General features: G+C 33.8%; 9 protein-coding genes across 13 annotated transcripts; 5 read left to right on the top strand and 4 right to left on the bottom strand.

Moving 5' to 3' along the window:
* The first annotated feature begins 3,210 nt into the window (after positions 1-3,210).
* Positions 3,211-9,010, top strand: LOC106708104 (retinol dehydrogenase 14). The gene is made up of 3 exons (XM_014499576.2): positions 3,211-3,317; positions 7,528-7,821; positions 8,136-9,010. Exons 2-3 carry the CDS (start codon positions 7,530-7,532, stop codon positions 8,861-8,863), a joined length of 1,020 nt encoding a protein of 339 aa, XP_014355062.2. The 5' UTR covers positions 3,211-3,317; positions 7,528-7,529; the 3' UTR covers positions 8,864-9,010.
* Positions 9,011-10,266: 1,256 nt separating this feature from the next.
* Positions 10,267-13,152, bottom strand: LOC106708103. The gene is made up of 2 exons (XM_014499575.2): positions 11,775-13,152; positions 10,267-11,516 (listed from the first exon to the last, which is right to left on the bottom strand). Exons 1-2 carry the CDS (start codon positions 12,957-12,959, stop codon positions 10,329-10,331), a joined length of 2,373 nt encoding a protein of 790 aa, XP_014355061.2. The 5' UTR covers positions 12,960-13,152; the 3' UTR covers positions 10,267-10,328.
* Positions 13,153-13,377: 225 nt separating this feature from the next.
* Positions 13,378-20,895, top strand: LOC106716334 (nucleolar protein 56-like). The gene is made up of 8 exons (XM_045684005.1): positions 13,378-13,465; positions 13,539-13,743; positions 13,961-14,128; positions 15,354-15,552; positions 16,662-16,925; positions 17,771-17,925; positions 18,379-18,549; positions 20,647-20,895. The coding sequence occupies exons 1-8, from the start codon at positions 13,463-13,465 to the stop codon at positions 20,865-20,867; spliced, it is 1,386 nt and encodes a 461-aa protein (XP_045539961.1). The 5' UTR covers positions 13,378-13,462; the 3' UTR covers positions 20,868-20,895.
* Positions 20,896-22,067: 1,172 nt separating this feature from the next.
* On the bottom strand, positions 22,068-37,345 carry LOC106719273 (DNA-directed RNA polymerase I subunit RPA2). The gene is made up of 20 exons (XM_045683884.1): positions 37,157-37,345; positions 36,738-37,067; positions 36,053-36,145; positions 35,108-35,254; positions 34,010-34,182; positions 32,823-33,072; positions 32,077-32,232; positions 31,714-31,880; positions 31,095-31,242; positions 30,461-30,521; positions 29,511-29,710; positions 29,075-29,228; positions 28,452-28,542; positions 27,936-28,131; positions 27,301-27,515; positions 26,459-26,597; positions 24,565-24,771; positions 23,417-23,620; positions 22,634-22,798; positions 22,068-22,277 (listed from the first exon to the last, which is right to left on the bottom strand). The coding sequence occupies exons 1-20, from the start codon at positions 37,241-37,243 to the stop codon at positions 22,068-22,070; spliced, it is 3,393 nt and encodes a 1,130-aa protein (XP_045539840.1). The 5' UTR covers positions 37,244-37,345.
* A 2,887-nt stretch (positions 37,346-40,232) lies between these two features.
* LOC106719275 (facilitated trehalose transporter Tret1) lies at positions 40,233-58,000 on the top strand. Its single transcript, XM_045683927.1, has 7 exons — positions 40,233-40,453; positions 49,155-49,263; positions 52,453-52,644; positions 55,199-55,396; positions 55,923-56,118; positions 56,397-56,523; positions 56,736-58,000. Exons 2-7 carry the CDS (start codon positions 49,176-49,178, stop codon positions 57,423-57,425), a joined length of 1,491 nt encoding a protein of 496 aa, XP_045539883.1. The 5' UTR covers positions 40,233-40,453; positions 49,155-49,175; the 3' UTR covers positions 57,426-58,000.
* Positions 58,001-61,840: 3,840 nt separating this feature from the next.
* LOC106719331 (facilitated trehalose transporter Tret1) lies at positions 61,841-94,708 on the top strand. Its single transcript, XM_045683968.1, has 10 exons — positions 61,841-61,928; positions 77,571-77,774; positions 87,992-88,153; positions 88,638-88,840; positions 89,812-89,998; positions 90,387-90,508; positions 92,243-92,419; positions 93,226-93,318; positions 93,689-93,915; positions 94,518-94,708. The coding sequence occupies exons 2-10, from the start codon at positions 77,663-77,665 to the stop codon at positions 94,672-94,674; spliced, it is 1,440 nt and encodes a 479-aa protein (XP_045539924.1). The 5' UTR covers positions 61,841-61,928; positions 77,571-77,662; the 3' UTR covers positions 94,675-94,708.
* A 3,233-nt stretch (positions 94,709-97,941) lies between these two features.
* LOC106719349 (erythroid differentiation-related factor 1) lies at positions 97,942-113,723 on the bottom strand. The gene is made up of 16 exons (XM_045683862.1): positions 113,487-113,723; positions 112,724-112,908; positions 111,692-111,800; positions 111,244-111,381; positions 110,978-111,119; positions 109,860-110,558; positions 107,960-108,126; positions 107,080-107,187; positions 106,602-106,730; positions 105,227-105,878; positions 103,856-104,014; positions 103,228-103,447; positions 102,395-102,575; positions 101,054-101,193; positions 100,241-100,398; positions 97,942-98,482 (listed from the first exon to the last, which is right to left on the bottom strand). The coding sequence occupies exons 1-16, from the start codon at positions 113,529-113,531 to the stop codon at positions 98,103-98,105; spliced, it is 3,612 nt and encodes a 1,203-aa protein (XP_045539818.1). The 5' UTR covers positions 113,532-113,723; the 3' UTR covers positions 97,942-98,102.
* Positions 113,724-113,981: 258 nt separating this feature from the next.
* On the top strand, positions 113,982-122,901 carry LOC106719283 (zinc finger protein on ecdysone puffs). 2 transcript variants are annotated; one of them, XM_045683962.1, is made up of 11 exons: positions 113,982-114,131; positions 114,412-114,717; positions 115,718-115,881; positions 116,339-116,588; positions 117,295-117,562; positions 118,443-118,591; positions 119,308-119,501; positions 120,271-120,433; positions 121,499-121,661; positions 122,495-122,623; positions 122,720-122,901. In XM_045683962.1, the coding sequence occupies exons 2-11, from the start codon at positions 114,418-114,420 to the stop codon at positions 122,851-122,853; spliced, it is 1,914 nt and encodes a 637-aa protein (XP_045539918.1). In that variant the 5' UTR covers positions 113,982-114,131; positions 114,412-114,417; the 3' UTR covers positions 122,854-122,901. The 2 variants fall into 2 exon arrangements, with proteins under 2 accessions (XP_045539918.1, XP_045539919.1); XM_045683963.1 differs by lacking the exons at positions 113,982-114,131; positions 115,718-115,881 and having other exon boundaries at positions 114,623-114,717.
* A 1,018-nt stretch (positions 122,902-123,919) lies between these two features.
* On the bottom strand, positions 123,920-127,147 carry LOC106710164 (piggyBac transposable element-derived protein 4-like). 4 transcript variants are annotated; one of them, XM_014502157.2, is made up of 2 exons: positions 126,013-127,147; positions 123,920-124,054 (listed from the first exon to the last, which is right to left on the bottom strand). In XM_014502157.2, exons 1-2 carry the CDS (start codon positions 126,639-126,641, stop codon positions 123,982-123,984), a joined length of 702 nt encoding a protein of 233 aa, XP_014357643.2. In that variant the 5' UTR covers positions 126,642-127,147; the 3' UTR covers positions 123,920-123,981. The 4 variants fall into 4 exon arrangements, with proteins under 4 accessions (XP_014357643.2, XP_014357644.2, XP_014357645.2 ...); XM_014502158.2 differs by having other exon boundaries at positions 123,920-124,064; positions 126,119-127,147; XM_014502159.2 differs by having other exon boundaries at positions 123,928-124,053; positions 126,124-127,147.
* Positions 127,148-128,792: the final 1,645 nt, after the last annotated feature.

Below are 128,792 nucleotides of genomic sequence, written 5' to 3'. Positions count from 1 at the left end.
AAGTAAATCGAAGTAATAACATGTAATTTATCATTAAATGTTACTAATATTATAAATGCGAACGTTTGGATGGATGTTTGTTTGATGTATCTCTGGAACGGCTCAACGGATCTTAATGAAATTTGGCACATATGTAGAACATAGTCTGGAAGAACACATAGACTACTTATTACTTTTTTTTCAATTCCACGCGGACGGAGTCGAGGGCGACAGCTAGTTATTAATAAGAACTGAAAACTAAATAAGTACTACCGTCTTAAAATAATAGCTACATAACATGGGCATCCTGGGGAGGGGGCAAATGAGGCTGCTGCTTCCCCCTAGAGAATAAAATATAAAATAGACATATGAAGTACTTCGAAATACTAAGATCCTTAAATTTCCAATAGATTCAAATAGATAACTCTAGAAGTACTTACAGTTTTTTACATTCCAATTAACAATTTTTTCCTACCTGCCCCCCCTAGATCTAACCTAGATTGGCTGGCGATATTGTTACATAACATTAATAATTATAACAAAAATTAAATATTATTCTACTGTTATTTTTCTACTCTGTGGCAACGGTATGTCACAGCATCGCAATCTTTTGTTTGGTCACTCATAAAAAGTAAACTTTCTATATTTATTTTTCATAGTCACTACCTTTTTATAGATATCCACTTTAATACAATTATATTTTCTAGTACGAGATAAAGTAAAATATTGAATTGTGAAAGTTGCGCTGGTGTCGGCAGTGTTCTTGTTGGAGCTGTCACATCACGTGACTTGAAATAGGTCGCATCGGAAGGAATGGAGCGATGTAACCTCTCACAATGGACTTCGGACGTCTCAGGAAACATGATAAAAATTTTTCATTATTATTTGTGTACAAAAGAAATTATGTCCTAAATTTTACTGAAGCGTGGTGATCCTACAATAGTGCATTTGTAACACATTAGATCAAATGCAAGCAAAAAAGGGTTATACTTAGACATGCAGCTAAGGTTAGCATTGACTGCAGTGTAATGCTGCACTAGGGTTGCCTCTTTTGAAATTTCTCTTCAATGAAAGATGTTAAATTTTTACCACGTATGGGCTATCTTGAACACTCTATATTGAGCAAAATTACCTCTACAGACAATATACTATTAAAAAAACATGACTGATGTTAGTGAAATTGTTCACTAAAAACAAATGTAAAAAAAAAACTGAAATTTTATTTTCTGCAATTTTTTAATCTCAATAATATTAGAAAAAATATATTTATTTTATTACCTTACTTCTTACCAATATTATAAATGCGAAATTTTGGATGCGATGGATGGATAAATCTTTACTAATAGGTATCTCCAGAACAGCTGAGTATAGCACTGTCTGGAAGAACAAAAGCTTAGACTATTTAAAAGTTTTTTCTTAATTCCAATCGGACGGAGTCGCGGGCGAAAACTAGTTTATTTATATTACTAAAACCTGTAAGTTTTTTAAGTAAAAAATTATAAAAAATAGTGACAATAAATTAGTGTAAATTACGACATGTTCTATATTACCATTTTATCACGATTTCTCTTAAAATACATTTGTCTTGTATAATAAACTAATGCAATCAATTAATTTACACAAAAATCATTGTAGTTATAGTTTATAGTATATATTATTTTAAAAGAACATTCAATATTTTAAATAATAATAAAAATATTCAAAAATTGTACTACATAAAAAGAATAAGTTAAAATTCGTTTTCTTCTAAAAAATCGCTTAATAAATATTTTATTAGCTGTCAAAAAAATATTAACTGAGAGCCTATATGTTCGTTCAGACTACGTTCTACATCTTTGCCAAATTTTAGCTAGATCTGTTGAAATCTGTTAAAGATCCATCCATCCATTCAAACATAGACATTTATACTATAGTAAGATTATTGTCAACCCCATTTATGTTATCTATGTAAGCTTAAGCACATTATGATTCGATGTTATTGTGCATTAGATAGTGGATTTGACAGAGAAGGGGACGCACAGAAAGAAGATATTTCCTCTTTCTTTGTGCCCCCTCCTCTACCGAATAAAGGTAAGCCAAGCATCCACGCATCTGCAAACGTCACTTCGCTATTTTGGTGAATTAACTATGTGAAATTTCACGTTTCCCGTGCGATACGTTTGATTCACATATTTACTCGATAACTCTGGTAAGGTTCACACATCTTATAGATTTTTTTCACAAACATATAGAATATAGTTTCGAATAACACATGAGATCCTTTTCACCCTATTTTAAATACTGCGCAGACGACGTCGAGTGCAAAAGTTAGTATTATGTATAGGTGTTTTTATTACATATGTGTGTCACGTGTTCACGAGTAAACCACGTGGAGATTACTAGTGTAATTATACTTTTTCTTATTACATTCACACACAAATATATATTTTGCCCACACTTTTGTTCTACCTACCTACAAATATCACTGAAAAAACTTTTGCTCGCTTAAAAATATATACTTATAAAAAAGAAAAATGATCAGAAATCGCATAATTATTTTACGTGAAACAAAAATGTGATCTCATTTTTTTTTACTTAATTTCGAGCATTTGTTTTTGAATTTTTCGGTTGACAGGTAAATATATTTTCTTATACAGAATGTGTCATAAATAGTAGTCCACCGTTAGGGATTCGATAAAGCAGATAATTTCCTATAACATATTACAGTTTTAACCATTTTTAAACAAGAGTTCCGAAAATATATATTTTTTAAATTATTTATTTAAGAATTTTCTACCTCTCGTTACATATTTGGTTGTAGTTTTAACAAAAGACATTATTTTTTCATTTTGATTACTGTTAATTACTGCTGAATAGACATGGATTTATGACACATCCTGTATATAATAGCAGTGCTGTAGTTGATCACTTAATACGACAATTAAATAATATTGATATTTTTATGGTTGATGCCTAGTTTTTTTTTGATAAGTTGATTACTAATAATCAATCCAACTAAACTTAAAGCTTGTGGTATTTGGTTTATTGTTTAAAATAGTTTAAAACAAGTCGAATAGCGGTTTCCAATCCAAGACTCCGTGTTCTAAAGTATCCTCAACCATTAGACTATTGGTGTACAACTTGCTTTATGTTTTTTGCACATTATTTTCACAGTGCTATCTTAAAATTATATTATGAAACTTGTGTACTAAATGAGTCAGGTGCCTACATTGTATGTCAGTCCGTCAGTTAGTCTCTTCGTTACATCAGTTGTCTGGTAAACACGAAGCATTGTAGACGCGCTCAACCAAGGTTCAAAAGTGAAATTTCGGTACGCGGATATTCGCCATACAAATAAGGTAATGTAAGACAGTGTGCTATTTATTAAATTTGCTTTCGGTAATTTTTTATTCGGCAATATTAAAACCTTATTCTTCTTAATATTTTATATGTTATTTTAAATCAAGAATTGCTTAAAAACTACAAAAAAGAACACTTAAAAGTTCAAATAAATTTTCGTCAAAGTTGTTGTAGATGTATTTAGTGTTAATATTGTTTTTTTAATTAACCAAAATAAATTTTTTGACTATTTAAACCTGATTGTGTCAGCTTCAGTGATTTGAGATTGCTATCTTTGTCTACCTCAACTGAATTAAATATACGTGAGAATTCTTTTACTAATTATTCAAAACGCTCTTACCCAAAACATTATATAGACGATGTTAGGATTTCCCCAGCGGTTTATCTTCTAAGAAATTTGTTAATGTCGCAATCGAAAACTTTAGTTTGTGAAGTAAATATGTGATTTAGGTTTCGTTGTTAATTTTTTAGATATACAATAGGTCAACATTAACTGGTTACGAATTAAGAATAAAAAAAATCACAAATATAAATTATTCGAGAACTTGAAACTAAAAACCTTAAAAAATCTAATATAAAAACTAAAATATATCATTAAAGGCAATCCTCATTAGGCAAGGTTCCGAAGATACTGGCAGCGTTCCCCCTTTGAATGGCTAGACTAATTCTTTGTCCGAGGTAGCTGCCAGCTCTTCGGTCTCCTGTGATGTCGACTAAACTTTTTGCTGTTTCCTTAAAAAGCCTTCTAGCGCTAGGACCCCACGGACCAAGGGTCTCGACACCGAATGGGACAACGTGATAGCAATATAGTTAGCAAAACGATACGATACGTCATTCCGAGAAGCGTACGCTGCTGGAAGGTCGAGAATGGACGAATGCGTGTTAACCTTAAATAGCTCTTAGTAACGTAACTACATAAACTTAAAATAAAACAGTTTGATAACCGCTGGCCCAAGACAATATGTATTCTCATTGCAAATAGACGTTAGCCGAGTGACGTGCTTTGCTTTCAAATTAGATATCATAAAACTGTACCTAGGGGTAGCATTATAGACTATGCGATATATCCACTTATCTTCTCGTCATGCTTACGTACCTTTCAATAAGGAAGTTCGTGTTAAACTACCTTTATATATTTATAATTGACCAACCAGAAGCATACATAATAAGTAAATTACTACAAAGGTGATGCACGAAGTAGGCATCGGTCAATATACACCACAGACTTATAAAGTTTTTTTCAGTGATGGAAGCACAATGTTTAAAAAAAAACCAATTTCAAACAAAATGCACTCAAAAGTAACATAAAAAAAAAATTCAAACAAAATGCACTAAAAAGAAACAAAATAATGTCATGAAAACACTCTAAACTCTAGTAGTTAGTAGTAGGGGCTCAGTTTTCCGCAACTCCACGACAAGCGCGTATTTTGCGTGTCTCTAAACTCTAAAGAAAGTTCTCTTCTTTCTTGTAACATGTCTATATTGTATAATTATTGTTATTTCGCAGTCGGTGTCGGCCGAAGTAAATAGGTGACATTTTATATTTGAGATGTATTAGACATACTTACGTTTATGTCCCTACTTAGGCCGAAACCGACTTCAAAATAACAATAATTATACAATATAGACATGTTACAAGAAAGAAGAGAACTTTCTTTAGAGTTTAGAGACACGCAAAATACGCGCTTGTCGTGGAGTTGCGGAAAACTGAGCCCCTACTACTAACTACTAGAGTTTAGAGAGTTTTCATGACATTATTTTGTTTCTTTTTAGTGCATTTTGTTTGAAATTTTTTTTTATGTTACTTTTGAGAGCATTTTGTTTGAAATTGGTTTTTTTAGGTTACTTTTGAGTGCATTTTGTTTGAAATTGGTTAATTTTAAGTTACTTTTGAGTGCATTTTGTTTGAGATTGTTTTTTTTTGAAGTCGGCTATTTTTTTTTCTTAAAATTTTTGTTTTATTTCACAATTTTTAGTGAATTTGAAGTTCAATAACAAATTTCCTTAATACATATAAAGACATAAATAAGACAAATAAAGAAAAGGACTTTCCTATTTGATATGTGTGTACTTCAATTCAAAAACTAATTTAGAATGCAGCAGATAACCACTTATCCTTTAAACAATGAAATAATTATCAAAATCGGTATACAAATTCAAAATTAACGAACTAATACATCGTAGCGTGCCTTTAATTTTGTCCATCCGCGCGCCGCACTAGCATTTTTCGAATGCGCGTAGTTTTTAATTATTTAATATCTCCCAAACTATTGATCAGAATTACATAGTTTAAAGGCTAATGTAATCTGCATTTAATACTCTAGCCATCAAACATATTTATTTGGATAAGGATTCATATCGAATATAATATAATAGCGCCGTAAGCTTACGACGCTGTTTTTCGTGTGCATTTTAATCGAAGTTTGTTCACAATAACATGGTTTTTGTGAGACATCCATAGATGATAGATATATGCCACCGAAGACTGTTATTTAGCAAATTTAAGGATCTATAATTACTCCATACATCATTTTTATGTAAGTCATATAGTTTGACCTACGTAAGCCCAGAAAGCAAAATTGTGCTTTTCGTGTAGCATTTTTCGTTTCCGCGTAATTTTATTCTTACGATATCTCCTAAACTATTAGACAGAATGATACAGTTTCAATTGCAAATATAATCTACATTAAATTCTCTTGATAATGAACATGTTTATTTACATAAGGGTTAATACTGAACTCGAATAATAGCGTCGGAAATAGGGCATGAATTTAATTGATGTTTCTGAAGAAAAAAATGGTTATTGTGAGAAAACTATAAAAGATAGATATATGCTATCGCGGACTTTTATTTAGCACATTTAAAGAGCTACAATTCGCCATACATCATTTTTATGTAGGTCCTATAGTTTAGCCTACGTAAGCGCTGAAAGCAAAAATGTCCCTAATATTCGCTACAAATTTTGAAGCTATATTCAAAATCTACTAGTCTTCTAGTTATTTAAAAAAAAAAACAAAAAAATGGGACCCACCTGCAAGCACTTCCTTTCGATTAAAATATTTTTCATCAAAATCGGACCACCAGGGGCGGAGTTTCGCGGTAACACACATAAAAAAAAAAAAAAAAAAAAAAATACAGTCGAATTGATAACCTCCTTCTTTTTGAAGTCGGCTAAAAAACCGCTTGAATTGCGAAGCTCTGGTTTTTAAGTCGATTAAATGTATTGTAATTTGTCATAGCTTATTTACATTATATAAGAAATGCGAAACTTATTCAAAATTACTTTTTAATAAAGATTAACGTTATACTAAATTTAACAATGGACGAGATTTTGTTAACATTACTAATTAACTAGCTATCACACGCGAATCCGTCGACGCAAAATTACAAAGAAGCGTAATAAGTAGCCTATGTGTTCTTCCAGAGTATGTTCTACATCTGTGCCAAATTTCATCAAGATCCGTGCATCCGTTACGGAGATACTTTCAAACAAACATCCATCCATTTAAACATTCGCATTTAAAACATTAGTAAGACGGTATGGTTGTGGTATGGCTATTGCGTAGTAAGACACACAAAAATAAATACAGACGAATTGATAACCTCCTTCTTTTTAAATTCTGCTAAAAATGAATTAGTAGTGGTGAAGGAAAACTAAAATCAAATAGAAATTACTACTAATACTCATCTATAATTCTTATAAAACAAAGATGCTTTTCGTGAATCTTTCCTTCTCTTAAACTATAAAATGGATTAGCAAACATTAATAAGAGCATCACTGAAACACACTTATTTGCATAACGTGCAAAACTTTAGCAAAAAAAACTTCACAACAATCATGTTATATTACTTTTTTTTGTAGGATGTCACACTTCTAACAATACATCTTTCGTAATCTGTATGTAGCACAATCGTATTGAATAAATCAATCGTTAATTGACCTTAGTCTGCATTTGTTTTAACCCAAATCGGAATTAACCGTCATTAAAAAGGTCCATTTTTACACCCGTAGAAATGAGCCACGAGTATCACAAAATGTTTGTACTCGGTTAATCGCGTAGTGGAAAAGTAGTCTAAATGTATACAAATTCACAATGTTAGTAATTCTACTGATCTACGAAGTAATGTTTTACTAAAGTTACTAAACTTTGACAATTCTATTTCTTTTCTTTTTAGTTTTACTTATCTTTTGTCTGTTATTTCTTTCAGCCATGGTTATCGCTGAATATTGGAAAGCGGACTACCTCTTCTGGGTATTCCCCGCGATGATAGCTGCCGGTCTACTCAGCGGCATCGGTCTACTGCTTATACTACTCGGGATCAAATTCTACGCACGGTATACTTGCGGGATGTACAAACGAAAGACCAAGATGGATGGGAAGACGGTGATAATAACTGGCTGTAACTCTGGTATTGGCAAAGAGACTGCTAAAGACCTGGCTATGAGAGGTGCAAGGGTCATCATGGCTTGTAGGAATGTTGAAGTCGCGGAGAAAGTCAAAGGTAAGGTTAAAGAAAAAAGAAAAGTTAGCCTATGTGTTATTCCACTCTATTATCTCTCTCTCTCTGTTCTCTGTATGAAATTTCATCTAATCTATATAATATATGGTGTCAATCAAACGGCGGTTTGCTGGGGACTGATTTATTATACGAAACCAGTAGGGTAGGTTAATATAACCTACCCACATTTACAATAATACATTACAATCTATAGCCGTTCTCAAGTTACGTGACAACAAACTCCTAACAATACTTTCGCATTGGTGACTAAAAGACTTCTTCTGTTATAAATAACAATTTTGTTTTTCTTCTTCCAGATGAAATTATCGATATTACGAAAAATAAAAACGTGATAGTGAAGAAACTAGATCTCAGTTCATTTGCATCTATACGCGCCTTCGCTGATGACATAAATAAAACTGAACCACGTTTAGATGTACTCATACACAACGCCGGTTACGCAGACCTTCTTATAAAAAGAAAATCAGCAGACGATATTGAATTAACACTGGCAACAAATCATTACGGACCATTCTTACTTACACATTTATTAATTAAGCTATTAAAAAAGTCATCACCATCTCGTATAGTAGTAGTCGCTTCTTCGTTATATCGCTTAGGTTATTTTAACATTAATAATCCGAATCCAGTAAACGATTTCTCTGGTTACCAATATTACGTATCAAAAGAAGCGAACATACTCTTCACAAAGGAATTATCTCGTAGATTAGAAGGCACAGGAGTTACTGTTAATTGCTTACACCCTGGTTTGATCGATACTGGTATTTGGAACTCTATTCCGAGACCTTTATCATGGTTCTGGAATTTGGTTATAAAAGGTTTCTTCAAAACACCAACTGAAGGTTGTCAGACTACCGTCATGCTGGCAGTGGACGAGGATCTTTTGAAAACAACAGGAAAGTATTTCTCCGATTGTCAAGAAAGTTCGGTATCGAGTACCGCAAGTGATATGAAAAGAGCGAAAAAACTATGGGAGATATCGGAGAAGATGGTCAAATTGGATGAAAACGATCCAAGGATATAATATGTATATCTTTTGTTTGTTTATTATCTGTGTTTTCACTGCCGAAACATCTGTATAAAACATACTGTCAAACCTGCGTAAGTATAGGGCATGGTAGGGTTAGTCAAACCCTTCCCCCTAAAGACATGGTTAAAAAATGGGGGGGTTCTAAAAGTTGACATTGCATCCTTCTTATTCTATAAGGCGCTATGTTTTTTGTATATATATATATATATATATATATATATCGGCAGAGGAAACCCACGGGAAGATATATTTAAGGTTTTTAACATACGTATTTTGTATTATGACGTATTTTGTTTCAATATATTTTAAATAAAACACATATTATATTGTATTAATATATTTATTAATTAATGTTAAAAACTAACGATTTCAATGAATATGTATAATGAAATGAAATGGAAAGTTCATGAGAAAATTATATAACCATTAAATAACTTTACTATTAATAATAATTTAATTATGAACACAATTATATAGTTTAAGATGAATAACGCAAATTAATAAAACACTCAGATGCTTCAAACATTTTTTATGTCTGCCGGATACAATGCTATCCAAATTTTACGGTAGCTCAAAATATCATACGAAACACTTTACAGAACACAATTTTGACGTAAAAAAGCGCGGCAAACATCTGCGCACTTTAATTAGTCGCCGTTTTTGAACGTTACATTTATTGAATTACTAGCTTTTGCTCACTACTTCATCTGTGGTGAATTAAAAAAAAATTATAAAGTAGGTTATTTGTTATTCCAGATTGTTTTTTTTTATTTAAGCCATATTTACCTACTTATTATCTATCCATCTAAATATTCGCATATATATTATTAATAAAATATTAAGCTATTTATTTTTACTTGTCTATTGTTAAAACACATGTGGTGTTATATTTATATATGTTTTTAGAAAGAAAAATAAAATCCCTGAACAATCTGATTGAACAATATCAAATAATTTCTTAATGATCTTTGTTTTACCAATGCATTAGTAGTGTTAATATTTTCTTCAATAAATTTCACTGCACAACTTTTTTTTAGCCTCCTATTTATTATATTAAACTGGGACAAAAATTTATATTAAACTAGCTTTTACCCGCGACTCCGTCCGCGCGGAAAAAAAATAGAAAACGGGGTATAAATGATCCTATGTCCGTTTCCTGGTTCTAAGCTACCTGCCCACCAAATTTCAGTCAAATCGATTCAGCCGTTCTTGAGTTATAAATAGTGTAACTAACACGACTTTCTTTTATATATATAAGATAAATTAAAATGTTTTTAATCTCTGAGTTTCTAAATCGCTGGTCAGATTTTAATTAAACTATGGTATATTTTGAGGACGAAAAGATTTTTAATGTAAATCAAAAAAAAAAAACTATAATATCATGACATTTTTGAGATTTTTTTAGCTAGTATTCAATAAAATCCAATATCTGCACAATTAATTAACTTATATCAAACTGTCAATCAATTAATTCACACGAGTCCAAAAACGTATGGTCTACTCCTAAAACAGTACCGAGACTTTGTCTTGTCCTTTTTATTTGTTCATCATCCATATTAAGATACCAGTCTTCATTAAATGGCAAAATATTAGAAGTTGCATTAACTATATCTGGCAAAATATTTGTTACTTGATTATTAATTATGTTATTGTCTTTCTCTTCTACAATTGTTCTGCAAAAAGTTTGCTCCGTTGTTGTGGCAACAGCTCGAACCTTTTTGTAACGATTTATAATTTTTTCTAAAGAATTTGTTTTAGCAATAAGTTGTCCATTATTTTTAGGTGTAACATTATTTGATTGGACATCATAATTATTTGAACTTTGGCTCTCATTGTAATCTAAAAGCATTTTGCCTTTAATTTCATCTATATTAAAATTAACCGATTTAATGGGACTATTTTGAAGTAAAGAAGTTGTAGGTGTAGGTACAATTTGTGGATTCGATTTGTTTTGGTGTTTAGGACTCTGTGGAGTATTGCAGTTGCTATTTCTATCCAACGTTGCAATTCCAGATACTTCTAAAAGGGAATTCGGACTGTCTTCCTGCATTATAGATAATTTTCTAGGTCTTAATTTACTTAATGGCTTCCTTTCTATGTTCTCGAATAAATTCGGTGACGAATGACAACGAATTAGTCCGACGCTTTCATTTGTCGAAACTGATTCATTGAATAAGCAACCTTTTTTAATTGTCTCTGGTCTGTCAGTTTTATATTTAAACTTTTTAGAGCTACTGGTTTTCTTAGTTGACAGTAGCCTTGTTATTTGTTGTGTTGTAAATCCAGACGAGCATTCAGCTATTGTTTCATTCACTTTATTACAATGTGATATTAGAGAGAAATTATGATAATTTTGTGTGGCATTAGAATTGTCATATGCCCCCAATTTAGATGATATGCGTGATTTAAGAAAATCATCTCTAGATATAGAGAATAATGTTGTTAACGACTTTGTCTGTGGTCCGTTGAAATATAAATTAGGTTTCCTTCGTAGATTAAACTCATGTTTTGACATACGCATCGGTGTGAAGTTTTCAAATAGGAATTGCTTATCTCTGTGCGTTTTTAAAATTGTTAAGTCGGGTAACATTGGTATTTCAACAGCTTTCTTTGATGATTGTGATGGAAACGTAATATTTGGGATCACCTGGAATTTTAAGTATTTAAAATAAGACATGGTCCATGTTCTTTTTAAAATAATTCAATGATTTTACAATAAGAATTTGTCAAAATTAACTTCTTTTAAGCTAATATCTAAAGCTAAAAAAGTAATATAAAGACAGAAGAAATCATCATCTCTCTGTCTTTATCACACACATAAGGTTAGAGCACCAGATTTTTGCCCTTTAGAAAGAAATGAACGATTTATTATTGTAAATAAATTTTATATTAAAAAAAATCTTACCGGAAGTTTGGATTCAGCATTCAAAACTCTCTCATTAAGCATCTCCATTGCAGACTTGATTTCCGAATAACTTTTAACACCATTATCTAAATAATCATTGAATTTCTCTATTTCATTGCCAATGTTATTATTTTTAAGTATATAACATATAGCTATAAGAAAGCTACGTATTAAATTGGGATAATTCAATCGGCCATCTTTTTCTATATTTTTTAAAATATACTTCTGTTCGGTATTCACATATTGTTGCAATTGCAAAGTTGATATTGAGTCTGTTTGTGAATTATATTCAACTACGAATAGATTTCGGTCAACTTCACCTGTCCTTCTGCCTATTATTTCTCTACTATTATTTACTGCAGCTCTACCTGAAGTCAATAATGGTGTTATTAATCTTTCCCAATTAGTTTCTAGTTCCATTATTTGATTGTCCACTTCAGTAAGGCATATTTCAAAGAAATTACAAGGTTTTTTTATATCTTTAATTTCTAATAACTTATCTTTTACATATTCATCTGGTTGATATTTCTTTATGTATGTATCAACTAAATTATCAATATAATATTGTGAATTGGTTGTTTTTAATTTTGCTTCCATATTTGAAATGCTTTTTCTGAATAATTCAGCAATTTTTTCGTACGTTTTTCGCTTGTTGAAAAAAGAATTTAGTTGTTCAAATATTACTTCGGTTTCATTATCTACATATTTAATAAAATCTTCATCTTTATTTTTATATTTATCTGTGACTTTATTGTATATTGTTTTTTCTCCATCCATCATTATAGGCATAAGCACGCTTTGTACAGCCAATTGAGATAGTTGGAATATAAGCATTGTTACCTTATAACAAGCAGGATTGACCAAATATGATGACATCACGGGAGTTAATAGTCCTTTATTACTGTAACTGTTTATAAAATTAGAAATTTCATTTCTATACGTCCTTTCGCTGTTTGTATCGTATAATGGCCATGTAAATGAAGCCGCATGATCGATTATATTGACCAAATAATACGATAAATGATTAAATAAGTTTTGAGTTGGTTTCTCAAGCCAGTTCTCTTTATTTATAAGTCGGGTTAACTCGTGAGATGTTGGGTAAAGCTTGCTTAGAATTTCAACATTTAATACAGTCTCTTTTTTTAGCGTTACAACCAAGTCTCGCTGCTTTAAAAGTAACGCCATCGTTTATCACTATCCCCATATGAAACACACTGAATTCACTAAGTTCACCACTTAAATTCTATAATTGTGGTGGATTACACGTTTTAAAAATATTAGTCACTCATTTAAACTTTTTCAAGATTCAATTTTTCAAAACAATCTGTCACGAAATTCCGTTGATCAAATTTTTAATGCTTCAAAACGACCAAAAGGCAAAGGCAACACAATCATGATTGAAATTGAGATGGCGTGTCAGCGTTTAAAATGGTAAAAAAATTTACAAAAAACAACAATTAAAAAGATGTATTTTTAACGCGTTTTTAATTCATTAAAGCATCAGAAATTTTTCTTTTTTCAAATTATTATTTTGCGAGTCTCTCTGGTTTCGGGCGCTGCGTGGGTAGCGGTACCAAAGAGAATAAAGCTTTGACAAATAACCTCAAATTTTTGAGGGGGCTTAAACAAAACACACGTGTTTTGTTCCCCCTTACAATTTTAAATGTTATTTACAAATTGCAGTTAAAATGGTGAATATTTCAAGTGTTATTTGCCGTGAATAACCTGTGAAGTTTTTGATTTAACACAATATTGTCATTACAGAGTAAGCTATACGTGTTATATGAACACAGCGCGGGATTCGCGCTTTTTCGCGTGGCGGAGTTCGAAGAATTAGCAGCATTTCTGCCGCAGGTTGAAGAGTCTGTGACTGATTTACAAAGATTCAATTCAGTTGTTACATTAATTGCATTCCAACCATTCAAATCTGCTGTCGTTGCATTGGAAAATATTAATGCTATATCAGAAGGTTAGTACCATATTTATGTACTTCCACATGTTTAATAATGTTCCATTTCTAAAAACGAGTTTTCGTACTTTCAAACATAATGTTTTATGTCGATAAAATCAGAAGATTGCCATCCATGCTTCTCTTTCGATAATTTGTGTCTAGAATTACAAAGGTATTATTAAACCGGCCTTGAATAAATTAGTATGTGTACATTAAATCAACAATGTGCACACAGGTATAGTACCAGAGGATCTAAACTTGTTCCTGGAGGGAGCGCTGCCAAAGCGGAAGAAGAGAGGAAAATGTACCTTAGGTGTAGCAGACCCCAAGCTGGGGGCTGCCATCAGCGAGGCTTTGGAGATACCATGCTCACACACCGGTGCTGTGCCCGAACTCATCAGAGGTAATTTTTAAAAGCTATTAAACTCGGAACCAGAATAAATGTAATATTTATTCAGACATCTTTGTTTATTTTTATATGATTTAACATTTAACTTCATGATCATCAGCTCACTATACGTCCCCACTGAGGGGCTCGGAGCCTACCCCAAGTTTGGGGTGACTAGGCCATAGTCAACCACGCTGGCCAAGTGCGGGTTGGTTGACTTCACACATATCTTTGAATTTCTTCACAGATATGTGCAGGTTGCAACACAATGTTTTCCTTCACCGTAAGAACGTCGGATAAATGTACATATGTAAATCGAGACTCGAAAAACACATTGGTACAAGGCGGGATTCGAACCCAGGACCTGCAGATTGCAAGTACTTGACTTGCAATCTGAGCCACCCCTGAGCTACCAACGCTCTGTATTTATAACCTGAACAGCACTATAGAACGTCCAAAAGTGTGAGGTTATCAATTTTTCTAGTCAGGTATTTAGGTAACTTGACAAATCTTTCATAATTCTAGTCGAGAAATTAAATAAATAAAACAACTATATTGTTTTCCCTATGGGTAAGGGACTGGTGTCCAAACTAGGGTGATACCCTGTGTGATGGATCACTATAGTCCAGTCGCGGAGCACGAAGAATTTCGTACATTGAACTGTCATTACCTGTCGTCACTCCCGCGTAAATACAATGAGTCTCGCTCGCACAAATACAACGGCAGCCGTCCTCAGGGATTGTAAACCTTTTACTGGAGACTATAAGGTTTGTTCTTTTGTAATAAATGTGACAGGCGAGACGTCTTCGGAAAGCAGTTACTCCGATACAGAGGAATCGGATTCTGATTTTTGATTTTTTTAATTTTTTTATGCCGAATTAAGATTATTAAGATTTTTTTTCTTGTTAAGATTTTTATTACTTGTAATATAAAATCTAAATAAATAATTTATACAATAATAATAACTATATTTTATAAGTTGGTAAATTTTCTTTCTCCTTCAAATAATTCATGTAAACCGCACTAAATACAAAAATGTTTATGACCACTGTCAGTGGGTAAAGAGGTCATTGTACGAAATTCTTCGTACTCCGCGACTGGACTATAGGCCCCCGCCCCACAGACCATAAAATATACAATTGAAATTAAACATAGTACAATAAAATTTTACAAATTGGTTAAAGTGGTGGTATAGAAATTGTTTTTTATTTTCTTACCTTGCAGCATGTAATGTTTCTAGGTATCCGTCATCACTTCCATGCTCTTATCAAAGGGCTGACACTGAAGGCATGTAGTGTAGCGCAGCTTGGTCTAGGTCATTCATACTCTCGTGCTCGAGTCAAGTTCAATGTGCACCGTGTTGATAATATGATCATACAATCTATTGCGCTATTAGATCAACTTGATAAAGATATTAATACATTTTCTATGAGAATCAGGTAAGTTTTAATGTAAAATATAAGAATATTTTTTTATGTGAAGCTTTATTTTTATGTATTTCTTAACATATTCAATGGGAATATGATTTTTAAAGTGTATTTTTTTAAATTATTAAAGTAATCTAGAAAGTCTATATATATATAAGAAAATAGTGTTAGTTACACTATTTGTAACTCAAGAACGGCTGAATCGATTTGACTGAAAATTGGTGGGCAGGTAGCTTAGAACTAGGAAACGGACATAGGATAATTTTTACCCCGTTTTCTATTTTTTATTCCGCGCGGACAGAGTCGCGGGTAAATGCTAGTTTATAATAAAGTGTGATGTTACATGTATACCTTAGAACAGTGTTTCCCAAAGTGGGTGATAACGCCTTGGAGGCGTTTGAAACCTAGGAGGGGGCAATAAGGGGCCCAAAAAATGGGGGACATTGAAATTAATTAAAGTAATGAAATTGTGGTTTTTAAGTTTTAGGGCTGAATAAAAATTAGGGGGCTCTGAAATATAATTGATTTTCAAAAGGGGCGGTGAAAGAAATAAGTTTGACAATCACTGCCTTAGAATTACAAAACTTGGTACATATAGTCAAACTTCTATAAGCCAGAAAAAATTTATTTCCTGGACTCTATCTTATCTAGGTTTGACTGTATTCATACATAGTAAATTCATTTGTTGGTCTATATATATACAAATTAATCTTTCAACAATAAGTGTGTCCATGTACTAGATGTCCATTAAAACCTCTATCTCTGTGATTCTCAACCACTGCTGCGGCACTTTTGTTTGCCGCCAAATTTTACAAATATGTGTATATAATAATGTTAATATTATTCAATTATATCATTTAAAAAGAAAAATATTTTTAACATGAATATATATTTAAATCCAAAAAAAAAAAATATTTTATTATTTGCTTTGATAAACTATTTATGCAGTGTGTTGTAGTAAGTAAATAATTTTTATCTTTTTCTTTGTGTGACGCCAAATTTTTAAATCGTTAAATATGTGCCGCAACAAAAAAAGGTTGAGAATCACTGGTCTATCTTTTCTTTTTTGTCTTTTCAGATTGTTTTATTCTTGGGTAAAGCTAACAAATTAATTTTTTCAGAGAATGGTACTCATATCATTTTCCGGAGCTTGTCAGTATTGTACCTGAGAATAATTTGTACACAAAATGTGCGGAGTACATCAAAGACAGGAAGTCACTCTCTGAGGAGTCAGTGGAGCCTTTGACAGAGATATTGGGAGACTCGGAGAAGGCTCAAGCTATAATTGATGCATCCAAAATGTCAATGGGCATGGATATATCTCCGGTTGATTTGATTAATATACAAATGTTTGCTGGTAGAGTTGTTGCTCTTAGTAACTACAGGTAGATATATTTGTTTTAAAAAAAATTATATGTGTTGCACTTGAAGTGATTAATTGGTGGTCCAACATTCAGATCCATACAATATGACAGGTCTTACGATTGACTTGACTGTCCCTTAAGCTTGAGTGGCATTCTTGGATCACAAGTCATACAGGTGACCTGTCGTCATTTCATCCAACCTGTCAAAATTAGTCATACATAATTAACATCATATCTTATAATTAACTAGCAGTAACTCTCGAGTCGAAAGAGCGTTGGTGGCTCAGGGGTTAAGCACTTGACTTGCAATTTGCAGGTCCTGGGTTGGAATCCCGTCATGTACCAATGTGTTTTTCGATTTACATATCGACGCTGGAAAGCATAAACGCTGTAACCCTGTAAGGGTTGCTATAAGGGTTACAGCGTTTATGCTTTCCAGCGTCGATATGTACATTTATTTAACATTCTTACGGTGAAGAAAAACATCGTGATGCTGCACATATCTGAGAAGAAATTCAATGATATGTGTGAAGTCAACCCGCACTTAGCTGTGGTTGACTATGACCTAGTCACCCCTAACTTAGGGTAGGCACCGAGCCCCTCAGTAGGGACGTATAGTGAGCTGATGATGTATCCTCGAGTTTGGATTTTTAAAAAAAATTAGTAATTAATAAAACCTATAGTACCTGGGAATGTAGCTTTTCCCCACAGTGTAGGAATTTTTCAAATTGGTTCAATATATTTGAAGCTTATTCAATACAAATATACAATTGGAACTTTCCTCTTTATACTATTATAGATTTCTTAAAGATCTTATTAAAGTCTTTTTTTTATGTTAAAACTATATTCTAACAATTTTTTTATAGGAAACAAATAGCAGAATATCTGCACACAAAGATGAACTCGGTGGCTCCAAACTTGACCACACTGATTGGAGATCAGGTGGGTGCGAGACTGATCTCCAAAGCTGGATCCCTCACTAACCTCGCCAAGTATCCAGCTTCCACATTGCAGATACTCGGTAAGGGATAGGAATATATATATTTTTAGCCGACTTCAAAAAGAAGGAGGTTATCAAGTTGACTGACTTTTTTTTTTATGTGTGTTACTGCGAAACTCCGCCCCTGGTGGTCCGATTTTGATAAAAATTATTTTAATCGAAAGGAAGTGCATCTACAAAGATGGGTCCCATTTTTTTTTTTTTTTTAAATAACTAGAAGACTAGTAGATTTTGAATATAGCTTCAATTTTTTTTTTTAATATAATCGTAAATTCACACTTTGGTTGTTCCGATAATCTGCAATACTTTTGTCCACTCAGATATATTAATTTCTTATTAAGTAACCCTGAATATAGTTTAAAAACTTGCTTATTTACTATTAAAAGTAATATAAAAGCGCAACTTTACTACTATTTTCTACTACTTTCTGGAAAATATACTACTCCACGGTTAAATTTAATTTAACATTATCAGGTGCGGAGAAAGCCTTGTTCCGTGCATTAAAGACTCGTTCAAATACACCAAAGTATGGTCTTCTGTACCATTCTACGTTCATCGGACGAGCTGGACTGAAGAATAAAGGTCGGATCAGTCGCTACCTTGCCAACAAGTGCTCCATTGCTTCCAGGATTGACTGCTTCTCCGGTAAGTTCACTGCAGTTTGTGTGTTGAAATCTGATTACGAGGATGTAAGTTCAATGTATTAAGTAACCAAAGTTGATCATAAAAACCTAAATTTTAAGTAAAAACTAAGTGAGTGTTCAAATGTAGTCTAACTCGGTGTTTCCCAACCTTTTTGGTTCCGTGTCCCATTTTTCAGGTTGATGACTATTGCCCCCATAAATTTTGTTTAGAAATAAATTTATCTCGAGGTCTAAATTTACAATGTTAGAAATAATTAAATACTACATTTGGCTGACTAGATCAATTGTATATAAAATTTTTAGACACGAAAACACATATAATAACAACATATATATAATAACATATCTTATATGTATAAAAGAAAGTCGTGTTAGTTACACTATTTATAACTCAAGATCGGTCGAACTGATTTAGCTGAAAATTGATGGGGAGGTAGCTTAGAACTAGGAGACGGACATAGGAACTTTTTATCTTGTGTGCATTTTTTTTATTCCGCGCGGACGGAGTCGCGGGTAAAAGCTAGTAAACACATATAAATAGTTTAAATGCAATGGAATTTTGTCTCTATTTTTATGTACATTTTAGCACTGGCTATCATTGTAACGATGTCTTAAGTTTTTAAATCTCCAAATTGCCCCCCCTCTAAATTCAAATGTACCCCAAGTGTGGGTGAAATACTGGTCTAACCTCAATAAGTGAGAGTTCAAGGGATTATTATATTTTTCTCACTTCTAGAAGTTTCTTATGAAGGTCTATCGGGACCAATGACTCTCGCTTATAGAGGTTTATCTTTTATTCAAGTTTGATTGTATTTCCGATGGAAGTATAAAGTAAATGCCCCGATCTGATATTTGTTTATTTACACACTAGCTGTCGCCCGCAACTCCGTCTACGAGGAATTAAAAAACCTAATAAGGAGATTATGTCTTTCCGGACTATGTTTTACATTTGTGTAAAATTTCATCAACATCCCTTGGCACCTTCAAATATCCATCCATCCATCTAAACCAGTGATTGTCAAACTTATTTTCTTTCACCGCCCCCTTTGAAAATCAATTATATTTCAGAGCGCACCTAATTTTTATTCAGTCTTAAAACTTAAAATCCACAATTTCATTACTTTTATTAATTTCAATGCCACCTATTTTTTGGGGCTCTTATCGCCCCCTCCTAGGTTTCAAACCCCCCCAAGGGGGTTATCGCCCACTTTGGGAAACACTGGTCTAAACATTTGCATTTATAATATTAGTAAGCTAGTAGCATTTATAATATTAATAAATTCAATTTATATTCTTTCTCGGAGTGACATATTTTTTGTTTTAAATAATTTTGTGCACATCTTGATCTATTGCAAAAGCTGTCTTTTGTTGTAATAAAAATGTGCTAAAATAAATGCTAAATAATTCAAAACACATAATTATAGTAATTATTTTATGAATTTATAGCAACAACTTTTTTTATCAGAAAAGATATTGTATTTTAAAGCAATAAATATCACTAATCTATATATATAAAAGGAAGTTGTGTTAGTTACACCATTTATAACTCAAGAACGGCTGAATCGATTTGACTGAAAATTGGTGGGCAGGTAGCTTAGAACCAGGAAACGGACATAGGATCATTTTTTTCCCGTTTTCTATTTTTTTTTTTTTCATTTAATGAAAGATTAAATATGAATTTTCATTAATCTTTAAAATAAATCTCAAAGAGAAGACGGTGATTTTTTCACGCTTTTAGAGGTTTTCTCTCTAACCCGAATTTCTCGCTTATGAAGGTTGCCCATCTGGATCAGACAATGACTCCTGCTTATAGAGGTTTCTCGCTTATCCAAGTTCGACTGTATATATATCTTATATATAAAATTCTCGTGTCACAGTTTTCGTTCCCGTACTCCTCCGAAACGGCTTGACCGATTCTCATGAAATTTTGTGAGCATATTCAGTAGGTCTGAGAATCGGCCAACATCTATTTTTCATTTTTTTTAACTGCGCGCGGACGGAGTCGCGGGCGACAGCTAGTATATATATATAAAATTGATAATAAGTCATCACCCATAGCAATGTATTGGTTTTAACTATTTTTTTTATATATTTAAAGAAACTCAAACAACGATATTCGGTGAAAAGCTTCGTCAGCAAGTCGAAGATCGTCTGAAGTTCTATGAAACTGGAGACATTCCTATGAAGAATATAGACGTTATGAAACAAGCTATGGAAGAAGCGTTACAGGAACAAGTAATACCTGAAGCAGAAGGAAGCGCTAAGAAGAAGAAGAAAAAGAAGAAGGCAAAGAAAGAAGAGCCAATGGACGAGGATTGACATTATGTGTATTGCTGATTTTTTTTTCATTTTATTTTACTTTTTTGTGTAAGAGTATAAATATAAGTAAAATAAGTCAAAAATGTGTTTTATTATTTTTTATATTACAAGGTGGCAAACGAGAAAGCGGCCACATGAATTCGCCGAAATGGCGAAGCGACCGCTGCCCATAGACATTCGCAATTGCAGATTGTTTACCTTCAATCGACGAAGGAGCGCACAAAAAGAGAATATTTAACGTTCCTATACATCTCTATCAAATTCACATCCCCTTCCCATCCTTATAAGAAAAGGGTAGGAAGGGAAAGAAGACTTAAAATTATTAAATTCATATGGAATTAATCCGACAAAGTTTATGCGACAGAGACATTTGTATTATTATAGACCGACTAGGATATCTGCTCTGGTTCAGAGTAAATTATAGCACACTAGCGCCCTCCTGTCAACGTTAAAAAAGTGTCACATTTCGGTAAGAGGTGCTGTTATAGTGGTTATTTCTGTCAGAATATATATTAAACCTACTTATACATAGAAAATGACACGACAGCTACAATACATAAAGGAAATTGTGACATTAACGGGGGCGCTAGTGAGCTCTTGTAATTCAATTTAACGAACGCCTTCAGTTCAGATATTGTCGATATATTGGAATATACTTAAAATATTTAAAGGAAAATACTCGTAATGTCCACTCTATACAGTGTTACATTTGAATATCTATGGTAGTGGAGTTCTACGGTTTATACATCTTTCAACTGAAGACCTTTTTTTTATATTACAAGTTGGCAAACGGCTACATGAATTCGCCGAAATGGCGAAGCGACCGCTGCCCATAGACATTCGTAATTGCAGATGCATTACCTATCTTTAATCAACGGAGAAGAGGACGCGGAAAGAGGACATTTGACCTTCCTATGCGTCCCCTCTTCCGCCAAATCCACTTCCCTTTCTCATCCTTTCCTAATAAGAAAAGAGTGAGAAGGAAAAGAGGACTAAAATGAGTCCTCCGGTACCACACTCATCAGACTGTAGTTGGAATTACTTCCACTTGAAGTCTGTCTTCTGTGTGGTTGTGGTATTTCATCAGACGAGCTGAACAATTCCAACAACTGTTGTTGCTAACATCTACCACTATTACTTTCAACTAATTTATCCCGGTACAAATCAAACACAATTCAACTTTATATAAATTTTATTTGATCAACAACTTTTAATAGCAAAGCTGCCGTTACAATTAATTCTGACGTTAATATTGACAGCGGCGAGCTGAGTCACAAAGAACTTGAAGATGTACGGGATATAGACAGACACAAACTTGCCCTGACCACAAAGACGACAAGTGTCATTGTTGCTGTCACCTTTACTGAGCACTGGGCCCAGTAATGTGCCGCATTTCGTGCACATTACAGCCTGGAAAAAAGTGTCAAATTTATGACATAAGTTCGTAACTCTTTCTCCCACTCACCTCGCCCACTCCAGCTTCTCTTTCTTACACTGATTCTTCTACTTACTCACTTCTATCTCCCTCCCTCTATCTCTCAATCACTGACCTCAACTTTTCCTTTCCCACTTTGGCCTATCCCTCAACTTCTCTTTTTCAAACTGACTTTCGTTCTCACTTCTGTCTCCCTCCCTATATCTCTCAATCTCACACTGATCTCAACTTCTCCTTTCCCGCTTTGGCCTACCCCTCAACTTCTCTTTCTCACACTAACCTCAACTTCTTACTCGTTTTATACACACTGACTTCGGTCACTCGCACTCACCTCGCTCTTGTCTGAACAGTCGAAGAGCCTGTCCTGCAGCAGGAATGCTGCTCCGTGTGAGATGAGCGCGTCTCTCTCCATCTCCCCCAGTCTCACACCACCACCTCGTCTTCTTCCTTTCACAGGTTGTCGGGTAAGTGTGTCTACTGCACCGGTTGTACGAACCTTGTGATAAATATTTATATTAATACGAAATTCCTTTAGTCTTTTACTAATTTTTGATGTTTTGTATGTCTAGACTAGAAAATGTATTTAAACTCCATATCAAATGTATTTAAGTCAATATTTATTAAACATAGTCCCGATAATATTTCTAGTAAAGTGCGTAAATTAAAAAAAAATCTTATTTAATTATATTTCAGATGAAAGTTATGAATTATTGTCGGCTTGCATTAAATAAAAATTAGTTATTACTTAGTAAAATATATGGGAAAATTTTTAAATTAAAAAAAAAACCTATTGTTCCACAAGATTTTACAATTTATTTGGACTCTGCCTGAGGTAGGTAATTATAAAAAAGTAAGTTTTTGTAACTATTTCAAATAAGCACGATACTTGTTCACAACATTCAGATGGGATTCGAACCCATGACCGTACCATCGGTAATCCGCCACCTAAACTATTAGGCTATCACTTATCGTTGTTTTCTAAGAACAAAACATCGTCATCTCTATCATTATCTTTGACATAACAGAGATAATAATGTTTTAATACAAGTATTTTGGTCTCAGAAACCAACGAAACGTTTGTGTATATTTCATATGGTACCGTTTAACCCTTTACCTGCCACTTATCTGACACCATGTGCCGCAACCTCTGGTAATGTATCACACCAAAGAATATATCAGCTTGCATCTCGCGGCCATCAACACCGCTGTAGAGACGCTCTGTACCGTGATGCTGGTAACCAGCAGCAGATAACAACCGACCAAAGTGCTCTATCGCTGTATCTTGTTCATTGAAACGGAATGGCGTCGCGTCATGTACCTACATACACGTTTGTATGAGCTGTGTGGTGTTTAAAGATTGTTTAACACTTGGCATGCCGCGGCCACTAGAGCGCGGGTCACGTAAAAGTACGTAATTAGTAGGTTTGTGGTTGATACCAGATAGAAACGACCGCTGCATGCGTAATTCGGTGCAGTATGCCAGCATGCCAAGTGTTAAAAATAATGCTCTTGCAATGTTCGTTATAGATCAGAATTGATCTTTTTATTACCCCAAATCTATAAACCCTAGAGAGGAGAAAGTATGGAGAAGGCTTTTATCCAAGAAAGGGGACACATAATAAAGAAAAAGAAGAAATACCTAGTTTATAATCTAATATACATTTTCTTTGTTAAGTGAAGAATAAAGCAATAATAGTAACCCTTAGGGTTTATACAAGTCGAAATATATCCCTTACTAAAAATGTAACATGTACCATCAGAAATAAAAGTGTTAATTTTTTTACAAATAAATTTATCTTTTTAAAGACGATAAATCTTTTAAACATATAAATAATAATATAAAAATGAATTATTTAAAATTACTAACTTAATTACGACAATTCAAATCTCTGCATATGGAGTTAATCTACTTAATAATTGTCTAAACGATTGTACAAGACTACAAAGGATGTTACAATTTTCACAGAGGGTATATTTGGACATTTATCACGCCTAAGATATATTTCAGGTAGGAATAAATATACTAACTCACGATCTACTAAATGAACTACTCACGACTAAATGAACTTGACGAATGATGCTTGAAAGAGCGTTATTATTAAAGTTTACAAAATTAGGACTTAAAAATACCTGAATTTTAAAGAACTTTTTTTTCGAAATTTTTATGAAATCAAAAAAAAAATTTTTTTTTTAATATTTTGTTTTCTAGAAAGAAAATAATCTATATTTTATCAGGATTATCTTAATGTATGTATGACTCACATGTCCATGTAAACTGGCAGCTTTCCCCGCCATACATTCAATCATCATAGCGATGGTCATCCGAGAAGGGAAGCCGTGAGGATTGAACAGAATATCGGGGATAAGACCCGACTCTGAGAAGGGCAAATCCTCGGCGGGCCACAGCTGAGAACAGATGCCCTTCTGACCCGCGCGAGAAGCAAACTTATCACCCACTGTTGGGTTACGCTGGAAAAAAAATCCTCATAAAAGGTCTCTGGAGACATTTTTTTCGTGTCAGATTTCAAATATTATCCGGTCAGTCAAACCTTGATAAGCGAGAAACCTCTAGAAGTGAGAGTCATCGCCCGGAGTACGACCTCCACGAGCGAGAAACTCGGGTTAGAGAGAAACCTCTAGAAGCGAGAGTCATCGCTTGGAGTACGACCTCCACGAGCGAGAAACTCGGGTTAAAAAGAAACCTCTAGAAGCGAGAGTCATCGCCCGGAGTACGATCTCCATGCGCGAGAAACTCGGGTTAAATAGAAACCTCTAGAAGCGAGAGTCATCGCCCGGAGTACGACCTCCACGAGCGAGAAACTCGGGTTAAATAGAAACCTCTAGAAGCGAGAGTCATCGCCCGGAGTACGACCTCCATGAGCGAGAAACTCGGGTTGAAGGGAAACCTCTAGAAGCGAGAGTCATTGCCCGGAGAACGACCTCCATGAGCGAGAAACTCGGGTTAAAGGGAAACCTCTAGAAGCGAGAGTCATCGCCCGGAGTACGACCTCCATGAGCGAGAAACTCGGGTTAAAGAGAAACCTATAGAAGCGAGAGTCATCGCCCGGAGTACGACCTCCATGAGCGAGAAACTCGGGTTAAAGAGAAACCTCTAGAAGCGAGAGTCATCGCCCGGAGCACGACCTCCATGAGCGAGAAACTCGGGTTAAAGAGAAACCTCTAGAAGCGAGAATCATCGTCCGGAGTACGACCTCCATGAGCGAGAAACACAAGTTAAAGAGAAACCTCTAGAAGCGAGAGTCATCGCCCGGAGTACGACCTCCATGAGCGAGAAACACAAGTTAAAGAGAAACCTCTAGAAGCGAGAGTCATCGCCCGGAGTACGACCTCCATGAGCGAGAAACACAAGTTAAAGAGAAAACTCTAGAAGCGAGAATCATCGTCCGGAGTACGACCTCCATGAGCGAGAAACACAAGTTAAAGAGAAACCTCTAGAAGCGAGAGTCATCGCCCGGAGTACGACCTCCATGAGCGAGAAACACAAGTTAAAGAGAAACCTCTAGAAGCGAGAGTCATCGCCCGGAGTACGACCTCCATGAGCGAGAAACACAAGTTAAAGAGAAACCTCTAGAAGCGAGAATCATCGTCCGGAGTACGACCTCCATGAGCGAGAAACACAAGTTAAAGAGAAATCTCTAGAAGCGAGAGTCATCGCCCGGAGCACGACCTCCATGAGCGAGAAACTCGGGTTAAAGAGAAATCTCTAGAAGCGAGAGTCATCGCCCGGAGCACGACCTCCATGAGCGAGAAGCTCGGGTTAAAGAGAAACCTCTAGAAGCGAGAGTCATCGCCCGGAGTACGACCTCCATGAGCGAGAAACTCGGGTTAGAGAGAAACCTCTAGAAGCGAGAGTCATCGCCCGGAGTACGACCTCCATGAGCGAGAAACTCGGGTTAGAGAGAAACCTCTAGAAGCGAGAGTCATCGCCCGGAGTACGACCTCCATGAGCGAGAAACTCGGGTTAGAGAGAAACCTCTAGAAGCGAGAGTCATCGCCTGGAGTACGACCTCGATGAGCGAGAAACTCGGGTTAAAGGGAAACCTCTAGGAGCGAGAAACGTATAGCGATACTTTGGACTCTCGCTTATCAAGGTAATGTGTGAGGTAATGTTATATCGTTGTTTCCTTAATATTACCTGTATTCTAAGCATGATGCAAGCTTTCCTCGGCGCACGAGCAGAAAAGTCTCCGCAGAGACGCACGCTGTCTACTACAACTTCTTCTTTGCCGTGATATTTGCTCACAACAAACTGACTCTTCTCGCCATCGTAGAAACTATACGGAAGATATAGAAGAAGGGAGATAATAATTATGGGGAAATAATTTCATAAATAACTTCATCATCAGCTCACTATATGTCCCTACTGAGGGTCTCGGAGCCTACCCTAAGTTAAAGGTGACTAGGACATAGTCAACTGACCCAGTGCGGGTTGACTTCACACATATCATTGAATTTCTTCTCAGATATGTGCAGCATCACGATGTTTTTCCTTCACCGTAAGAATGTTAGATAAATGTACATATGTAAATCGAATAACACATTGGTAATGGCCGGATTCGAACACAGGACCTGCAGATTGCAAGTCAAGTACTTAACACCTGAACCCCTATGGTTTGTCAACTTAGATATAAGAAATTATGTTGTCGTGTTTTGAGATTACAGATATAATTTTATGTATCGTTAACGTTTATAAGCAGCAGTTATCTAACTAATATTATAAATGCGAATGTTTAAATGGATGGATGTATGTAGTGTATGAAATTTGGCACAGATGTAGAACATAGTCTGGAAGAAGACATAGGCTATTTAAATAGTTTTTTTTTAATTTCCATGCGGACGGAGTCGCGGGCGACAGCTAGTTACTTTATAAATATCAAGAGGTCCAAACTAAAGAAAATTTCTTCTTTCTCAGTCATAACTACCAGACATTTTTAATTTCATAAATATTTTAACATTTCCAAAGTGTTGCCAACTCACCAGTACAGAGGATCTTCAGGCTGTACCCGAGCACCTACAGCTGGCAGACCATCTTCATCTATATGTGTTGCCAGCTCGGGGCGAGCCGGGTCACGCCAGAAATACGAAGACGAGTGCTTCAACTCGACAAAATCAGATTTGTACACAAAACCCGCTGCAAAACCACGCTCGTACGCTGATTTGTTTATTATCATCGCATCTTCCATATCGTAACCCTAAAACAGGAGTAATATTCATTACTCCTTACTCACAAATTCTTGAAAAAAAAAATCTTTTGTAAGACCATAAAGAAGAATACAAAGTAGATGTTCAAGCAAACAAGTCACGATGGAAAAAATAATAGTAAGCACAAAAGAGTAAACCCCCAAAACTGGTCAACTGCCACCCCCAAATACGATCGACACCCCTAAAACGTAATAAAGACCCCCAAATGTGGATCCATTCCTCTCAAGCATTGAGTTCAAACATCTAGATCCAGTCAAGCACCCCCCAAATATAATCAAAACCCCCAAGAACTTTATAAGAAATAACGGTTATAATAGAATTAGTGCTGTATAGGTAATTAATTCAAACGTAATCAAGCCCCCTAAAAGTCAAGGCCACATAATTCACTTAAGACCCCCTAAAAAACTCACAGTATAAGAGATGACCGCAACAATAGCATTAGTACCACACGGGTAGTCATCCAGTCCTATGTTATCATAGTGCGTGGGTCGGAAGAGTGGTGTGGCTGGTGTCTGCAACCGGTATAACTTGGTCTCCGCATTGGTTCCCCATGTATGAATAGGCGTACCCATTGTCTGTTTACCCATCTGACACTGGTACATGTTACTGCAGGGATAAAGATACTTTTCACATATATTAAAAGGAAGAAGAATTATAAATAAAACAACATTGGTATCTTAGTTAACGTATAACATAATTAAATTAAAAAAAAAGTTTTTAATTTTACTTCTTACTAATATTATAAATGCGAATGTTTAGATGGATGTTTGAAGGTATCTCCAGAACGGCTCAACGGATCTTTATGAAATATAGCACAGATGTAGAACATAGTCTGGAAGAATACATAGGCTACTTATTAAGTTTTTTTTAATAACGCGCGGACAAAGTCGCGGGCAACAGCTTGTTGTAATCTAAAAGATACTCACCGCGGCGACTGATTGCAGTCGGGCATAGGAACTAATTGTGCCAAGTTGCTCATGAAAGCTGATTTAGACAGCTCTAAATGTGTTGTCCTGCCTGAAATAGCATAATAGTATTATAAATGTACTATCAGGAAAGCTGTCGGTATTCCATCTTAGTGACAGTCGCGATAAACGACGAAACGGAAATAATAACCAATACGCAGCTTTTAAATGTGTCCACGTACGAAAGAAGTTCGAATAGTGCACGAATAATTACTTTTTACTATTACGCCATAGTTTACGTAACTGACTATTACCTAATTGGTTATTTTGTAAGAAGGTGCGGATTTTGTCTTGTTCCAAGGAACAAGATATTTTTTTCTAAGTGGAACACCACAAAGTGCCCTGACTGTACATACTTTTGAAAGGTTACGTTACACAGTTTTATTTTCATGCTCTATTAAAGATATTTTTCTGTAATTGGAACAATCGTAGTGGAAAGAAAGAAGGAAACTTTATTGGTGGCTTTGTTAATATGGCAACATTGAAAACAATAGGGACAATATACATAAAAAAGATTACATACTTGTTTCTATTTTCACATGTCTAACTATATGTTTGAATCTATCATACTCGCGACATATTACCTTTGTAAATCTCCTGCTGGGTGACAGCGATGTCCAGGTAGACCTGCTCCATGGTGCCGATCAGCTCGAGCTGACCACTGCTCAGGTTGATGACGGGCCTCATCATACGAGCTTCTGTTGTGAACAGGAAAACGCCCGCGTATTGCGAACATATCTACGAATATAAAATTCAATCATTTAACGTTAAGTCTCCGGGCTTCTGGTCACAAAATTTTTTTTCCTTATAAGTTGGTTACGAAAGTTAAAATTAAAACTATAAAATGGTGCCATGTGTATGTATTAAGAGTGGCAGTCTCGCCTGATAATGGCCACACCAAACCACAACACAATAAAAGCCTCAAGTGCGAAGTAATTACGTTTTTCGTCTGATAAATGTACGTACCTTCCTTATCCCTTCTTTTTCTAGTAAAGAAATGATAATAAGGGGATTTCTCACCTCTTTCTTCGGTATGACAACGATTTCCGTAGTAATAGGCATTTCTTCTCCCTTTATTTTCAAGGTACGTAAATAAGCGGTTGATCTGTCCACTGTATCTTCGGAGAAGTAGCCCACTAGCCGACCGTCGATAAACACTGGATACTTGTATACATCTTGTGATAACGGAGTTTGTGATACTGAACTGATTGGTTGCATACCTTTGTACAAAGAATAACACTAATTTAATAAACGAAATAAAAAAACCAGCCTGACTGTACCTATAACACTCAGAAGAATAGTGTGAATAGCATAAAAGCTAACTTGTTAGAATTCTTTTAATTGTTTAGTCTACAGATCACAATGAATACAGAAATACAAACGGGGATTTTACTTTAAAACCTATAGTAGTTTGAACTTTAGTATGCATTGATACGACGATGTGAAAACAATAACCAGTAAAACGCCTTTGAAAGTGTTTGCACGAAAAAATATCGGACAGTATTATATGATTTTTTTATTTTATTATCCCGTCATTTTTTTTTGTAGGTAGAACACCGCGTATTTCCCTGATTGTACCAAATTCGCAAAAAACTATTAACCTCTTATTTGTCTGGTAATAGTAGTTAAACTATCTTTAGGTTCTTTTTATATTTTAAAGTGGCTAAATGAATTCGCCGAAATGGCGAAGCGACCGCTGCCCATAGACATTCGCAATTGCAGATGCTTTGCCTACCCCCAATCGACGAAAGAGGAGAGGCACAAAAAGAGAATATTTAACCTTCCTATACATCTCCTCCATCAAATCCACCTCCCCTTCCCATCCTTTCCCTATAAGAAAAGGGGTGGGAAGGGAAAGAGGACTAAAATTAGGTACTTTAAGGTATTATAAAACTAATATAATAAATTATCACATTTAATTCAGATTGAATTCATGAAAATGTAAAATAAATATTTAAAAATAAACTTACCACATTTCTCCAACACAAACGGCAGAGAATTTAATAATTTAGGATCAGGATGTTGTGTTACCTGTATAAATAATATATTTTATTAAAAGAGTCTTAACATGATTAATTAAATGGAAATAAGAAATTATAACAAACCTATCTAAACAATTTAACTTTAATAAGTAATCACAAACTTAATAATAAAAGACACGTTGGATCATAAATTTAAACACTGAAACATTCCAATATAAATAGATAATAGGCTATATATAACATAATATATAGTCTAATATAATATAATAGATATAGAATAATAATAGACAATAAAATTGTCAGTTAATGAAATTTCTATATAATTTCTCATTTCCATTGAATAGCACATAAGATATTACATAGAAGAATTCGAATTTAGTCTAAATAGTGTAGTTGATAGTGGCTTTTCCCTTCTTGACCTGAGATTTTACAAACGATCAAACCGACTAAAAAACCACAAAAAAAACTTCAATTGGACACAAACTACTAAATTGATTAATATAAAATTGACTTATATTAGAATCTTTCTTTTAGCCACTATCTCTATTACTCTTTTACAATCTTTCAGATTGTCCTTGTCGCGACTGTATAGAGTGACGTTTAGTCTATATTTCTGTCTCACCTGTGCGGAGACAGTGAGATGGTTGAGAAGTCCGCAAGGCGCTCCATCAGGCGTGTGAACTGGACACACGAAGCCCCAAGCATCAGGCAACAGCTGACGAGCTTCTGTTGTACGCATCTCCATAAAGAATGATCCTCGATGGATCGCTCTGAGATCGTATTTAAATGTTTTTTTTAATTAATTAAATATAGACAAAATTTATTTTAATAATATTTAGAATATATTAATTTTCAGTAACCATTTTTAAATACAAAAAAGTTATTTAGTAAAATGTGAGTGATAGTGAACTTTGATCTAGATAGTAGACTTTGGTCTAGATAGTGGACGTAAATTTAGATAATGGACTTTAATCTACATAGTGGACTTTGGTCTAGATAGTGGAGTTTAATCTAGATAGTAAACTTTGACTTAGATAGTGAACTTTAAGCTAGATAGTAAACTTTAATCAAGATAGGAGACTGATTTAGGTAGTGGACTTTAATCTAGATAGTAGACTTTGGGTTAGATAGTGGACTGCAATCTAGACAGTGGACTTTAGTCTAGACAGTAGACTTTAATCTAGATAGGAGATTTTGGTCTAGATAGTGGACTTTAATGTAGATAGTGAACTTTTTCTTACTTAAAGTGTGACATATATCGCATCCTGTTAATATTCTCAGCCACAATAGTGAGACCCTTGTACTGCGCGAGGGTAACGTTGTTTGAGGGCGCATTTCCTGTCGCGAGGAAGGTTTCCATACGTTGTTCCAACGTACCCGCCATTTTTACTATGTTCTGGATTTCATTCTAGAAATAAAATGTAAGTTAATAATAATAATAATAAAACAAGCATATTATTGACTTTATACAAACAACTCTGGATTTAACCCAGTTTCACACGAGGGCGGAACATTAAGGCAGAGTAGTTGATAATGCAGTACATCAACGCACACTTGATGTTAATATTACTGTTATACTGTGTTGCCATTATATATAGACTTACCGTAGACCAGACGAATTTCTTAGGTGATTTAACACGTTTTAAGATATTAGCTTTGATGACGTATAACAACATCTGTAGCCTCTCTTTTAGTACCTGCAGGTATAAATGACCTCCAACTTGTAATTCTTGTACCATTACTGAATCTGCGCCTTCCACCTAAATGATAAAATTAAATCTTGAAGAGATAAAGTAATGTGTCTTAATTAGATGGAGTTTTAATTAATCGTAATTTAATAGCTGATTGATACCGGTTATAATGACATCGAAAGGTACAATATTCAGTCGCTACAAAAGACATATTAAGCAGTTTATAGTGTATACATTTAAAAAGTATAAACAATACATAAATCCACTACTAATACTAATTTAAGATTTAAAATACATATGAATAAAAGTGCTATAAGTTACTTTAAGATTTAACAGAATCACTTGTATTAAAAAGTCAACTTGGAAGTGGACTCTGAATAATAAAGTGGACTTTGATTTAGATAGTGGACTTTTGATTTAGATAGTGGACTTTGATGTTCATAGTGAACTTTACTTATTTAACGACATACATCACATCATGTTAATATTTTTAGCTACAATAGTGAGCGAACAGTTAGACAAACAGTAGGATTTAACAGTCCCTTTTATTAATACATATTGTTGTCACTATTTTATCAAAAAAGAACGAAAGACATGGCACTATCCATTAAATATGAATAAAAATGTCCCTAGTAGATAGAATTCTACGGGTAACTTACCTTGCATTTGTTCTGAACTACGTCATATAACTTCTGTATCATATACACTAGAGCGTAGAATTTACTCTTATAATCACTAAGATGTATTAAAACACATCTCTTCAGCAGGAAGTCCGCAGCCTCCATATCGGAGGCCCAGGGAGGTAACTCTGAGAGTTTGGGTCTGAACATCTTGCCGAGATATGCTCTACATTCCTCCGAGTTATGGAGACCTTCTTCGTGTAATTCTCTGAGTATATTTTGCATGCAACTGTAATATTACTTTTATGTCAGAAATATTTAACAATAAAAAGTTATAAAATTCCAAGTTTTTAAACAAAGATTAATATATTAGATTAAAAGAACCTATGTCAGGAGAAGGTTTTTAGGACATAAAACATAGTCTAAAAGAACATATAGGTTACATATTAAGTTTTTTTTTAATTCCGTGCAGACGAAGTTGCGGGTGACAGTTAGTCAAAAATATTTTTTAATTTCTTATTCTTAACGTGAATGTGCCTTTTTTCCTTCGAAGCTTTGGATTGCAAGAATTCATTAAGCAACCTATCGTAACTAGAAGACAGTTTTCTAAGACATAATCATTATCATCATCAGCTCACTGTACGTCCCCACCGAGAGGCTCGGAGCCTACCCCAAGTTTGGGGTGACTAGGCCATAGTCAACCACGCTGGCCAAGTGCGGGTTGATTGACTTCACACATATGATTGAATTTCTTCTCAGATATGTGCAGGTTGCATTACGATGTTTACCTTCAACGTAAGAACGTCGGATAAATGTACATATGTAAATCGAAAATCGAAAAACACATTGGTACATGGCGGGATTCGGACCCAGGACCTGCAGATTGCAAGTCAAGTGCTTAACCAATGAGCCACCGACGCTAATTCATAATATATAACATTAATACGAATAAAGTCGTGAATATTAACATACAATAGACAACCGAAATCTATGGTTCTTCTTATTTCTAACGTTACTATCAAATTTAAAAAATAAATTCCATATTGATACCTACACACGGTTCTTAGAAAAAGGGTCTTGACAGACAGACAGACAGACAACAAAGTGATCCTATAAGGGTTCCGTTTTTTCATTTCGAAGTACGGAACACAAAAAACAGTATTTATGTAGTAATTTTAAAAAAAAATCTTTCAAGGAACTGATTTACTAAGCTGCGTTATACTTACTTGACATAGTACAAATCATCTTTCTTTCCATGTAATAACAATCTGTATATATAGTGATCGGGAAAGTCAACCAGACATTTCATAATAAGTAACACCGGAGCATAGTACATCATCTTTCTATGAGAAAACATTAACTTACACGTACCATTCTGTAGGAAATGTAACACATTGTTCTGAAAAAAAATTATAATTTAAGAATCAAACATGACATCTGTAAAAATAAAACTAGCTGTCGCCCGAGACTCCGTCCGCGCGCAGTTAAAAAAAATGAAAAATAGATGTTGGCCGATTCTCAGACCTACTGAATATGCTCACAAAATTTCATGAGAATCGGTCAAGCCGTTTCGGAGGAGTACGGGAACGAAATCTGTGACGCGAGAATTTTATATATTAGATTGTTTACAATAAAATATGTGAACAATTGTTTATCATTAGCTTATCCGAACTCAATAATAAATCCTTAAGATTGATCCAATGTCTGTATTAATTAATCAAACCTGGAAAGGCGAGAAACTTTTACGAGCGAGAACCATTGTACAATCACATTTTTTTATATGAAAAGGTGGCAAACGAGCAAACGGTCACCTGAATTCGCCGAAATAGCGAGATCAACGTTACCCATAAACATCCGCAAATGCAGATGCGTTGCCTACCTTTAACCAATGGAGAAAGGGATGCATAGAAAGAGGACATTTCCCCTTCCTATGCGTCCCCTCTTCGCCAAATCCACTTCCCCTTCACATTCTTTTCTTATTAGGAGGATTAAGAGGGCTAAAATTAAGCCTCCGGCACCACACTCATCAGACGAAACGCGGAATTGCTTCCACTTGAAGCCTGTCTTCTGTGGTCGTGGTATTTCACCAGACGAGCTGAACAATTAATGCATTACGAGAGAAAAATATGCAAAAAGTATTACCTGGGTAAGCAAGTATCTAAGAGACTAGGTTCAACTATAAACTATGAATGGGTACATGGATCAATCTCTCTAAAAGATAGATCCATAAAAAAATGTAAAATGCATAAAAAATTTTGACTGTACACTTCAATTTAAATTTGAAATAGTGTTTCATTATTAACTGTGGAGGTATTTCTACTTACAGTACTTGTCTGATCCGCAGTAACACATCTCACTAGGACACCATAGTCGGAAAACAGATTCCCTCTCATCCTCCAACCTGAACGCTTGATTGCCACTGGATAATTACGTCGTGTGACCAGCAACATACGTGCTAACCTCTCATGACCCTATAAAAAAATATTCAAGTAAAATTTTATAAAAATAAAAAAAAAATAAAAAATAATTTAATTCAGACCATTATAAGTCCATACATTGTTAGTAAAATAATACTTATAACTATGTTAGTAAAGTTAAGATTAAAAATTAAATTAAAAGTGAAAATTAACAAAATTATTAAATAAATACAAATTAAAATTAACAAACTTAATAAAACATCTAATTCATAAATCTAATCTATAAGTAGCAACTATTTAAAAAAATTTGAAATGGTAATATTCATTAATATATTACACTAAATCAGTGTTCCCCAAAGTGGGCGATAACGTCCCCTTGGAGGCGTTTGAAACCTAGGAGGGGGCGATAAGAGGCCCAAAAAATGGGGGGCATTGCAATTAATTAAAGTAACGAAATTGTGGTTTTTAAGTTTTAGGGCTGAATAAAAATTAGGGGCGCTCTGAAATATAATTGATTTTCAAAGGGGGCGGTGAAAGAAATAAGTTTGACAATCACTGCACTAGATGTAGCCCCCTGACTCCGTCCATGTGGAATCAAAGAAAAACTTAGTTAGTGGCTGATGTGTTTTTCCAGACTATGTTCTACATATGTGCCATATTTCATCAAGATCCATCCATCTAAACTCATTTTCACATTTATAATATAAGTAACATTTCAATCCAATGCCAAAATTAAATAAATAATGATTTATAAAATTGTATACATAGATTATTTTATGTTTACACAATTTAATGACTGTTTTTTATTACTCAAAATATCTCAAGTTTGAATAGAACTTAATGAATAAATACCTTTATAACAAAATATCCTCCCCACTCATCAGCATGCTCATTGTGCTGCACCAATTCTTCAGGAGACATGTCAGATAAATGGCAGATTTTTGACTGAAAAAGTCAGTTACAGTTCCTGTTTTACTTAAAGTTTTAGCATAATTAAAAAAAATAGTCAAAACTGGATATATATACTTCTAAGGGACTGTAAATATTCAAACGTAATAAACATTATTGTCTTGTTTATAAAATTAATATACTTTTTTTATATCATAAGGTGGCAAAACGAGCAGTCGCCTGGATTCGCCGAAATAGCAAGGCGACCGTTGCCCAACCTTTAACGGAGAAGGGGATGCACAGAAAGAGGATTTTTCTCCTTCCTATGCGTCCCCTCTTCCGTCAAATCCACTTCCCATTCCCATCCTTCCAAATAAGAAAAGGATGGGAAGGGAAAGAGGACTAAAATTAGGCCTCCGGTACCACACTCATTAGACGAAACGCGGAATTGCTTCCACTTGACGCCTGTCTTCTGTGTGGTCGTGGTATTGCACCGGTCGACCCGGCCCATTCGTGCAACCAACAAATATTGTTGTTGCGGTATCTACCACTGTTAAAACGTGGCATTATGGCATTCAGTTGGGATATGATTTTTCATAACCAGTTTTAAAAAGTAATTTCTTCTGTAGTTTAAAGTGATCCTTCATACCTTTAACATAACAGGCAGACTTCCGAGAGATCTATCAATGGTTATAGATTTATTATCAACGTTAAAAGTCATTCTTATTTTAAAATCACCCTTGTATGTTGCAGCTCTTTGTCTACATTCTGTAGGCAGAACTCTTTGTGTTTTAACACCAACAACGTCCATAGGCACACTTGGTTTAGCGAAGGCAGCTTCGTCTATCGTTATTTTTATCTTTTCACCACTTGGTAACTCAAATTCTGCTGGTATTAAGTCCGCGAGTGCAGTTTTTAGGCCTTCTTGTAACATATAATTGAATGAATCTATGTGCGGTGTTCCGAGACATTGTAGATACTGCAAAGTTTAAGTACAATTTAGTTTTAAAATCATATAAACAGTTCATATTAACTATAATTTTTAACACAAATTATGAATGAACTTACCGGATTTGCTATTTTTGGAGGTCTCCGATAGTCAGGGTGACTGGTATATGATAGTGAAGGTTTTTGTAGGACTTTCTTTTGACTCATTTTGTATGTTATTCCACATTCAATTGTATTTTATTTAAGTTATGTTTAAATTTAAACACACGTGTTGTTATCAATTATCATTTATTGCCGATGACATTGACAATAAATTGTCATTGTGACTGCAAAATGACATTTTTTCCACAGAGTAAAAATTTCAAATTCTGTCAAACGAAAATGTTGTTAATTTTTTTTAATTTTAATTTTTTTTATATACAAAAAAATAATCGTGAATTCTATAGTTTCGTCTCTTCCGTAGGTGATATCTCAATGTTGCACAATATTTGAAAGCGCATCAATTTTTTACATAATTGCTGTGATTTAATTTTCAGGCGTTATTTTTTGTGTAAGACTTATAATTCTGTCTTTAGAACTTTAAATATTTTCTGGAAAGTTACCGAAGTACTACAATACCAAATTAACAATCTGCTTTCCTTAATTAACCTTGAATTCAAAATAATATACTTAAATAATCTAAAAAATATAGGTAACTATACACACATTGAAAAAGAATTACTGCAAATTTTTAGATCAATTATACGCCTCATCGTCGGAGTAACTAAATCTATAATTTATCACTTGAATGCATTTAGCCTCAATATGTGATATAAAAATAAACCTTATCAACAAAAATACGATTAGAATAAGTGGCGAGTGTGGTACTAGATTACAAATAATGATACGAGAGATTTGTAGCTTAGGAAGTGATGAATTTATAACTTTTTATAACAATACAAGTCAAGTTCAGACTTTTTAATTAATTGCAAAATATTCCCTTTTAAATATTATTATGTGAAATTAGTTATGTAAATATTTAAACAAACATTATATTTACATAATAGTAGAAGCAAAAGTTCTAAAGTACGTATTTTATAAACGCACGTACGCATCCTAAATACATACTTAGGAGTAAACAAATACCAATAGACAGATTTGAGTTCTAAGATTTCTCGAATATTCTTAGAACTTTCGAGAAATTCTAAAGACGTATTGAAAAAGTATTTTATCAATAGTTTGTTGAGATAAATGTTACTTTCCTTGTTTATATATTATAAGGTGAACTCTGACAATTTCTACATTTGGAAGTTTGAGATAAATATACATGTTTCGGCATCGAATCTGTCGGAAGTGTTGAAAGAAACAAACAACAGAACACAGAACAGAATAAAGAACAGAACAGAGAACAGAACAGAGAACAGAACAGAGAACAGAACAGAGAACAGAACAGAGAACAGAATAGAGAACAGAAAAGAGAACAGAGAACAGAACAGAGAACAGAACAGAGAACAGAACAGAGAACAGAACAGAGAACAGAACAGAGAACAGAACAGAGAACAGAACAGAGAACAGAACAGAGAACAGAACAGAGAACAGAACAGAGAACAGAACAGAGAACAGAACAGAGAACAGAACAGAGAACAGAACAGAGAACAGAACAGAGAACAGAACAGAGAACAGAACAGAGAACAGAACAGAGAACAGAACAGAGAACAGAACAGAGAACAGAACAGAGAACAGAACAGAGAACAGAACAGAGAACAGAACAGAATAGGTGACCTAACCTAACTGACCTTTACCACTTGGAGAAGGAAACGAACCGTATAACAAGGAAATCCGTTTAGTCTTTTAGCTTCCAGAAGGTCACAAACTTACAAAACATAACCGAAAAAAATTTACATACGCGAAAATTATTATCTCTTAAGTGAATATAATAATAAAAACATAACAAAACACCTATAGATCTCGAAAAGACTATAAATACTTATTAAGTAATAATCAGTAGACTTAACATTTGAGAATTGGCAAGATAAAAAAAAATTGTTTGTGTCAACTCACTGGCAGGTCACATTCAGATTAAGAATTTAAAAACAATATTATTCAAGTTTCAAAACATTACTGAGGTTATCATTAGTTTTAATTATATTTTTTTCTTATAACTAAAGACAGTACATTATGAAATAGTAACGATATTTTATATATTTATGATTATTAGAATAAACAAGAACCCATAATTTTTAACACATTGACTGCGGTACTGGCTATTCAATGCCCCTATAATATAGGTAATAAAAAATGATTTGTCCCAATGGTGCCAAGACCGTTTTTTTTTTTTTTAGAAAGAAGTTCCTTATCGCGCGTTGTGAAAGGGGGCTAGACGGAAAAAAATTCTTACGAAAAGTTGTCACGACACTTTTTGCTAAGTGTAAGTATGTAAGTATGTTAACGACGAATGAGCGTTATTTCACCATGGCAACGACGTGACAATATATAACGAAAAATCATAGAAATAAAATGTACTTATTGTGAAGACTTAAGTTTTTTATTCATAGAATAAACATTGGTTCCTTCACTAATTAATCGAAAGGAACTTCGTTCCATCCGGGTGTCCCTTGACACCTCTCAAGTTTTTTTATTCAATATAACAAGAGATGAATTAACACATAATATAACAAGTTTTTATATAAATGTTTCCGCAGTGAGAACGATGTACTTCGATGCGATTGCGGTTGTATAAACCACAAAACAAGTTACATTACATATCATTTTTCTCATGTCATGTATTAAGAATTCAATACGAAATGTAACACGGTACGATTTAGTTCAAGGATTTGTGAATTTTAATCTAAACTATTCTAAAGGATAGTTTTTGAGTTTTACAAAGTTCGTTATAATGTTGCAACTTAGAAAACCCTTTTTAGATAATTAGTAATAATCGATATAAAAGTCACGAAAAAATTCGTTTATCTAGTTTAGTAACCAGATAACTGTTTGTTGTACTTGTAAATGCAGGGATGATAAATTATTTTTATGGCGGAACGAATAATTTTTAAGGGCCAAGGAGCAGCGGGTGGCCTAATTGTGTAAAAACCTTTATTTCTGTCGATTTATATGTTACTTTTAAGGTAATTATATTTAGAATATAAGCGCGTAACATATTTATTTTGCACACCACGCCCACGAAATACGTAATGTAGAAGGTAAATTGAGAATTAATTTGGCTAGTGTACCGAAATCCGCGGCGACTGGCGCGCGATCGTACATTTGGTCGCAGTACCCGCGAGCGCGCCAACAGACCGGCCTGTTACATAATTAAAAAAAAAAGATATTTTTATCAGTTGCCAGTACATTTTTTAACAATTGTGTATAAGTGGCCAGTGCGTTTTAATTAAATTTTTTATAAAATCATTTGTAAATCAAGACTATATTTTCGTGGTGAGTATTGAATTTTACCCTCTTTTGAAATTTAAAATTTTAAGTTAAACCTTCTTTGTAATTTTTTATTATTTTATTAATTCATTTTAGAGTTAAATCAATATCAAGAATGTAGATAATACGATAACGCTTTTTAGGTAATCGCTCACATTTTTTGCTGTCACCTTAAATGCTGGAAATCAATATGTTTGATTAAAAATATAAGTAGTTTTTTTAAATTATTACTTTGTTCAATATAATTTTATGGCAAGGAAAAACTAAGAAAGATTGTGTTCTTAAACCTTCGTCTTCTATAATTATTTACTTTAATGTTACTTAAATTATTCTTTTGAAATTTTAAATTATATTGTATTATCTGTGGTAAGATTTAAAACCAACAATGAGGTTATTCGGTCATGGGGAGAACTATAATCTTTAATAACAATTCAAAATTAGAATTTATATTAGTAGCCAGTTATTCAAAATAAATAGCGAAATGTTTTAATATTTTTTGGCAAAGACGTGTACGGAGCTACAATAATTTTTTTAACTGTATACAATTTAGAATTTTTTTTGGTAGATTTTATAAGACAAGTTGTTTTATGCTATCTATTCTATAAGATTAATGAGTTAAATATATTCTTGGTTTTTATGCGAATTGGATATATGTAGATTACATTTGACGGTACTTGAAAAAAAAGAAACTGTAATGACTTAGTTTTGGAATTTCAACGATTGATCCACGAATCTGACAAACAAATAATATTTATATATTGATCTGAAAATAATAACTTTCAAATCATGCTAATCTTATTTTTTGCGCAGTTTTTATTTTTTTGTTAGTTTTATTTTTTATCTATATAGCGATAATGTCAAATGCTGTGTGCTTATGTATTATAATTTCTAATCTAGAGTTTTACGTATAAAACATATGTTTTCTGGAGCGTCGGTGGCTCAGGAGTTAAGCACTTGACATGTAATCTGCAGGTCCTGGGTTCGAATCCCGTTATGTACAAAGTGTTTTTCAATTTACATATGTACATTTATCCGATTTTCTTACGGTTATGAACATCGTGATGCAACCTGCACATATCTGAGAAGAAATTCAAAGATCAATCAACCCGTACTGGGCCAGCGTGGTTGACTATGCTCCGAACTCCTCCGTGGGGACGTATAGTGAGCTGATGATGATAAGGTTAATTCAGTTTTTTTGGGGCAATAACAGAGGTGGCAATATGCTTTTTTCATGGATTATAAGTCATTGTAAAAACAAGGTTAAGTTAATTACAAGACTAATTAATCTGACCATTGTCTATCACAATTGAGTTATTTTCGTTTTGTTTTTAAAAATGCGGGTATTTCATTTTTTTTTTTCAAAAGAAAAAAAATTGCTTCAAATATTATATTCTTTCTTATGGAGCTTTATAAATAAAATGCAAACATAAGAAAGAAATACCTAACTACAATGAATAGCGGTGTAGTTCAAACTCCAGTCACATCGAGACGGCCCACGTACGACAATCGTTTTAACTCAACAATTTAACGACAAATACGCCTTCCGGTGTTGTACAAGATATCTAGGGGCGTGGCAGTGCCCACGCAGTTATTTGAAATGCCAGAAATAAGTTGAAGAGATGAGAATAAAATAAAAAAATTTACAAAGATATTTTCAATTACTAGTTTGATTTTTAAGTATGGCTGCCTATTGATCTTACTAATATTATAAATGCGAAAGTTTAGATGGATGTTTGTTAGAAAGTATCTCCAGAAACGGCTCAACGGATCTTGATGAAATTTGGTACAGATGTAGAACATAGTATGGAAGAACATATAAGGCTATTGTTTTTTAATTCCGCGCAGACAGAGTCGCGGGTGACAGCTCGTAAGTTATAAATTTTGTGTTGCAGGAATAATAAGTTGGTTAAAAACCATTTCAAATTCCTTTCGCGATTTGACAAAATCGATATTTGTAATATAACTCTTACGAAATAAATAAAATCACAATATATGTGGATTTTATTAATAAAACTGCAGTCACAATCTGATTAACATATAGACAAGGTTTAATATAAAAAAAATTGTTGTCACTCGTTACATGTGTAACCTATAACTATAAGTATTACGTATATTGTACGTACGTAGGAATATTTAAATTTCGCCTGTTGCTAGACGTTCAAAGTTTAAAGGAAAATTTGTGTATATTTTAAAATAATAAATCGGTACTAAACATCTAGTAATCTTCGACGCGGTACGACATGCGGGTACTACTATAAATGTGTATTTAGGTCAAAAATTTATTTAAAAAAATTACCTTTATTTTCAATTGCAACAAATTTATCTAATATTAGGTCCTTACATATGAAATTGGCGTTTTATATGGGAGGAACAAAAAGTCGAATATTTTTTAATATAATATATTTAATTAATCAAAGTATGAACCATTATTTTCTATGCACTTTTGCCATCTCATAGGTAGTTCATTGATCCCTTTACTAAAAAAACCAGTCGGACGGGAATCATTAAAATCTTTGAAGGCGATTTGGACTGCCCCATCGGAGTTGAATTTTTTCCCTTGCAAGAAGTTATCCAAATTTCGAAAAAAATGGTAATCTATTGGAGCAAGGTCCGGAGAGTACGGAGGATGTCTTAGACTTTCCAATTGAAGCTCTTTTAATTTAGTAGCCGTCTGTTGCGCAGTGTGTGGTCTAGCGTTGTCGTGAAGCAGCAGTGGCGTGGAGCGATTGACCAGCCTAGGTTGTTTAGCCGCTAGCTTTTCTATCATGGTTTGCAATTGCTGACAATAGACATCAGCCGTAATAGTCTGGCCAGATTTGAGAAAACTGTAATGAGAAATACCGGCACTAGTCCACCAAACGCTTACACGTAATTTTTTTGGGGTTAATTTTCGCTTGGGGCAGGATTTGGCTGGCTGGCCAGGATCCAACCATTGCGCTGAGCGCTTCCGATTATCGTAAAGAACCCATTTTTCATCACAGGTAATGATTCGGTTTAAAATACCTTCATTATTGTGCCGGTTTAGTAATGTAACGCAACAGTCGACGCGCGTTTGCCAGTTTGCTTCAGTCAATTCGTGAGGTACCCACATTTCAAGCTTTTTAATCTTCCCAATTTGTTCAAGTGAATTAAAACAGTTTTATCACTAACATCGCAGCCTGCAGCTAACTCGGACGTGGTTTGCGATGGATCCGCTTCCACAATAGCCTTCAACTCTTCATTATCAACTTGAGTCTCAGGCCGTCCACGGGGCTTGTTCTGCAGATTGAAATTTCCAGAACGAAAACGTTGGAACCAAAAACGAACTGTGTTTTCTTTTGCAACACGACCGCCATTCACATCATTCACCCTTCGAGTCGTTTCCGCAGCACTAGTGCCACGGCGGAACTCGTACTCGTAAATAATGCGATATTTTAAGTTTTCCATTTTGTAAAATGAGTGACGCAAACAGAAAAAAACAGAAGAAAAAAAACAAATGAATGACGGTCATCGAACCACAAATACATGAGTCTATAGCTGTACAAATTTGAATTTGGAATTCCTTACCAAAGAGGAGAAATTCGTGATTAAAGTGGCCAGTACGAAAAACGCCAATTTCATATGTAAGGACCTAATATATAAAATTCTCGTGTCGCGGTCTTTGTGGTTTAAACTCCTCCGAAACGGCTTTCCCGATTCTCATGAAATTTTGTGAGCGTATTGAGTAGGTCTGAGAATCGGCCAACATCTTTTTTTCATACCGCTATTAAGTTTTTTTTTAACTGCGCGCGGACGGAGTCGCTGGCGACAGCTAGTATTGTTATAAAAGTGTAACAGAATCAGTTTTGTTGAGATCTTTGTCCAGAATATACGACACAATAACATTGTAATCCCTTTCTTTTTCTTTTGACAAAAAAGACGACAATTAAAATTGGAGTGTTTATAACGTCAAAAAATAATACACATAATCTCTGAAACGACTGGACCAATTTTGACTGGACCTGGACTGGAATGTAACAAATGTATGTAGGAGTAACTTAAGTACTATTGTTAGGGTTGTGTACCTCTAAAGAAAAAACGGAACCCTAATAGAATCAATTTGTTTCCCGTCCGTCTGTCTGTCACGACCCCTTTTCTCAGGAACGTGTGAAGGTATAAAGCTGGAATTTATATCATATATTTCGGTCTACAGTTCCTTGGAGCTGTGAAAAAATCAAACTTCAAAAGATACAGCTGTTTATTCGTCAAAATTTCGACACTCGTAAGAGAATCAAAACCTACATAGTACATACCATGAACTTATAATCTTCAAGTTAGGAACAAAGTCGGATAGCAACACAGGAAAAATTGCGAAAACTGTAAATTTTACTTACATTGCAGGTTTGTACGGAACACTCGGTGCGCGAGTCCGACTCGCACTTGGCCGATTTTTTTTTCATTGCGTAGCAATCGCTAGTAGAAAATACAAAGAGTGCGACATTGATATATGAATTAATTGCATTGAGTACGATCGCAATAGTGACTCAGATCCAAATGCTTTTGTTTGCATTATCTGTGTCGAATGTAAAATGATATATTGAGGGTAACTGCACTCTTTGTCCGATCGTTTGTTTCAACTGTCGAAACATTTGTACAGAAACATATTTTGTACGCAACAAAAAAACAATAATAACAATAAACACGGGAAAGGAAAATAGAGATTTTTGATTGTTTATTCTAAACTAGCTTTTACCCGCGACTCCGTTCGCGCGGAATAAAAAATAGAAAATGGGGTAAAAATTATCCTATGTCCTTTTCCTGGTTCTAAGCTACCTGCCCACCAATTTTCAGTCAAATCGATTCAGCCGTTCTTGAGTTATAAATGGTGTAACTAACACAACTTTCTTTTATATATATAGATTATTGTTTGAATTAATTAAATCTATTATTTTCACTAAGAACAATGTAATTTTACATAAGGGAAGTCCTTTGCTCCTTAAATACAGTTTTCACTAGTTAAGGAGCCAAGGCAACATTGAATATTGTAAACTTAGTGTGCAATAATAAAGATTTTCATATTATCATCCCTCTCATTTTATTGGAAAAAACTGAAATAACAATATATTTCGGACATTTGTTTAAGCAGTGGAAATTCACAGTATACATGAGTTTGAAATTGAAGCACGTATGAATCTAAATGAACCGAAAAACTTATTCTACTTGTAGACTCTGATTTTTGGTTACGCGCTTTTTATCTATGATTTTGTTTTTTTCTGTGGGCGCTGGGTTATCAGTATTTTTTTTCGTCCACGTCTCCGTCATCTTATCTGTTATTCGTTCGCACAGATACTAAAATACTTATCGAGTCGAGATTATTTATCCGAAGCTACTGTTCACGATAAAAACTGTAAAATGTAATCCTTTTGAACAGCTCTAACTCTGGATTATTTATTGATAGTATTAACCATGTGATATATTGTCGATATCAAAAATATAATCCGACATTATGTAATTTCAATGTTGTCATTTTAAGGCTTACGTAATTAAAATATTTTCGAAATTACTGGTCACTTAATTTTATCTCATTATTAAAGAAAAATTAAAACATTTCCGATGGAATATATTTAAAAAAAATCACACATTTAGTGACTTTTGTTTACTTTGATTTTATACATTATTAAACTTGCCTATTTCTTCCTAGCTTTAGTAAAACATCTTTAACTAAGTGTTTCTTTTTAAATTATAAAATAAATTAATAGAGGTACCACAGAATTCAACTTCTCTGGAATTAAATGTGGATCTTATCTATATTTATGACAAAAATAAAGAAATTACCGCCAAAAAATTGACAGTACGCCATATTGCATCAATTGTTTATAGCTCATGACCATAAACAATTTCTTTGTTCTTTTTTTTATTTGCACAAGAGAATAAAATATGCATAAGTTACACGTTACACAATAACACAAATGCTTCGCCATAAATGAATAGATTAAAACAATAAACTCTCACGACGTTTATTCCTTGGGGAACGACAGGAACTGTTAAGTAACAAGTCTATTATTTCCTTGAGTTTTTTTACTGCCCTAATAGCTGTTAGCTGTATAAAACGTATTATTTTTCTTTTTTCAAATTTAAACTAAACTTTGAATAGAGTTATCTAATATATAAAATTCTCGTGTCACAGTTTTCGTTCCCGTACTCCTCCGAAACGGCTTGACCGATTCTCATGAAATTTTGTGAGCATATTCAGTAGGTCTGAGAATCGGTCAACATCTATTTTTCATTTTTTTTTAACTGCGCGCGGACGGAGTCGCGGGCGACAGCTAGTAGTTCTATAGATGTTTTGGCGGTATAAACTAATAGTAGCTAAGTTAAACGTAATAAAAAACAATATAAAAATCAAACATAACAGTAGGACTCCGATTGGCTACTCAGTAATAAAATTACACCTCTAACTAATCAATAGAAATCAGTTTTACAACTACTTAACATAATAACTAGTCTATTAAACACTCTCAAGCGGTCCATAAAAGTGTAAATTTTTAGTGGGCTATAAAATCTGATGGGAATATTATTGTACGTAATAAAATCGATAAAGGCAGTCGAGGAGCCACGAACCGATTTGCTTTATCAAGAACAAACAAGATAACTACGGCTGTAGCAGTTAGCACTAGTATTGTGATATTTTCTGGACAATTTTCAAACGATTGTTCACTCTATCGCATTTTTTATTCTATGACAAACTCATCTTTGACCATCTTCAAAGTCACAAAGAAGTTGACCGTGAACAAAAGAGTTCTTAATCGAATTAGAAAAAAAAACATAACCTAAAAAAATAAATTTAAATATTTAATTCGAGATATCTTTCAATGCAAATAGTAATAGTACTTGACATTGATAACAATTGTCGTTGTAAATTATATCACGACTAGACGCTTTACTTCCCCTTTCTGTTTAAATACAATTTCCACTGCTGGATCTGCCCTTACATTTTACCAGTAATCCCCGTCCCCTGACTCTATTCCCTTAGTGGAAAAGACGTTTAATTGGCTATTAATTAATCAATAAATACAATAGACGATACGATAATGAGGAAAGCCGGCAAGGTCGCTAATAAGTGACCACTCAACAGTTACTACTTTATTATCTATCGTACGACGTACAAACAGATAATGTATTCTTTCGGCGCCAACCGCTATCGTTTGTTACAATAGATATTCAAGCATGATTAACAATAACGACCATAGACGGAATCAAAGGGAGTGTTAATTGCCCCAATTCATTCTTCTAAAGCATAAGGATTATTTCTTGTACATCTATATCTATATATATAAAAGAAAGTCGTGTTAGTTACACTATTTATAACTCAAGATCGGTCGAACTGATTTAGCTGAAAATTGATGGGGAGGTAGCTTAGAACTAGGAGACGGACATAGGAACTTTTTATCTTGTGTGCATTTTTTTTATTCCGCGCGGACGGAGTCGCGGCTAAAAGCTAGTTTCTTATAATGTTTGCAGAATAACGCCACCATGTTTAACGTGTAATAACTTTAAACGGTTCGGTTTACCCGTTTAGACTATACACGATCACAATGGAATGAACAAACATATATAGAAAGTTAGTTACTTCATCCCGAAAAATATTTACTTTCAGTCAAGCAAACATCTTGAGACTGCGGAACACGTTCAGTTTTAACTGTACATGAAGATGTGTAGCTGGCTTTATTTTATTATTATTATCATACTTATACGAAAGTTTAAATGGATCTATGGATGTGTCGTCATGATGCCTTCCGCAGTATGAGGTTCTCCTACTCTAATGGATTCGCATAACCGAGTGACGTAATATTCGTTTTTTTTTTAATTTCACACGTATGAAATAGAGCCGTTAACACATCAGCCAGTGATCAGTTTACTATTAATTATGACAGGTGACAGTGTTGCAGTGGGCCCCGACCTCGCACTATCATCGTGGGTCAGCGTACATGCATTAATGAAATCAATAAGACGTGCGACTGACGGCCGACTTGTGCACTTGAACTTATCATAGGTTTTAAATTGTGTTAGTGCTTTATCATCTACAAGCTGTCGCCCGCGACTTCGTACGTGTGAAATAAAAAAAAAACTTAATAAGTAGTTTATGTGTTCTACCAGAATATATAATACATCTGTGTTAAATTTCATTAAGATCCGTTGAACCGTTCCGGAGATACCTTCTAACAAACATCCATCTAAACTTTCGCATTTATAATATTAGTAATATTAAATCTATTAGGTTTATACCAAACAGTTATGTATTTTATAGAAAAAGAACTAGATTATGTGTCCGGTTCCCATTTGGCAATAAGCTATTTGCAGATGAAAGAATATCTAGAAATATCTGGAAAGAAATGGACATAAAAATATGCTTCTTGATATCATCCTTCCCATCTTTTTCCTATCAGAAAAGGAAGGAAGACTGTTAGTCATACAGTTAGGTATTATGTGATGGATTGACAACGTCACCAGTTTATAATCCCACTAGTAATATTATAAAGTGACGGTATATCGCAAACTAGATGAGACCTTCACATTATTTAACGTAGGTATTAATTTAAGTAGTAAAATTATAAACTACAGTGACGTTAAATTTTGGTTGGCACGTTGGGAAAAAGAGTGCTTATATACCGCATGAGCCAACTCAAGCACCGGTACTAAACATAACTAAACGGTACTTTATTTTTAACGGTTTTTATTTTTGTTCCAGAATGGTCTAGAATAAAACAAGATGGAGAAGCAAACGATGCACATGCTCTCGGTGCAGGAGCGGGGCGGGGAGACGAGGAAGGCCAACCAGTACATCGCTGCGGTCGCAGGTAAACACGAACATTTATGAATATTACAAATCCACCAGTATACTTTGACCTCTCAGAATATTTAATTTGATTTTAGATATCGACCATTGTACTTTGACATTATCGATATATACATATAAATAAAACTAGCTGTCATCCGCGACTCCGTCCGCGCGTCAAAAAAAACATAATAAGTAGCCTATGTATTCTTCCAAATTATGTTCTACATCTGTGCGTAATTTCATCAAAATCCGTTCACCAATTCTGGAGATACCTTCAAACAAACATCTAAACATTCGCATTTATAATATAAGTATAAAATATGATTGGAGTGTCTATGTGTAATATAAAAAAAAACAAATGTCGTACACATCATATATTTACGTAGCTCATAACGAAAAACCATTTTTTTTAATTTTTGTCTGTTTATCTGTATTTCTGTCCGCAAGGTCGCGTTTGTTTCTGATAATATCCGGAACGGCTGGACCGATTTTGACGGGACTTTGACGGGGAGATAGCTGCTGAATGCGAGCATACCATAGGCTGTTATTTTTTTTATTCTGCGATGATGAAGTCGCGAGGGACCGTTAATAAAAGATATTATTAGATACATATTTGTAAGAAAGTAGCTGTAAATTATATGGTGGTGATAAAAACAAAAACTAGAAGAAAAAAGAAGATAGAAAGACCGTGCTTCTTGGTATTTCTATTCTTCTTTACGTACTACACAATATGAAAGTTAAAGGCAACAGTTGTTCTATCAAATAAAAGACGAACAGTGAAAAGGTTTAGCAAGAAAAGAAACAAATTCCTGTACTAAAAACATCGTATAAATTTGTAATGAGTCAGTTCATTTGTCGACGTGACTGTGGTTATAAATACCCAGGGTATATGCCCTGTGTACGAGTCCAAGATCACGTATTACGTACAAGGTATTCCCGAAAGTACGAATAATTCAACAAAATATAATTTAATAAGGAAATAGCATTAATTCTATTACGAATTGGAATATTTGGAAGTAAATATTTATACAGGTCAATTAAATAAGAGTGTGATAAAGATTCCAATCCCAAGGACAACAAATTATTATAAATAAATAAATAAATACGAATAAAAATAAATAAAATAAATAATCAAACAAAAACAAAGTTTAAAGACACTTTGTTGCTTTCTAAATTTCCATTGTCGAGCTTGTAAAAAAGCATCAATATGCTTCGATCATTCCTCTCATTCCAGCGTGGTTGACTATGGCCTAGTCACCCTTAACTTGGGGTAGGCTCCGAGCTCCCTCAGTGGGGACCTAATGTGTGAGCTAATGATGATGATGAAAAGGTTACGGACTTTAATGTTTATATTTTACTAGCTTTTGCCCGCGACTTCGTCCGCAACGAATTAAAAAAAAAACTGAATAAGTAGCCTATCTGTGCTTCCAGACTATGTTCTACATATGTGCCAAATTTCATCAAGATCTGTTCAGCTGTTGCGGAGGTATTTCAAATAAACATCCAGCCATCTAAACATTCGCATTTAAAATAGTAAGATTACACCGGTCATCAAGTTTTCAACAATCAACTCATTCAAGTGTTAGGCCTGAACTAAATACGTCATCACGCACCATATTTCAAGAGATATGATAGTTGGCAAAGTGTTTATAAATATTTATTTATCCAACTTACATTGTACATGTCTGCATACATATGTTTATCGGACGCAATAATTCACACATCGAGATTCTAACGAGGGCTGACGTAGCAGAGATGACGTCATCTATATATATAAAAGAAAGTCGTGTTAGTTACACTATTTATAACTCAAGAACGGCTGAATCGATTTGACTGAAAATTGGTGGGCAGGTAGCTTAGAACCAGTAAACGGACATAGGATAATTTTTACCCCGTTTTCTATTTTTTATTCCGCGCGGACGGAGTCGCGGGTAAAAGCTAGTTTATATATAAAAATACTGTCATCATCAGCTCACTATACGTCCCCACTGAGGGGCTCGGAGCCTACAAGTTTGGGGTGACAATAAAGGGGGGGGGGTCAAATACTATGTTGTTAATATTATACGTAATTATGAGCACAAGAACAAGAAGGTAATAAAATGTGACTACAAAGGTTGAAGAAAATATGTATGTTTTGTGTAAAAGGATGTAATTTAAAAATGGAAGGGAATTCAGTGGGCCTAGCACGTATATTTGTGACATTTGCCATCGTAACGTTATAGACAAAAATTGTATTAAAATGCAGCGTATCTAGCGTTAAGAACACCAATAATTTCATACTAATTTTGACATAATTGATGATGACGATACGAAGGCGATTATTACAAATATTCATGCTAGGTCCACAGACATGATGGCTGATAGAAATTTATATAGTAGAACTCTTACATTCTGTGCTGTCACTTATGGTCCGAACGGGCATAACGGGGAAAGCTGAGCTAATTTTTATCGCAAATAAAATTGAGCTTTATAAGAATAAAACAAGGTTTAATTTTACTGTTCTCAATTTTATTTTCGATAAAAAGTCAGCTATGCTCTCCGTCCCAGTCTCTTTGAACGAACGCTTAAAGAAAAGTACAGGTGATGATAGTATGAGGTTCGCAATGGACGGCAACGGACAACAGTTTGCAAATACCAATAAAATGCGTCCAATTGTAAGCCTATCGCTTGTACAGTGAGTAGTTAAAACAGTCCGTGTACAGCTGCCTTTAATAGTACTCATACTGACAAACACAAACGTATCTTATTCATAAATTAGACGATAAATGATCGAACTATTGGAAGCTGCGGTATAATAGATCTTAATTAGATTAACGATGTTTAAGATCGCATCGCAAAGCAACGGGATGTTAAGGTGTGTTCACACTAAACGTCCACTGTATTATAAATATATTATTCTCCCAGTTAGTGAAGGAGTTATCTTATTAAAACTTAGCACAAGTAGGACTAAATAAATACAAGTTAGTTTAATCTTAAATTTAGCTAATGAATAGCAGTATTTATGTATTATTAGTTATTACTAGAGGTAATTTTAAAATTTCTTTTCAAAATGGATGACGATTACGACAATAGTGCCACTATTTCGGGATTTTAACCCACTAACTTCGAGATCGAACGTCCTCCCAGAAGTATAACCTAATGGCTAAACTATCGGGGTTATTAGAATCTTAAATAGATCAAAACTAATAGTTACTTTTTTTTTACATAGCCGCTATTGGGGCTGTGATCGCGGGTACCATCTTAGCATGGACATCACCAGCGCTGCCCCAATTGGAGCCTCCAAAGAATACCACAGCACTGAACATGACAGCGACCAATATTACCATCGTCAATGGCAGTGCACCAGTTCTCATCAACTCTCTTGGACAGCCGGCGGACTTCTTATTGGACACTAAAGATAGTAAGTATTTTAAAGTTAAACTATATTAGAAGTCGCCTGCGACTCCGTCCGCGCGGAATTAAAAAATAAACTTAATAAGTAGCCTATGTGTTCTTCCAGACTATGTTCTATATATGTGCCAAATTTCATCAAGATTCGTGGAGTCGTTCTGGAGATACCTTCCAACAAAAATCCATCCAAATATTCACATTTATAATATTAGTAAGATTTATTATAAATAGCAGTTGTCGGCGACTTTGTTCTTGCGGAATTAAACAATAATTTAGCAATAAATATAGCTTATGTCACCGGGGGACAACGTAGCTTATAGTGAAAGAATTTTTCAAATGGGTTCAGTAGTTTTGAAGTCTATTCAAAGCAAACAAACAATCAAATCATTCCTCTTTATATTAGTATAGACTAACCTTGACTAACCTTGACACTATTTATAGTTTAATACAGTATATATTCTATTTTCATTTAATTGAAAAAAAAAAAAAAAACAGATGTGACAATCATCTTTTCATATTGATGTATAAAACAGTCTCTTAGTGAAGATTTCTTTAACTAAATTTGTATTAAATATAAATTGCGGCACTTAGTTTACAATTTCTCGTTTTGTATGTGATCTCATTGTAACCGAGAGTCGAGTCAATCACATGCCGGTGTTGTCCAACTGAAGTGAAGTGACGCTATCATTCTTGGCTTCTATCCAAACGCCTCTACGCATCTTTTGCAGTCTTTGAAACAGAGATGCAAGATTACTGTCTCTATCTTTTCAACAGAGAATATTTATGTTAAATAATAAGGAAAATTGTTATGAAAAATACAAGTATACTGCTAGTCTACCGCATTCAAGGCATAATTTTTAACTAGGTTTTAAAATCCAACATTAAGGGTAAATTTATTAGACGCAAGGTACGACCAAGAAACTAATAGTTAAGAAACTCACACCTAATAGCTCGCCTTTTATTCCGACTGAAAAAAGGGGAAATGTTTTTCTCGCGTTTTAAGTTTTTTTTAACGTATAGTTGGTTTAAATGTATAAAAATTCCATTGTTTCTGCCTAGAAACTTAATGACTGAACCGATGTTGTCGAGTGAGAACAAAAATTCTAAACTAGTCAATAAAAACTTTTTTACAGTGCTAAATCATTTTTTTGATGTTTTCGAGTATATTCTAAATTATGAGAATGTTACATATAACATTACAGTTTATTTGATTTAATTTCAAATTTAAGTTTTATAATGCAGCCAATAGATGGCGCTATTTCATCCACAATAGACTCAGTCAGTCGGGTTTTTTGTTCATCTTTTCCTTACGTATTTTGCTGATTATGAAGCTTCCATAACTTGTAGTGCCTCATTTGAATACTTGGATCATCGTCGTATAATACATCTCTGACAAAAGACCTAAATCCAAAAGCAGAATTTAAAAGTACCAAGATGATGAATGCTTTGTTGTGTACTCTAGACGCATTGTTAGTCTTGTAGTCTTTGTTAGTTTGTAAAGACTTGAACAAATCAATCGGTCAGTCGACGTTATCATTCCTGGCAAGTTCCCAAGCTCACGCGATCTCCGCGAACTATTTTGCTCGTGGGTGTGCCCCTTTTATAAATAAACATCCACAGACAACAAGAGAGAAACATTTTTGCCAGCCTCTATTGGTTACGGTAGGAAATGCGTTGGTGTGTGTTTGTGGATAATACAGTATAAATATAGATTAACTACTTGAAAATTAAGACATCTTTGCACTTAATGCGAAGCGTTTTAAAAATATATATCTTTCAAAATATTCAATATATCGTTTTAGCGAAGGTAAAGGCATCAGAATTTTGTACAATATCACATATGATTAATTATTTAAAGATACCAAATTTCATAATAAACTACTCAATTATTTATAAAATTATATTGTAATTTTACGGTGTTGACAATAGATTGTTTAATCAAGGCAGATCAAACTAGTTTCTCTAATATCTATCGCCACGTATTCGTTTCGCTTTAGGAGGACTTTAGTGTTATGTCATCGTTAGGGGCTCGACTGAGTTCAGTATTTGCCAAATGTTCAGCTTCGGTTTTACGTAAGAACATTTCTATTTGTAGATGTGACGTATTTTGTTTTTTGCAAGACGCCGTATTGTTTTTGTGCCAATGTAAAAAATTAAACACGTGATGAGAGATTGTTGTTTTCCTATTTTTATTTGGGATAGATAAAAAAGTGTCGCGATGTGCAAAATTGGTTTTTTTAAGTACAACACAAATTAACCTAGGGTTCTTTGCTTTTTCATATCTTTTTTTCTATATTCTCTATCATTATAGTTGACTAATTATTAAAATAACTGCAACTAATCAAACTGTAAACTAATTAATGGCCTTAACAGAGATTAACTTCCATAGAAATAAGTAACGACTAGTTTAGAGCCTGGCGGGGGTCGGAATAGAATTGATTCCTAAGAATATAAGTATTGTTTATGAACAGAGTAAATCACTTTTAGTTTTTTACTTACTTTATTTTGTCTTCTATAAGGATTAATTTCTTGTACTATTCTAACAATTTCAACTTTCTTTTCAGGTTCACTAGTATCATCAATCTTAGCTATAGGTGCTGCATTAAGTGCTTTACCTGCCGGTGTGGTAGTCCAACGTATCGGTAGACGGCCGACCATACTTCTACTAGCTGTACCCTTCATGATCAACTGGTTGCTAACTATCTTCGCAAACGGAGCTGGTATGCTGATCGCTGCTAGGTTCTTCGCTGGTATTGCTACTGGTAAGTCCTACGTATGCTTACTTCTTGATTTTATTATAGTGGTATTTTGGAAAAATGGCCGCCATGCACAGGTCTACGCTGTGTGGGCACACATCCCACAAGATGTTGTCCCATGATTCGGTCAAGGTTGCGAGAGTATGTGTATGAAGGCATGCGTGTAGCAAAGGACCGACCTTCGCGGCCATCTTTGGGTGAGGCTTATGGCCCAGCAGTGTGCTTAAGGTGGCGTAATGTAATTTTTCCCCTGACGATTGCATAAGTTATCATTAAACCTAAAATAATCATCATATTAGTTAGGTTTTTTTTCTTGAAACGATCTAAATAATTTCAAGTTGGATTGCAATTTTATTACTGTCTCTGTTTTATTAGCCAGATCTATAGTGTTTACTTTTCAACGTTTTGTACTTCCTAAAAATAATTATTTTGACCACTTCCCTCACTATTAATCAGACAAAATCAAACAAAATGTTGCGAATTGCTTCTTTTCCATTCTTATTCTTTGACAAATATTCCTACGTTTTTCCAGGTGGAATTTGCGTGACCGCTCCAATGTACATCGGGGAGATAGCGGAGACGTCCATCCGAGGATCTTTAGGTGCTTTCTTCCAGCTGTTCCTCACTGTTGGTATTCTGGGAACATTCGTCATCGGCGGCTGGACGCACTGGCGTACGCTGTCTATCATCTCTGCTGTGCTACCGCCGCTGTTGATTGCTGTCTTTTGGTGAGTTTGTAGTTGTGATGTGTTTTGTAGAGATTTGAGAAAAATGACTTAATAAAAGTTGATAATTTCTTATAGGAAAGTATTTGGTTAATCGAATATTCCACTGGTATGATCATCAAGAGCTTTATCGGACTTTAGATCGGACACTTGTCGGTTTAGAATAGCGTATTAAATTTATATTACAAAATCATAACTACGCAGAATTTCTTATGCTAGCAAAGAACAACAAACCAATTTGTAATATTATAACTGTTAAATTATCAACCGCTGTCATCCAGGTGGATGCCAGAGACCCCGCAGTACCTGCTAAGTAAGAACAGACGCCGCGACGCCGAGAAAGTGCTGCGCTGGCTGCGAGGACCTGACGCGGATCTCACTGCAGAACTTGCGGATATGCAGAAAGATGTAAGTAACCCCAAGACTTTCTTAACAAGATATCCTTTTATCCTTCCTCTCAATTACTACTTACAGGAGTAATATCACAAATGGTTCTAGTTTGCTACCTCCGTGTTCACTGAAGACGTGACTTGGTTGGTACGGTAGCGGGTAATACAATAGAGGAATCACAACTTGAAGTCTTTATACCAGCAGACATAAGATTAGAGAATTGTTTGCAGGTGGATGACGCGGCAAGACAACGTGCTGGTATGCTGAGTATGCTCACCAACAAGGCGTCTCGCATGGCGCTAGTTTGCGGCCTCGGCCTCATGTTCTTCCAGCAGTTCAGCGGCATCAACGCTGTCATCTTCTACACTAATAATATCTTCCAGTCCGCCGGCTCCAATATACCACCAGCAATCGCCACAATTATAGTCGGTGTTGTTCAAACTATCGCTACTTATGTGTCTTCTTTATTAGTAGAAAAGGCTGGAAGACGTCTATTATTGCTGCAGAGTTGTATTATAATGGGTCTTTGTCTCATCATCCTCGGAACGTATTTCAAATTACAAGCAAGCGGCGCTAGTGTCGCTTCTTTTGGCTGGCTTCCTTTAGTTTGCTTAGTATTGTTTATTATTTCATTTTCTTTAGGTTTCGGTCCAATTCCATGGATGATGATGGCTGAACTCTTTTCTGTTGAATTCAGAGGATCCGCGTCTGGTATTACTGTGGTAGCTAACTGGTGTTTGGTGTTTATCGTGACTCTCTGCTTCCCCTTAATGAAAGATGCGATCGGTATTTACAGTTGTTTCTGGTTCTTCGCCGCCTTTATGATTATCTGTATATTCTTCGTTTTCTTTTTAATACCAGAGACAAAGGGGAAGACTGTGTCACAGATTCAGGCGATTTTAGGCGGGAAGAGAGTTTAGAGGTTAGTTTGTGATAAATTAAATGTATCTAGAAAATGAAATCGCTCGCTGGGTATGTGTTCTTATTTTTATTTTATTTATGATTGATTAGATGAGATTTGAGAATATTTTACTAGATAAAGCTTTATTTAGAAAGAAAAATATTACTGTAACGATCATTGTATAATTTGTGTTTAATGTAGGTAATGTTATTGTGTTCATTGTGGTTGTCTTGGACGAACAATTTTAATAAAATATATACTATCAATATTGTAGAACGATATAATTGTGAAAAAGACAAATAATGGGAATAAGTTGGACAAAATGCATGTCAATTTTAACAAGTAACCGCTAAGAGTATATATTAAATTTGATATTTTATCTAATACTGTACAATTATTATAAAGAAATTAAAAAATGGATGGATATATGGTCGAGTAAATGGATTTTATTTGCTTTAAAATGTTGAAAATGTGATCAATTTATTAGCGTAGATTAGTTTTAGATGTATTTTAATGCCGAACAATAATATTATGTAAGTTTAAGGTATATAATGAACGAAATAATGTGCCAAATATATGTATAAATGATGTTCTATATTGTAGACTAAATAAGTACCGGTCATTGAATACAGTTTTCGAAAGAAAACTTTTGTAAATCTAGTATCGGTCAATATTTTTAGACTCTTTTTTAATATGTAATGTTAATATATATTTTTTAATCATTTAGTTTTTAATTATTATTTATTATATACATTGAGTTAGACATTTTATGTTAATTGTTGCTAATAAAATGTTGGGATTAAAATTAAGATTTTATTTATCACTCCCATCTTAGTAATATTTTAAATTCGAATGTTTTGATGGATGGATGTTTGTCAAAGGCATCGGAACGGCTCACCGGATCTTAATGAAATTTGGCACAGATGTAGAACATAGTAGCTGTAAAATGTAGAACATATAAGCTGCTTATTAAAGTTTTTTTTATGCCGTGCAGACCAAGTAGCGGCAGACAGCTAATCAATTATAAAAATCGTGTTAGCCTGTTAGCATTACTAAATAGAAATGTATGAAACCTGGAAGTGGTGAGGATGTACATGAAAGGATACATTAGAAACAACACAAAACAGTTTTACATGATACAAATTTATACGAAAAAAAATTATAAGATTCTCAAAGTAATAAAGATCCTGAACAATCTCTTGATATCACGACTTTCTCAATACCATCTATTCTATTTGTTAATTCCAGTAATCTCTTTTCTATTGACTTTACATCTCCACGGAAACTGGTAACTGTTGCATCTAATTCTGTTAGAAATTGTATTTTATTACAAAGTTCATCGTATTTCTGTGTTACGAAGTCTCTCGCGTTCTGCGAATCTATTAATTCTTTATCAATTTTCTGTAATATCTCGTATTTTAATTCGTCTAACTTCGCTTCTAATCCAAAGCCGAGAATATTCGATGCCTTTGTATCTAAATCGATTTCCGGATTGATTTTTTCAAACACTTTCATATGGCACGCCATTTTATTTATATCACTCTTTATACTCGGTATAATTTTAGTTTTTCCAATGATATCATGTTTCAAAAATTTTTCTTAATACTCGAAAATTTAGATTTATAATGACAAGTGACATTTCAGCAGCATTGACATTTGTATGTTTTCTTTTTAATTTAATATCATAAGCTGTGTGGCCTGTGTTTTAAAGTTTATCCATACCAACTCTAGACCTCTATAGAAGAGAATCTCTATAATATATCTATGTCTATAAAATCAATAGAAATCCAATTGGAACAAGCAAAATTCTGTCTACTTTCATCTTACTAATATTATAAATGCGAAAGTTTAGATGGATGTTTGTTGGAAGGTATCTCGAGAACGTCTGTATAGATCTCGCTGGAATTTGGTATAGATGTAGAACATGGTCTGGAATAACACACAGGCTACTTATTAAGTTTTTTTTTATTCCGCGCAGATGGAGTCTTGGCGGGAGTTAATACTATGTAAAGGGCTTGTCAATTTTTTTTACCATCAACTTTTACTGCTGACAATACTGTGCAAAAATATACTGTTTTTTTTTCAAATGAAGCGAAAATGGGATGATTATATACGATTTCAGCAGTGTACAGCTATAGAAAGAGATATTGAATAATATAATAATTACAGGAAATTCTTTCAGATATGACAAGTGGTATAACTTCTGCCTTTGATACGATGATGCAAGTGGATCGATTAAGTCTTATCTTGACCGATATCGAAGATTTATTGCAAAAATAGAGAAAAAAAGAACTTATACAAGATATTTAAATATAAATTAAATATTTACTGAGACTGGGAGAACATTCACATAATTATTTAATTATCCCACGCCCACTGGTATTTCTACACTACCCCAAAAAGAAGATCTAAAATTTGCTAGCATGTTACATTTAAACCCAATAAACGATCCTTAAAATAAATCTTAATATTATTTATATTTATTTACATGGAAGCGAGTACAAAAATACATTAATCGTCCACTAAACAGATCAGATTTTTCGATTCCTTTTACGATCCTTAGATCGTTTAAATTTGAAACAAATTTATCATAGAGTTTTCATTATCAAAACAATACAAGCTACTAAACATTCCGTTATTACTTGGTAGTTAAGTTTTTGAGTATGTAAAACCTGTCAACCAGAAGTGACACAGCACTGGAATATTTGCTTAACCACTCGTTAACTTTCCACTATTCAAAGTAAATGATGTCAACGTTTCAAGTGGCCCATCCTGTTTTTTTTCATGCTATTAGCTTATAACGCGGCGTCGCTTATTTACCATATTATTCTAACATCGTAGAAAAAAACTTAGGTTTAGATAATTATCGTAAACCTGTAGCTTACCTCGTAGAGCAGGACCTGTGCCTAGAAGATGTCAGCTGGAAGGAGATAGCGCAGGACAGTCGGCTCACGCAGGCGGGGCCACGGAAGAAAGCTAAAGCGTTCCCGTGGCGCCCGCCATAATGCGTTAGAGGGCAGTCAGGTTTTAGTGGGTATTCCGGTCACCTTCTGTGACCGGCGAGTCCCACACTCCCTACGCCATTGCACAGCCCGGCGTAGGCGTGCGTAAACGCATTTCCTGACTTTAAAAAAAAAAAAAAAAAAAAAAGGACAGTCGGCTTAGGCGAACTTTAATGTCGGAGCCGAAGATCAACTTCGGGTCGCTATGCCAGCGGTGTAAGTACCATTTAAATATTTTGTACTATATTTGAGATTTACCGATGGATAATGTTTTTTGGAATTAAGTATTTTCTTTCTATAGGTACTGTAACCTATTATAGCCTAAACTTAATGATTCGAAAAAAAGAGTGAGTTGGATTACAATCTACGGAGTGTTGCAGATGGATTGTGTTCACTTATATTCATATGATCTGTTAACTTAATATAAAAAGTGAGCTTATGTTTTTTCGTGAATTTCCATTTTTATAACATCACAGATATTAGTTTTCGTGAGTCTATTTGATTGATGCTTTTTCAAGTAAATGGATAAGCATTTGATTTATGTTTTTATTATTTCCTGTCAGGTAAAGAAAATTATTGCTCACAAGTGCTTTAAGTTAGTCAATACAGACGGACATACTGTTGCATTTTATATATTTAAGTCTGTTAAGGGCGCTACATGATAACCGATGTAAAGTAGTTAATGTAACGTTATTTTGATTCTATCATATAACTGCCATTAGTTCGAGTGATCAAACCATTGCAGTGTGTCTTGCATTCTTTTTCTTAATTAATTCAAGACCATAAACTTTTATTTCGTGCCAGGAATTATTTATTTAACTGTAAGTATGTATTTAATTTGTAAATTTATTTATTAATATTACATTGTACAATAATTTTTAATATTTTTTTTTATAATTTAAAAAAAGAGTTACACTTACATTTTTTACGTTGATCTTCGTTCTGAATTTTATAATAAGTACTAGCTGTCGCCCGCGACTCCGCCCCCCGCAGTAAAAAAAAATGAAAAATAGATGTTGGCCGATTCTCAGACCTACTGAATATGCTCACAAAATTTCATGAGAATCGGTCAAGCCGTACGGGAACGAAAACTGTGACACGAGAATTTTATATATTAGATTTGATTTTTTTTCCTTGCTTAAAACGTTTGCTTTTCATTTATATAATTAATGTCACTTAATTTCCTCACAATATCCATAGAATTACATTATTTCCGATGAATATAACATCGTTAAGTCGCAACAAAGACAGTAAAAAACCTCTCGTATTGCTCTCGCTCTGCTAGTTGAAGACTTTCGTAACTAAATAATTTTCGCGCCATTCTTTTTGTTACAAATTAATTAAAACTGCCAAAACGATATCTGGAATGGATATACAAATTGATTTATCTTGTTCCATTAACAGTTAATATATTGTTGTACGTAAGCGATATGTTGGGCATTGATTATGCTATCATTTGTACACAGTCCGCGACGGAGTCACTATCAACCTGAATCAAACCATCTTAAGGGAAAATTGACGTAAGTCTTTTTTTTTTCAAATAAGATACACAACCTTTTTAGACACTGGCTGGTTACTTTATCCAAAAAGTTTCTATGCCCTAAGTTTCTACATTTAGTAATGAAATAATAAAGCCTTTATCTTTGTGGACGAATTAGACTATATTATTTATTACATTTAACGAAAGTTTCGTGTAATAAATTCCATAATTAATAATTAAATACTTAAATAATGTTTCACATTAAAACTTAACTACAATTCTATGTAAATATGATCATATTTTATTTTGCATTTTTATCGTATAAACCGCCATAAATCAATTCAGATTTAACAAACGACTTTTATGCAATAAAGATATAATAAAAAGCTACATTACATTTTAATATTTTGGTGCTAAACAAAAATCAAGAAACGAGCGTCACGATGAAAAAATTAGCAACTTTATTTAGTTACCACTATCCACAAAATATAAATTAAGTGACATATACTTCTATAGGTAATTATTAGGCAAAGACAATAGATTGAAGTAAAATTAAATACTTTTTTTTTATCCTCCGAGCACCAGTGCCATAAATTGATACGCCCCCACTGACTTATCAAATGGAGCTATTGTCCGAAACGTTTTCCGCGCGGAATTAAAAAAAAAATTGAGAGGTGTCAAGGGACACCCGGATGGAACGAAGTTCCTTTCGATTAATTAGTGAAGGAACTAATGTTTATTCTATGAATAAAAAACTTAAGTCTTCACAAGAAGTACATTTTATTTCTATGAATTTTCGTTATATATTGTAACGTCGTTGCCATGGTGAAGTAGCGCTCATTCGTCGTTAACATACTTACTATAGCAAAAAGTGTCGTGACAACTTTTCGTAAGAATTTTTTCCGTCTAGCCCCCTTTCACAACGCGCGATAAGGAACTTCGTTCCAAAAAAAACTTCAGTAAGTCTATAAACTTTTTCTGACAGTAATCAACTTCTATGTTTTATTTGTAATTCTGTATTTCTTATTTCTATATTTCTGACAGTAATCAAAATGTATTCAGATCCGTTATTCCGTTTCGGATTTACCTGCTTACACATATCCATACATGTAAACTTACGCATTTGTTTTATTAGTAAGATTAAATGTTAATAAGTGTTATACATTTATTATTGAGAGCATCGGTGGCTCAGTGGTTAAGCACTTGACTTGCAATCTGCAGGTCCTAGAACATAGTCTGGAAAAACGCGTAGGCTATTAATAAAGTTTTTTTTTAATTCCGCGCGGAGGGAGTCGCGGGCATGGCTAGTTCAAAATAAAACTGCAAACGACCATCTAGTTTCGCCCATAGGACATCTTCAATCAGTGAAAAGGTTGTCGATGCGTCGCCTACTTAAAAGAAGGAGGAAAGGACATACGTAAAGAGGGTATCTCCGCTTCTTACAACCCCCACCCCGTTTTATCCCTACAAGGTTAAATAGTTATCATTATACTGTAAATTAGGTTCGGTTAAGGTGTTATGTATAGGTAATTGCCTGCTGGCAATGTAATAAAGGGAAACAATGATACAAAATAACAATAATAAAATAGCAGCAGAAAGTATCGTAGCTGTATTGGAAAGTAAAAGGTTTTTTTTTTTAATTTATTTCTGGCCTGGACACAAGGTCCTTCGGCCGGAAAGTAAAAGGTAAAAAGTGTACAGTGTTGCAAGTCGTAAACCGGTTCCATGTTTTAAATTAATATTTTCTGGCCTGGATACTAGTCCTTTTGGCCGTAGGTTCCATAATTAACGAAATGCGAATTGCCATATTTAAAATTAAAATTATTACTCAATGTTTACGATTCCAACAATGCTTAGTTATTGTAGTAAACATCGATGTGATCAGATACATATTGACGCATTACTTTTTTACTACAGATAAACAAGTATGGAGAAATACAAATGTTGTTTACACATAGATAAATTATTATCTATTATATATTTTTCTACAATAAATTGCGCATTATTGTGTAAAATTATGTTAAATGGAATTCTAAGTAAATGCCGACTTTAAATTAAAATAAAAAAATAAATGCAAATAAAATTACGCCACATTAAGTAGAGTTAATAAATTCAAATAAAATAATAAATCTTTTGATGCCCTAAGAAATGCCATACATAGCCTCAATAAAATATAACGAAAACAGAGAGAGAGTTAAAGTTAAATATAAATCGAAAACCGTTAACTTTCGGCTATCCATATAGGGGGTTAAATTTGTTGCATTAGAGTACACAAGTTACCCTGTATAAAAGAGACGATGGATTGTGACGCTCCTTGACCAGATTTTTTATAATCCTGGTTAGTCTATGCTAGACGGTTTCAATGTTTAATAAGAAAAATTCTACCCAATTCTATCGTAAAATACGACTTTTCAATTTTTAATTTTTGCCGTGTCTAAATTTTCATAAGTCTACATTAATTGAATCAATTTAGCATGAAATATAATACTCAATCTATACTGGTTGTATTAATACGTATTTTCTCACTGTATTACTAATATTTTCATTAATCAATATTAAATTAACATTTATTAAATGTAAATAAATGTATAAAATCGAATAACTAAGGAAAAAAAAATTGTGGTAGTTATTCATAGTATTTTTTTAATTACTACATTTAGTCTTGGTACTTTAATATAGCTTGACCGGGAATATAAAATACCCTCGCCATATTGCGGTAAAATATAGAACTAATTACTCCGCGCACTGTAGAAAGTAATGTTTAAAAAATGCGTTTAAAGCGCCATAATTTCAGGATTTTTATAATCTTGACTAGGTCATAAATTAAAGCGTAATCTGTGTAGCTTTAAAAATAAAAAGCCACGTGAATTAATAGCATATTTGAACAATCATTCGACCTACAGCAATATTACAAAGCAACAAATTCAATATAAATTGATAGCCTTTCTGATACTGTATAGATTCGCAATTATTATTTTTGACATTGACTTTGTCGATTATCTCAAGATAAATAAAATAAAAAACGGAATAGCTAAAAAAAATCTGACGTCAAACTTGATATATCAATCTCTCTATAAGTTCTGTTAATTTCATTGATTTTGGCAATATTATTTTTTTATATCAAAAGGCGGCAAACGAGCAAAAGGGCAATCTGGATTCGCCAAAATAACGAGGCGACCGTTGCCCATAGAGATCCGCAAATGCAGATGCGTTACCTACCTTTAATCAACGGATAAGAGGACGCACAGAAAGAGGATATTTCTCCTTCCTATGCGTCCAGTGTTCCGCCAAATCCACTTCTCCTTCCCATCCTTTCCTAATAGGAAAAGGGTGGGAAGGTAAAGAGGACTAAAATTAGGCCTCCGGTACCACACTCATCAGACGAAACGCGGAATCGCTTCCACTTCATGCCTGTCTTCTGTGTGGCTGTGGTATGGCAGTTTTCGTACTAAATTTATATCTTTCTCAGTACGGTACATATTCTCAACAATCAGACGAAATGCAGTTGATACAGTAAACGAAATTTTTGTATATTTTTTTATTCACGTCACTACTGAGCTCGTTAGGGCCTTTTAAAAATTTTAGTCAATGTATTTTATTATAGACTAGCTTTTACCTGCGACTCCGTCCGCGCAGAATAAAAAAATAGAAAACTGGGTAAAAATTATCCTATGGCCGTTTCCTGGTTCTAAGCTACTTGCCCACCAATTTTCAGTCAAATCAGTTCGACCGATCTTGAGTTATAAATAGTGTAACTAACACGACTTTCTTTTATATATATAGATTATTAATTAACCAAATAATGTTTCGATAATAATTCAGTTAATTGCCAACTACGTTCACGCTGTTCTGTGTGATTATACCCTGACCAGGAATATAAAAAACCTTAATAATTGCCCATAAGGATGGAACTAAATTATGTACGTATATAAGCACGCGTAAATGATTTCAGGCCTGGATCTTTATATACTTGGTTAGTCTATACATATAAAATAAAAAAATAAAAATAAAAAATAAAAAAGCCTTTTATTCCATGCATTACAAAAAAAACTAATAAAATTACAAAAAAACAAATATTATTATATGTATATTTAACAGCTATTTTTAAGCTTTTTCAATTTAATTTATAATATTTATATGCATGGACCCCTCTCAGGTGAAGGCCTCCTCCAAAGATTCCCATTTGTGTCTGTCTCTGGCGGTATTTATCCAGTGCGATCCAGCGACTTTTTTAATGTCGTCCTCCCAGCGCGTGTATGGTCTACCGACGCGCCGCTTACCTTGAGGACCCTCCCATGTAGTTACTTTATATGTCCATCTCTTATCTTTAAGTCGTGCTACGTGGCCTGCCCACTTGAATTTTAGTCTTTGAGCATATTTGAGCGCATCCACTGTTTTGGTTATGCTTCTTATCTTTGTATGACGTATTCTGTGCGTTTTTCTTACATTAATCATGCTGCGCTCCATTCCCCTCTGGCATGTTGTTATTTTATTCTTGATGTTATTCGTGAATTTCCACGTCTGGCAAGCATATGTAAGACATGGCAAAATGCAACTATCCATAATTTTCTTTTTCACTTCTATTGGCATGTTACTCTTCATTACTTCTCTGTAGCTCCAAAACTTATTCCACGTGATTCTTGTTCTCCGCTCCACCTCTAGTTCGTTACTATTGCTATTGAATGTTATCTGCTTTCCTAAGTAGACATATTGCTCCACGTATTGTAGTGGTTCTTGTTCCAGTGAGATGGTTCTTTTATAACTATTAGTCATTATGTTTGTTTTTCTCAAGTTTATTTCTAATCCGACTTGTCTGCTACTTTCATTTAATAACTGTATCATGAGCTCTAAGTTGCCACCGGTTTCAGATAGTAGTACCAGGTCATCTGCAAACCTTAAATGACTCAGGTATTCTCCTTTGATATACAATCCGTACTTTTTCCAGTCTAGTTTGTTTATAATTAATTCCAATACTGCAATAAATAGTTTTGGAGATAATGGGTCCCCTTGTCTCGCTCCTCTATTGATGTTGATCTCGGGACCAGTTGAATCCAGTTTGACTTTACTGACGCTATTTTTGTATATATTTCTTATAATTTGTATATACTTATCTTCTACTCCGTGTTTACTTAATGCTTCCCATATACTTGTGTGTGAAATTGTGTCAAAAGCTTTCTGGTAATCTATGAAGGCTATGTAGAGTGGTCTTCGGTTCTCTTGGTATTTTTCAATAATAAGTTCCAGAGTGTGTATGTGGTCTATGGTTGAATACCCCTTCCTAAAGCCAGCTTGCTCTATGGGCTGTCTCTTTTCTAAAGTTTCAGATATTCTTCGATTAATTATGGAAGAGAAGAGTTTATAAATAGTTGGTAGCAGGCTTATTGGCCTGTAGTTGCCGATGTCATTAGGGTTTCCTTTTTTATAGAGCAGGATTATAATAGATTCTGACCATTGTGTGGGTACGTTCGCAGTTTTGAGTATTAAATTAAATAATGAGGCCAGTGGAGATGCTAGTATTTCACACCCATGTTTGATTGCTTCATTTGTAATGAAGTCTGGGCCTGGGCTCTTTTCTAGTTTTAACTTTTTAGCTGCTTGTATAATTTCCAGTTCATCGATATAGTTTATAGTATTTTCTAGGTTTTCGTGGCTATTGTATTCTTCCTGTATTTTGTTATTTGTTTGTTGTGTTTTCACACTGTAAAGGTTTTTATAGAATTCTGTAGCAATATTTATTATTTCTTTACGGTTGCGTATTGTTTGTCCCGATTTGTTTAATCCCTCTATCCAAGTTTTACATGTTCGGAGTTCTTTTATCGCTTTTTTGAAACTTTTTCCTTGTGTAAGATAAATTTGTATTTTTTGGTTCCTATAGCTTTTATAATCATATTTTATGTACTTACTTGTTAGTTTATATAATGCGCTAAGTTCATTTTTTTTGTGATCGGGATTTAACTAAAGTTTTTTGTAACATTTGTCTTCTATTTAGTAATGTGATTGTCTTTTCCGAGAGAATTTTGTGTCTTTTACTGATATTTTTAACATGTCGTGCTTGTTGAAGACTGTCGTTAATAGCATGCAGTAGTTTGTTATAAAAATCCTGTACTGTCGTCTCTAGGTTATAATCAACTAAGTTTGATATTTGATGTCTTAAATTTTTTTTTGTATGTGTCAATTTCTTCTGTCGTTCTTAGAGTACTATTTTTGTTGCTGGTGAATTTTGTTCTGCTTTTCTTTCTTACTTCTAAAGTTATTGTAGCTCTTACCATTCTGTGGTCTGTAGAGAAGTTAAGGTTCAGTGTTTCTATATTTAGGAATAGCTTAGGTTGGTTTGTCAGTATGTAATCGATTTCATTTTTGTATACACCGCTGGGTGAACGCCAAGTCCACCTGCGACTTGCTCTTTTTTTGAAATAGGTATTGATCACTGAAAGTTTGTTTTCTAAAGCAAAATCTATTAATCTTTGACCTCTGTCATTTCTAGTTCCATATCCATATATTCCTGTGATTATATGTTCATCTTTTAGTGGTTGACCTATTTTTGCGTTAAAATCTCCCATTATTATGAGGTTTTTGGTAGATACCTGAATTGCTGTGTCTAAAATTCTGTAGAATTCTGTTATCTCTTCTTCACTTGAAAGAGTTGTGGGGGCATAGGCTTGTATGATGCTTATAATATATCCTTGTATGTTGAGGTTAAGCAGAGCTACTCTTTCCGTGAAGCCTATAAATTGTTCAATATAAGGTTGTAAGGATTTCTTTATTAGAAAACCTACACCATAAAGACCTGGCGTGTGGCCAACATAACATAATATCGTGTTGTCATATTCTTCTATTTTGCTGCCCATTCTTCTGACTTCTGACAGGCCGATGACGTCATAATTTATTTCTTTCAGTGCTTCTTCGAGTTCTAACAGTCTTTCGTATGAAGAGAGTGTTTTCACGTTATATGTTGCTATGTGTAGCTTGTTAGCTGATAGGTTTCTGGATCTCAGGTTGATTTCTGATTGTTTCTTTGGAGGGTAGTGGTCTATCTCTTCCACGGTGACCAACCGGCTTGGAAGATAGTTTTCTGTGTTATGTTTTTTATTTGTTTTATTTTTGTTTGTGAGAGGGGGTGCCGATTGCTATTGGTTAGAGTTATTTTTCGGCAGAACTTGGTTTGTTTGATTTTTATTCGCCAAATAATTGAGGATCCCCGGCTTGACTATGTTTTCAGAGCCACTAGTTGGGTTTTGTGGGGTGTTCGATGCAGCTTTGTTCTTCTTTTTTGGTTGGGTTCTAAGTGATGATTCATTACGATTATAAATTTCTGGAGATGTTGGGAGTGACCGTTTATTGTTACCTGGAGTATTATTTATTTCCTGTTTTCCTATTATGACTAGTTTATCATATTTTAGTATAGCTTTGTTACCCTTCGCTCTTTCAATTTTTACTTGTTCCTGTAACAGTCTTCTTTTTTCTAGAATGTGTTGTGGGTAGTCCTCCTTTATGTAGTAGTTTGTGTCCTTCAATAGTTTCTTTTGTTTGAAAATTTCAATTTTCTTACCAACAGTGGTCAGTGTCACCACAATGGGCCTTGGTTTTTCTGTATTTTTTCCTATTTTCCTGATTTCTTGAATTTCTTTACGATCTAGTTTAATGCCGAGGTATCTTGATATAAGATTAATAATTTCCGTTTCTAAATCCAAGTAAGAGTTAAATGAGTTTTGTTTTTCAATGCCAAAAAATACAATGTTACGATTCCTTGCCTGTTTCTCCAATATATTTATTCTTTTTTCTTGTTTTTCTAATTGATCTTCTAGGTTTTTATACTTTTGTTCGATGTGGTTTAGTTTTTCATCTAAGATCAAATTCATGTTTTCCGTAACTGTTTTTGTAACTTCTATACCATTTTCCTTTATTGCGATTTTTTGGTTTTCGAGATCTTTTTGAATTAAGCGTAGTGTAGTCAATATTTCTTCCATTTTTTTTTTGTTTATATTTCTTTAGTATATAATAAGCAGATGGTGAATCCGCCTTTTTATTGATAAGCATACATTAGTTTTCATACAGGTGGTGCCCTCTTGTGAACGTAACCCAGAATACGAAGAAGATTGTCGATATTTATTGAGCGTTTGGTTGAATTATATTTCTCGTTTGTTGCTAGATGCCGCTGGTGACGTCTTCACGGCGCCCTCTTGCGACTTTGTCACTATTTACATTACTCAGCCAAGCACCGGTCGTTACTCGATGACACCGTCGCTACTAGATGGCGCTATTATCAATTGCGAGGCGATGACTTTGCAATTTTAGTTTTCGTTTTTAGTTTATAATTTTTAAAGTAGGTTTTAGAATCACTGCTCACTGTTTATATACGAAAAAACAAGATTCTTGGTGGTTGTTTATGTGCTACTGGTTACTGTTGTATCACGGTACGTTCACAATACGTTCACTTTTTTCAAATACACAACTGATTTCACAGGTCTATAGTTTGATCACTTTTGTATATTTTCACGGTTCTTCTTTCTGTTTAATTATGTTACTAGTTCGATTAAAACGTGAGATGTAAATTTTTTCACTTTTTCACAGTTTTTATACGCTTTATTTATTTTTAATCACTTTATAAATACACAGTCGATGTTAACCGTGGCACTGCAGCGCCCTCTATCTATCAGTCAGTCTATACATAATTAATGTTAATTTTATATAATGCATTACAAATAATATGTAAACACTTAGTACAAGTGTTGCCCTTGACAATAAGTTGTTAAACGTAACTACTTACACTTTAACAATCTCGACTAGTCCCCGATCTGATACAGTTAATGGATGGAATTTACCATTTTCAAGTATAATTACCACTTCAAAGGGATTTTGTATAGTTATAAATCAACTTAATTCTCAACCTCTTGTAAATTTTATCATATTGTGAAATGTCTCACTTAATATCCACTAATATTTTATAATACATAGCAATTTCAATAAAATACAAAACGTCATTCCTTAACATTTGATATTGAAAAATTTGCACGTATTTTTGCTTAGTAACTACGTAAGTAGCATAATCGATATCTTATCATTCTAATTAAAAAACTACCTTAATATGTGATTAATAAATCAATGACAAAAGATAATTAAAAACAGTTAAAATCAATGTTTGAATAAAAAAAACATGTTGCAAGTTTTCTAATGCGTAACGTTGCTATTAAAAGAGCAAAGGCGCTATTCTAAAACGCCTGTTTAATGTCGGCCGATTATGTTCCTTAATAAATTTTAATGAAAGACCACTAAAACGTAATTTCTATTACATGGCAGCTGAGGTGACATTTTGGCTACGTTTTTTTATTGTGACGAATAGAAATGTCCTACTAATAAATTAGTTATGTATCAATTGAGGCATATAATTATCATTTAGACAAAAGAATTATTTTGAATAGATTTGTGGCATAATTTTATTCAATATTTCATCACATAAATGAATAGAAATTCATAAGATGTGCAATAGCCTATTGATCTAATAGAAAATGTACTTAATCCACGCTAAAAGAGTGCCTATAGTGACCACTTAACGTATCTGAGTACATGAAGTTAAATAGAATTCAGAACAAAGGAACTTATCATTGTCTTCCAACTTCCTTAAAACAAATGATTCATTAAATTTAATCAACTACTCGCGCTATTAGTCAATTAATAAAGATCTTTGACACTAACAGGACTATAAACAAACTGCATAGTTCACGTATCGCATACAAATCGGAACTAAAACAAAGTCAACTTCCTCGTACGCGTACACAATGTCACTTATCATGGGTTTCTAATACAAAGAACCTTAAAAAATATTGTTATCTCTATTTTGGCAAAGATAATGACAGAGATGACGATATGTTTTATGCAAGGATTTCAGAAACCAACGGTAGGTCAATTATTGAAATGTTTTCATGTCCGAAAGGAAAACAAAAGATGAACACATCCGAAGATATTTCTAGAGAATGCTAGCTGTCGCCCGCGACTCCGTTCTCGCGCAGTTAAAAACAACTTAATATGGGTATGAAAAATAGATGTTGGCCGATTCTCAGACCTACTGAATATGCTCACAAAATTTCATGAGAATCGGTCAAGCCGTTCCGGAGGAGTACGGGAACGAACATTGTGACACGAGAATTTTATATATAAGACTAGCTGTGGCCCGCGACTCCGTCCGCGCGCAGTTAAAAAAAATGGGGGGGGGTATGAAAAATAGATGTTGGCCGATTCTCAGACCTACTGAATATGCTCACAAAATTTCATGAGAATCGGTCAAGCCGTTTCGGAGGAGTATGGCAACGAAAACTGTGACACGAGAATTTTATATATTAGATACTAGCGACCCGCCCCGGCTTCGCACGGGTGCAATGCAAAATATACCTACTACAGAATAAATGCACAATTTATTTAAGGTACTTAAATGGATAAGGATTAATGCTGTATTGTTTAAAATCACTTCGTAAAAGAATAAAAATGGTTATGCTGGGTTATCCCTAAGAGATAGACATATACCATCGCGGACTTTTTTGTTGAACTTTTTAAGGTGAACAATACTGTAGTACATTATTTTGGTCTATCTCGTAGGGTTCAGTCAGCGTTTGCAATATAAGCGCAAAAAAACGTGCTTATTTACGACATCACATTAGAAAACTTTAAATTTATCAGTGTTTCTCTACTATATTATGCATTTATTATACATACAAACCTTCCTTAAGAATCACTCTATCTATTAAAAAAAACCGCGTCAAAATCCGTTGCGTAGTTTTAAAGATCTAAGCATACATACGGACATACAGCGAAAGCGACTTTGTTTTATACTATGTATTGATATACGAGTATATGTTGTTTCAAAACTACGATCGTAGATGAAAAGAGCATATTTAAACTAGTGCTATTCCGTAATAAGAGTATATCTTTTCATCTAGAACTAACAAAATAAAGATCAGATAGCTTTTTTCAATATTATTATTTATATTTTATACAACTAAAATGATATTTGATGCCAAGTGTCCACTACCTTCAGATATCTTTAAAAACATAATATACCATAGATTCTTCTCTTTAAAGGAAAAGATAAATCAAAAAAGGTTATTCCTTTTCCAATTTATCCTCTCCCCAGTTGATTTCACCTCCCTTTCCTTATTACAAACTAGCTTTTACCCGCGACTCCGTCCGCGCGGAATAAAAAATAGAAAACGGGGTAAAAATTATCCTATGTCCGTTTCCGGGTTCTAAGCTACCTGCCTACCAATTTTCAGTCAAATCGATTCAGCCGTTCTTGAGTTATAAATGGTGTAACTAACACAACTTTCTTTTATATATATAGAGAATAGAAGATGGGTAAAAAGGGAAGTATTAAAATTCATTTTTAATCCCTTTTATAAATATAGTCCACAATTATTTGATATTATTTGAAGTTCTAGAGGTTATTAAAATTAAATATATTGATAACAATGTTTGGCAAACATTTTATTATTTAATAAAAAAAGAAAACATTTTTTATCTGTGTAGACCTGAGGTTATCTGGAATATAAATATTATTCAAGATCGTTTTTTTAATAAAAATACATTTTAACTTGATTAACAGTTTATTTTTTCGGGTATTTGTGCGTTCCTTTATCATCTCTCAACTCTCTGTCCTTATCCGACTTTATGTAGAATCAATTCAGCAGTTTTATATCCTCCAGTTTACTCTATTATTTATCTATAATCACCCGCTGGTTGTTTTGAATTTGTTTTATTGAGTCCATGGAATCAAAAAAACATACTACTAATGCCTATAAATCGGCCGAATACGCCAATGGGCTCAAAAGGAAACACTTCCTCGTTTAATCATGCCTCCTTTCACGTAATCCAATTAAATTCTGTTAGTACTTAGCACGAGGAAACAATATCGTACAGTTTACACGTGTGTTACTTAGGATGCAGTGTATAGTGTGACCTAGCCTAACAGGGAAAATTATATTTCCGTATAACTTAAGGAAAGTCGACTAATGCGGAACAAAAAATAAAATATGTCACTAGTTATTCTTACTACTTACTATTATAAATGCGAATGTTTAGATGAATGGATGTTTGTTTGAAAGTATCTCAACAACGGCTCAATCAGATCGGATCTTAAAGAAATTTGGCATAGATGTAGAACACAGTTTGGAAGAACACATATTAAGTTTTTTAATACCTCGCTGATGGAGTCGCGGGCGACAACTAGTTCAATAATAAATTAACAATTTAATACAGTGAAAAAGGTTTTAATTGTTTGTCGATATGTATTAAAACATGTTGTGTTAACATGTTTTTAAACGTTTAAAGTTTGAGAGAAAACGTAAAATTGGATTTCCACGAAACATTGACACCAAAAAAATTAGTAAGTCTCCTCTGTGTTCTTCCAGATTATGTTCTACATATACGTAATAAGAAATGTCCATCCGTCCATCCATTTAAAATTTTACATTTATAATATTAATAAGATTACGTTTGTAAATTTAATCTTTAGATATATTTTATGAAGGTTATACGATAAAAGGTCTGATAGTAACCTCATAACAACATCATTTAAGCAAAATAATGAAAAATATCTCCATTTATCGCAAATATAATGAGATAAATATAATTTGTTGTGTTGATACTAATATAACTAGTTGTCGCCCGCGACTCCGTCCGCGCGGAATTTAAAAAAAAAACTCGATTTAGTATTTAGTAGCCTATGTGTTCTTCCAGACTATGTTCTACATCTCTGTCAAATTTCACCAAGATCCGTTTAGCCGTTCTGGAGATATCTTCAAACAAACATCCATCTATCGATCCATCTAAACATTCGCATTTATAATAGTAATAGTATGAATAGTGTCTATGTAATATTGAAAAAAAAAAAGTCCTACTTCGTACAGGTCATGTATATTTAGCGTTGATAAAGAATTAGTTTTTTAATTCTGTCTATGTGTATTTCTCTCTGAAGTCCGCGTTAGTCCCTGATAATAATCTCCGAAACGGCAGGATCGATTTTGACGGGACTTTGACGGGAAGCTAGCTGATGAAGCATATTATATGATACTTTTTTTTCTTATTTCAGAATAAGAAAAAAAAGTATCATACTAACAAGTAGTTCAGACTAACAAAGTCGCGAGAGACCGCTAGTAACAAATAATAATCTTGAAAATGTTACGTCAAAGAAACATTACTTCCAGCTTGTTACACTAGAATTTGCAAGGTGAATCTTACATTTGCATTTCATTCAGTCTGCCTATGTTTTTCTTTAACGTAATCCTTGGACAATAGACTTAAATCTCGAAAAACTAGAAACTAACTACTTCTCTTAAAGTTTAAAATGCTTAATTATTAATTAATGTTGATTTCCTTAATTAAACTTACACTAAAAGACCAGCAACTTTGGCATTTTTAATGATTTTTTTTAGTTTTGAAAAAAAAGTATTTCCAGCCAGGCTACCGACTGCAGCTATATAAAGCGTAGCCTAAGGGCGAGAGGCCTCCCAATACCAGCTTCTTCCATTAGAATCCCCAACGTCCAATCTCTTACTGATCGTTCAACACTCTGGCCTTGCGGAGAGACGTTTGTTGTTATTTTTACCGTATCTACCACAGGTAGCACTTCGAAACAAACCAATCGGTTTTCGCTCAACTTCCTACCTCGCACTGGCGCTTTGTGGAATAGTCTGTTCCCGGCTGTATTTCCAAACTACTTAGGGACCTTCAAGAAGCAAGCATACCCGTCTCTTAAAGGCCGGTTCCTTTAGAGTTGTGGATGTCAATAGACGGTGTTGACCTCTTTTTATTAAGGGTCCAAAGGCTCGTTTATCCCATTATCTTTAAAAAAATAGAATTCAGTTGGAATGTTATGTTTTTTCCTTCATCCATGAAAAGCTTTTTATTTTATTTTTCAAAATTTCTTTAGATTTCCCTGAATTTCAAACGTACCATTTACAAAGTATAACATCTGTAATTAATTTTAATTAAGTAGTGTTTACACTATCATAATTTAATTACATTTAATTACTGGCTGTTAAGAAAAAAAAAGCGAGGAATATTATGCGGACCGACAAAGGAGTTTCCTTTATATTGATGAAATCTGATGAGTTTAGTGTTTTTCCACGCGCATTCGCAATTACAATAGATTACGAATCGTAAAACTTCCTCATTGATAAATTAACTGATTATTAAATGCTGTGATAATTTATAAAATTATACAACTGGTAACATTATGACGCACTAGAATTTTACTTTCATTTTGTTTGTATTCCAACTTTTTCTCACTAAATTCTCACTAATTGTCGCCAAGAGCTATTAACCTATAAACTATGTTGCAGTGGCAAATTGCTTTATGTTTCCCGGAGGTCTATTTTAAAAAAGGTTCTTAGGAAGGAGAAATATCCTCTTTCTGTGCGAACCCTTGTCCGTCGATTAAGGGTAGGCAACGCCATCTACAAGGTCTTATTACGGTCATTGGAGATCCCGGAACCCTCTTATTGCAGTTGAGTCTGGCCACCGTGGGGGTTTTAGTAGTAGTGGTAGTTTCAAATCTCACATAACCATGTCTTCCCCCTGAAGCAAGGATATCTTTGGAAGTTTTCCTCCTACACCAAAAAAGGCATCGCATCTACAAACGCAGATATCTATATTTTCGCGAATACTAAAAACCGCTTGCTCGTTTGCCTTTTACTACAAAAGTTTTTTTTTTTGGGCGGCGCTATGCCGCTACTACAAAAGTTGTCCACCTAAGCATTGTCAACATTAAATGTCATTTCACTAAAATGGATAGTCATAAACGTACTCGACAGTGCGTGTCCAAGATAAAAGTAAATCCACTTGATTAGATAAACATTATGCCACACGGAATGTTGGAATTTTAGTATTAATTAGTTAATAAATAATTATAAATAAATGACATATGCGAATGTCGACATTGTTCGAAGGAAAGTTATTTTGTAAGGCGTTCAGTGTTTAAAAGACTTTTATATTCTTATTCTTTAATTGGCAGAATCATTATATTCATAATTTACATAATTATATTTTGAATGAGTTCTGTAACATTGAATTCTTTAAAATTAGTCAAGCCTTTTAGACTACAGCGGTTATAATGAAACGGTCACACAATTTCCCTTGTGTCGGACGGAAAATACAGATTCTGTAATTTTTTTTATTAAATAATGTTTAGACTTAATTAAACTAACCAAATACATATTTAGGTTAATTAACATTTAAAACAGGTTTTAACAATAATTTTTAAGCAAGAGAGAGAGTTTGCTCTCTCTCTTTCTGTCTCTGTTTCTCTTTCTCTACCTCTTTTGTATCCCATATGGTAGTGGTGTCAGCGAGTCTCGGGCGACAGCTAGTAATATTATAAATGCGAATGTTAAGGTGGATGGATGGATGTTTGTTAGAAGGTATCTCCGGAACGGCTCAACAGATCTTGATGAAATTTGGCGCAGACGCAAAACATAGTTTGGAATAGGCTATGTTGTAGAGTTGAACATAGGTTACTTGTAAGTTAAAAAAAATAATTTAAAAAGCGAGGAATTAAAAATTACATATTTTTTTAATTCCGCGCGGACGGAATGCGATAGAGCTAGTATTAAAATTATATTTTTCTTTAATCTTAGCATATGATTTATTTTTTGGTAAGCAGTTTAGAAATCTCAAATCAATCTACCTGTTACAGATTCCGAAGTGTTGTGACCGTGCAGCGTGTTTAAACTTGAACTTGCACCCAGCATCACGGCCGCGTGACGTCGTCGTGACGTGTCCTGACGTATGGCAGATAGAGCGAGCTACGCGTACGACCCGGTCGGGACCGGAGCAGTCAGTCAGCAGCACAGGATGGAAGCGGGACAGTTGTGGCGGCAGTATGTCATCGCCGGCATCGGTATGTCAACTGTCAGTTATTTGCGAGTGATTTGAATTTAGAAAGAAGAAGAAAAAAATCATGCAATTTTATGTGATGCCAGTGATTTTTTTATTTTATTTGTTTAATTTACATTTTTACTGTAGGGAAATTACGCATTTTCACTTTAAAAAAAAGATTATTTAATTGAAGTCCTTAAAAACGTAAATTTTATTCATAAAATAAACAGATATTTCCGTGTGTGCTAGGTTTGTATTTTTATTCTAATTCGGCAGTAAGCTAAAAATTGGAGCCAGTTTTTAATTTAAAATTTTTACATTACCAAAAGTTAAGTTATCAACATGATATTTAAATTTAATACAATGCATTAAATTAAAATAAGTAAGTTGAAAACAAATACCACAGCTATCACAAAACACATTAAAAAAACACAATTTCCCGCGCATTTGACTTTGCAATCAATTGATATTGGAAATTATAAACACATAAGACGATAAAATATTATTCGCGTAAACTATGATTAGTTTAATAGTAAAATAAAGTGATTAATATTAAAACGCGATAGTTATGCATGCTACACAGTTCGATTTGTGTTCCTGTTACAAAAATACATTTTTAAACTGTCGGGCAAAGACACCGGCTTTTTCAGCCGGCGCACGTCCCGCCGTTTAAAAGAAACCGAAAATAGCGGAAAAAAATTAAAATATTTTCGCTTCTTGTTATCAGAAGCAAACTACACTTATATTTGATTTTTTCTTTTATTTTTTAAAGTTAACATAGATAATATTTTTTATTAAAATTATTGCTAAACGTAGATTATCTTAGAACCTTCTAGATTTTCTAGTTTTACATATCCAATCCATTTGAAATAGGAACTAAAACAATGATTCAATAACACGACAATTACAAAAGAAAATTGTCGATTATGTTAATTGGGAAACATGTAGTACGTAATGTCATTGTTACAATCAGTCTTAATCAGTTGTCCTTCTGCATAATGTAACAATATTGTGAATGATAACCAAGATATTAGAATTTTGGATAGCTATTGATTTATTTACTTCCTGTCCAATATTCATAACGTATTTCACTTTATTTTACAATATTTCTTTATTATTCTTATATTATTCCTTTTTTAGACTCTATATAAATGATAAAAATGTTTTTTTAAGCTTGTAGCAAAACATCTAATATATAAAATTTCCATGTCACAATGTTAGTTACCGTACTCCTCCGAAACGGCTTTACCGATTGTTATGAAATTTTATACGCGTATTCAGTAGGTCTGAGAATCGGCTACTATCTATTTTTCATGCCCCTATTAAGTATTTTTTAAATGCGCGCGGACGGAGTCGCGGGCGACAGCTAGTATATATATAAAGTTAGGTTAGGTTTTGATTACTTTAGATCAGGGATCCCCAAACTATTTTGGACAAGTGACCCCCTTTTCCAAAATGAACTGTTATCTCAGACCCCCCATAGCCAAATTATCTACTATTAAAATCAACTATTATTATTATTTTTTATTCTGACTTAGGTCAATAGAAGAAGACAGAGTGAGAAATAGGAATGTTTTAAGTTCAAAATCGACCCCTTTGGGAATCCCTGCTTTAGATCTTAGATTGAACTTCACCGAATTTTATAGATTGGACAATTTAACTAATAATAATTAATCTGTTTTTTTCTAATAATGTCCGCACCGGCACTAATCGCTTTAACAACATTATTACACAGAAGAATCTGCGTTCATCTTGAACTCTGTATTTACGTAATAGATAATTAATCTTAGAATTAGCATTAATCATATTGTATTCAATTCAAACGGCAAATAAGAAATGAATGGAATTTATGATCTGTGTGAAACTACTAAGTAAACAGAGAAACGTCAAAATTCATAAATGGCGGCCATTACGATACGTCACTTTTTTAGTTTGTGAATTGATAATCTTTGTTTATCTGACTTTATTAATTTCTCTTATGCGTTTATTTATCAACTGAAAACGTCATAAACATAATTATTATCTTTGTGTGCGTTTTGATTGCTCCACTGATCTTGATCATTGCCCTTATGTTGGTAAACATTGAGAAAGGAGACAATAGGTCTGGCTAGATCTTTATTTGTGGAAAATAATAACGTCATGTGAATTAAAAACAATAAAACAAGTCATATAAATGCATTTTGTTATGTATTAATAGATTAAAAATAAATCGAATTAAAAGAAAAGGCGCTAGGAAATCAAAAAGAATAACTTCCCAACGACAATTTGGGTGAGATTTTTTTTTTACACAGCTTTATAATAATTTCGTTTATGGTTTTATTTGATATCTATATTATCTTGAACATATTATGTCGTGTATTGATTAGTGTTTTTCTAATACGTCAGAAGATAACATATTATCAAACGAACTTAAGGTAAAAATACCTCCCGAACATTTGAATTTTAATTCTTGATTAGAAAATTTACGAGTCATTTTTTTAGATTAACTAATATAAACAAAAAGTAGAAATTATACTTTTCATTAAATAAATATAATTGTGTCTAATTGTTTTTACCGTTAATTAGTTTAAAAGGGCGATACAATTTTTTCAATATTCGTCTTCTCGTCGTCTCCTTGGCCTTTTCCCACTCACGTGAGGTGGTAATCAGCAATATTTTCAAATAACTTAAAGCACATTTTTACGAACTAGCTGTCGCCCGCGTCTCCATCCACGCGGAATTTTAAAAAAAACTTAATAAGTAACATATGTTTTCTTCCAGACTATGTTCTACATCGGTGCCAAATTTCATCAAGATCCGTTGAGCAATTACGGAGATACCTTCTAACAAACATTCTACTAAACCATCCATCTAAACTTTTGCATCTATATATATATAAAAGAAAGTCGTGTTAGTTACACTATTTATAACTCAAGAACGGCTGAATCGATTTGACTGAAAATTGGTGGGCAGGTAGCTTACAACCAGGAAACGGACATAGGATAATTTTTACCCCGTTTTCTATTTTTTATTCCGCGCGGACGGAGTCGCGGGAAAAAGCTAGTTTATAATATTAGTAAGATTTAATACTGACGATACGCATTAGATATCAAAAGCTATCAGGATGTTTGATTATAATTTTACAATTAATATTAAGGCATGATATATTTAATAATCTATACAATTTTTTTCTATAATAATTTTACGGATTATCGTCAACGTAAGTGGTTATCATTAATCCAATAAAGGATCAATAGATTGTAAATAATCGAGAGATTTATACATGATGTTATAAATATTTTAAGACGTGACCTTGTTATTTGAAATAAGTAAAATAACAACAAACCTTTTTTTCAACGTTTCACTATATATTCACTAGATCCGTTGAGCCGTTCCGGAGATACCTTCAAATAAACATCCATCTAAACTTTCGTATTTATAATATTAGTAAGATTTATCATAAATCAAACAGTTACCTATATTCTAATAAACAAGAAGTTCAAATATTATCATACGCATTGTTAAAGTTGTATTTACAATGCATTTAGGACGAAAATATTCCAACGATATTGTGTCCTATTTCACACTGGCCTATTCACTACGAAAGAAACGAATTTACACGTGCCGTGTGTCTTTAATCAGCATAAATCTATTCGTAAAACTAAAATGGACAAAGAAATTGATCGTCTTTATATATCATACCGTATAATTCCGCTACGGAAATACAATTTCATACAAATAATCATTAAATTATTCAATCTTTCGTGAGACGTTATCATTAACTTATATAAGAACGGCTAAACACTCACGTACATTCAACCTGATGAAGGGCTTCTGATGGGCTCGAAACTAGTCGGTGCCGACACCGGACGTATGTACGTGAGTGTTTTAGCCGTTCCTATATAAGTGAACTAATAATCATATTCTTTATTTTAAGCTAAAGCCAGTATCGTCAATAAATATTGCACATTATCGGCAGAAACTCATAAATTCAGTGATATTTGTAGTCACTTATATCTTTCTAAAAGGCCGGCAACGCAATCTTTAGGCGTCGATTATAACCTCGGCGTTCCCGCCGCTCGTTTGCACTATTTTCTTTAAAAGAAATATTTAGAGAAAAACACTTTTCCTCAATTATCAATATTACATTAGCTGTCTATAAACAATTTCGTTTTACTTTAGCTATAGATAAACGTACAAAAGTTCTCAGATATCTTGGCGGCTCTTAAATTCGCGTGAGTCGCTGAGCAGAACACAATGTTAGGTGTAGAGGGATGTAGTGGGATGTAGTGGGATGTAGCGGGGGGAAGGGCGTTGCACCGCGCACAATACTTTTGGCCGCCAAAATATTTAAAAAGAACTATACAAGATTGAAAAAGCTACACGGTTATTAAAACGTTTAATACATCTTACTAATCTTACTAAAATATAAATGCGAATATTTAAATGAATGGATGGATGTTTGTTACAGGATATCTCATGAACGGCTGCATGAATCTCGATGAAATTTGGCATAGTAATAGAACACAATCTAGAAGAGCATATAGACTACTAAGTTTTTTTTAATTTCTTGCAGGCCACAGATAATATATAATATATCTGTCTAATTATAACATAAGTATAATGTTTCTATAATTTTATTCGTATATGTTACTACAATATAACATTCTGTTATCAACATTATCATAAAGGTGTGCAAGATAGCCCCCTATCAATAATTGTCACCTTATTTAAATATTAACTGTGAATTAGTGTTTATCAGTGCGCATTATAATCTTTGACTTCATAAACTCCTATCAGACTTTAACATTAAACATGGGAGAAAGATAATTATTACTTAAATGTAACGTTCAATCGATTTTATTACGCAATTTGTTCATAATTAAATTAATATAAAATAAGTAACTGTCGCTCGCGACATCGTTCGTGCGGAATTTAAAATAAAAATATTTAGTAGTCTATGTGTTCTACCAGACTATGTTCTAAATCTGTGTCTTTCATCGAGATTCGTTCAGTCTTTCCGGAGACACCTAACAAACATCCATCCATCCAAACATACAGAACGTAACGCTACAATCACGCCGTTGTAAATACAAATTGTCATCAAATTAAATACATAAACGTTTGTACTATAAAGCTATATTTGGAACATCCTGTGTTATAACTGCTCATTGTTATGATTATAACAATAATTTTAGTTTTATTGTTAACTAACTGTGCCCGCGACTTCGTCCGCGAATTAAAAAAAAACTTAATAAGTAGCCTATGTGTTCTTCCAGCCTATGTTCTATGTCTGTGCCAAATTTTATCAAGATCCGTTGAGCCGTTCCGGAGATACCTTCAAACATACTGTCTGTGAGTTAAAAATTATATTAATTCATGTTTTACGCAACAGAAAAATGTATGTTAAGAAAATAACAAATGATTGATAATAAATTGGCGTTTCTGTTTGTTACATAATCTTTGCCAACAATTATTTTGTATGATAACAAACATGACATATATAAATATATATAATGTTAAAAATACTATGCAGAATTTGGCACACACGCCCTTCGGAGGTGTGTCGTCATATAATTAAGATTTAAATTATATATTATGTACAATTAAACACGTGAGTGCAATGGCTTTCCCTGGCATTCCATTATAAATAAACACAATTGACGCAATTCTGTATGGGTGTGTATGACTCCTATTTGGCTTATATTCACAATACAATAATAAACAAAAGAAATCACATGTGAAATGACATGTCTTCTCTCTATTAATAGAATTTGACGTTTGGAATTTACCGTTGGCATAGATCATGTAAATAATAGAACTTCCGTTAGGTATTTAATAGATTATCAATTATGTTTAAGACACGGAGTTATAACAACTTGCTTGACTTCAAGAAAGTCAAAAAATGGTCTTAATTTTTTAATTTTCAACTTGTAGTCCGTTTTTTATTTAACACAAATTGTTGGATATGTCAAGACAATTTTGTAACGTTTAATTCATAGTTGAGGAAATCTAAAATATAGAGGCATGGATACTTAATATAATGTTTTTTTAATGTATGCAGGAATAAAATCTGAATAAGACATGGATATGCCAAAAACGACAACATTGATTATAACATCAATAGGATTGATTGACGCAATTTTTAAGGGGAGTGTGCCATCTCCAAGTGTTTGGCTTCCCTTCAAAATGAAATAGTATTCATTAGACAGTCACGTGTTAAATACCAAAACTATTACATATTTATTCCACTATTACGCGGATTCAGGTGACCGCTTGCTCGTTTGCCACCTTATTATATATTAAAAAATAATTGAACAAAGATTATAAAAACGTAGACATGTAAATAAGTATTCTAGTAAAATATTATTTTCATACCATCTAATTATACGATAGGATTATGTTATCAAATCTGAAATGCATTTCGTATAAAAAGGTAAAAAAACATCGCTAAATCATAGAATAAACATCGCTAGGGTTTCTATAAACGAAAATTCTATTGAAATAATTTCTATTCCCGATCTTAAAGATAATAATGCGATGTCATTCTTTTAAAATATGACGAGATGTTTTTACACTGATATACAACACGCCTATTGTTATCGTACTACAATTATATATATTTAATTGGCAATAGCAAACGGAAACGTTAATCAAATACCTATTTACGTCGACCGTTTAAACGAGAAAATGCGAAAATAAATGTTCACTTCGAGTAAACCAATGACATTGAACTTGCAACGTATGTAGGAAACCGTAAATGCGGATCTCTGTTAAAAAATGTATATTCTAGAATTCCTTCTCTTGAATATTATAACGGTTTCAAAAAAGTTTTTTTTAGATACTTAGTGTGATAGAAACATATACAAGTTTAGTAAAACTTTATCACAGCTTAAATGTTTACAAAAACATATCGTTAGTATAGTTAAAGGTGGGTATAGACTAGAGCATTTACTTGTAACAAAACAACGAGCCGCTCTATATGTTGTTGTGTATCACACATTCACGAACCAGACGTGCTTTGGAAACTATGCTTTTACCTGTATCATGTCATTCGTTAAAACATTACATTACATAGAAATGCATGAGAAAATGCTCTAGTGTATATTCACCTTTAGGACGAAACAATATGTATTATATATTTGTAAATGCGTTTTTCCATTCCCTTGTTTACTGAAGTAACATACAAAAAAAATGTGAGCCGTCATGGGACGCCTGGCAGATGTGAAACATCGTGTGTGTACAAGTAATATGCATAAAAGATAATATTATTACAGGAATTAAATATAGCCTAATGAAAAAATTAAGTATTACGAATTTCTTACAAAAAATGGTAACTTTATTTAAGAAACATTTATTTACATTTGATATAAAGTAATGGGAAAATCTTGGAAAAATGCATTCCAATTATCAACAAATTGTTCCATGGAGGCTTGTCCTTGATATAAATATATGTATACCTCAGTATAGCGTGGCGACGCGTCGCCACACCGTACACTTTACTACACATAAAATATATATATGTATACCTTTAGCGTGGCGACCCGTCGCCACGGCAGGCGTCGCCACGCCAACAATTCGGTTTACAAGTGAGCCTATAGATGTTTCACATCAAAAACACATAGGTACTTTTTATAGGTAAAAAAATATGACAAAAGACACACGTTTTTGATTTTTATCTCCATCCATTTTGAGCTATAGTTTAAAAATAGATTTAGTTCAGCCATTCAATGATGTATTCCAGAGTCGTGTACGAGATATTGGCAAATCTCCCCCTCCTATTCATTATATAAACATACATAAATGTATAGAATATAAGCAGACAGACATCTTGTCGCCTGTTTGTGGATTCTATATCATACTAATATTATATACTAGCTTTTACCCGCGACTCCGTCCGCGCGGAATAAAAAATAGAAAACGGGGTAAAAATTATCCTATGTCCGTTTCCTGGTTCTAAGCTACCTGCCCACCAATTTTCAGTCAAATCGATTCAGCCGTTCTTGAGTTATAAATAATGTAACTAACACGACTTTCTTTTATATATATAGATGCGAATGTTTCGATGGATTTTTTATTCGAAGGCATCGTCAGAACGTCTCAACATTTCTCGATGAAATTTGACATTGTCTGGAAGAACAAATAGGCTACTAAATAAGTTTTTTTATGCGACAGCTAATTGAGAATGAAAGGGTTAACAATATGTTATCTGACACATGTTTCAGTAATGGAAACTCTCTGTAAGATGACACATTTGTCGATGTAGTCCCTTGAATATGAATCGGTAATAGACCAGCTATTTTCACGCTCGACTATTTTTAGACACCCCCACTTGCAGTCATCAGGACACTTCCGCAATGTCATAGCATTGTCACATAGTCTGTAATATGAATTGATTTGAGATCATATAGATTTTAACCTTTTTAAGATAGTTAACAATAAATTAACATTTTTAATTCACTCGTTTTCATATCAAAAAATAGTAAATTTAGAATTCAGTATATTTTAGTTATTACTTTTTGGAACGAAGTTCCTTATCGCGCGTTGTGAAAGGGGGCTAGACGGAAAAAATTCTTATGAAAAGTTGTCACGACACTTTTTGCTATAGTAAGTATGTTAACGACGAATGAGCGCTACTTCACCATGGCAACGACGTGACAATATATTACGAAAATTCATTGAAATAAAATGTACTTCTTGTGAAGACTTAAGTTTTTTATTCATAAAATAAACATTGGTTCCTTCACTAATTAATCGAAAGGAACTTTGTTCCATCCGGGTGTCCCTTGACACCTCTCAAGTTTTTTTTTTTTCACCAGAACGTCACAATGAAGTTAATTTATAGCAGCCTAACCCTCTAACCGTGCTATAAACATACACCATTAGTCTATGGTTTACGAGTGTGCACTGTCAATACCGAACGATGACGTATTGGAAAACAGACTACAAATACTAGTTTACTTCATATCTACAATACTTTTATTTATAACCTGACCAGGAATATAAAAAAAAAACTCGGGTTTACATTAAACTTAATATTAAATAGTATTTGGTAAGAAATGGTGTTTATTACACTTTATTGAATTATGGTACAAAAGTAAACAAAAGACGAAAACACTTGATAAAACATGCTTTTGAATTCCGAATTAACGTCATTCAATTGTTTTTACATTCCACACAACATGCGTGTGTTTTCACAACCGAAAAACCTGTATAGAAACATATATGTAGTTATTTTTGTCAGTTAGTAGTTTTTGTTTCAAAAAGACTGAGAGTGACCGAAATACTTTATAATTGCAAACATGAAGTGAAATTTCCTTTTTACTGTATATTTGACAATCCAAAGTCAATCCAAAAGTCAGGTCGTAATTGAATAGTGTTAGTTATGAATGAAAATTTTAATTGATTAACTAAATCATGGGGCTCGAATCCCTCAATAAAAGGAAAAAAAAACTTGAGAGGTGTCAAGGGACACACGGATGGAACGAAGTTCCTATGAATTTTCGTTATATATTGTCACGTCGTTGCTATGGTTACTATAGCAAAAAGTGTCGTGACAACTTTTCGTAAGAATTTTTTCCGTCTAGCCCCCTTTCACAACGCGCGATAAGGAACTACGTTCCAATACACATTAACCGTGGCTTTCTAAGACCAAACTCTGTTTGAAACATACTACTATCTCTGTTTTCTCAAGATAATTACAGAGATGATCAGACAGAAGTTTTGGACTCAGAAACCCACTGCAAGTCTACTGAAATATCAACCTAAAGGTGATACCATTTGCACATATGTATAAGTCTCGTAATCTCTTATCAGATTTATATATCTTAATATCTAAGGTTATAAATCTAACCGCTTCATCATAAATTTAACTTCGCATTGTCTTGTGTTTATTTTCTGCAACGTAACTGTTCTGATTGCTTTAATATATTTTTAAATTACACATTCACTGCTAAGACAAATTATTCTTAGAAATTATTATGTTCAGGAATCCGCGACATATTTGTCACGTCATTTCTCATGTTAAATATTTTTTTTTTATTATTTTAGAACTGATTCTCCGAGTTCCAAAATGTATGAACGAAAAAAATGTTCTAAATCTATCGCAAAACTAGTGAATTTACTAGATAATATTGAGACGCATAATCTTAATAAAAATATGAAACTTATTGTACTTATGGAAAACCAAAGGACGTCTATGTAAACGTCTACAGATGATTGAGGCTTCTATTTGTATTAATTGAATTGTTTCTTTAACAGCGAACATCGCGATCGCGTCCACTGGATATTCGATGGGATGGACCTCTCCAGTCAATATAAAGTTACAAGACAAGAATGCGACCGACTCCCCGTTGTCCGAGCCACTCACAGCTGATGAGTTAGCCTGGGTCGGCTCACTGCTCCCCGTTGGTGCCATATTCGGTACGTTTATTGTAAATTAAATTATTAGTCGTTTTAAGACATCGTTCGCAAAAAATAAAAGTATAAAATTTATTGATCGGGAATCGTAGTTTAAAGGAATAACTCTTTCATATATTTTGGCGGCCCGTGCCCTCCCCACGCATCACTACTACCTAGCATTATGTTCAGCGCAGCGAACGACTCGCGTGAAGTTAAGAGCCACAAAGATATCTAAAATGTTTTATTATATTCCAACTTCAGTATTTGTAATATTTAAAAGTAAGTTAAGTTATATTAAACTACAAGTATAGTAGTTTTCATATACCTTGCCGGGTCTTAACTTCGCGCGAGTCTCGGCGCAAAACACAATTTTAGGTGTAGCGGGGCGTAGCGGGATGTGGGGGTAGGGCACTGCGCAGCGCGCCGCGTCCTGAAGTCCTTAGATCGGCACGATATTTGAAAAGTAATTTAATTCATAAAAATAATAAAACGCATACCTCAACAGGACCCTTCATCGGTGGTTTAGCAGCATCAAAGATAGGCCGCAAATGGGGTCTCATGGCCTCCGCCATCCCACTATTCGTGGGATGGATCCTAATCGCCGTGGCCAAGAACGTGGGCTACCTTTACGCTGGTCGGATATTCTGGGGCATTGCTGTAGGCATGCTCTTCACTGTATCGCCAATGTACTGCGCTGAAATCGCCACTGTGAGTAGTATTTAATTTTGTTCTTCAAAAAGAGAAATCTATAGTTTTACTTGGTTTGCTGCGATGTAATGTTAAATAACGTAAATTGTGGGTTATTTTATAGATAAAAGAGAATTTAACAACGCATAGTAATATTTTTTTTGTACTTCCTTGTCAATTGTTCTCGTGACCCAGAAATTTCAAAGAATGGTCATATTGTTATACAATTGGGTCAATAGCCGACAGGCCTGGGTTATCTATATACCCTAAATACAGTATTGTCACAACACGCACGAGAAAGAATAAATTTTCCCAAATAGATATATTAAACTGTATTGTGCGTGAATCAGACACCAAAAACATTGTAATAAAAAGAGGCTTAATTTATAAAAAAAAAAAGACAATTTGATTTACTTGGGTCGAATTATGAGCTGGGTCTAACTATAGAAAAGAACAGTGTTCTTTAGCATGAATATTTATGCAACTATCGGGTGTTAAATACACCAAAAAATCTCATACAAATTTTGACATAATTGACAATGACGAAACGAAGGCGATTGTCACAAATATTTCTGTTAATCTCACAACACTACATCGTTCTCTTTCATTGTCTATAATAAAACTGAAATAACTATATCCAAATTCATCAAATGAAAAACAAAATATATGTACGTGTATTTCGATAGTGTTTTATAATTAATATTTTTAATTTTAGCACTAGACTACATATTGATATATCCTATGTATTAGGGCAAAGTAACAAATTAATGATTTTTACTTTTTTTATTTTAAAAGCTACCTCTTAGTTTAGTTAACGTGCACTAAACACAAATACACATTTACAAATGTAAACATGTTTTTTTTTAAAGTAAAAGTGCCTCTGTGGCATCTTGTCCTATATGGTTGAAACTTTGAAAACCTCTCCTGTAAAGTTATCAATTTGCACATTGGCCCTTATTCGTAGGATATTAACTTAATTAATATATTCTCAGAACGAAGTCCGCGGTGCGCTGGGGTCCTTCCTACAAGCATTCATCACACTCGGCTTCTTGCTGGTATACGGGATAGGTCCATTCGTCTCCTACAACGTAGTAGCGTACGTGGGCGTCGCGTTTGTTGCCGTCTTCAGTATCTGCTTCTACTTCATGCCTGAATCGCCGATGTATCATCTCATTAAAAGTAAGTACAGGGTACAGGGGCGGCTTTAGGGTAGGGCGTGGTTGGGCGAACGCCCAGGGCGTTGGACAGAAAGAGACGTAACAAATCTCTGAATCACACAGTCTCACATAACCTAGATAAACCAAACCCCCCCCCCCCCATAGAAGTTTCGGCCAAGAAGTAGAGCTTTATTCATTACTGAGTTAGTATTATGGTAAAGATTTAAAGGTAAAAGGTAAAATTTAATTTAACACTACAGTGCAATTTAAACTTTTTTTTTTTCATAGTCTCGTCCAGTGGGTCAGTCCTGTGCAGAGATGTACTCTAAGCTATTAAAGGCCCTAATATAGTTTAAATCTTGTATTCGTTCTCGTATCTGTTGAGGTATACTAAAGTTATAATTTCCTAGATGATCGTGAGTCGGCTGCGGAATGTCTGATGACAATCCGCGGTAAATCTCGTACTGGTGTTGAAACTGAACTCAACCAGATTGCAACAGACGTCAATGCTTCTATGGAAAAAACTGCCACGGTAAGAGTAAAAGTACATTTTTCTATATTATACCTAAAGAGTACCTAAATTCGCTGAATAAGCGAAGCGACTACCCATAGACATTCGCAATTGCATGCGTTGCTTACCTTTAATCGGCAGAGGAGAGAACAGAGGGCACAGAAAAAAATATTTCCCCTTCCTATGGGATTCATGCTCCTTCGTGAAATCCATATCCCACCCTTTCCTTATAAGAAAAGGTTACAAAGGCAAAAAGGTGTAATTAGACATTCGGTACATTCATCAGCTTGCTTGAATTTCTTCCACTTCACATGTCTTTATTTCCCTGTCAAGTAGGTTATGTTAGCTTTATAGAAGCAAAATCGTCTAAATGTAATCTTTCAAAGAAGAAGACCGAAGAAAGTATGAATAGTTTGTGTGAAAAAGCATCTTATATATAAAACTAGCTTTTACCCGCGACTCCGTCCGCGCGGAATAAAAAATAGAAAACGGGGTAAAAATTCTATCCTATGTCCATTTCCTGGTTCTAAGCTACCTGCCCACCAATTTTCAGTCAAATCGATTCAGCCGTTCTTAAGTTATAAATAGTGTAACTAACACGGCTTTCTTTTATATATATATATATTATTATTTTATATATATATAGATTCTCGTGTCACGGGGTTCGAACTTGAACTCCTCCGAAACGGCTTTACCGATTCTCATGAAATTTTGTGAGCATATTCAGTAGGTCTGAGTATCGGCCAACATCTATTTTTCATAACCCCCCCCCCATTTTTTAACTGCCCGCGGACGGAGTCGCGGGCGACAGCTAGTATATGTATAAAAGATTCAATTCAGATATAACGGCTGATAGAGATGTATGCAAGAGTACATACTGTGCAGTCCTTATTAACCATCATTATTGTCGACTAAATGTTCGTATTCCACATAATACGTTTACAGATTTAGACTTAAGATTAAATATTTAAGATAACGTTTTCTATGGACTTGGTAAATTTAATTTCCATGGAATATATCAATGACTATGACAGTATAAATAATTAAAGATATTAAACAGATGTAGATACGACCTTGATAGTAATTTTGGTATAGTTTATTTATTATGGAAATTTACGTCACAAATAACGATAAATGGGAACAGAATTCAGTGCCAATATTTAGATAATACCTTTGTTGAATAACAAACTATTTGAAAAGGAAATTTATAGTTGCTGAAGTATAGAAAAGGCAAAAATTGTAATTTATAGGTTACTAGCTGTCGTCCCGGCATTAAAAAAATTTTTATAAGTAGCCTTTGTTTTCCTTCAGACTATGTTCTACATGTATGACAAATTTCATCAAGATCCGTTGAGCCGTTCTGGAGATATCTTCAAACAAACATCTATCTAAACCAGTGTTTCCCAAAGTGGGCGATAACGCCCCTTTGGAGGCGTTTGGGGGCGATAAGAGGCCTAAAAAATGGGGGGCATTGAATTTAATTAAAGTAATGACATTGTGATTTTTAAGTTTTAGGGCTAAATAAAAATTAGGGGCGCTCTGAAATATAATTGATTTTCAAAGGGGGCGGTGAAAGAAATAAAGTTTGACAATCACTGATCTAAACGCAATATTAGGTGTGTTGGGATGAAGCGGGATGCTTGGGTACTGCGCAGCGCCAATGACCTTGAGCATCCAAGATATTTGAAGATAACTATACTCCAACGAAAACAGTATTCAGACAAACTTTTTTAATTTAATATCATTTTTTAATAGTTAGCAGACGTGTTCCGCGGCAGCAATTTCAAGGCTTTCTACATCTCGTGCGCGCTGGTGTTCTTCCAGCAGTTCAGTGGTATCAACGCTGTTCTCTTCTACATGAACACCATCTTCAAAGCAGCTGGTTCTGATTTAGATCCTTCTATTGCTACTATCATTATCGGTGCTGTACAGGTATGTATTACTATTTCTAGTAACAAACTAGTAAATAATAAATTACACAGAGTAACTTACCAAATAAAGATATTTGTATAAAAATTCTTTCAAAAATAACAAATTATTTTCTTATTTTATTCCTCTGCGCTAAAGATTAAGCAGCAACAACATCAGTTGCTGGAATTGTTCAGCTCGTCTGGTGAAATACCACAACCACACAGAAGACAGACTTCAAGTGGAAGTAATTCCAAGTACAGTCTGATGAGTGTGGTGTTGGAGGACTAATTTTTGTCCTCTTTCCCTTCACAATCTTTTCTTATTAGGAAAGGATGAGAAGGGGAAGTGGATTTGGCGGAAGAGGTGACGCATAGGAAGGGGAAATGTCCACTTTCTGTGCGTCCCCTTCTCCGTTGATTAAAGGTAGGCAACGCATCTGCATTTGCGGATGTCCATGGGCAACGCTCGCCTTGCTATTTCGGCGAATTCAGGTGACCGTTTGCCACCTTTTCATATATAAAAAAAATATTATCTGTATTACTCCAAAAAATTCTGTAAGACTGTTTAGTTAAACACGTGTTTTAACACTTTGACCGCTGCTGATTGATATTATTTACGTCAACGTGGTATATTTATTGGTAAAGATCGCATTTCGCCTACACATAATATTGTTCCAAAAATCCACATTCAAAGATATCAGTGAACTCTCACAGGGCCATTGTAGTTAGATAGTCCTAGTCACCTTCAGAGTAGGCTTCGAAACCCTCAGGGGGAGGGATAGTCAGCTTGATGATAAGAGATTTTTAAAATAATGTTTATTTTGTCAGGTTGTAGCATCAATGATAACCCCATTGGTGGTAGACAGGCTTGGTAGGAGACTTCTCTTATTGGTCTCTACTTGCGGAACTGCCATTGGTTTGGTAAGATTTTAATTTGTTTTACTTATTTTTTTTATTTGATTTTTTACATTTAGATAAAAAAATATAGAATTATAGCATCCAAACGTGTTTATCCATCCATGTTAGGAGAACGAGAGGGCATAGCACCCCGCCAACAAAATAGTCTACTGCATTTACTTCTGTGTTAAAAAAAAACATTTATATTGAACTCATTTATCCGACTCCAAGGACCAATTTAAAAATATTTGAATACTGTATTTTAAAAAAATTCTTTGCGAATAACTTTTTTTCACTGATTTGAATAAATTGTGTTTCTTAACAATCGTAAACTTCAACGGAATAATTCAAGTAAAAATAGTGGCAAAGATTATAAACAAGGGATAATTTCCAGGCTCTTTTAGGCATGTACTTCCTGCTTAACTCACAAAACAGTCCAGTGGTATCCAGCATTGGATTCCTACCCATTCTCTCTCTGGTGCTGTTCATCGTCACTTACTGCTGGGGTCTGGGTCCTTTGCCATGGGCAGTGATGGGAGAACTCTTGCCTATTGAAGTTAAAGCCGTCGCTTCGCCGATTGCTACTGCTTTCTGCTGGATCATGTCCTTCTTGGTCACCAGGCAAGTTGTTATGGATATTTATTCTAAGGAAAAAAATTGCGGACAAGTTTTCCAGGAGTCATATTAAAATAGTCACTTTAATTCCTTTTGTCTTTAACCCTTTAGATGTCTTTTAATACAGTTTCTGCGCCCTTAAATGATGCAATAAAACACGACGAATAATGTCGGAACACAATCTTTTATGAATAACTAGCTTTCACCCGCGACTCCGTCCGCGCGGAATAAAAAATAGAAAACGGGGTAAAAATTATCCTATGTCCGTTTCCTGGTTCTAAGCTACGTGCCCACCAATTTTCAGTCAAATCGATTCAGCCGTTCTTGAGTTATAAATGGTGTAACTAACACGACTTTCTTTTATATATATAAGATTGTAAAAGATTAACAATGGACAAAGATTTATAAAAATAAGATAGCCCAAGCCACTCGATGGAGGAGACGCACAAAATGAGCATATTTCTCATTTCTATGCATAACTTCTCCATGAAATCGACTTCCTCTTCCCATCCTTTCCTTATATGAAAAGGATGGGAAGAGATAGAAGATTAAATTTAAGAGTTTACGCTCTTAAGGGTTAATGTTACATATAAATTTGATTAAACCAGGTTCTTTGAGCCGATAGCGGAAGCTGTAGGTATGTATGTTGCATTCTGGATCTTCGGTGTATGTTGCGTGTGCGGCTTCTTCTTCACACTATTCCTGGTGCCGGAGACAAAGGGTAAAAGTTTGCAGGAGATTCAGGAAATACTAGCTGGCGGGTAAGCATCTTTATTACAGTTAAAGAATTAAATTGTTATCCCACTAAGGATCTAATATTTTATAGTAAAATGTCATAAAACCTTTCGTACACAAAACAACGTAAATCTTGGAAACCAATATCATATATTTCATTGTTTTTAACCTAGTATAAGAAATTGTGATAAAATTGTAATAATGTAGATATCAGATTATTGTAAAATGTAGAGATTTTTTTAATATAAATAAGGAATTAAAACACACCCAGTACAGCATCAGCTCAGATCCTTCACCCAAAACATGTTAGGGTGAACAAGAGGGTGACATAGCGCCGCCTATAAAAAAAATCATATATTTGTGTCACGAGTCTCGCGTAACGCCGCTCCGTACACAGTTGAGTCGCCGACACGTCTCTTCAGTCAGTACAAGGATAGCGAATACATATCAATTGTACAGATTTATTCTGCCATTTTAAAAAATACAGCAACTTTTATCAAGATCTTGAGAAATAGGTAGCGAGCGAATTACGTTTGGCGATGGTATCTAGAAATGTCGACAACGACCTTTATGACATTGCCTTGCAAAGTCGCTTAGCGACTAAAGTTATCGGGTTTCGAAAACTTACGTTGCCTTGTGTACGAAAGGTCTAAAAGCCATATAGAAACATTTAAGTTGGTAAAACAAGTTTTCGAGCTAACTGACATATGACTTAAATGCAAATACAAAATCATCAAATGTTATCAGTGGGTAGGAAATAAACGTCCTTGACTACATTTTTTTTGTTACAGGAAACCAAAGCCCGAGAAGGCTTAAGCCTTGAATATAATCTGTGGAGTTCAGAGTAATAAAACGAATTATAGATAATATATTAGTGAAATTAATTAACACATATTTTGTTATAATTTTTTTTCTTTTGTGTGATCAAATCTATTTTTATTGCTTATTTTGTATATAAGACATAAAAACATATCTTAAGTGTTGACTATATATAAAAAATGTGTGATTGTTTTTTTACGTTAGCAGTATTAACTGTGTGCTTTTTTATTTAATTCAGTGCACAAAATTAACTTCTTGAATACGATATAATTCCTATAAAATTCAATTACAAATGATGAATGATTTATCCAATATTCTATAAATTAATAATACCAAATACAGTTGTGGTCATCTTAATTATTGCGACTTTAAATTAATTTAAATCTTTGTGTGTTAATTATTTTATTTAATTACTTATTTATTTATTTTATAGGAAACTTATAGCCAAATAATCAAGACAGTGACTAATTTAAATTTAAAAACAATGGTGCTTTTTTAATGAAGTGTTAAAATTCACAGTTGGAGTACGCTTTAGTTTTTTTCTATTCGCCCAAAGCTCAAAATTTAATACTGAGTGATAAAGCGTTGCGTTTTAAAAACGATACCTTATAACAGAAACTTGGAATTTTTTTTACGCGCGTAATATTTGTCTATGATTTTTTGTAGGTAAATTTTAACCCAGTGTATGTTAAATATTAAAAAATAAAATTTTACAATTGTGAAAAAAAATCCATTTGTTAAAATCTCTAATTAAACCATAGATTTATAAAACACATTTACAGATAATTAATAATATGATTCAGTAATAGATATAGAATATATTTGGTTTTTCATACAAATTTGACGTTTAAAATAGTCGATTTTTCTAATGACATTTCGTAATATAAATGACAACACTGGGGAAATTTATCCGAAAATTAGGACTCCATTGTGTTCCGGATTATTTATTAATATTAGGCTATATAATTATGGTTTATATTTTTATTTTTATAAACATGTTTACAGGTAAATTATTATATGAATGATATATAATTTATTTTATTACAACTAGTACCAAAGTACAAAGTTAGTCGCTAGGTAAAATATTTGAACACCAATTTTGTGATACTTGAATGAATTTATATTGTTAAGATTAATTAAGATTATTGATTTAATTGTTTTAAATAAATGTTTTCTAATTTTTATGCATATTTTATTTATTAAATACCGGAAATATATCATTCAATAAAAAAAAATCACGAAACATCACCAAGTTGTAAGGTCTTACCTATATTCCACGTGCATTGATTACGTAATTATTGATATCGTTAATTTATGAAAAAAATTATACTATTTATTTAAAAAAATTGATACAATTTTTCCCAAAATAGACGCGATTTTAGATGAGGGAGATAATCTAAAACTTCATTAAATGTCACCAGAGGCGAGGTAGTCATAGAAAAGTTGCTAAAACATCACGCGATTAAAAAACGACCACCATACAATGACATAAGTCATTGTATAAAAGAAACTTGATAAGAGACAGAATTTAAAAACATCTTAGCCGCCATATGTCAAACTACCGGAGACAGAGACTTCGTTCGCATCAAATTAAAAAAATATATAGCCCATATTGGCTATATTTTTATTAATTTTCTTCCAGACTGTGGTCTGCATCCATGACAAATTTCAGCTAAATCCATGGTGCCGTCCTTGAAATACCTTCTAACAAATATCCATCCATCCATTCATCTAACCACCCATCCATACAAACATTCGCATTTATAATATTAGTAAGGAATAAGATTAAATGAGATTGAATTAAAAAGATTTAACAATGAAAACGCCATTGTACTAAACAATAAGATATTGTTTTATTGGATTTTATCAATCATTTGTTTTGTTTCATTGGAAGAAAAATCAATTCGATTATCGTTTGTTGTTTTTTTTTTTAAGAATAAATAAAACTTCATTTTTTTAACAAATCATTTATTAACATTGTACAATATGTAAGTTTTTTTTGGACGTAATTCACAAACTTTACAATGATGTACATTTTTACATTTAAAGGTAACACATACGTATAAGTTAAATTAATTTATTTACTTTTTTAATTTTAATCTTTCAAAAATATAAGCGAGATATTCAAACTTTTTTTAAGATAAGGATATTTAAATTTAGTTAGTACCTAATAAAAAATATAGTTACTTTCTTAAATTTTGTGAATCTGTTAAAATATTATTGAATTAATTCGATAAATTTCGCAAGAAAAAGGCACTTGAAGAAGAATTTTTTTAGTTACATAAACATTTTCATATCTTTATTTTTTTAAGAGTTTACGCAAATACGTCCATGTCAATAAGTTGTCGATCCTAAAATTAAAAAAAAACAACTCGAGAAATTAAATAAAAGACTAAGAATTTCATAAAGAAATTAAATCACGAGATTCTTACTTTCTAAATTATTTCTGTTTTTTTTTTCGATTTTTTTTTATCTGCCTCTGGGACAATTATTCCGAAGAAAAACGTCAACAGATGCATTATTTTTTATATTCGCTTAAATAAACGCTATTCGTCAGTCAGTCATGTTATAAATTACATTAGCAGATGGTTACAGATAATAAATACGATTCTATTTTTAAATTAAGATTAAATAAGGCACTATTCGAACTCCTTTGATATCTCGTCCATAGCAGTCAGTACATCACAGATACTGGCCGCATATAACCTTACATCGTCATTCTTTTTTATTTTCAAACTGGCACAATATAATTTTTTATACATATCTGTCATTTTATCATAATCTTTATTTGATTTCGACCTACAATATTGTATAATACTTTTCAAAATAAAATGCAACCTATTTTCGTATAAAGAAAGAAGACTATGTTCGTTCTTTATTGTTTTCTCTTCTGCATCTTCAGGTTTCGGTGGCTCCTTCTCTTCTGGGTCTTTGTTCTTTAGTAACGTCATAACGGAATGACATTGACGTAAAAGTTGGACAGCGGTTTGTAAAGATTTGAGTTTTAAATTAGGTGACACTGTAAAAAGTTAAATTGTATTTATAAATAAACTCAAACAAGAATATCTGAGACTAGCGTTGTCCGGATAAAACCGGACATAGGTAGGCTTTTTGATTGCGTGTCCGGCCAAAATAAATTGTGTCCGGTTTGTCCGGCTTTTGTTAGGGTTTTTACATTTCCGTGTCCGACCTTTCTACCCAAATGTCCGGCCAAACTGGCTGGTCAATCCGGCTATTAGGTTTGGCGACCTGGCAACCCTATCTGAGACGTAGAAGCGCAGAAGATAAAAGAAAAAAACATTACATAATGTATACAAAATTCAGTAGGAAAAACTCTATCTATGAATAATATAAAGTCTATGATTATTTTTTATCTGTTTCGTATTTGTCTATGACTTTAGTTTTATTTCGTTAGCATATATTTAAGTAAACAAGTATTAAATTATCACGACTTTGGTTTTATTGTTGTTTATATAATGTCAAAAGAGTTTTGTATAGTCAATAAGGATTTGTTTGTTGTATGAATGTCGACGTGGCATTTTAACGCATTCTTCTTGTGTCTATAACTTTTATAAGTTAGCGGAATATATAATTTCACAGCAAAGAAAAAAAAATATATAGTTAATTAAGTTTGCTAGGTCTATGTGTCCTATGTATAAGGACCAAAGTAACAAATTGATGATTTTTACTTTTTTATATTAAAAGCTACGTCTTAGTCTAGTTAACATGCACTAAACACCAATACACATTTACATTTACAGGTGTAAACGAGTTTTTGCTAAAGCAAAAGGGCAAATGCGGCATTTTTTCCTATATGGTTGAAACTTTGAGAGCCTCTCCTATAAAGTTGTCAATATGCATATTTGCCCTTATTCGTAGATGTCGAGATGCTGCATAAATCCTAATACAAACATTGTCGATACGAAAATGATTGTCACAAAAATTCGTACTAGGCCCAGATATAATATTTTGTCTATATTTGTAAGTAAACTGTCATTGCCACGTCAAAACCGGTGAGTTGGCAGTGCGCATTATTTTATTGCACCAGATTATAAACATGTCTCGTATTTACTTGCCAAATAACAAGCATGTAATCTATTTTTTTAATTTAACATTTGATCAACGAATATTTGCAAACAGTTTAAAAAATAACTGCAGTGATATTAAAATTTAGAAAGATTAAAATTACAAGAACACTAACAAGTGTCAATTTAAAATTTGTTTACTCAAATCTCAGTTACTATAAATTGTAATTTTAAAAATACCATCGTAAGACCTGTCATGATGTATGGATCCGAATGTTGGGCTGTTAAAGGGATGGATGAAAAGACAGTACATGTGACGGAAATGCGAATGTTAAAATGGATGTGTGGAGTAACAAGAGTGGATAGGATACGAAATGAGTATATTAGATGAAGTCTGAAAGTATCACCGGGAGTAGAAAAATTGAGAAGTAAAAGGTTAGCGTGATATGGACATGTTATGAGGAGGGAAGAATCGCATGTGGCAAAGAGAACGTTATGTATGAGTGTGGAGGTACACCGGTAGAGGTAGGCCTAGGAAGAGATAGATGGATTGTGTGAAAGGTGACATGATCAAGAAGTGGGTGACAATGGAGATGACGGCAGACAGATTCATTTGAAGGACAGAAACCTGGTGCACCGACCCTACGTAGGTGGGACAAGGTCAAGGAGATGATGATGAATTTTTATTACACAATTCAACTATCAAAGGAATGTTTTAAGCTCCCATAAGCTCCCACTAGTATATAACTTACCAGCAGCCTGAGTTTCCATAGCGGCAACATGTTCCAGTCGTACAGTTAACACCATACCGGCGTCTTCGAGTGCAGCGAACAAGTTCGCAGCTGACTCATATTGTATACGAGTTGCATTTAACAGAGCGCGGCGACGAGCGCCTTCCTCATGAGTTATTCTATTATAAATAATACAAACTTTATAGAGGCTTACAATTTTGTACGTAACAACATCTTTTGTACGAATTGTTGGGTCACTCAGTGAAATACCACAACCTCACAGAAGACAGACGTCAAGTGGAAGTGATTCCAAGTACAGTCTGATGAGTGTCGTACCGGAAGACTCATTTTAGTATTCTTTTCCTTCCCACCTATTATGTTTTTAAGGAAAGGATGGGACGTGGGAAGAGGGAACTCATAAGAAGGAAAAATATTCTTTCTATGAGTCCTCTGTCGATCAAAGGTAGACAACGTATCTGAAATTGCAGATGTATATGGATCGCAGTGGATTCGCTATTTCGGCGAATTCAAGTGACCGCTTGCTCGTTTGCCACCTTATAACATAAAAAAATGGGCCGCGAACTTAAAGAGTGATATGTTCTCTGAGAAATTCCCCTCTCAACTTAACCCGAGCCACCGTTAAGTTTGAATCTTTTAATACACAAATATGAACATAGAAATGTTAGGTTAGTATGACTTTTTATGCTTTAAACTATGTAAATATTTTATTTTTAATTCGAAAAAACTCTTAAAAGGGTTAAAAAAATCCCCCCCCCCCATATAGATAGTAGAAACTGGTACAAGGTTCAATGGTGTAATGTAATGACAAGATACCTGAACTGTGAGTGGTAGAGCGAGCCCAGCCTGTGGTATATCATGGCGGCTCTGAACTGGTACAAGTACTGTCGAGGTCCGGGACTCAGAGGACAGTACTTGAGCGCGTGTTTGAACGCCTCCGCTACTTCAGTCACCTCCTTCACATACATACATACATACATTATTTTATATTTATGGCTGTTTCTAGCATTTTCACTGAGAGTGCAAGTTCAATATCAACAAACAGCCTTTATCTGCCCACTGCTGGGCATAGGCCTTTAGGCCACAGTATGTAAGTTGGAGTCTCAGTAATTGTAACAAAAATGTGGATAAAAAAAATAATTACACAAAAGAATTAATTATGGTAAATACAAATAAATATATCAATCAGTGAATTTGAGTGATCGAGTGTTCGAGAGTTTGAGTGATCGAGTGTTCGAGAGTTTGAGTGATCGAGTGTTCGAAAGTTTGAGTGATCAAGTGTTCGAGAGTTTGAGTGATCGAGTGTTCGAGAGTTTGAGTGATCGAGTATTCGAGAGTTTGAGTGATCGAGTATTCGAGAGTTTGAGTGATCAAGTGTTCGAGAGTTTGAGTGATCGAGTGTTCGAGAGTTTGAGTGATCGAGTGTTCGAGAGTTTGAGTGATCGAGTGTTCGAAAGTTTGAGTGATCAAGTGTTCGAGAGTTTGAGTGATCGAGTGTTCGAGAGTTTGAGTGATCGAGTATTCGAGAGTTTGAGTGATCGAGTATTCGAGAGTTTGAGTGATCGAGTGTTCGAGAGTTTGAGTGATCGAGTGTTCGAGAGTTTGAGTGATCGAGTGTTCGAGAGTTTGAGTGATCAAGTGTTCGAGAGTTTGAGTGATCGAGTGTTCGAGAGTTTGAGTGATCAAGTGTTCGAGAGTTTGAGTGATCAAGTGTTCGAGAGTTTGAGTGATCAAGTGTTCGAGAGTTTGAGTGATCGAGTGTTCGAAAGTTTGAGTGATCAAGTGTTCGAGAGTTTGAGTGATCGAGTATTCGAGAGTTTGAGTGATCGAGTGTTCGAGAGTTTGAGTGATCGAGTATTCGAAAGTTTGAGTGATCAAGTGTTCGAGAGTTTGAGTGATCGAGTGTTCGAAAGTTTGAGTGATCAAGTGTTCGAGAGTTTGAGTGATCAAGTGTTCGACTGATCCAATGATCGAATGTTCAAGTGATCCAGTGACCGAGTGAGTGAGTAAATAAATGAATGAGTGAAGAAGTGAATGAATAAATGAAAACATAGATTATTAAACGAATGAATGAGAGATTATGTAAAAAACCAAATGAGCGAATGAACGATAGATTAATGAATGAATGAATGAATAACAAGTAATGCAAACACTGACATTAGTGTAGAGTCCGGGGCAGTCCTGCATGAGCACCGCGCGCGTGTACAGATGACAGGAGAGCTCCCAGCAGACCAGCTCCCAGATGGAGGTGGCGCCGCAAGTCTCGCGAGGACCCAGCAGCTTTAGTGCTGATAGGTAAAGTTCTTCCGCCTGGTTGTAGAGACTACGTTTTTCCGCACTGCAAAGATAATATAAACCTAGGATCTCTTTACATCTTTCTTTCTGTCTCTCACTCTCTATCTCCAAGTTAGAGGTGACATGGTCACAGCACTGAGTCTAGTCAAAATCGGTGTAACCATTCCGAATATTACTAGAAACAAACGCGATATTGCGGACAAACATAAAGACAGACAGACAGACATAAATTTTAAAAATTGATTTTTCAATATCATCAACGTAAATACATCATGTGTATGATTTTTTTGTCAATTAATAGACACTCCAATTTTATTAATATGTATATACTAGTCGTCGACTGCGACTCCGTCCGTGCGGAATAAAAAAACACAATAAGTAGTGTTTTTCCAGATTATGATCTACATCTATGCCAAATTTCATAGAAATCCTTTGAACGGTTTTGGAGATACCTTCAAAGAAATATCCATCAATCCATACATTTACATCTATATATATAAAAGAAAGTCGTGTTAGTTACACTATTTATAACTCAAGATCGGTCGATCTGATTTAGCTGAAAATTGATGGGGAGGTAGCTTAGAACTAGGAGACGGACATAGGAACTTTTTATCTTGTTTGCATTTTTTTTATTCCGCGCGTAAGAAGTCGCGGGTAAAAGCTAGTTTATAATATTAGTAAGATTTATCACTCACCTGAATCCACCTTGATCACAATGCGCCTTAAATCTCATATATCTTCCTTTATTACAATAAAGTAGTGCTAAGTTAGGTATATCGTTCACTTTCTCGAATATCGCAGTCGCCTCGTCCAGACATTCAGAAGATCTTTTAGAAAGATTAGTAAACTGCTTCAATAATAATTTAGCTTTAGGATCTTTCTGATCCGGTTCTTCGACGTATTTCATATAAATTTCTAAAAAAAAAATGAGAATAAAGAGCGGATCACCAAATTGGTGAGTTTTTTTTAAATAATAACCTCAAGTATCATTAATTATTGTGGTTATGAAATACCTTTTCGGCTCAAAACACAATATAAAGTTTGTAGGAACGTAAAAGCAAGGGAGAGGAAAATTTAAAGCGAGAGTGACGTCACAATATGGCGCGGATAACACATTCATAAATAAATCTGTAGATTAAATTGTTTAATCTTTCATAAAACATAATAATAAATAAAAAAAACGGCTTAACTCACATTTGATCCAGTGACGGCACCGATTAGTTTCAGAAGACAGGTCTGAAACTAGTCGGTGCCGTCACCTGATGAACCTTACATGAATTAAGCGATTATTAATTTAATTAAATTTAAATATGTAAGACTAACGTTGTGCATCATTCATGAAGCGTACAGCGAGCTCGTTGCAGACGGAGGCGAGACGACGCAACAACTCGGACCTCTTGGCGGCCGCGAACTGTCCCGCGCGTCTGTAGTACTCACACGAGAGCAACATCGCGTCCGTGTCACTTGATGGTAGCGATATATCTGTTGTTGTTAAATGACAAATAATTAGTTTTAAAAACCCATTTATGTTATGTTGAAATTTAATTATCATTTATGTTATGTTGAAGTTTAATTATCATTTATGTTATGTTGAAGTTTAATTATCATTCATGTTATGTTGAAGTTTAATTATCATTCATGTTATGTTGAAGCTTAATTATAATTTGTTATGTTGGAGTTTAATTATCATTAATGTTATGTTGAAGCTAAATTATCATTTATGTTATGTTGAAGCTTAATTATCATTTATGTTATGTTGAAGTTTAGTTATCATTTATGTTATGTTGAAGTTTAATTATTATTTATTTTATGTTGAAGTTTAATTATCATTTATGTTATGTTGAAGTTAAATTATCATTTATATTATGTTGAAATTTAATTTGTGTTATGTTGAAGTTTATCTTTTATGTTATGTTGAAGTTTATCATTTATGTTATGTTAATATTAAATTATGATTTATATTCTGTTGAAGTTGAATTATCATTCATGTTATGTTGAAACTTATATATCATTTAAGTTATGTTGAAGTTTAACAATCGTTTATGTTATGTTGAAATTTAATCATCATTTATGTTATGTTGAAGTTTAATTATCATTTATGTTATGTTGAAGTTTAATTATCATTTATGTTATGATGAAGTTTAACTATCCTTTATGTTATGTTGAAGTTTAGTTATCATTTATGTTATGTTGAAGTTTAATTATTATTTATTTTATCTTGAAGTTTAATTATCATTTATGTTATGTTGAAGTTTAATTATCATTTATGTTATGATGAAGTTTAACTATCATTTATGTTATGTTGAAGTTTAGTTATCATTTATGTTATGTTGAAGTTTAATTATTATTTATTTTATGTTGAAGTTTAATTATCATTTATGTTATGTTGAAGTTTAATTATTATTTATGTTATGTTGAAGTTTAATTATCATTTATATTATGTTGAAATTTAATTTGTGTTATGTTGAAGTTTATCTTTTATGTTATGTTGAAGTTTATCATTTATGTTATGTTAATATTCAATTATGATTTATATTCTGTTGAAGTTGAATTATCATTTATGTTATGTTGAAGTTTAATTATCATTTATGTTATGTTGAAGTTTAATTATCATTTATGTTATGTTGAAGTTTAATTCTCATTTATGTTATGTTGAAGCTTAATTATAATTTATGTTAAGTTAAACATTGTTACCTAAATCAAATTCATCCTTGGCGTCACCTTCGATCTCTTCGCACATATCTTTCTCGATCTCCATTTTGATGCTGCCGTCAATTTCATGATCCGTTTCGAATTGTTTCCTGAACTGTTCCAATCTATTCCAATGTTTGCTGAGCTGAAAGAAATTATCCCCAACGCGACCTATCAAACAGCTGGCGTCCACAACGCGACTTTTTATTATCATATTACTCAATAATGTTTGACATTTACTCGCCATGTCAATATATTTTAAAGAGAAGCCATATTGCTCATGCGAGTAACTGTATTCCGCTAAAGTGGCGTATGCGAGACAAATTTTTTCATACAACAACGTCTTCAAATGTAACTTCCAAGCGAAATTATCGTCACGATTCGGTTCATGCCAGGACGCCATTTTGTTTTCTTTCCGAATCAATATGGCGTTCTTGTCTATATTCGTATTAGCTTCGATTAAATAATTTCCAGATTTATCTGTGTTTTTTCTTTCTCGTTTCCTTCTTCTGCTTCTGGAAACGTGTTCTTTGGGATCTTGCTTCTTTTTATTTAAAGGTTCGTAGTTCATTTTGATTGGTTCGTAAGGATTCGCCATTTTAGGATGTTGCTCTTCTATTATTATCTGTTGTTTCAAACGTTCGCGTTCTTCATCCTGAAAGATAAATAATTTATTATTGAATATGAAACTCTACCTTATAAAAGTAAAATGAAGATAAAGTCATAAAATCCCTATGAAATTATAAAATAGTATGATGGTCGCTGTAGATATAGGGAGAAAAACTGCCTTTTTTCACTATAGATGTGAGCATAGTCAAAAGTGACTGGAGCATTGAATATACAACAGATGTATACATAAAACACTTTATTTTGTATACAAAGTACAAAGTACTATGTGAATTAGTCATAGCAACGATAATTTCACTCGAAAAAAGAAAAAATAAGTAAAATCTTAAAGATTGTTCATAAATTATTTATCAAAGTGTTTTTTTTTTCATCTGTGGATGCATTCGGAATTCGGAGCTCTTTTTTTAATTCGGCGGAAAATTTAATTCTTATAAAAAAAATCGCGACAGTGGCGTATGAAAACTTTGACAGATGACAGCTGTCAAGATACCGATGTATCTTGACTCTGACGCCACCTACTAAGAGATTTCAAGTTTTGACTCCACCATTGACGTTTTTAGTTATTAACAAAGTGTATATATTCTATAATAATGCGTTAAACTATAATAGGTTAGATTTGAAAAATTCTCAAACAAAAAAAAAATCACTGACATCAGAACAATATCGAACAATACAATTAATATAAAATAATTACTTTTTTAATTATTTACTTTTTTACATGAATCTGAAATGAAATAATACATTATACAACCTTATTCCTGCCGATGGTAACATGATGCAGTGCACAAAGTCCCCGCAGTGCATGTCTCAGTGCACGTCCACATCTCTCCGGAACTTGTACACCGAGACCTCCTGTATTTGATGACTTCGCTTTTGCATCCTTAAATTAAATATTTAAATCTTATAAGTGATGGGAAGGGGAGGTTTTGGCAGAGGAATGCATAGGAAAGGCTAAATATCATCTTTTTGTGCGTCTATGACAACGGTCATTTCCAACGGCCACTTGCTCGTTTGCTACCTTTTTACAAAAAAAAAAATAGTTTTTTTTACTTGTTCATAATAAAAGAAATATACGAAGAAAAAAATGAAAAAATATTATCTTTAAAAAAAAACGAAAAAAAAATATTTTTAAGTCTTGTGTATATTAAGTGATCTGTATAAAAAGTTAAAAAATATAAAATTTTTATTTCCCGACAAATCATAAAAAAATATATATAATATAAACATACAGGTGCTGTATCTTTGATCCGGTCACCAATATGTCTTAGCGCCAACTCACGACCCCCACTGTTCTTAATTTCCTCCTCCTTTTCCCCTGCCTCATTACCTTCTTCCTCCTAAATTACAAATTAAACAACATGCTTCAAATTATGAAATCACAGCTGTCACATCTAAAAAATGATGTTTTCACAAAAAAAGATGGCATTTTTATTTCTTACTAGCGATCGCCCGCGAATTCGTCAGCGAAGAGTTAAAAAAAAATAGCCTATAATATGCCCGCGTGCATCAGCTACCTTCCTGTAAAGTCCCGTCAAAATCGATCCACCTATTTCGGAGATTATCCGGAACAAACGGACAGACAGATAAACAAAATTTAAAAAAATTGGTTTTTCATCACCTACGCAAATACATCATGTGTAAGAAATAGACACAGTGATAGACGTCAGCAACAACGTCTGTTGCACGAATTGTCCTCGCTCAGTGAAATACCACGACCTTACAGAAGACAGACGTCAAGCGGAAGTAATTCCAAGTACAGTCTGATGAGTGTGGTGCTTTAGGGCTAATTTTAGTCCTCTTTCCTTTCCCACCCTTTTCTTATAAGGAAAGGATGTGAAGGGGAAGTGGATTTGATGGAAGAGATGCATAGGAAGGTTAAATATTCTCTTTTTGTGCGCTCCTTCGTCGATTGAGGGTAGACAATCTGCAATCGCGAATGTCTATGGGCAGCGGTCGCTTCGCCAATTTTGGCACATTGTCATATAAAAAAATTTTTTTTTCGACATTACGTACAGACACTCTAATTTTATTAATATGTATAAATTCTTTAATAGGCGGCAACTCATAATTTTAAAAAAATGTATCAATTTAATATTATTATTGTCTTACCTTATCTGAATGTTCGCTCGTGATCTCGACTTTTTCGTTATCTTCATCTCTCTTACACGTTTTGGTATCGCCTTCTCCGTCTCTTTCATTCGTATTTTCATTACCACCTGTCGTTTCTCTCGCAAACTCACTAAAATCTTCTTCGTCTTCCGAATCTGAACTCTCGTCTGGTAGAAAAATATTTTTTTTCGATTTTACAAAATTTAAATAAATAAGTTAAGTTATTAAATTCAGAACAAAATTTAGCGCATATTTTATATAAGAAATTTACAACAGTCTGCTTAAACCCTTACTGCAAGAATTATGAAGGAGGTAATTTTTTTTTTTGCAAATATATGTTTACTAATATATATTTAAGTACATTTTTCGGTCAATTTTTTTTTTAAACTCATAAATTTTGATGAAAAGAGAAAATACTATATATTAGGTCCTTACATATGAAATTGGCGTTTTGTATGGGAGGAACAAAAAGTCGAATATTTTTTTATACAATATATTTAATTAATCAAAGTATGAACCATTATTTTCTATGCACTTTTGCCATCTCATAGGTAGTTCATTGATCCCTTTACTAAAAAAACCAGTCGGACGGGAATTAATAAAATCTTTGAAGGCGATTTGGACTGCCCCATCGGAGTTGAATTTTTTCCCTTGCAAGAAGTTATCCAAATTTCGAAAAAAATGGTAATCTGTTGGAGCAAGGTCCGGGGAGTACGGAGGATGTCTTAGACTTTCCAATTGAAGCTCTTCTAATTTAGTAGCCGTCTGTTGCGCAGTGTGTGGTCTAGCGTTGTCGTGAAGCAGCAGTGGCGTGGAGCGATTGACCAGCCTAGGTTGTTTAGCCGCTAGCTTTTCCATCATGGTTTGCAATTGCTGACAATAGACATCAGCCGTAATAGTCTGGCCAGATTTGAGAAAACTGTAATGAACAATACCGGCACTAGTCCACCAAACGCTTACAAGTAACTTTTTTGGGGTTAATTTTCGCTTGGGGCAGGATTTGGCTGGCTGGCCAGGATCCAACCATTGCGCTGAGCGCTTCCGATTATCGTAAAGAACCCATTTTTCATCACAGGTAATGATTCGGTTTAAAATACCTTCACTATTGTGCCGGTTTAGTAATGTAACGCAACAGTCGACGCGCGTTTGCCGGTTTGCTTCAGTCAATTCGTGAGGTACCCACCTTTCAAGCTTTTTAATCTTCCCAATTTGCTTCAAGTGAATTAAAACAGTTTTATCACTAACATCGCAGCCTTCAGCTAACTCGGACGTGGTTTGCGATGGATCCACTTCCACAATAGCCTTCAATTCTTCATTATCAACTTGAGTCTCAGGCCGTCCACGGGGCTTGTTCTGCAGATCGAAATTTCCAGAACGAAAACGTTGGAACCAAAAACGAACTGTGTTTTCTTTTGCAACACGACCGCCATACACATCATTCACCCTTCGAGTCGTTTCCGCAGCACTAGTGCCACGGCGGAACTCGTACTCGTAAATAATGCGATATTTTAAGTTTTCCATTTTGTAAAATGAGTGACGCAAACAGAAAAAAACAGAAGAAAAAAACAGAAGAAAAAAACAAATGAATGACGGTCATCGAACCACAAATACATGAGTCTATAGCTGTACAAATTTGAATTTGGAATTCCTTACCAAAGAGGAGAAATTCGTGATTAAAGTGACCAGTACGAAAAACGCCAATTTCATATGTAAGGACCTAATATTAATTAAGAAATGCTCATGGTTGTTCGATAATAATTTAAAAAAAAAAGTATAAAATGGTAGCTAAAAAAAATCACATAGTGACTCAACTAAAAGTTATTAATACTCTAAATAACTTTATCACTTAATACATAAATTAAAGTTAGGTTATTTAATACGATTTAAAATAAAAAAATACCTTTAAAATCAGGACACGCAGGATTAGTAGTCGCAGGTACATACAAATCCGCCAACATATAATGTGAAGAAGCCACAATCTGCGGATATCTTTCAACTTTCAACAACTTAACAACATGTTCCAACAACTGTTTAACATGTCTGGACCTGTTAGTTAATCTCATATTCCTAGCAACCCTATATAGTAACATAGCAACCGGAGTTGTGAACGGATTGTCCAAACTATCCGGACAAAGAGATGTCAAATCATATAACTTCACAACATCATCATGTGGACCTTTAAATAACCAATATGTATGACCAGCTTTTGTCACATTAGATTTTAAAAACGATAAAATATTTTGAGCAACATTCCTTATAACTTTGGGTGAGAATTTAGAATTTTCCATATTTGGCAAATCTTCAGTCTTCATCGGTTCATATTTTTGTACAATACCATCTAAATGGTAACACATTAATACCTCTGGGACATTACACATTAGGTTATCTAACCAATAATCAATCCCCGTTAGTACATTGATAGGATCTCTTGCATCTCTTAAGCGGAGACTGACACAAGGACGGTCTTTGTCACCAAATATCGGTAGATCACTGCCAACCAACATATGAATGTCTTCAAATGTCCATAGTACATTTCTATTATAAGGTTGCTCATTTGAAGGACCTTCTACTTTCGTTTCGGGCTCTGGTAGAAATGGACCTGTAAAGAAATAATCCTTTAAAGATTCCTTAACCCTTACCTTTTACCCCTAAACCTTCCTAAACCCTAGGAAATGTAATAAGGAAATTCATGTGTTCATATTTAACTGAGAGTAATATTTTACACTAATATATTTAATACTTGATGTGTGCAGGTTCTGGGTTTGAATCCCGGTATGCATCAATGTGTTTTTCAATTTTCAATTTACATATTTCAATTTATCCGAAATTCTTAGGGTAAAGTCGGGTGTGTGTGACTTTACCCTAAGAATTTCGGGTGTGCATATCTGAGAAGAAATTCAAAGTTATGTGTGAAGTCAACCCGCACTGGGTCAGCGTGGTTGACTATGTCCTAGTCACTCCTAATTTAGAGTAGCGCCTGAGCCCCTCAGCCGGAACTATGTAGTTTAAAATACTTACCAGCAAGACACATGGGTGTATTTTCTGCGTGTGCAGGCGGTTCTAAAGGCGAAGGACGCTCCACAACACTATGTGACAGAAACTGTTGGGTCAACTGTAATGCTTGCCGCGCCCCCGGACCGGGAGTCAATGACATCCTTTCCTGTACAACATAACATTAAAATAACATTCCAACATAACATAGATCAAAAATACTTTTTCATCATAACATAAATTTAAATGATAATTGTGCATAACATAATTGAAATTATCTATAAGTTAAATACCTGTTCAGACATAGTCTTCACTATGTTCTCATAGAAGAAGTCTTTCAGCCATGACCATTCCGACTTCATCAGATAGTCATACACATCGAAATCGTCAAGCAGTAATGTGTTTTCAACTCGATGAACCATCATGCTGACCTGATGGCAAAATATATATTTTGGTTAATTTACTAAATAAATTTGACAAAAATTATTGTCTAAATATACCATGGTAGTAGGTCAAGACATTTTTAAACAAAAACAAGCGATATTAAAACAACACTTAATAAGTATGCCTATGTTTTTTTCCAGACTATATTCTACATCTGTTCCAAATTTCATCAAGAACCGTTGAGCCTTTCCAGAGATACCTTCGCACTAACATCCATCCATACATCTAAACATTTGCATTTATAACATTAGTATGAAGTATGATTAGTAAGAAGTGAGATATAGCAGATATGCTTACCGTTCCATTAGGCTGATATGGCAACTTTAGTAGTTTCTTGATGCACTCCGCATCAGATATTACATCCACCTCCCCCACACAGTCAGGAAACATGTGGGCCATTCTAAAGCTGTAGCGACAAGAACATTGTGTTCATGAAAGTTCTACATATATTTTTTTAATTTAGCATAATGTAATTACAATAAATCATATTAAAAAAAAAGTTATTTAAACCAGACACTTAGTATCTACATAAAAAAAATTGGTTAGCACATTGTTTACTATATTAAGCCTTATTTTATAGTTATTTAATATTCCACATTTTTCAGAGTTTTCCTTCTCTCCTACTTCAAAATTTGATATTGCATTTTTTTATTTAATATCTGGTATTTAAGTAAAAAGGTTACACCAAAATGAGGTAATTTTAACTCCATTATGTATTACTCACACAGCAAAGTATGGTTTTCATACATAACTCTATAACTAAGTCGGATATAATTACATACATTTTTGTTGGTGCTAGAGGCCTAATCATAGCTCTCTTTCCCTTCCCACCCTTTTCTTATTAAAAAAGGATTGGAAGAAAAAGTGGTATTAGCGGAAAAGTGTATGAGTATTTCTGTGCATCCCCTTCTCCATTGATTAAAAGTAGGCAAGGCATCTGCATTTGCGGATGTCTATGGGCAACGCCTCGCTGTTTCGGCAAATACAGGTGACCATCTTCCACCGTTTGAATTGTGGCTAGTTATAGTGGGTGACATTATTACGTGATACCTGATGAAATTTAGTGTTTGCATTTTTTTTTATCACAGTTAGTAAAACATAAAGTAAAAACCTATATGTATTTATTACCTACAATTTTAAAATTGATTTATCTCTATTTTATTTATCTTTATTAAAAGAAATATATACTAACAAAATCAGAATATTATTTTCCTTTCTACAAATAATGTCTGCTTTAAGATCTGTTTACCATTACCTTTTAATGTCATTATAAAGTAATTCCACTGTATATGAACCACTAATAACTAATAATTTAAGTATTTATATTACCTTGAAAACCCAGTCCCTCTGGTCAATATCTGTTTCAAACCATATGAGTCAATAGCCGCACCCCAATTAGAAGGGGGCATGTTGAGGTCAGTATTGCATTGCAGTCTGGCATACCCCACAGGACTCTGGAATGCTGTGTACTTCACTACAGCTGTGGATTTGATGCCAGGGGATGGACTGCGGTCCTGAAATCAAAGATTACTTTATTTTACATGTTCAGTACCACTGTAATTTTTTTCGTATGCACTAAACAAGCTAGTTGGTGGAATTGAGCAGTATTCCATATTTTTGTGAGTTGTGTTGTTGCTTCATTTATTAGTTTGATATAGTAAATTGCTACATTACAATGTATTTAGATATGAATTCTTATATAATAAAGAGGCCAGATTTTATTGTTTGTTCGAATTGAATAGGCTCCAAAAATATTGGACTGTATTTGTAATTTGTAAAATTCTGTCACTATTCAGAAGTTACACTATCCCTGGCTCAGGCTATATCTATTTCTAGATTTTGTTAATTCTGCGCGGCATAAGTCGCGGGTAACTGCTAGTATTTAATAAATTCATACAATGTAGCGGTATGATAGTTAATAAATAATACTCCATTTTAGTGCGCAAAAACATATGTTTGTTTCTCGTTAACGTTTAAGGTGTAGACTAAGAGAAATATTAAGATGGAAATACGTTTAATTAAAGCTTATTTTAATATCATTATTTGAATATTGATCAATTTAAATAACCATGATTAGCAAATAATCGATCACCTTGTTTCTTTTCATGTGTTCGTTTTCGTTCTCGCGGTCTTCCATTTTAACCTTTTATACTCAGTAATTACTTCTGTAAATACTAAACAATTTTCAGATTTCAGACGCAAACAGCTGTGTTTGATCAAATACTTGATTGTAAAAAATTGTATTCGTAGTATTCGTGGTATTTTATCTTTTATAAATCAAAATAGCAACAATTGCTAAACTGAAAACACAAATTACTTATGTTGTTGACAGTTGACATTTCAAATCACCCAAAGAGTGTATAGTATCAGTGTAAGTATACTCTAAATTGTCTTGTCAATTCCCTCTTTCATTATAAACATATGAGAAAATAAAAAGTTTTCCTCTAAATCCTAATTCCATTTTAAAAAATGCTTCTATCAACATGTGTCCAACACAGTTGCTTCTGTTGAAAAACCTTTTCAAAAAACTGAAATGAGTGTATTGTTTAAGTTCTTATTTACTCTATGTCGAAATTTAGCCAAGCCGCCATTTCCAGCTATTTTTTGGCATACTTGTCAATCAATTGCGCTTTGCTTTTACAATTTGCGTTTTCTTGTAACTTTAGCTTTATAACAACTTCTGCGATTTACTTCTAAATATCTCCTTTGTTTGTCACTCAACGCTTCTGTTAATTCGGTGAGTATTAATTACACCGTAATTTATTGTACATTCTTAAAAAATCGATGAGACGTCGACAGCAAAGCGGGTCATTTCAAGTCGCTACTTTTATTTAAGTTTAACATTTATTTTAAATCTATTTACTGTTTAAGTACTAAGTTTCTAAACCTAAAACTATTTCATTAAGCTCAACCTAAATTATACCTACGTATAATCTGCCAATTGCAACAATCCGCCATGATGAATTATTTCAATAACAATGAAAAAACTGTTCAATAATAATTTATTTTACTCAAAGACTGCAATGGCGAACCGAAGACCGCAGAACAACGGGCGTCGTATGGATTTCGGGCGTAATGATAGGCCAAAGAACTTCGGGCGTAGCGGTGTGTCGCCGTGGCAGGGCGCCGGGCCGGGCGGCAACATTCCGAACCTGTTACCTTTAGCTAGTGGTTCCACTGAGGCGACATTAGCTCTGGCCAGTAATATCATCAACCTTCTGCAACCTCGTCAGAATCCAGTGCCGTCGCTCCTGGACATGCCTATACGACGAGACTTCGGTCCTAATATGGGTCGGTATGACCGCGGTTACGTGCCCAACAGGGTATGTATTAATCATATTGTATAAATATATACATCATTTGAAAACTGTAAGGTTTTATTTATTACTTTTACCAATGAAAACTTATTTCTAGACATAATGTAATAAATTAGTGTAAATATGACAGATAACAATAAATTAGTTCTGTGTATAGTTCTAACATAATTTCATGTTACAATACATTTTTACTAATGTATAAAAGATAACTAGATTTAATATTACTCTTAGTGTCATAATGTATATTATTTTTAAATCGAGTTATTCATTTGTAAAACAAAAAATATCACGAAAGTAAATGGTGAACAAGATAATTTACATACAGTTTGTTATATAATAACATATCTGTGTTATGACTGGACATTTATAATATAATAATTTTCTTAACATAATTCCCTTATTGAGATAAACTCGTGGTTTTAATACATTTGTTTGTCATATTCAACTTGTACTGATGGCCGCTAACAATTTTAAAGTTATGGTTTTTTAAGCTTATAAAGAAGAAATGGTTAAAAAATAATGTTGCTGGAAAAATTAATACTCAATCTAAAAACATGAAGATTTACTTGCATATTTTTTTACTTTCACTGTTATATGTTGTATGTTGTAGATATGTCATAGCTTTTATAAAAGCTTAGCTATGCTTTTTAGCCTTTTCTAGAAATTTGAGAGAAATGGTTTTATCCTCCAAAGAAATAATTTCAAACTTGTATCCCGCATTGCTAAGTCCACAATGTGGACAATAATTGTAACCCAAGCCAAATATATTACCCATCATTTATTATACTGTGTCACAATATTTTCTGAAAACTTTTCTTTTCAATAATTAAATTTCTTCCAGGAATTCTAGCCCTTTATGTTTTATGTTCAAAACAGGTTCAATGGCTCTAAAGCTGATGCCTTTGACCTGTGATAATTTCTTTATATGTTCAAATTTCAGTGCACCTTCGCAAAGGCTACACAAAGCCTAACAGTTTCCATACTAATGTATACAAATTCCCTTTAGATGGGCAATCAGGGTAATTTCCGGCGTACGGGAAATTATAATCGAGCTGGTGAGCGTATCAACACGAATCGTAAGCCGTTCAGGCCCAATGATGGGCAAAGGCATCAAAACAAGAGCTCCCCGAAAAAGGATGCCGATTCAAAGGCTAAGCCTGTTAAGGAGAGGTAAGGATTCCTTCCGGTGGTTGTACCGCATCTCTGAAGCCGCCTTGGTCCACTTTCACACTAGTTCTCTATATCATTTGAACGTTCACCGGCCGAACACTTTGGCCCGATTGGCTTAATTTCCACCTATGTCGTATTTGACGTTGGTATGAACCAAAATCTACACAATTCAAATATTTATATAAATCTTCACCAACTAAATTTACCGTCCAGATACTTTGAAATAATAAATAATTTTATGGAATTGAATTTAGCAAATACCATTTTGATCCATAAAAGGATTTAAAAAACTCTTTAATACATGTATCTAAGGAATTAACTTTCAAACAAATCTCTCATTTAGACATTTTAGAACATGGAAAGTTCTTTTCAATTGACTGGAGCAGTCATATAATAAATATGTTTTTTTACATCAACATCATCATTTTACGTAACTAACAAAAAAAGTATGCTGTAGCAATCAAGAGCAAGAAGAGAAAGAAGAGACAGGGGAAAAATCGGAAACAAATGAACAGAAAAAAGAAGTACCGAAGACCCGTTATGATGACGTCAACTCTCAACTACTGAAGTGTCACATTTGTAACAAGAGTATGTGGGATGGACGTTCATTTGAAAACCACCTGAGTGGTCGAGCCCATGCCATCATGATGCAGAAGACATCAGAGAGTTATGCCCTCACCGCTGACACTATGAGACAGGAGATCAAGGTGAGAATTGAGTTGGTAATATATTACGTCATATAATTAAGTCTTATATTTTGTAGATTGTCTTCTCCATTCAGTGTATGTTTTCTTATTTGTTTTTTTCTTTCTATTTTTGATACTAGTCTTATTCTTATGAGAAAAGGATGGGAAGGAGAAATCAATTTGGCGGTGGACATATATGAAAGGAAAATGTCCTGTTTTTGTGCGTCCTTTCGTCTGTTTGTTAAAGAATAGGCACCGCAACTCCAAATGCGGATGTCGAATTTTCGGCGAATTCAGGTGTCTTGCTCGTTTGCCACCTCTATCTATATATATAAAAGAAAGTCGTGTTAGTTACACTATTTATAACTCAAGAACGGCTGAATCGATTTGACTGAAAATTGGTGGGCAGGTAACTTAGAACCAGGAAACGGACATAGGATCATTTTTACCCCGTTTTCTATTTTTTTTATTCCGCGCGGACGGAGTCGCTGGTAAAGGCTAGTATATATGTAAAAGAAATTCGTGTTAGTTACACTATTTATAACTCAAGATCGGTCGAACTGATTAAGCTGAAAATTGATAGGGAGGTAGCTTAGAACTAGGAGACGGACATAGGAACTTTTTTATCTTGTGTTAATTTTTTTTATTCCGCGCGGACGGAGTCGCGGATAAAAGCTAGGTATATCAAAAAAAAATATGTTTTAACCGTAATAACCATCATTTGTAGATACGTGAAATGAAACGCACGAGGAAAACAGGACAGCAACCCCCTCGTGATTTTTATTGTGCTATGTGTGATATGTATGCAGCGGACGGTGCTATACACAGAACAACAGTTGGTCATCGTAAACTGAAGAAATATTTACATCCAACATGCACATATTGTCATAAGGAGATGCCGACACGTATCGAGTTGGATGAACATAGATTGACTGCGGAACATCTGAGGAATATGCAGGATAAACAGGAGGTGGTTACCAAGCCTAAACCTGAAGGTGAGTCTTTTAATTTAGGGTAATATCATTATTATCTCCCTGTCCTTATCCCACTGACGTAGGATGAATACAACAGTTTTAGTCCTCCAGATATTACCATACCGATGTACCCCCCAAATTAATTATTAAAGTTCTCCTTGTCACATGTAATTTAATATAATAATTGCAGCTCACGAAAAAAATTGATATTGTTATGTATTTAATTTCATTATGGTAATTATTAATTTTTGACAGCCATATTTGGTTGTTTAGGCTTTTATGAGCATGTGGGGTTTCTTATATTAACAGCAACACTCAGGGTTGTCACCTAATCGAGTGAGACCACTAAATAACTAATTCTTAGTTTCTGAGACTACAATGTGTTAATGTCTATGGTATGCGTACATCAGAATATATAATTCCAACATTAATAAATAATTTACCTTCTGAAATAAAAAATAACATAAATTACAAAAACTTAAATACATACTTAAAGATCATTATCTTAAATCCTGAGCTATATAAAATTATTACCCGATGCGCACCCTGTATATGACGGTATGTGCGATCTCACTTAGTTGCTGTTAAAATAAAAATCGAAACTTACCTTCTGTTATATTTCATAGCGTAGTACCAAAGTGTCTGGACAAACCCACAATGGGTTTATAGACACTTTTATTGTAGTTAAAAAAAATTCCTTTTATTATATATGTTTTAAATAAGGATTTTAGTCTCAGAAACCAACAAGAAGTGTAGCAATTAGTCCATGTTGTGGTACTCCCTTGGCAGTATATTTAATTAATACATGTCAATCTCATTAGTGTACATTAAGACGAAGCAAACTACATTAGGGTCTCCCTTAGTGATAAACTCTAAACTCGACAGTATTTTTGTTTTCTAGTTATGGTGATATCAACCATGTCTATGGAGCAATCGTATCTACGTGAGGACCGTGAGCGCTGGCGTCGTCCAGATCGCCCCGAGAGATCTGAGAGACAGGACAGACATAAAGAACAAGAGACTGTTAAAGAAGAGAAGATTGATGATCAGGTACATTTTAGGCTTTAGATCATCACAATCTTACCCCACAGACATACTCTTGAAAACATTACCCTCTAGACCAGGGATCTCCAAACTATTTTGGACAAGTAACCCCTTTTCCAAAATGAACTGTTACCTCAGACTATGGTCAAATTATTTACTTTTAAGACCAATTATTATTATTTTTTTCATTCTGACTTAGGTCAATAGAAGAGTGAGAATTAGCAATGCTTTAAGTTCGATATCGACCCCTTTGGGAATCCTTGCTCTAGACCAGTGATAGTCAAACTTATTTTCTTTCACCGCCCCCTTTGAAAATCAATTATATTTCAGAGCGCCCCTAATTTTTATTCAGCCCTAAAACTTAAAAACCACATTTTGATCACTTTAATTAATTTCAATGCCTCCCATTTTTTGGGCCTCTTATCGCCTCCTCCTAGGTTTCAAACGCCTCCAAAGGGGCGTTATCGCCCACTTTGGGAAACTGCTCTAGACAGTCGGGTAAAAAATATTGTTTGAAAAGTTGGATAATGAGCAAGCTATGACATATATGGAAGAGACGCACAGAAAATTATTATTTCCTCTACCATCATATCCCCTTCCCCTTCCCACCCATTCGTTTTTAAGAAAAGGTGGGAACGGAAGGGGACTAAAATTAGTCCTCTGGTATGCAAACTCAAAACAAGGAATTACTTCCACATACCTTAATCTCTATTGTACCTTAGGGTGATATTGAAATGAAGAATGCAGGTGATGAAGATCCGGAGAAGGGTTCAGATAAGCCGGAGCAGAGTGAAACTAACACTGAAGAAGTGCAAGTTAAGAAAGAAGATGCTTTGGATAATGATACGACAATACTGGATTATAAAGAAGGAGATGATTTGACCAACATCACACAGGATATGATACCCGTGTACAGGTGAGTGATTAAATTATTCATACAAATGTTTGGATGTATGGATGGATGGATGTTTATTTGAAGGTATCTCCGGAACGGCATAACGGATCCTGATGAAATTTGGCATAGATGTAGAACATAACCTGAAAGAACACATACTACTTATTATGTTTTTTTTTTATTTTGCGCGGGTAAAGTCGCGGACGACAGCTAGTAATTAATAAAATTAGATTATCTGTATGTAATATTGAAAGAAATGTTGTAAATGATTAGTAAGAAAATTGTATCTTTCTGTACATAATTCAGAATGTAAATAGCTATTAAAAAATCTTTATTTATTAAGCAAGCTTTTACCCACGACTTCGTCTGGGTAGAGTAAAAAATAATCATAAAATGGGATTCATCTGCAAGCACCAGAACACCAGGGCCAGAGCTTTGTGGTAACACACATAAAAAAAAATTTGAAGTCGGCTAAAAAAGGATGAAAAGTATCTCATGTGTTACTTAAGATCATGTTCTATATTTATCCGAAATTTCAATAAGATGTATTAACCATTGCGGAGTTATCGAGTAAATTTATAAATCAAACATATCACTCGGAACATATTCAGGATCTAAGTAAGGTTATGAGTTCTTCAAGACTGTGTTCTAAATACTAAATTTCATTGAAATACAAACAGCTGTTCTGACCATAACTTCTAACAAACATCCATCCATCCATCCATACATGCAAACATAAGACTTGTATTCTTTTACAGTTTTTTTTTTTATATCTTCTTGTATTTCCCAGCACGGAGCGTGGTGTAGGTCGCTCCTTCCTGTCAGAGTTTCGTTGTGTGCAGTGCAGCTTGTGCCGCAAGCTGCTGGACAGCGAGGAGACAGCTGAAGTCCATCTCAAGACTTGGAGACATCATCAGCTCTTTATACGACTGATCACCAAGTCCAGTCAGCAGGTAATAATAGATTATCTTATGTTTCAATACAAAATAGAAATGGCAGCCATATTTGGTATTTTACAAGCTTTTATTTAGTATCTGTCCCGATGTTTGCCATCAAATTTTGAATACATGTGTAAAATATATATATATAATATATATATATATATATATATATATAATATATATATATTTTTATATATATATATATATATATATATGATAATGTAATATTATTATAATATGGTGCTGATCTGATGATGGAGCTGGAAGGTGGTTATAGGAACTTCGCAATGAAATTACACAAACTGATCGAGTTTGGACTTGTTTTCTTTGAATTAAAATGAACATAAAATCTTGTTTTTTTTATATGAAACTAGGTTTTACCCGCGATTCCGTCCGAGTAGAATAAAAAATAGAAAAGGGGGTAAAAATTATCCTATGTTCGTTTCCTGGTTCTAAGCTACCTGCCCACCAATTTTCAGTCAAATCGATTCAGCCGTTCTTGAGTTATAAATAGTGTAACTAACACGACTTTCTTTTATATATATAGATATATAGATTTTAATTATATAATAAGGAGAAGTGATATTATAAATTAAGTGTATCTAATCTGTGTTTGTTTGAAGTTATCTCCGGAATAACTTAAGGATCTTGATGAAATTTGTCACAGATATAGAACGAACATAGTCTGGAAAAACACATAGGCTATTTATTACGTTTTTTTTTTTAATTCCGAGAAGAACACATAGGTTACTTTATAAATAGCCTTCGTATTCTTCTAAACTATGTTCTACAACTGCCAAATTTCATCAAGATTTTTTGAGCCGTTCTGTACATACTTTCTAACAAACATCCATACATCCATCCATCTAAACATTCGCATTTATAATATTAGTAAGATGTAATAACAATGGTTTCATCAGATATATTTTGTAGTTTTCAACATATTTATGGTTTAAATCAAAACTAGATATATAATGTTCTGACACAATTAATTAGGCAATGGAATTCTATGATTTATCTAGACAATTAACTAGACGTTGGAATTCTATGGTTAATTTGTCTGAATTGTTTCTTCAGCTTCAAGAAGGTAACAAGCGTCAGATGAATGTTGAAGAATCTGGCAATTGGAAGCGGCGCAAGACGTCCCGCGATGACGACACTGAGGACGACCAGGAGAACGAACAGGAGGAAGGGGAGGGGACGCAGGGTGATGTCAACGGTGATAAAGCACCTAACGAAGGTATACCTTACTTATATACTTATATAACAGTGATTGTTATACTTATTTTCTTTCACCTCCCCCTTTGAAAATCAATTATATTTCAGAGCGCCCTAATTTTTATTCAGCCCTAAAACTTAAAAACTACAATTTCATTACTTTAATTAATTTCAATGCCTCTCATTATTTGGGCCCCTTATCGCCCCCTTCTAGGTTTCAAATGCCCCTAAGGGGGCGTTATCGCCCACTTTGGGTAACACTGGTATATACAGTCAAAGAAATTGATACTATGTCTCAGACAGTCGCAGAATTAAATTCCATTCCCACTTGTCAAATCTAATATATAAAATTCTCATGTCACAGTTTTCGTTCCCGTACTCCTCCGAAACGTCTTGACCGATTCTCATGAAATTTTGTGAGCATATTCAGTAGGTCTGAGAATCGGACAACATATATTTTTCATTTTTTTTAACTGCGCGCGGACGGAGTCGCGGGCAACAGCTAGTATCTTATTAAAACTAATGCTATGACTAGATTATAAATGTTGAGATATAACATGCCATATTGTAAATTCTTTGTGAAAATATAATTTTTACAATTTGACTAGGGAAATTATCAACTAGTGGTATTCATGATCTGATATATATTATATACTAGCTTTTACCCGCGACTCCGTCCGCGCGGAATGAAAAATAGAAAACGGGGTAAAAATTATCCTATGTCCGTTTCCTGGTTCTAAGCTACCTGCCCACCAATTTCAGTGAAATCGATTCAGCCGTTCTTGAGTTATAAATAGTGTAACTAACACAACTTTCTTTTATATATATAGATATAGATAAATTATGTTGTTACAGAAGAGACAGAAAAACCAGTTGAGGTTAAGATGGAAGAGGACGTAGCTATAAATGCTGCGGATGAAGACCTCGAAGACTGGGAGCAGTCTGTTGATGAGATACTGCACGATGAAAAGAATAATACCACTGGTAATAATATTAACACAAATTATTATCTTTTTAAATATAAACACAAGGAATTGTTTGCCTTTGTCCGTGTAGAATTAAAAAATATATATTTTACAGAAACCGCACCAGATGTAAAGAAGGAAGCTGACGAAGAGAAATTATTGGAGGAGGATACGAGTGAAAAGAAAACGACTCCGCAAGAAAATGCTAGTGCAAAACCATCTCCGAGACGAGGCAGACGTCGTTATTAATTGTCTATCCCATTTTGAAATATATAAAGTAATCTGAGGCATTTAAAAGCAAAAATATTTATTTTTCATGTCAAAATTCATAATAAAATACCTTAATCAAAGACTAAAATAAATATCAACTAATTTTTTGACAAAGAAATTAGCCTTTTTAGCCGACTTCAAAAAGAAGGAGGTTATCAATTCGACTGTATTTTTTTTAATTTTTTTTTTTTTTTTTTTGAAATACTAAAATATTTAATATTTGAAAGTCATTTCAAATTGTTTTGCTTTTATATGCCTTTTTTTATTAATACAGTAGAATCTATAACTCGAATATTGTTAAGTCTAAATCCTAAGTCATCATCAGCTCACTATATGTCCTCACTTAGGGTCTCGGAGCCTACCCTAAGTTAGGGGTGACTAGGACATAGTCAACTGACCAAGTGCAGGTTGACTTCACACATATCATTGAATTTCTTCTCAGATATGTGCAGCATCACAATGTATCCCTTCACCGTAAGAATGTTAGATAAATGTACATATGTAAATTGAAAAACACATTGGTACATGACGGGATTTGAACCCAAGACCTGCAGATTGCAAGTCAAGTGCTTAACCCCTGAGCCACCGGATACTCTAAATCCTAAGTAAGTCGAAAATATGACGATTCCTTTTCACAGAACCCACAAATACTTGATACTTTGTATCTAATATATAAAATTCTCGTGTCACAGTTTTCGTCACCGTACTCCTCCGAAACGGCTTGACCGATTCTCATGAAATTTTGTGAGCATATTCAGTAGGTCTGAGAATCGGACAACATCTATTTTTCATTTTTTTTTAACTGCGCGCGGACGGAGTCGCGGGCGACAGCTAGTTATATATAATTTGTAACTCGAACTAATATTTTATTTCTCTGTGTAGAAATATATATAGTAGATATTGCCACTTAAAAACTCTTATTTAAAAAAAAACTCCGTAAGTCGATGTTAAATATAATTATGTTTTTAGTTTTTTTTTTTTTAGTTTAGGAATTTTCCATCAAATACTTAAAGGCGAAGTTTTTTTACATTTACCAATATTCGAGATATTAACACGTTGGCGGACAGTACATGTTAAGAATTACTTCCCAAATGACACTACTTAATCTCATACATTGCCTATGGGCGTAGTGTCAATGCGGTTGCATGTAAAATGTTGTTTAGTGACAGTACGCCTATAGGCGCTTACGTCTATGGGCGTACTGTCATGTTGCATTTGAAAACTTAATGCTTAAGAAAACTACGCATAGACATTATACGCCTATAGCCGTAAACTTGATTATACAGGTAACAGTAATAAAACCAGTATTTGTTATAAAGATTTGTTTAATAATAATCACAAACTTAATCAGCCTCTTTTGTAATTAACATGTTTCTAATAATAATCAACTTTTTATCTTGCCTTTGTTGAAATTAAATAAAACATTAAAACTCTTCTAACTTTGAATGTACGTTTACCACTAGATATTTATGATAGTAATCACAGCAACATTTTACTAACAATCTTATTTTAGTACTAATTTGAACACAATACTATAGGTCACCATAAGGTTAATATTAATTTACTTATGTAATCAGCCTTTTTTATATTCCGAAATTATCACAATATTGTACTCTGCCAGCATCATTTAAGAAGCAATCTAATGACAAAATCTGGCCTCAATAATAATTACTTTTCTTATCAATCAAAACTTATTTAAAATAAACTCGTTACAAGATAATTTAATCATCACCAGGATTTTGTAGACTTGCATGATATGGTTCAAAGCAAGATGGGCAAAGAGGAGGTTTATCGAGACAGCCCTTGCAGCGGTAACTCGTCTCCTTTCTTATCTTTTTTGTTGTACAAAATTTGCATTTTAAAAATGCAAATTTTTTTGAAGTTCCAGGTCGCGCAGGCATTTGTTCTGGCCAGTGACCATGCATTACACTCCAATTATTTTGGAGTATGTTATTAGTGCATGTCGTCGTGGGTTGGAATCGCCTGTTATTGTGAATACTGGATGTGTTTATCATGTCGCTTCCCTTCAAATTTTTGTCCAGCCCAATCATTTCCTGTATCAGTTCTTCTCGGTAGTTTATGTACGAGTACGAGCAAGAATTATTTTTTATATATTTTCTATGAAGAAAATAGGCGTTCCACACTGCAATGTCCAACATGTGAAATATTACTTTCTTGTACCATCTGATGGTTTTACGGGGACAAGAATAGTAAGATACCATCTGATCACAACGATCAATGCCAGACATGTTTCTGTTATATATATCAACTTCAGCAGGCTTTAAACGGGTCTTGTCAAATCTGTTTGAAACTTCTATGATCGAGGGATGAACTTTAGTGGTAACCATCAGGACAGGGCGTTTATCTTTCCAATTGGAAACATATACTTTGTTTTTGCGAGCCCACACATGCTCGCCTTTTTTCAATTTTTTTGTCGTAATGAATTTAGGATTATCTTTACGACTCTTACGTAAAGTACCGGTGCTATGAGTCTTCAAATCAAGCAATTTCTGTGACAATTTTACAGAGTTATAATAGTTGTCCATGAACAAATGATGACCACGAAGCAAATATGGCCGCATCAACCTTAACACAATTTTTTCTGTCTTAGAATCATCCCCATCCATATTCTGATTTGTTGTTTCCTTACCAGAGTACATCAATATATTGAGTACATAGCCATCGAACGTAGTAAGTTCATAGAACTTAATTCCGTATCGGGCTTTTTTTGACTTTATATATTGTCGAAAATGTAGCCGACCCCGAAATAGAAGCAGGGACTCATCTAATGACAAATTCTCGCCTGCACTATATATTTTTCTGAAGTTCATAGTCAACATATCTATCAATTTTACAATCTTCTGTTGTCCTTTAGCCTCCAATTCTGATGCATATAGACAGCGTAATAATTGTTCATACCTTCGCCCTGACATAGTATAGGTAAATATCGGATGATAATACATTGCTTTGGTTATAGTAAAAAGGTTCCTTTGTTTAGGACATTTTATAAGACCTTTCAGAAGACAAAGTCCGAGAAATTTCAGCATTTCTTCATAATTGGTTTCACGAAAGACAGCTTTGCGGCTATATCTTGTATGTGGTTTGTTAGTTTGGCACAAAGAGTTACCATAATTATTAGTACATATTACCAGATACTCAATGAAATTCCGTGGAAAAACTAAATGAAAACAGTCCATAACATTTTCTATGTTATCAATGTTTACTTTAATTCCAGAAGCAGCGTTATCAAAATTAAAATCAGGTATATTAGTCACCGTGTCAGACCAACCTTCTTCCACTAAAGGTATCTCTGCAGATGTCTCGGGAGCATGACTGATTGGGCTAGTAGGCTGATCAGAAATATCTGGTGAATTGGGGCGTTTATCTTGATTTACAAGCCGATCGTTTGATGATAAAGGAATTCCAGATGACGTAGCTTCCAAAACATGAAGGTTTTGGGTAACTGAAATATTCTCATTCCGTGAATTCTGTAAATCGTCTTCAGAAGGGCAAAATGTTTTATCACTATCATCCGAATCACTAGACGAAGAACACTCACCAGATGCATTACTAGCTTGTTTTCGTGGGCGGCGTCCAGCAGCATCGTCAGAACTCAACGAATCGTCGCCTGAAGGGTGGTAATCCTTGTCGGACCCGTATTCCCCATCATCAGCATATGGATCTTCACTAGATTCCGGAGTTTCAACTTCATTGAACAATTCTAACAGCCGTTTTTGTTCCCTTTCGTACGGATCTCCAGGCGCCATCTGTAGATAAATTCATTATTAATTCAATACCAAAAAACTGCATTCAATACAAACAACCACTAATTTTAGAAGCACAATTACCTTATACAAAATTGAATTTGAATATTTCGATAAACAAAAACACAAAAATACGTCAATAACTTACCACTCGAGCCGTTATTTGCGCGCGAAAATATGAGGTGACACGAAGCCCACCGCCGACGCGCACTACGTGACTAAATGTATGAAAACATGACGCCCACGGGCGTACTGTACGGGGGGAGGGGTACCGGAATTCTGTCAATGTGTGTGTCCCTTGACGTGTTGTAGAACTATGTACGATGACAGTAGGAAAGCCGCATTACTTTTGCGGTGACACTACAACATTCTCTTCCTTGTAAAAGTATTGAAAATCAAACGCCCTCAGCCGTACTGCCGTGACACGAGTATAAACTATTACGACTAAAGGCGTTCTGTCGTATCATTTTTTACTATAGGAACGCCCACAGACGTTACTGTCCATCAATGTGTTAAGATTGTATTGTATGTGAAACATGTGTTCTGTAATGTATGCAATCGAATCATAAGACTATGTAAAGGTAAGTTTTCACTGCATTAACAACTAATAAAAATATAATATGTCCTTGTATGAATGTTATGAAAGATCACAATCTATATATATAAAAGAAAGTCGTGTTAGTTACACTATTTATAACTCAAGAACGGCTGAATCGATTTGACTGAAAATTGGTGGGCAGGTAGCTTAGAACCAGGAAACGGACATAGGATAATTTTTACCCCGTTTTCTAATTTTTATTCCGAGCAGACGGAGTCGCGGGTAAAAGCTAGTAAGTTATAAAAGGTTGTTCAGTATACTAATCTTAGTAATATTATAAATGCAAATGTTTGGATGGATGGATTTATCTTGAATGGCACAGATGTAGAATATAGTCTGGAAAAACACATAGGCTACTTGTTAAGTTTTTTATTTTGCGCGGACAGAGTCGCGGGTCACAGCTAGTATAACGTACATATTGTATATTATTAAAAACTACGAAAGTTTAAAGTTTGACGTAATTAAAAAAAAACTCGTATAATGGTAGATTGAATCGATTTTTTTTCTAGACTTTAGAAATATCTAACCTAAATTTTCTAATAATTTATATTATTTTTCAAGTATTAAGTAGCTTGAAAAATAATAGTTGCTTCATAGTACAGTTAAAATTATTGGGAGAAGTCAATTCTCATCAACTGGTTTTGCCAAAATGATAAACAACACTGCAATATAAAAACTAGTTATTTATTATTTCCAATGATTATTTAATCAATATCTATATATATAAAAGAAAGTCGTGTTAGTTACACTATTTATAACTCAAGATCGGTCGAACTGATTTAGCTGAAAAGTGATGGGGAGGTAGCTTAGAACTAGGAGCCGGACATAGGAACTTTTTTATCTTGTGCGCATTTTTTTTTTATTTCTCGCGGACGGAGTCGCGGGTAAAAGCTAGCTTAATTTAAAATCATTAAAAATTGAATACTCAATTACTTTAAAAAGTACAATATTTTTTGTGAAATTCAAATTTACTTTACATTTTGAATGCTGAAAAATATTTGTTTTTTAAATTGGTATGAAGAAATTTAAAAAAACGGCTGATCCAATATATTTTGTGGGAGGAGTCATGTTTTTGTATGTGTTTCCAACAGTGAAAATCCTAAGTTAGACAATTCAAAATTAATATCCGAACAACGTTTTACTTACATTAGAAATTTACTTAGACTTAGTATAGGAATTTTAGGTATCTTTAAGATGTAATCTAGTAATAATTTTGTAGGTGTCATTTAAATAGTAATTAGTGGTTAATTTTCTATTAATCTGTACTTAGTGGTAAATTACTTTAGAAAACTTTATTCCAGTTTAATTATAGTGTCATGAATGTCACCTAAATAACAAGAGGTAACTATTATTTATGTATACTTATATCTATATATATATATATAAAAGAAAGTTGTGTTAGTTACACTATTTATAACTCAAGATCGGTCGAACTGATTTAGCTGAAAATTGATGGGGAGGTAATTAGAACTAGGAGACGGACATAGGAACTTTTTATCTTGTTTGCATTTTTTTTTCCACGCGGACGGAGTCGCGGGTAAAAACTAGTAAACTAT

The sequence above is a fragment of the Papilio machaon genome, chromosome 24 (assembly GCF_912999745.1).
Source record: "Papilio machaon chromosome 24, ilPapMach1.1, whole genome shotgun sequence".
Taxonomy (NCBI): Eukaryota; Metazoa; Arthropoda; class Insecta; order Lepidoptera; family Papilionidae; genus Papilio; species Papilio machaon.
Note: the sequence above shows the minus strand (reverse complement) of the source record. Positions and strands in the feature narration are given on the sequence as shown.

What these genes read in the sequence shown, in the direction of transcription:
- LOC106708104 (XM_014499576.2), top strand. Translation starts at nt 7,530, where the DNA reads ATGGTTATCGCTGAATATTGGAAAGCGGACTACCTCTTCTGGGTATTC. An exon ending in AGTCGCGGAGAAAGTCAAAG is followed by an intron (nt 7,822 to 8,135) that starts GTAAGGTTAAAG and finishes TTCTTCTTCCAG; the next exon opens with ATGAAATTATCGATATTACG.
- LOC106708103 (XM_014499575.2), bottom strand. Translation starts at nt 12,959, where the DNA reads ATGGCGTTACTTTTAAAGCAGCGAGACTTGGTTGTAACGCTAAAAAAA. An exon ending in ATGCTGAATCCAAACTTCCG is followed by an intron (nt 11,517 to 11,774) that starts GTAAGATTTTTT and finishes TTAAAATTCCAG; the next exon opens with GTGATCCCAAATATTACGTT.
- LOC106716334 (XM_045684005.1), top strand. An exon ending in GTTGCTCTTAGTAACTACAG is followed by an intron (nt 16,926 to 17,770) that starts GTAGATATATTT and finishes ATTTTTTTATAG; the next exon opens with GAAACAAATAGCAGAATATC. An exon ending in CAGGATTGACTGCTTCTCCG is followed by an intron (nt 18,550 to 20,646) that starts GTAAGTTCACTG and finishes ATATATTTAAAG; the next exon opens with AAACTCAAACAACGATATTC.
- LOC106719273 (XM_045683884.1), bottom strand. Translation starts at nt 37,243, where the DNA reads ATGAGTCAAAAGAAAGTCCTACAAAAACCTTCACTATCATATACCAGT. An exon ending in GTCTGCCTGTTATGTTAAAG is followed by an intron (nt 36,146 to 36,737) that starts GTATGAAGGATC and finishes TGACTTTTTCAG; the next exon opens with TCAAAAATCTGCCATTTATC. An exon ending in ATCTCACTGTCTCCGCACAG is followed by an intron (nt 30,522 to 31,094) that starts GTGAGACAGAAA and finishes TTATTTATACAG; the next exon opens with GTAACACAACATCCTGATCC.
- LOC106719275 (XM_045683927.1), top strand. Translation starts at nt 49,176, where the DNA reads ATGGAGAAGCAAACGATGCACATGCTCTCGGTGCAGGAGCGGGGCGGG. An exon ending in GTACATCGCTGCGGTCGCAG is followed by an intron (nt 49,264 to 52,452) that starts GTAAACACGAAC and finishes TTTTTTACATAG; the next exon opens with CCGCTATTGGGGCTGTGATC. An exon ending in CTTCGCTGGTATTGCTACTG is followed by an intron (nt 55,397 to 55,922) that starts GTAAGTCCTACG and finishes ACGTTTTTCCAG; the next exon opens with GTGGAATTTGCGTGACCGCT.
- LOC106719331 (XM_045683968.1), top strand. Translation starts at nt 77,663, where the DNA reads ATGGCAGATAGAGCGAGCTACGCGTACGACCCGGTCGGGACCGGAGCA. An exon ending in TCATTATCGGTGCTGTACAG is followed by an intron (nt 92,420 to 93,225) that starts GTATGTATTACT and finishes TTATTTTGTCAG; the next exon opens with GTTGTAGCATCAATGATAAC. An exon ending in ATGTCCTTCTTGGTCACCAG is followed by an intron (nt 93,916 to 94,517) that starts GCAAGTTGTTAT and finishes TGATTAAACCAG; the next exon opens with GTTCTTTGAGCCGATAGCGG.
- LOC106719349 (XM_045683862.1), bottom strand. Translation starts at nt 113,531, where the DNA reads ATGGAAGACCGCGAGAACGAAAACGAACACATGAAAAGAAACAAG. An exon ending in AGAGGGACTGGGTTTTCAAG is followed by an intron (nt 111,801 to 112,723) that starts GTAATATAAATA and finishes TTGTCGCTACAG; the next exon opens with CTTTAGAATGGCCCACATGT. An exon ending in GGATCAAAGATACAGCACCT is followed by an intron (nt 106,731 to 107,079) that starts GTATGTTTATAT and finishes ATTTAATTTAAG; the next exon opens with GATGCAAAAGCGAAGTCATC.
- LOC106719283 (XM_045683962.1), top strand. Translation starts at nt 114,418, where the DNA reads ATGGCGAACCGAAGACCGCAGAACAACGGGCGTCGTATGGATTTCGGG. An exon ending in TCACCAAGTCCAGTCAGCAG is followed by an intron (nt 120,434 to 121,498) that starts GTAATAATAGAT and finishes TTGTTTCTTCAG; the next exon opens with CTTCAAGAAGGTAACAAGCG. An exon ending in TGAAAAGAATAATACCACTG is followed by an intron (nt 122,624 to 122,719) that starts GTAATAATATTA and finishes TATATTTTACAG; the next exon opens with AAACCGCACCAGATGTAAAG.
- LOC106710164 (XM_045683983.1), bottom strand. Translation starts at nt 126,641, where the DNA reads ATGGCGCCTGGAGATCCGTACGAAAGGGAACAAAAACGGCTGTTAGAA.